At 41.8% G+C, this 113096-nt stretch overlaps 4 protein-coding genes and 2 pseudogenes across 8 annotated transcripts; 3 read left to right on the forward strand and 3 right to left on the reverse strand.

Annotated features, from left to right (window-relative positions):
- Positions 1–13412: 13412 nt before the first annotated feature.
- AFF4 (ALF transcription elongation factor 4) lies at positions 13413–82827 on the forward strand. Of its 2 annotated transcripts, XM_080922853.1 has the most exons (21): positions 13413–13679; positions 34856–34982; positions 38150–38929; positions 41581–41625; positions 46304–46390; positions 55534–55570; positions 57525–57573; positions 60601–60655; positions 61281–61318; positions 61693–61855; positions 62415–63332; positions 65252–65340; positions 66364–66604; positions 68629–68723; positions 69488–69551; positions 69667–69803; positions 70030–70101; positions 71255–71348; positions 73115–73158; positions 74022–74242; positions 77066–82827. In XM_080922853.1, the coding sequence occupies exons 2-21, from the start codon at positions 34860–34862 to the stop codon at positions 77191–77193; spliced, it is 3480 nt and encodes a 1159-aa protein (XP_080778979.1). In that variant the 5' UTR covers positions 13413–13679; positions 34856–34859; the 3' UTR covers positions 77194–82827. The 2 variants fall into 2 exon arrangements, with proteins under 2 accessions (XP_080778979.1, XP_080778980.1); XM_080922854.1 differs by lacking the exon at positions 46304–46390.
- Positions 31220–31640, reverse strand: LOC308425868 (large ribosomal subunit protein eL32-like; annotated as a pseudogene). The gene has a single exon. The product of its transcript is annotated as a large ribosomal subunit protein eL32-like (transcript).
- A 1222-nt stretch (positions 82828–84049) lies between the features above and the next one.
- LEAP2 (liver enriched antimicrobial peptide 2) lies at positions 84050–84727 on the reverse strand (the record flags this gene model as incomplete). The annotated part of the gene is made up of 3 exons (XM_080923488.1): positions 84050–84086; positions 84365–84501; positions 84671–84727. 3 exons carry the CDS (start codon positions 84725–84727, stop codon positions 84050–84052), a joined length of 231 nt encoding a protein of 76 aa, XP_080779614.1.
- A 5538-nt stretch (positions 84728–90265) lies between these two features.
- On the reverse strand, positions 90266–92401 carry UQCRQ (ubiquinol-cytochrome c reductase complex III subunit VII). The gene is made up of 3 exons (XM_080923775.1): positions 92310–92401; positions 92052–92218; positions 90266–90463 (listed from the first exon to the last, which is right to left on the reverse strand). The coding sequence occupies exons 1-3, from the start codon at positions 92384–92386 to the stop codon at positions 90369–90371; spliced, it is 339 nt and encodes a 112-aa protein (XP_080779901.1). The 5' UTR covers positions 92387–92401; the 3' UTR covers positions 90266–90368.
- A 184-nt stretch (positions 92402–92585) lies between these two features.
- Positions 92586–98844, forward strand: GDF9 (growth differentiation factor 9; the record flags this gene model as incomplete). Of its 2 annotated transcripts, XM_080924512.1 has the most annotated exons (3): positions 92586–92628; positions 95233–95428; positions 97693–98844. In XM_080924512.1, the coding sequence occupies 2 exons, from the start codon at positions 95296–95298 to the stop codon at positions 98595–98597; spliced, it is 1038 nt and encodes a 345-aa protein (XP_080780638.1). In that variant the 3' UTR covers positions 98598–98844. The 2 variants fall into 2 exon arrangements, with proteins under 2 accessions (XP_080780638.1, XP_080780637.1); XM_080924511.1 differs by lacking the exon at positions 92586–92628 and having other exon boundaries at positions 95032–95428.
- A 10211-nt stretch (positions 98845–109055) lies between these two features.
- On the forward strand, positions 109056–109574 carry LOC308426289 (large ribosomal subunit protein eL18-like; annotated as a pseudogene). The gene has a single exon. The product of its transcript is annotated as a large ribosomal subunit protein eL18-like (transcript).
- The last annotated feature ends 3522 nt before the right edge of the window (positions 109575–113096 follow it).

Raw genomic sequence — 113096 nt, forward strand, 5'->3', positions numbered from 1 at the left:
CATGTTAGGCAAACATTCCACCCACTGAGCTGTATCCCCTGTCCCCACATCAAGACTGCTGAGCAAATGATACCTCTTTTCTAAAAGGCATAGGTCCACAGAATAATGTGGCTAAACCTCACATTATAGTACATTATAGTTTACAGTATTTCCCTATCCTTGCTGGAGCAAGGTCTTCTCCCTAGTTATCCATATTTATAAAGTCATATAGGATCACTTATCATATAAACATCATGCAGGAACTATTAAGAGGTAAGGCTGGGGATGTGGCTCAGTGGTAGAGGGCTTGCCTAGTTTCAACAGGCCTCAGGTTCTAACCCTAACACTGAAAAAAAAAGTTATAAGACTTGGTATTTATGGAAGCGTATTTGTGTGCACATGTCCACGTGTATGTATGGGCCGGGTCGCCAGAGGTCGTGTTACATGCTATCAATTGCTCCACCTCATTTAGGACAGTCCAGAGCTCACTGACTGACTAGGTTGGCTGGCCAATGAACGCCAGGGATCTGCCTACCTCAATCCCTCCTAGTGCTAGAGTTACAAGACAAGGTGCCTTGTCCCTTGCTTTTATGTGGATGTGGGACCAAACTCAGATCCTCATGCTCAGAGAGCAAGCATTTTATTTGACTGAGCCATTGCTCTCACCCTTAAAAAAAAAAAAAAAACAAAAAACAAAAACTATCTTTTGGACTGGAGAGATGGCTCAATGGTTAAGAGTGCTGACTGCTCTTTCAGAGGTCCTGAGTTCAATTCCCAGCAACCACATGGTGACTCACAACCATCTGTAATGAGACCTGATGCCCTCTTCTGGTGTGTCTGAAGACAGCTACAGTGTACTCATATACATTAAATAAATAAACAAATCGTTTTTTAAAAAATCAGTTAAATAGAGGGACTGGAGAGATAGCTCAGCAGGTAAGACTGCTTTCAGCAGACATGAGGATTAGGGGTTCTGGTCCTGGCACCCACATAACAAACCTCCTGTGTTCCTGTAATCATCTATAAGCCTGGCTTGGGGGAGGGTGCAAATATAGGGGGTTCTGCTTTGGGTTCAGGAAGAAAGCCTGCCTCAGGGAAGAGAAGGAGGACACTCTGGTCTCTGCACACACACAGCAGGGAATGTACTTGGTAGAGTGTGTCTAGCATGCATGAGGCCCTGGGTTCAAGTTCCAGCATCACATCCATGGTGAAGCAAACCTGTTATCCCAGCACCCTAAAAAGAGGAGGGTCAGAGAGGTTCAGTGTCATTCTTGGCTCTCAAGACCAAACAGCCAGATGGTGGTGGCTTAAGCCTGGTCTACATAGCAAGTTCCAGAACAGTCAGGGAAACAGGAAAAAAAAAAAAAAAAAAACTGTCTTAAAAAAAAAAAAAGAGACTAGTCTGGGCTACATAAGACCTTGTCAAGAGAATTAAAAAAAAAAAAAAAAAAAAAAAAAAAAAAAAAAGGAAGGAAGAAGAAAGGAAAAGTCAGTAAATCTAAAGATGTTTTTATGAGCTTAAGTTAATAAAACTGATGAACCACAGTGAAAATGAAACAAATTACCCATATCAGGAATAACAGGGAACACTATTACAGATACCAGAGATGTTGAAAGGAAGCTGGGGTACTGAAACTGTGAACAGCTTCACTGCTTGTTAAATGACAGTGCTAAATATTTGGGGTGAGTTTTTGTTGTTTGTTGTTTTGTTTGGTTTTTTTTTTTGGTTTTGGTTTTTCAAGACTGGGTGTCCCGGTGTAGTTCCAGCTGTCTTGGACTTGGCTTTGTAAACCAGACTGGCCTCTAACTCAGATCCACCTGCCTCTGCATATCCAGTGCTGGGATCAAAGGCATGCACCACCATGCCTGAAAATAGTTTTTCTTACAAGAGGCCTCTGGATACTACCTGCTGCTATCTCCAGCTGATAGGCTCGGTGACTCTCAAATTACCTCTGTGATCTTGAGCTGATACGATCAGATTCCTCTCATTCCTCACCTGTAGCTGGGGCTTACAGGTCCACACCACTATGCCTGGCTCTGGAGAATTTCCTCGAAAGAAAGTCTGCTGAGACTGACTGAAAAGCAAACCGGTACTGACCTAGATTTCAACACAATCTACAGTTTGAAACCTCAGCCGCCAAGAGCTCCATTTATTAAATGTGGTTTTGGAATTTAAATTTAAACACTTAAATATGTAAACTAAGAGGAAATAAACTTCGGACCGGGAGTAATAATAATGTCTGTAGGATGAGCAGATACGTGGAGATAAGGAAATTGAAGCAACGGAGAAGTTTGCGTCACTGGTTGAAACTGTTCTAAAGATATGAGAGAAAATGCTGCCGAGGTGGCTCTTTGCCAGGCATACATTATCTTTTTTAATCCCGTCTCATAATTGAATCCGGGCTAATCTATGTGGACAGGCACAGGTCTCTTAAAAGACTCTAGGATAAAGCAGTCTCTCTCTCTTAAGATTTATTTATTTATTATATATAAACACACTGCAGCTGTCTTCAGACACACCAGAAGAGAGCATTAGATCCCATTACAGATGGTTGCGAGCCACCATGTGGTTGCTGGGATTTGAACTCAGGACCTCTGGAAGAGCAGTCAGTGCTCTTAACCACTGAGCCATCTCACCAGCCCAATAAAGTCTCTTGAGATGAGGATGTCCATGGCAAAGATGGAGATGCCTCCTGAGGAAGTGCTGAGCCCTCTGACCCAGTAAGCAGTACTAACCGGTCAGAAATACCGGAGACATCATATGGAAGGCAAGCCTTCCATTTCCAGCAAAGCTTTATAATAAAGCTTTATTTGGGGGTCTGTGATCTAAGACCCCCAAACCAGGCCTGGAGCCCTGACTCACAGAAAGTGTCATATGCTGGATACGGTTTTGTTTAGTTATTTATTTATTTTTGAGACAAGGTCTCTCTGTGTAACCCTGACTGTCCTAGAACTCACTCTGTAGATCAGGCTGGCTTTGAAGATGGAGATTCACCTGCCTCTGCCTCTCCAGTGTGTTCCACCACCACTGGGAAAAATTCTGTTACTTTAACCCACTAGGCTTTGAGTAATTTGTTATGAAATAATTACATTTTAAACATTTATATTTATATTCATAAAATATAAAATATTTTATATTGTTTTAATATTTATGTTCTATTATTTAATATATAGTACATAAGTATATAATATTTATGTTATATATTATAAAAATATATAAACTATGTTTATATATAAACTTAATTGTTTATATATTTATAAATCTTATATTTATAAATATAAATATTTTATATTTAATATGAGCTTAACTGTTTTACATTTTATATTTGAAGTCAATGGTTATTGAAAAACCACATTTAGGCTTCCGTTCAAACTTTGTGAAAGGGTTCTCCTTGCCAAGTTACCTGTTTGCTCCTCCTTTGATTCAATTCTTTGCCATGATTTTCCCTCATTTATACTTGCCCATTTGTTATGTGAGTGTGTGTGTCTGTGTGCGGTGTGTCTGTGTGTGTATGAGTGTGTGAGTGTCTTTGTGTGTGAGTGTCTGTGTGTGCCTGTGTGTGTGTCTGTGTGAGTGAGTGTGTGTCTGTGTGTGTCTGTGTGTGCCTATGTGTGTGTCTGTGTGAGTGTGTGTCTCTGTGTGTGTCTGTGTGAGTGTGTGTCTGTGTGTGTGTGTCTCTGTGTGCCTATGTGTGTGTCTGTGTGAGTGTGTGTCTCTGTGTGTGTCTGTGTGTGTGAGTGAGTGTGTGTCTATGTGTATAAGTGTCTGTGTGTGTGTGAGTATATGTGTGTGTCTGTGTGTGTGTGAGTGTGTATGTGTCTGTGTGTATGAGTGTCTGTGTGTGGGTGTGTCTGTGTGTATGAACTGGCACTAAATGTTGACATTACATCCTTATAACAACTTTTTTTGTTTTATTTTGTTTTTTGTTTTGTTTTTTATTGAAGAACTTTATTTTAAAACTTATAACAAAATTTTACTTTCATTTTTATATTTTAATTATTTTTAAGTGTTTATGAATATAGGTGCTTGCTTTCATGTCTATGCCCTGTTGATGTGCCTGGTACCTTTGGAGGCCAGGACAAAGTGTCACATCCTCCTGGAACTAGATTTACAGATGGTTTGTGAGCCTCTTTGTAAGTGCTGGGGATTGAACCCAGGTCCTTTGGAAGAGCAGCCAGTGCTCTTAACCGCTGAACTATCTCTCCAGCCCCATTTTTCTTTTTAAGAAATGGACAATAGATCCTGGCAGTGGTGATACACACCTTTTATCCCAGTGCTGGTAGACAGAGGCAGGCAGATCTCTGATTTTGAGGCCAGCCTGGTGTAAGGAATGAGTTCCAGGACAGTCAGAGCCACACAAAGAAACCCTGTCTTGGAGGGAAAAAAGGAAGAAGAAGAAGAAAAAAGACAAATGAGACTATAGAGGAGACTCTGGCTAGAACGATTGCCCAGCACGCACAAGGGCCTGGCTTTGATCCCTAGCACCTCATCAATAGAGTGTGTCATAGAGTGATAGGGGCACAGAGGACCAGGGGCTCGCGGTCTAGTGGACCACCTGACAGTCTCAGAACAACAGCAGCAGTGTTTTCAGGTGCATCTTCTGCTGGTGTTCTTTCCTTCCTAGAATGCTGTGGTTGGTAGCCTGTAACTGGCCATCGGGGATCCCTACCCCCTCATCCTCTTCCATAGCAAATATGGCTGACTTATGCGACCAATAGGCTATTGCAGATGAAACGTGACATAAGACTCTGAGAGTTCTCATAGAATATTCTATCATAACTGAGTTTTTTTTTTTTTTTTTTTTTTTTTTTTTTACAAAACGTAAGAAAAGAAAAGGCTGTTTTCTTTCTGTCTCCCTCCTCCACCCACCCCAGACAGGGTCTCATTATATAGCCCAGGCTACCCTTGAACTTATTATGTAGTCCAGGCTGTCCTCAAATTCTCCATCTTCCTACTTCAGCCTACCAAGTCCTGGGATGACAGGTGTATACGAGAGTAAGTTTCTGAATGACTCACTTGTTAGCTAACTAATGATAGCCATTTACTGATGCAGAGTTAATCATTAAACCATATGAGATTGCAACACCCAGAAAAATACATATCCAGACACGAAATTCTTATTAAAGGCAGGCCAAGTCCAAAAGTGTCCTGGCACAGCCAGCTAATATATATATTTTTGAAACTGCTGCTCTTTGGCTATAGTAAATAATGTGAGCTCTGAAATTCCTAGGAGAACTACCCCAACCACTGTTACTGGATCCTAAATAATTGTGGAAATTACCTTTCACTGAAGATGTGAAACATCTTTTTAAGGACTTCAGTCTACAAATCAAAATGCTCCTCTGTCAAGCTTTTGCTGGGGTAATTAATATCAGTGTAGCAGTTCATTTGCATCCCAGAGACTGTTGAGTTGCAGTATAAGCTTCTGGTCCCAGCCAGAGGAAGAATACGTCCATGCCACACACTCAGCCCAGGCATGTTTTCAGAGCTCACACTGCGACACAGGAAACCTATCTTAGGCATAAAGGAGTAGTGACTGGAACCCAAGGTTAGTGGGAACAATGTAACGAGGCCCACTTGGGCTATCTAAGACCTGTCACAGAACCAGGAAACGATCCATTTAGCTACATAAAATATTTATTTTTATTAAGCACAGGAGTTCAGAGCTGGACTACCCCAGAGCTGGAGTGGCCTGGTATGGGTGCTGGGAACTGAACCTGTGACTTCTTGAAGAACAGAGAGTACTTTTAACTGAGCCCCCACTCTTTTTTTTTTTTTTTTTTTTTTTTTTTTTTTTTTTGATTCTGGAGCTGAACAAAATGATGTGATTGCAAAGGAGACTATAAAATGGAATGTGATATCTAATAAGTGAAAATATATCAAATGGGAATATGTCAAGTGTGGTTATATGTATTTATGAGCCCGTTAGCCAATATTTCACACCTGTGTTGGCTGTCTGGCTTATATCTCCTTACTTTGGTAGTTAAGAGGTTTCCTGTTTGTTTTGCATCTAGCCTACTGTTCATGTACAAAGTCAAGAACATTTAACTGCTTCCATATGACTACTAACTTCTGAACCATCTGTTGATCACCCCACCCAGTTTGTACTTGGAGTTGATCTCTTTGCTGTGTACTGTGTTCTGATAAGAAGAATCTAAGAGAGTTGGACATTTTCCTTTCAAGCACGAGGCATTCTTAGTATTGTATGCTAGTGGCTTAATAGTAGCTATCTGGTGGTTTGTTTTTGCATGTAAACCTATTTCAAAAGTGAAATGCAGAAGTTATCTATGCTCCTGTGAATAACCACTCAGCCATGCTTCTGTAAGCAACACTAAATTAAACTCATTAGGCCTCACAGCTCCCCACTGCCCCAAGAAAAGGCCATGAAAGCAAGAGAGAGGATCGGTTGGGAAGAGAAAGGTCATTAGTGAGAGGGGGAGGGTCACAAAAGAGGGGGTGTGGATGAATATGATCAGAATATATAAGAAATGGATTCTCCTTATTAGATCTAATTAATCAGTGCTAATAAAAGTTACAGTGCTCAGCGTGTGGCTTAGTTGGGAGAATGCTAGCCTAGCGTGCTGGAAGCCCTGGGTTACAGCCCAATGTGTCAACAGGGAATAGGGGTATGTTATACTCACTTGTAACCCCAGCATTCTGGAGGTGGAGCCGAAGTTCAAGATCCATCTTCAGCCACAGCAGGAGTTTGAGCCTGTGCTACATAAAAGATCCTGTCTTAAAAGAATGAACAATCTCATTACACTTCAGCCTTTGTAGAGGATATGAAATCATTTTTCGTGTGTGTGTGTGTGTGTGTGTGTGTGTGTGTGTGTGTGTTTGTATATGTATGTGAATGTTCCTGTGTACGTGAGCACACATGTACAAGTCCATGTGGAGGCAAAAGTTGATGTTGGATGTTTCCTTTGACTCCTTTCTCACTTTATTTACAGAGGCACAGTTGCTCGCCAAGTCCAGAGCTCACCAGTTCCAACCAGTCTTACTAGTCAGTCTGTCCTGGGATAGCCTGACTTCCCCCAGGCCACCACGTTCACCTGTTTTAGGAGTGTTCTGGGATCCAAACTCTGGCTCTTACACTTGTAGCAAGTTCTTTATCCATTGAGCCATCTCTCTAGCCCTGAAATCACTTTTGATGTCGTTGATGGTGATGGTGGTCGTTGATGGTGGTGGTGGTGGCTGTGTGTGTGTGTGTGTGTGATGGTGGTGGTGGTAGCTGTGTGTGTGTGTGTGTGTGTGATGGTGGTGGTGGTGGCTGGGTGTGTGTGTGTGTAGATACAGGTACAACAACACACGAGTGCAGGTCAGAGGTCAATGTGGGGAAGTCAGTTCTTTCTGTGTTCACATGGATGGGGTCCAGGGATTAAATTTAGCTTGCCCTGCTTCCTGGGCAAACTCCTTTACCCACTGAGCCGTTTTATTGTTCTTCCTTTTTGCTGTTGTTGGCTCTTTTGTTAGTTTTCGTTTTGAGACAGTGACCCTGGTTGCTCATTACTCAGTGAGGACTCCAGGGCTCCCTCAGTGCTCAGCTCTGAGTACTGGGATTACAGGTCTGAATGAGCCACCTCTCTGATCTTAAAACCACTGCCACTGATAGGAAACAATTTCTCGGAATTATAATTAGTGGCAAGTTTTCACCTGATAAAACTACCTCAATTTTACTCAGTGGTAATACTAAACTACCAAATTTAATTGGCTATCATATTTGAAATTTATCAATATAGATTTTATGGAACTGTTTCTACTATATATAATTAGCCACATAAAATCTTTGGTTTTTTTCCACTTGGCTTTAAAAGTTTAAAATATGCTAAAGTAGTTTCATGTGTATTCTGTATGTGATGTGTTCACATGACTGTATAGCCAAAGAGGGTGCTGGTATTGTTCTCAGCCTCTTGTGGAAGTTCTTGTTCCAATTGTGAGCCTAAGTTTTAATAGTTGAGCCATCTCTCCAGTGCTGGAGCTCATGTATGTAAACTAGGCTGGCAGCTAGCATGCTCTGCAACTTTTCATTTCCTCAGACTTCAGTGGGACTGTACTTGGCTTTTTACATGAATGCTGGAATTTGAACTTCCATCTTTACAATTGGGCCTCAAGTGCTCCTGAGCTACCTCTCCCAAAAATCATTTTAGACCCGAAGTGCATGTTGATACACACATGTAATTCTGACACTTGCCAAACCTAGTTATGAGGATTGCCACAAGTGTGAGGCAAGCCTGGAGTACATAATAAATTCCACACCTTTCTGAGCTACAGAATGAAACCCTGTCTCAGAAAGATTAAAAATAGGGCAGACTATACAATTCACCAGCACACATACAAAATGAGTAAGTAAATAAAAATAAGTTATAAAAATGTAAATAAATTCGGGTTTGCAAGATGGCTCAGTGCCACTTGTTGGCATGTCTGACCACCTGAGTTCAGTGCCTGGGACCTGCATGGTAAAGAGAACTGACTCCTCCTGCAAGCTTTCTTCTATCTCTACGTGTAAACACACACAAACACATAACTACTTTTTTAAAGTTGCCCCAGCTTTATTGAAAATAGTAATTACAGACTAGATTCAAGCAACTTCACAAGGCATTTTGAAGTTCATCCCAACTATAGGCTGGGTGACCTGCAGGTTGCAGAGCCTGCCAAAGCCACTTCAGCTGTTCCTTGGAGTCGGGATATACCTCAGTTATCTGCTGATCTAGGTCTGGAAACCTGCAGAACATTCTTATCTCCCATCTCTCTTCCTCCTGCAGTGAGCTGGAGCTCTAACAGGACCTCTCTGAACCTGTTTAATCAGATTCGTGACGGCCTGCTATCTTGTTATGGGGAGGCAGCTGGTGTGGGTGGGGGTGGTAGGAGGACATGGTTCACAATATAAAGGCAATCTCCTCACACAGGCCTCTGATGGTAGGAAAGTCTTTACCCAGGCTTGTTCTAGGTGATAACCCGCAGCTGTCCTCTTCACAGTCTTTGTGTGAACTTGTTGCACGCTGTTGGTGGGTCTCAGTAAAAAAGTGGTTTTTTGTTTTGTTTGTCTTTTAGGGAAAAAAATTGTAGAAGAAAGAGACACTACTGAGTCTCAAAGAAAAGTAACGATAGCAAAAAAAATAGTACTAAACTTTTTAGTTTTTTTTTTTTTTTTAAGAAAAAATTTGCTAACCCTGGTGTCTAGAGATAAAGATAACATGGAGAGAAAGAGAGAAAATGTCCGAAAATAAGGTCTGCATCACCTCTGAGAAATCAGAAACAGATGGAAGAATGCCAGCAAATAAGGGGCAGCCAGGCAGTGGTGGAAAACAAACCAACAAACCCACAGGGTGTGGCGCTCAGGCAGGACAGAGAGACCTGGAAGGCTCAGAGGAATGAGAAGGAACAGAGGCTGGTTCACCCAAGGCTGCTTAAGCCTATCATGGGCTGTGGAAAATTTTGTCACAAATAAGCAAAATTTACTATTGAGATCATTTATATGGAGACAAGATTCTTTTTTAAATGAATGTTTTTAGTCTGGATTTCTTTGAAACAGTATCCCACTGTCTATCCTTGGCTGACCCCGTACTTATGGTGTAGACCAGACTGGTCTTAAACTCATAAGACCTTCCTGCCTCTGCCTCCTTAGTGCTGGGAGGCACTTGGCAAGTCGTGGCAAATTAGACTGTTAAAACAGCAACAATCATACCTAAGGCTTAACCTCATGTAATCTTTAACTTCATTGCTTTACTAGTTGTGACCTTGTAACTTTCTGAAAAATCTCACAATCAAGACTGCAAACTTTGTTGATGGTTAAAAGACATCTGAACTGTGACCTACTATGACAAGGATTACTCAAATCCATGACCTGTGGATTTCTGGGTTTTTAGGTGTGTGTGTATATATTCTGCAAGTATGTTCATGTATACCACATGAACACTGGTGCCCAAGAAGGCCAGAAAAGGATGTCAGATCTCCTGGAACTAAAGAAACAGTAGTGAGGAGCCATGTGGGCGTTTGAAACCAACCTTGAGTCCTCTAAAAAGAGCACCAAGTGATCTTAATGGTTGAGTCATTTCTGCAGCTCAGGTCTGTGGTTTTATCTCATCAGCCTCCACCCAGATCTAGGGCATCTCAAGAACCAATCTAGGATCTGATTAACTAAAAGAAATGAAGTTCCTTAGAAACTTTTTTTAAGCAATGTATCTCTAGAAACTGTTACTGTGTGTGCAGCCACCATTGATACATCACTCAGAGCTGCGCATGGTCAGGTGCGATTGTAATCCCAGCACTCATGAGGTAGAGATAGAAAGGTTAGGTGGTGTAATACTCGCACTACAGGACCACACAAGACTATTTCTAACAAACAAACAAAAACTGTTTTCAATGAACTCACTAATTTGACTCTGAACTGATATCTTGAAAAGTCTTTTTTCTAGGGGTGGAGGTTAAGGTGTTTTGTGTGTCCTAAATTGGTTGTGAACTTACTCAGCACTTAAAAATGATCTTAAACTCCTGACCCTTGTGCTTCCACATCTGAGTGCTAAGATTATAGGCACCCAATGCCGTACTTGTTTTTGCCATGTTGGGGATGGAATACATGACTCTCATTCTTCTACCAGTTTTCCCGCTATGCCTCCTCCCAGACTGCCTAAGCCTATTGGAACTCAGATGAGCCATTCCAAGCCCTCGATACTGAACACGGAGCTGCAAGAGTTTGCATTAGCCCTGCTGCGATTTGGTCTTGCTTTGGTCTGATCTTTTTCTTGATGTTTTCCTTTCCCCCCACTTCTGGAATGTGAGTGCTTTCTCCACACCATTGTTTAATGGAAGAACATAACTTTTTTTTTTTTTTTTTCCATTTTAAAGGAACATCTAGGAAGACTTGCCCCAAGCCTCAGCTCTTTGAACAATATTAGAACTGTTAAGCCGAGCGTAAGGGTACATATCTGTAATCCAAGCACAGGGACGCGGAGACAGAAGGACCAGAAATTCAAGGACATTTCCAGCTACATAGTGAGTTTTAGGTTCTCCTGAGGCTGTCTCCCAAGTGTCGAGGGATTAAAGGTGGGTACCATCTCACCGAATTGTGTTAATTTTTATTGTTAACTTGATTAGATTAAGAAATGCCTGAGACATTTTTGAGGTGTTTTGGTTGTGTCTCTGCCTTGTGTGTCCAGAGATGATTAACTGAAGAGCAAGAACCGTCCTGGATGTAGCCAGCACCATCTCATGGGCTTGGGAACCAGAGTGAATAAAGAGGAAAATGAGAGTAGCTGAGTCCCAGCATTTCTCTCTCTCTCTCTCTCTCTCTCTCTCTCTCTCTCTCTCTCTCTCTCTCTCTCTCTCTCTCTCTCCTAATCTGCCCAAATGTGAACAATTGTACTAGGCTCTAGCTATCTTATATTCCTTGGCTAACATAGAAGACTGTACTGTCTCAAATAGTAAGTCAGCCATCTCTCATCAAATTGGTTCATCACAGCAACAAGAAAAGTAACCATGGGCAGGCAGTGGTGGTGAGCGACTTTAATCCCAGCACTAGGGAGGTAGAGGCAGGCAGATCTTTGAGTTGGGGGCCAGCCTGGTCTACAGGGAGTTCTAGGACAAACAGCCAGATGTACACAGAGAAACTGTCTTGAACTGTTTTGCCCCCCCAAGGTAATAACCGGCCCCTTTTGTGCTTTTTTTTTTTTTTTTGTTTTTTGTTTTGTTTTTTTAGTTTGAAACAAAACTTTGTTAAATTTCTCAGGTTGGCTTCAAACTTGCTATATAGTTTAGGAATGTTTGCTAAATTTGCAATCCTCCTGTCTCAAGCTGGTGAGTAGCTAGGATTTACATCCATGTCCCACCATCCTCAGTTTGAGATCCTTTTGTAGCATTCACGTGGGTGTCTGTGTGTATGTGTGATGTGCAGGTGCACCTGCTGAGGTAAGACATTTCTGTGTGCTACAGGGATTGAACTTGGATTGCCAAGATTGTGTGGCAAGTGCCTTTAAGCCACTGAGCCGTCTCTCCACCACCAATATTTTTCATAAGTAAAAAAGATGGCCAGGCACACTGACACGTCTTTAATTCCAACAATTGGGAGGCAGAGGTGGAGGCAGGCAGATCTCTGAGTTTGAGGCCAGCCTGGTCCACAAAGTAAGTTCCAGGACAGCCAAGGCTACACAGAGGAAACTGTATGTAAAACCTAAGATTTATTTAGTGTTTTTGTTTTGAGACAGGATCTCACCATATAGCCTTGTAGCCTTGGCTGGCCCTGAGCTGGACATATATATCAGGTTAACCTCAAACTCACAGCAATCTTCCTGCCTCTGCCTCCAGAGTGGTGGGATTAAGGCCTGTGATGCCAGGTAATCCTTTTTTAGTGTTTTTGAGACATGTCTTAGAACTCAAGTGTGTAGTTGAGTGGATTTCCAAGGTGTGAGACCACAAACTACAAACTTAGTTTTAAAATAACGAGCGAAGAATTTCAAGATTTAAGTGGTAGAGAATCTTCATGAGGTGCCACCAAAGAAAGCAAGCAGGTAAGAGACACGTGGCACCAGTGACAGGATTGCATGTTTTTCAGATATAGAGGAAGAGGACACCTTTCTTGCACTACTATTACTGGGTTCTAGGAGACTTCAAAACCTCGTCTGTCTAATCACTGATTCCAATTAAATTATGGTTTGTCTAGACTAGCAGAAGGTAAGAGTCGAAGGAGTGTGTGTGTGTGTGTTTTGATAGGGTTTTGCTAGTAGCTCAGACTGGCCTTGAATCCACTAAATAACCCACAGAGGCCGAATTCGTGACGATCCTCCTGGCCTTGGTCGCCCAAGTGCTGGGATTACAGGCCTGCCACGACTCCCGGTTTCACGAAGGTTTTTTTTTTGTTTTGTTTTTTTGTGTTTTTTTTTTTTTTAGATGATGCAGGGCCGGCTCATCCTCCCACACGCAGCAGTGGAGTACGTGCTGCGGACATCCACGTCACCCTTCCCTCCCTACCCCTGCGGAGCGCTGCGGGACTCGGGCGGCCGGGCCCCCGCCTTCACTTGCACCCCAAAAACCGGTCGGCCGGGCTGCGCCCCGCCCCGCCCCCCGGCACCTCCCTAGCGGGCTGCGCAGGAGGGCGTGTGCCTGGGGCCCGGTTCTGTCCCGGGGTCTCGCGCTTGTGCGGCCCAGCGGAACCCGCTGCGGCCTGCGCCTCGCACCGCCCCCCCGCGGCCCCGGGCCCAGGCGCCCCGCACGTCAGCCCGCACGTCAGCCCCGCGGACGCCGCCTCCCGAGCAGCAGGCCCGCAGCCCCCGCGCTGCCTGCGGGAGGGGCGCGGCCTGGTCACGTGACGCTCGCAGCAGCCCGTCCCCGGTCACATGGGCCGCGGCCACTGCGTCAGTCCCAGTCCCCGCTGCGGGAGTCGAGTCGTCGTCGCCGCCGCCGCCCCCAGCGGACGGGGCGGGGATCTCGGTGCCAGGGCCCCGTCTGCCCACCCCCGCCTCAGTCAGCCGTCCCTGGCTCGGCCGGGCCGTCATGGAGCGGGGCGGAACCCTGGCGTCCGCCGTGTGAGGTGCGCCGCCTCGGCTCCCCGTGGCCTCCGGATCCGCCGCTGCCCCTCGCCCGAGGCAGCCGGTCGCCGCCTCCTCTGGGCGGGCCCGAATGCGCGACCGGTGAAGGTGCACGCCGGGCGCCGCCGCCGCCGCCGCGGTCGGGAGATGGTTCGGGCCTAGCTGAGCGGGGACTGGAGGTGAGAAGCCGCCTGACTGACTGACTGACTGCCTGACTGACGTCTGAGGCGCGGCCGCGCCGCGGGGAAGGCGAGGAGAGGCTCGGGCCGCTGACGCTGGCGGAGACCCGCGGGGCGGGGGGCCGCTCGACCCGGCTTTGCCCTCCGTCTTCTTGTCCCACTTTCCCTCCGAAATAAATTTCAAACAAGAAAATTAATTTTTCTTAAAGACCCACCAATTCCCACCCAACATTCCGGACGCCCATCATCTAGCCGTTTCTTATCCCCCCCTCCCCCCGTCGTCCCTTCCTCCATTCCTCCCTTAGGTTTAATCCTTTGAAAAATTTATCGTTCGTCCGACTCAAGTCATTCCTAGTTAAAGAGAAAATAGGCCCAGATTCTGGCTCATTTCTCAAGTAGTTCTCGCCTTCCTTCTCGCGATCCTGCGCACCTCCCCCCACCCCCACTCTCCCATCTCCCCTCCACCGAAAGAAAAAAAGGGGGGTGGGGTGGGGGGATTTCCGTCCTTGATGGTCAGTGGGGTTTGAGTGAAAAAATGGGAACCTGGGTTGGAATACGAGAAAGCCTCCTTCCCACTCGGAAACCGGCCTGGTACCTGGCGATCGCAATGGCCGGGCTTTGGGTATTGATGTTGAGGCCTCCCCAGCTGCCTGTGCGCAGGGTTAATCTCGTAATTGACGTCAGCGCTTTGTTCCTTCCACTTTGCTGTTGCTTCCACTCTCTGAGAACGGATCACGGGGTACAGGAGTCCCCGGTGTTTGTGGGGTGTCCTTACTAGCCTTTTCATTCACGGATGACACCTTTCTAGGGAGTCGAGAGCCCTGATCTGAAAATGGTTGCGAGTGAAGTTCGAACCAAGAGTTCGATTCAGGGTTCTCCCGAGTTTCGTCAGTTGCAAGTCAGAATTCTGCTTTTTCTTCCCCGCTGAGGTTTTAAACTGAAGCTAGCCCCTTTTCCAGTGCCGGAATCTAAGCCCTAGGTGCCCGTGAATAGGATGTTTGTGTGACATTTAAAATGTGTGCTTTTTGTGGGGCCGAGGGGGGGGGAGGTTCAAATTGTGGAAAGCTTAAAGCTTTGTTTCCATATTGATTCAACGAAGCTTTATAAAATCTTTTGTTTGGACGGTCCTTTTAACTTACCGATATTGAAATGTTTACGAGATCCTTCTTAGTTGGAGATTTGATGAGAAGCTGATGTGGACCGAGAGGAAGCCTAGACTCGTCGTCTTTGGTCACATATGCATAAAGAAGTGTTGGCAAGTGGCCACTTGGTTTTTTAACAAAGCTGGCTTCTTCAACTTCTTCAGGTTTATGTTCCTTATTATCGCTCCATTTCTCAGCCCTCAGTCTCCAAACAAAAAAAATCTGAAAGTTATTTTTTAAAAAGTTATTTTTAAAAGTTGCCTTTCATGATGAACTTCCTGAAAACCTAGAAGCAATCTTTTTTCTTTTCTTTTCTAATTAATACCAGCAGTTGTCATTGAGTTTGTGGCCCTCAGCAGGCTGAGTTTTGTTGGCTCTGTAGGAACAGAAGGTACATTTTAAGTAATTTTTGCTTCAAGTGGAGACAAGGTATCTTGTCTTGAGAATAGCCAAAAGCCAAATCTCTTCTATTTGGTTGGGGTGGGCTTAGCTGTGTGTGATTTGGATGGAGCTGGACAGTTTGGGGATGTAAGGTGACGTACAGTGCTTGGTGAAGTTGTGTGATTAATTTCTATGAGGAGAATGTTTTTTGTTTTAGTTAATATTCTGTATATCATAGTTTTACATTCGGATTCATGTAGCCTCTTCTGTCCTCGGTTACTGTATCCCTTTTGGAACAATTAATCCACTTGCATGCTGTAATTTCCTTAAAAGATCTATTGTAGTGTCTTCAGAATGAGTTTATTCTAGCTTTTTATCATCTCCAGTATTTTTGTAGTTAGGTTGAATTTGATAGCATTTTGAGGTTGAAATTGTTTATCTATTCAATCAGAGATGTTACAGATAGGCTGGCATTATATGAACAAGTGATCAGTATCTGAAAGGGGAAAAATGGGGATTAGCTTCAGAAAGTGCTATGGAAGATGAAAACTGCTAAAAGTTCTGGATCTTTTTTTTTTTTTTTTTTTTTTTTTTTTGAGTAGAAGTCATGGTTTTTTGTGTACCTGACAGGAACAAAGAAAATAGGTATTCTTTTTTTGACTACTTATTGGCTTAGAATGGAGCTCAAAATGTATGGAAGCTCCCTCCTCCCCCGTTTTTGCAGTACCTTTCATAAAAATCAAAGAAGGGTTTTTTTTTTATTCTTGTTTTTTGAAACAGGAATTTTGTATTCATTTTGTATTCATGGCTGTATTGGAACTTGCTGTAGACCAGGCTGGCCTTGAACTCAGAGATCCACCTGCTTCTGCCTTTCAAGTGCTGAGATTAAAGGTTTGTGCCTCGATACCCAGCTTGTAATTTGCCTCCCAAGTTACAAGCATACATTCTAGATTCCACAAACATTCTAAATAAAAACCTTTGCTGCATGTTATAAATAAGGTTTTACAGCTTTCTATAACCCTCACATTTTTACTGTTTTCTTTTTTATTTCCTCTGATAATTGAAACAATGAATTTGTTTCTGGGAGGTTGTTTGCTAGTTTGTTACTTCGAATACATTGTAGTTAAAGGTTCAGTTCTAAGCAGCTACTCTTTTTTGTTACTCTGTTACTCTAGTGGTCACCTCTGTACACTTGAAGTGACACTGGAGCAGCTCGTATTAACTCTTGCCTTAGCCCCTGACTCATTCTGTCTTGATGTTCATTTTCACTGGCAGTTTTTGTTTTGTTTGTTTTGTTTGATACAAGTCTCCTGTGTCACTTTGACTCACCTCAAACTATCAGTTCTCTTCCTGCCTAAACCTCTTGAGTTCTAGGATTATAGACATGTACCACCACCATGCCTGACCACATCTTAAGAATTTTAGTGATACTGACACACAGAGAGGAGAGCCAAGTAAATTAGTTCGGTTAAATTTAGTTTAATTTTAATGTTGGAATTAGCTTTTAATCTTATTTTTAAATTAATAATTTTTTTTTTGAGACAGGGCTGTCCTCAAACTGGATGTGTAGCTGCTGCTGGCCTTGGGTTTCTTTCTCTCCTCTCTCTTTTTTTCTGCCTCTCTCTCTGTCTGTCTGCCTCTTTGTCTCTTTTGCTCTGCATTTCTTGTTGATTTTGTTCTTGTCCCTCCCGCCTCCTGTGAGTATCACAAAAATATATTTAGCAAAAAGTTTCATATGAAAATGTCTATGACCCAGTTCTCTGCCATAGTCAGTCAGTCAGGCCCTTTGGGGAGTCTCTTGGGGCCCTTTTGGACTTCTCTGCTGAACAGTCATTGTTAAGACTCTTCAGAGCTTCTGACACGATGATGCTGACTCCCTGTATGACCACCATTCTGATGTTACTCCTGTTGTCTACTACCTGTCATCTCCGCACACTCAATCACAAGCGCCATACAAGGTCTCGATGCCAGCATTAACTTCAATGATAACTTCTTGTTTATAAATTTCTTTAGTTTGGGCGGGTAGGGCTTGCTTATGGTAACTCACAGTGTAGCAAGACGTGGAAGAACTGATTGGCCTGACCTTGAATTTCTGATCCTCTTTATCCACCTCTTAAATGCTGAGATTACTGTGAACTACCATGGTTTAAGATTTGTGGATTTTTTTTCTTCTTAATTTAATTTTTTTTTTACATTTGTTTTATTTAGACAGGGTCTCACCATATATCTCTGACTGTCCTGGAACTCGTGAAGATCTGCCTGCCTCTTCAGTGCTGGGATTAAAGATATTTATTACCAAGCCAGGCTTTTGAAATTCCACAGCTTGTGCTGAGTTTTTTCCTTGGTGGCTTTTTGAGACTGGGTCTCATGTATAACCCAGGCTGACTTGAACTCACTCTGTAGATGAGGATGACTTTGAACCCTAATCTTTCTACCTTTGTCTCCATATGTTGGAAATCACAGCTGTATACTTTTTTACATTTTAAAAAAATGCATTTATTTTATATATGTGAGACACCGTTTCTGTCTTCAGACACACCAGAAGAGGGCATCAGATCCCATTACAGATGGTTGTGAGCCACCATGTGGTTGCTGAGAATTGAACTCAGGACCTCTGGAAGAGCAGTCAGTACTCTTAACTGCTGAGCCATCTCTCCAGCCCCCTGATTTTACTTTTGATGGGCAGAAGAGGTAGTGTGCTCTTCTTCACTCCTGAACCTTCAGCCTGGTTTCTCACTCATCTACCAGTTGATTACCAAGTCCTGGAACCCTGTGTGGCCAAACTACGTGGCCATTGCTTAGTCCCTTACTTCTTAACTGTACTTGGTATTGCCTTATTTCCCCTATACTGCTGTTTTCTTTCTTAACTTCTGAAACTGCTGTTGTTCCTTAGCAGTCACTCTCCTTTAAAAAATTATTTAGAGACAGGGTCTGGTTGTCCTAGAACTTTATGCAGATCAGGCTGGCCTCAAACTTGGAGGTGTGCCTGCCTCTGCCTTCTGGTATTACAGATATGCACCACCATGCCTGCTCCTTTGCAGACTCTTCATTCTCTGATTAACCTTTTGATTTTGGTAAGCGTGGCTTTTTTTTTTTTTTTTTAAACACTGGTGTTCTGCCTCCATGTGTCTGTGTGAGACTGTCAGATCCCCTGTAGCTGGGATTATACACAGTTGTGACCTGCCATATGAGTGTTGGGATTTGAATTTGGATACTTTGGAAGAACAACAGCCATTGTTCTTAAGCACTGAGTTCTTTTGCCAGCCCTGTTATAGTCTTGGACTTCTCCATTTATTCTGAGTTGATCACTTTGTTTCTTTTAATTCTTTAGTTGTTGCTAGCTTTCCACTGCTGTGACAAAATGTTTGAGTCAAACAATGTAAACCATAAGATGCTTTGGGGCTTGTTAGTAGCATCTTTAATCCCAGCACTTCTGCAGGTAGTGTCCAATGGATCTCTCTGAGTTTGAGGCCTGCCTGCTCTACATGAGTTCAAGGCTAGCCAAGACTATATGGTGAGGTGAGATTTTGTCTCAGAAAGAAAGAAAGGAAGGAAGGAAGGAAGAGGAGAAGAGGGAGAGAGAGGGGGCAGGGGAGGAAGGAAGGAAGATTTATTTTGGTTTAGGGTTCCAGAAGTTTCAGTGCTTATTTTTTTTTACTGTTACTTTGGGACTGTGGTGAGGAAATGTAACATAGTAGAGGGTCAGAGGGTCAGAAACCAATTCACCTTATGGAAGCCATGAGAAAGAGAAAGTGAAGGAAAGAAATGAAAGAAAGGAGGAGGAAGGCAGGGAGGGAGATCCACAAAGATTCCCCTAATGACCCAGTTTGCTTTCACTAGGCCCTGCCTTCTAAAGCCTCTGCCATCCCTAGTGATACAGACTAGGGATTAGACTTTTAGTGCAAGAGCCTATGGGGACTGCCTAGATCCAAACTATATCATTTTATCAAGAACTCAAGAATGGTTGCAGCCAAGGGGTTTAAAATGTGTTCAAGAGTAGTTTTTAAAAATCATTTGAGATGCATTCAGTTCTCTATTGTTGCAACCTGTTAAAAATCATTTGAGATGCATTCAGTTCTCTATTGTTGCAACCTGAATGTATCATCTGAATGTAAAGTGCTAGATTTCCTGTTATCATAGTGAAAGGAGGCCTGGCTTTCAGTCCCAAATCCATTTTTACACTGTTACTTTAGTGTTCTGTCTTGTACTGACATACAGTTACATCACATGAAAGAAAGGGAGTAAAAGGCATTCTATACCACTTATTTCTTGTCTGTCTCATACACATATACAATCCTACTTTTTCCCGTATGGAATAAATTTTTAAAACATTCTGGAATTTTTTCTTTAGATTTATTTATTTTATATATGTGAGTACACTGTCACTGTCTTCAGACACACCAGAAGAGGGCATCAGATCTCATTACAGATGGTTGTGAGCCACCATGTGGTTGATGGGAATTGAACTCAGGACCTCTGGAAGAGCAGTCAGTCAGTGCTCCTAACCCCTGAGCCATTTCTCCAGCCCCAACATATTCTAACTACATGCATCAGCAAACAACTTTATTCTTTTGTAGGTTTTTACCCAAATTTAACTTAACAAACACATTTAAAGGTTACTGTTCTTGTATATTCATGTTAATATCCTCTTAAGAGTTTATTTTTATTGGTTTTTTTTTTTTTAAATTATGTGTGCGTTGTGTCTGTTCCCTGGAGGTGGAGTTAGAGGAATTTGAGCTACTCAATATGGGTGCTGAGAACCAAACTCTGGTCCTCTGGAAGAACAGGTAACCATCTCCTCAGTCCCTGATGTCCTTTTACAAGTCTGAAAACTGTGAGCTAAAATGCTAAGTGTATTATTTCTGATATAGCTAATAAGAAATAGTGGGAAAGTTGTTTCCTTAGGCTGGGTTGGGTTTGGTTTTACAGTATTAAAATTGAACTCAGGATTATTATGTATGGTAGGTAGCCTCTTCCTCTGAGGTACCTCCGCACTTCTGAAATAAGCTCTTTCGGGGAAGGGATTAGGTGTTCTCAAGCTTACACTGATCTTGATGTTACTAGACACATGGTAAGAAAACCACGTGATAGTGATATAAGCAGCAACTTTATTGATTTTCTTGCAGATAGAGTGGTTTTGGTTAGTCAAGTAAAGAGTTTCTGTTGTCAGCTGGAAGATTTTCCTTGGGTTTTGTTTGTTTTTTGTTTTGTTTTAACTAACACTACAAGGATATTTGGAAAGTTTAGGTGAGTAAAGCTCTATGTTGTTTTAGTGGTTAGCTGACAAGGGTCAGCGAACTGTAACCAGTAGATCCAATGTAGCCTGCTGCTCTTGTTTTTGTGCAGCCTATGAGGTAAGAATGGCTTTTATATTTTTATTTTGCTTTGTGTTTTTAAACAGTAGCAAAGAGTCAAAAAGAATGTTATTTGGGAAGAGAATATTATAGGGAGCTCAAATTTTAGTGTCCATGAATAAGATTGTATTGTAATCCAGTCTCCCCATTTGTTTATGTATTGTCTGTGGTTGAGTTTCGCTGCTCTGAGGACAGAGTTGAGTAACTAACTCTATGAACTGCCGTAATGGACATATGGGAATGGCTCTGATGTAAGTTACAAGCTCCCTAGTTTACTGTAGTGCCTTTTGGGGGTCTTGTTTATAGAATATATATGTGTGTGTGTGTGTGTGTGTGTGTGTGTGTGTGTGTATGTATATATATATATATGTATATATATATATATATATAGTACTTGCACACATAATATGCATCATAATTTAATAGATCTTACATAATATGTGATATTGAACATATTTTATATTGAATAGTATATGTAACATTTATAACCATATAGCATAATAGGCATTCCTATATCATATACCTTATAAAGCATGTAGGGTCTTAGCTATCTGCTGTATTCTTAGGGTAAGGTCATGGTACACTTGTCTGCTTTTAGTACAGCTCTGTGACTTGGGTGGCGGGGGGGGGGTTATATCCAGAAAGACTGAGGTTGAGGAGGCTAGAAGCATTCAGATCACTACATTCATATAGGCATTCCATCTCTTTACGCCTCCACCTCCAAATTCTCTTTTCTTTGTTGTGAGGAATGCCACCACTGTCATCAATTTTTCCTATAAATTGTCCCTCTTCCTTCTGTCTTCTCAAATCCGACTGGAATCCAAGATTATACTTTCTTAACATATTTGAATTTGACCCCTTTTCAAGATTAAATTAAGTTTTCATTTCTTTTTTTTTAAATTATATATAAGTACATTGTAGCTTTCTTCAGACACACCAGAAGAGGACACCAGATCCCATTACAGATGGTTGTGAGCCACCATGTGGTTGCTGGGATTTGAACTCAGGACCTCTGGAAGAGCAGTCAGTGCTCTTAACCGCTGAGCCATCTCTCCAGCCCCCAAGTTTTTATTTCTTAACATTTCTTTCTGTTTTTAAAAGTTTATTTTTGCCTAATAGTGGTAGTGCATGCCTTTAATCCCAGTACTTGGGAGACAGAGGCAGGAAGATCTCTGAGTTGAGGCCGGCCTTTTCTACAGAATGAGTTCTTGGACAGGCCGGGCTATACAGAGAAACCCTGTCTCAAAACAAGTTTATTTTTATATGTCTTTATTAGCATATTATCTGAGACTTATTGAGCATGAATGAGTTGTATGTAACTTCTTGAAGACTTTATAGCCTTATAAAGGCTCTTTTTTCCTACCTCCCATGTTTAGATTGTTATTTATTGTGTTTGTGATGTCTTAATTTGAACTCATGATTTTGTAGTGGCTTTTGCTGGGAAAGGTGGTGGATAAAACTATATTATGACATGGACTGTGTTGCTTATTGCAGGTAGAACAAGTCCAAAGGAACCCTGGCATAGCAGTTAGTGACATGTTTTTGATGTATGTGGTGTTGGTCTTTTTTGTAGTTAATACTGTTTGTTACAGACTTTACCAGTATACTAGAAACAGTCTGGCTCTTACACAGAAGTGAAAAAGTGCAGCACCACAACTCACAGGTGAAGCCCCTCTATAGATTAGTGTTTAAGAACTGCCAGCTATTCTGGCATGGTGGTGCAAGCCTATAATCCCAGAGGATGAAGTCAAGAGATTAGCAGTTCAAGACCAGCCTGAGCTATGTGAAACTGTCTCAAGAGAACAAAAACAGACTAAGAATTTGCACCCACTAAAGCGGGGTGTGAAGGTGAAAGCCTAGGACTCTAGTACAGTGGGAGGCTGGAGTAGGATGATGGTGAACCTAGGTCAACCTAGACTAGCAAGACTGTCACACCACCACAGACAACTTAGAAGCCGATATGGTGTTGTAAGGTTAGATTTCCACGAATTAGTATATAAAGGCTTACAGGTGTTGTTACGGAGACAGGGTTTCTCTGTGTAACAGCCCAGGCTGTCCTGGAACTCACATTGTAGTCTAGGCTGGCCTCGAACTCAAAACCCAAGTGCTGGGAATAAAGTTATGCACCACCATGCCTGGCTAAGGCTTATAGTTACTAAACCTGTTTAATGTAACATTTGTGCATGTTAAATATTAGTATTATTGAAATCAAAATTCAAAATTAAGGAACCCAGGGCTGGGAATATAGCTCAGTGATAGATTACTTTCCATATGTGTGTGTGTGTGTGTGTGTGTATGTATGTATGATATAATTATTAAAATATGTATTTAAATATAATATATAATTTATAACATTTAAAAATATAAAATCAGTCCTAAAGCTACATATTTTCATACTTAAATGTTGGTCTAGTTTTTGCAAGAATCATTCGTTACACTCTTATTAATCTTGGGTTTGATTGAGTTTTAGTTAAACTATAATGATAAATTTATGGCTATTTGAATATGTATATTATCTTTAAATAAACATTGAAGTCAGCACTTAGACTCTGGGATATTCACTGAGATAGTATCCTTTAGTGTAAGGTTTACTTGTCAGTTCAGGCCCTAAATGTTCTCATTCATGTCTGCTTTTGCATCTCTGCTCTTCAAACGTGTTCTCTAGCCATACTTGGTGTCTTAGTTAGGGTTTTATCACTGTGAACAGACACCATGACCAAGGCAAGTCTTATAAATAACATTTAATTGAGGCTGGCTTACAGGTTCAGACGTGCAATCCATTATCATCAAGATAAGAGCATGGCAGTATCCAGACAGGCATGGTACAGGAGAAGCTGAGAGTTTTATATCTTCATCCAAAGGAAGCCAGGAACAGACTAAGCATCCTTAGACAGCTAGGAGGAGTGTCTCCAAGCCCAGCCCCAGAGTGACACACTTCCTCCAACAAGGCCACACCTTCTAATAGTGCCACTCCCTGGGCCAAGCATAAGCATCATACTTGGTCCACATCCTCCCTGTTCTTCATGTTTGTTGCACGGGTTCTTTGCCTACAACTCACATAGCCCTCTTTCTTCCTGCCTCTAGTCAGGCTAGCTGCAACCAAATCTCCCAGGTTAAAGGAAAGCTTACTTCTTACATTTTTAGTCTAGTCTGTGGCCTAGACATATGTACTAAGTAGTTGTTGAATCAAGTACAGGGCTAACACTGCTTTCTTTTTCCCGGCACTCCCCAGCAGCATGTAAGCTAGGTTTGGTGATGTATGTCTGTAATTCCAGTTCTCCCACAATTTGAGAAGTGAAGACAGGAAGATCAGAAATTAAGGTCATCTTTAACACCAAATCTAGTTTGAAGCTAGCTTGGAGTATATGAGACCCTATCTCAAATAAATAAACAATTCACATTTATCTATGTATATGTATATGCATCCTTGAGTGTGTATGTGTGTGTGTGTTTATGTGTTCAGATATCCTGGAGAGGCAGCCTTTATTTGTATTTGGTGAATTTTTGAAAACTTTATTTTACACAGTTTTCTTTTTCTTTTTCTTTTTTCCTTTTTTTTTTTTTTTTTTTTTAAAAGACAGTGTCTCTCTATACAGCCCTGGTTGTCCTGAAACTCATTATATAGGCAAGGTAGAGATTAAAGACACTACCATGTCCCAGCAAGCATAGGGCGTTAAGGAAAAGTAAAAATTGATTATTTGTGTCCCTTTTTTCACCCCTAAACCTAGCCTCTGTTAACTTTGGACTTTTTTTGTTGATTGTCCTGCCTTCTTCTTGAGCGCTGGGATTACATGTGTGTGACATCACACCCGATGGTGCATGCAATATTTTTGTGTATAGATGTATAGGTATAAATTTTCAGAAAAGTTGCCTTAAAAACAAAATTTGTAAATTGTTATTGTTAATGCTTTAATTGAATAGTAATGATTTTAGGAAAGCCTTATTTCACTTTTGTTAGATGTGTGCTGAACCCCACCCTTAGTGAATACTCCTGACATCGTCTGTTTTTTGAGGCAGTAACACTTTAGTTGTGACGTTTATAAACATCACAGTTTGTTTTGAATTTCTGTATGCTAGTCACTGATTTAAGCATTGGAGGGAAGAAAGTAGAAATTAAAATAATAGCCATATGACTTGTTCTCCAGAACCTGTGATATGGGAATGGGTTCCTACTAAGGAGATGGAGTGATAGGAAATATAGCAATGCTACTGGAGGGAAGTGCCCAGTGTCAAATGAGATACAAAGAAATGCTCTGGGAATTAAGTGATTTTAATGACACAGAAGTGTTGGAAGGTTCCTAGAGGAAGTAGGTATGTGGTGTTTTGTGGTGGATGTATTAATAACTGGGAGGATAAAGGACGTTCATCTCAGTAAAGAGAGCAGTCTGAGTACACACGTGGGTCTGAGTGTATGTAGGTTATTTTCAGAGTCATAACTTTTGTTTTACTTTTCGAGACAGAGTTATTCTTTGTTGCTCTTGAACATGATCCATAGATCAGTCTGGCCTCAAACTCAAAAATCCACTTGTTTTTGCAGTTTGAGTGCTGGGATTAAAGATGTTCGCTACCACTACCCAGCCAGACTCATAAATTTTAAAGGGTTTATAAAATAGGTAAAGTTGAATAATGAAAATTTTGGACTTAGGTTTTAGATTACAATAATTTTCTTGTTTTGAGACAAGTTCTCACTGTATAATAACCCTAACTGGCTAAGAACTTGATCTTCCTGCTTCTTCCTCTCAAGTAACTACCTACATTTATGTTACAAAAATCTCAAATGGGACAATCTTTTCATTTGTTTGTTTTGTGTTTACTTGTGTCCTTTTGAGGTAAGATCTCTCTATGTAGCTCTGACTTGTCTGGAGTTCTCTGTATAGACCGGGCTGGCCTTGAACTCATTGAACTCTGCCTGCTTCTACCTCTCCAGTGCTCAGATTACAGATACATACCACCATATTCAGCATTACCCTGGCCTTTTAAAGAAGAAAAATATATTTAAATGGTGGTGGATAGGATTAAAAGGGCTCAATAGAGAGAAAGAAGGTGAAGCTGTTTCAGAGATGGCAGGAACTGTTGATAATCCAGAAGATAACCATTTGTGGGAGATTGCTTTTGATAAGAAGAACTTTTTTTTTTCTTTTGTAACCAGGAGGAAAGAAGAGAATAGGCTCAGATGATGACACTCTGAGAACTGATAGGTGATAAGGTATAGTTTCAAATTGTTTTTTCTTTTCTTTTTTTTTAAAAATATTTATTTAGTATATACGAGTACATTATCACTGTCCTCAGATACACCAGAAGAAGGTATTATCCCACTACAGATGGTTGTGAGCCACCATGTGGGTGCTGGGAATTGATCTCAGGACCTCTGGAAGAACAGCTGGTGCTCTTAACCGCTGAGCCATCTCTCCAGCCCCTCAAATTGTTTTTTCAAGGCAGGGTTTCTCTGTGTAGCCCTAACTGTCATGGAACTGGCTCTGCTGATCAGGCTAACATTGAACTCAGATCCACCTGCCTTTGCCTGCTGAGTGCTGAGATGTTTGCTACCACTACCTGACCCCTCCCTGTCTTTTATTTTTGATATTCTGTTTCTTGATCTTTGTCTCAAGAGAAAGTCATTCGTTCGTGGAATAAGTTAGGATCAGGGAAAAACCATAGGACTCAATGGGATACTTTCTGAAATAGGAAAAGGAAGGCTGTGCAGCTTTGAGGAAGCCTTGGACCTGGTTGAGAATGGTTTATGAGACAGGCTAACAGAAGGTTGAAGTGACACCGATGCTTGGTTAAGAGCTGGGTGTGGTGATACAAATCTTATTTCCCGCAGTTGGGAAGTGGAAGCAAGAGGATCAGGAGTTCATGGTCTCCTGAGCACTAGAGCCATTTTGGGAACAGCCTGGGCTACATGATCCCCAACTTGAACAAAGGAAAATAAAATAAAGTTAGTTTTGATTAAGAAATAGAAATGGCAGGCTAAGGAGGTAACTCAGTAAGTTTCCCAGGACTAGGGAAGGAGAAGGACAGGCAGATTCCTGTAGCTTCTCTGTTCAGTGAGACAGCCTGGCTCAATTAGCCTGGCGAATATAAAAAGCAATTGAGAGAACCATCTAGAGTTGACCTCTGACCTCCATAGGCACACATGTATATATTTACACAAACAAGTACAATACACACAATGGCAAAATGCTATAAATCATTATCTTTGTTTTAATATTTGTTGTATTTTACATCTGAAGATGAGAGAGGAATGGTAAGCTCAGTAGTGGACAGTTTTGTTTGTTGGTTTGGTTTGGTTTTGCTCAGCATTACTGAAGAACTAGGTTAAATCCCCAGCCCTGAGAAGACAAAAGAAACTAAAAACTGTACAACTTCTCAGCACTGGCTCTGGGACAAGAGCCCTTCTGTATAAAATACTGTCTTGGGACCCGATGTTTTGTTAGTTTGGCTTTGATCTCCAGATGTGTACTCTTTATTTCCTTACCTGGTAGGAAGTGATTTCTTAGTAAGTTCTCATGGGTAGAGAAATCCTGCAAATGAGGCCAAGAGGGGTTTTGGGTCCATGAGGCTTTGTGTTTAAACATAGTACATTGTGGTAAAGTTAAAGTCAAGTAGCAGTTGTTTGAAAATAATTGAAATATCAGCTTAAGTCTCACTGTAATGTTTGGAGTTTAAACCACCAATAATCTGGTAGTTGAATGACCTTTTATTTTATTTTATTCTTTTAAGTAGAATAATTGTTATAAGATAGTAATGGGGATGGAGACATAACAGATTTTGAGCTTCACTTGAAAGGGCCATGTTAAAGCAATACTTCATTTTTGTTTGTTTGTTTGCTGAGAGACAGGGTCTCTCTATAGCCCCAGCTGTTCTGAAACTGTTTGTTATGCCAGCTGAACTCTGACATCTACCTGCCTCTGCTTTCCAAGCACTGAGATTAAAGGCCTGCACTGCCATGCCTTGCCCAACATTATTTAAACTATTTAAAAATTTTAACTTAAAAATTTATTTAAAAAATTATAAAATTAATGTCATTATTTATGGAAAATAGATTATTTCTGATTAATTGGGAATATATTTTTTTATTTTTACCATATGCTTCTTGAATTCTTTTCAATTAAAAAAGCTTATTTTGTTGGTTAGAATGATAGCTCAGGGATTCCAGAGGACCCAGGTTCGATTCCTAGCACTCACATGGCAGCTTCACAACTGTAACTCTAGTTCCAGGGGATCAAATGCCCTCATCTATTTCATAAGATCCCCTTGTATGTGGGCACTTAAGCTCACACAACCACACACATAAACACATTTTTAAAAGATAAATAAGTTATTCTTTGGTAGATTATGTGTATCTATAAATAATGTATCCACCCTTGTTGGTTTAATTATGGGAAAATACATATAGTATAAAATTTTACTATTTTATTATGTATGTAACTCATGGTATATTCATGGTATTATACAACCATCAGCACTGCCTTTAAGTTTTTCATCATCCCAAACAGAAATTCTGGTATACTATAAAATGGTAGTTTCCCATTGTCCTTACCTCTGTTCTTCTGGTTTTTATGGATTTGTCCATCCTAAGTATCTTGCTAATAGGAATTAGATGATGTATGTCCATCAGCATCTGGCTTATTTCACATAGCCTAATGTCTTCAGGGATAATCTTTGTTGTAGCAGAGTTTCATGGCTGAAGATATTTTATTATTTGTATATGTCATAGTTTGCTTATGTTGATGAACACTTACCTTACTTTCATTTTTTTGACTATTGTGAATGATGCTTCTGTTAGTGTACAAGGATCTCAGTGTCTACTTTTTATTTCTTAGAGTATATACCTAGAAGTAAAATTAGTACACCATTTGGTAATTCTCTGTTAAAGGATTTTAGATTTTTTAAAAATATTTTTTACCTTATGTATATGAGTATTTTGCCTGCATGTAGGTCTATGTACCACAATATGTGCCTTATGTTCATGGATGTCAGAAGAGGGATTGAATCCCATGATCATAGAGTTATAAATAGTTGTAGATCTGTCATGTGAGTTCTGGGAACTGAACCTGGGTCCTCTGCAAGAGCGGGAAGTGCTCTTTACCACTGGGCTATATCTCTCTTGCACTCATATTAAAGTTTTGTTTTGTTTTTGATTTCTAGGTTTTATTTACTTTTATGTGTTGACCAGAATGTATGTCTGTGCATCATGTGTGTGCACTACCTGCAGAGGCAAGAAAAGGATATTGGAACCCCTGGGACTGGAGTTACAGTTGCTGGCTACCATGTCGGTCCTCTGGAAGAGCAGCTAGTGTTCTTAATGGCTGAGCCACTTCTCCAGTGCCTAAGCTAAAGGTTTTAGGGATCATTAAACATTTTTTCCATCGTGGCTGCTCCATTTGTGTATTCTTACAGCAGTACACAAAGAACACCAGTTCCTCTGAATCTCATCAGCACTGGTTTGCACGAGAATGGCCTCCATAGGCTCATATATTTGAATGCTTGGTCCCCAGTTGGTGGAACTGTCTGGGAAGAATTGGATGTATGGCTTATTGGAAGAGGTCTGTCATAGGCTGGTTTTTGAGGTTTCAAATGCCCAAACATTTTCTAATTAGCACTCTTCCTCCTAATTGCATATATATAGAGAAATATAAGCTCTTAGTTACTGCCTCAGTCCCATGCCTACCTTTCTGCTGCCATGCTTCCTACTTGATGGAACCATGAATCCAAAACAAAGCCCTTCTTTTATAAGTTGTCTTGGTCATGTGTCTCTTCATAGCATTAGAAAAGTGACCAAGACACTTAACTGTTTTCTGATTTCTGTTTGTTTTAAGATTTATATATATAATAGTTTGTCTGCATGTATGCTTACATGCCAGAAGAGGGCATCAGAACCCATTACAGATAGTTGTGATCCACCATGTGGTTGCTAGGAATTGAACTCAGGTCCTCTGGAAGAACGGCCAGTGCTCTTAACTTCTGAGCCATCTCTCCAGCCCCCTTTCTATTTTTATTTTTTAAAAAAATCCTGAGCTGGATTTTTTTTCTCAATTTTTTGTTTATTATGTGTGTAGGTATCTGAATGTCTGTGTTGCACTACGCACATGCAGTGCCCACGGAGGCCAGAAGAGGGCATTATAGCCTCTGGAACTGGAGTTACAGGAGATTGTTAATTGCCACATGTGGGTGCTGGGAACTGACTGAACTCTGTTTCTCTGCGAGAGTAGTAATTACTCTTAGCTTCCTAACCCTCTTTTCAGCCCTAATTTTTTCTTTTATGAAGTCGATGTTTAATGCATCTCACAAATTTTGCTGTTTTGTTTTGTTTTCATTAGTTTACAGGATACCTTATTTCCCTTCAACTTTCTTTTTAACCCATTTGTTCTTTGGAAATATATCAATTGCCACATATTTGTGATTTCCTCAGACTCTCTTTGGCTGTTGACTTTTACTTTCACCCCAGTGTGGTTAGAGAACACCCTACATTCCTTTTGGGTTTATTGAGATTTGCTTTATTTGCTATTTGTCTAACATGCAATTCTGTACTGGGACATGGTCTGTATATGTGAGAAGGATGTATCGTCTTTTGTTGAAGTATTGTTTAGTAATTACTAAATCTACTTGGCTTCTATAGTATTAGTTCAGTATATCAACTGGGAGATTGTAAGATTGTTCTCTTCATGACCTTTATCTCTGGAATAGTGTTAGAATATTTCAGCGATAGGAGAGAATAGCTGCTTCTGATGGTTTTAAGTTTAAGCAGAAGGGTTTGGAAACCTGAATTACTTTCAGATGTTCATTGGTATAAAACCCACCAGTAAGGTCATGAAGACCTGAGTTCAGTTCCTAGTATCCCAATGACAGCTCACTTACAAAGCTGTCTGTAAGTCCAGATCCAAGGGATCTAAGACATACATGAACATGTGGGCAGAACACTCATACACACACACACACACACACACACACACAAATACAGACAGATAGACAAAGACCGTGGTGGCGCAATTTTTTTTTTTTTTTTAGTACAGAATAAAGTTTATTCAGGGCATGGGGTGGGGAGTTAAGAGGGTAGTAGGGGCAGAGAGAGAGAGAGAGAGAGAGAGAGAGAGAGAGAGAAGGAAGGAAGGAGGGAGAGAGAGGAGAAAGAAGTAGAGGAGTAGAGGCCGGCCATGAGCATGTGAAGAGAGAGGGGGGAAGAGAATGGGGAGAGGAGGGGTGGGGGGAGGGGCAAGAGAGAGCAAGAGAGAAAGGTGGCACACACTTTTAACCCCACCACTTGGGAGGCAGAGGCAGACGGATCTCTTGGGTTTGAGGCCAGCCTGGTCTACAGAGCAAGTTCCGGCACAACTAGGGCTACACAGAGAAACCCTGTCTTGAAAAACAAAAAATGCCAAACAAAACCCACAAAACACAAACATAAAGGTATTTTTCTTTTCTTTCTTTTATTTTTCTCTTTCTTTCTTTTGGTTTTTTGAGGCAGGGTTTCTTCATATATCTTGGCTGTCCTGGTACTCACTTTGTATATCAGGCTTGCTTCAAAATCATAGAAATCCACCTGCCTCTGCCTCCCAAGTGCTGGGATTAAAGGCATACTCTACCACTGTTTGGCACTCTGTGTGTGTGTGTGTGTGTGTTGTATAGTTTTATTTGAACACAAAACATGTACACAAGCCATCTACTCATTTTCTTCACTGTGTAGCCTGGTGTTGGGATAGGCGACTCTGAGGGCCAGCTGTTCTGCTCTTTACAATGGCTTTTTGGTTCTTAGAGAGCAAATTGTGAGCAATCTCAGCACAGTAAGATTTGTTGCACATCAGCAGCACTTCCAGCTCCTTGACATTGTGGACCAGAAACTTCCGGAAGCCGCTAGGCAGCACGTGCTCGGTTTTCCTGTTACTCCCATAACCAGTGTTGGGCATCAGGATCTGGCCCTTGAATCTTCTCCGCACCCTGTTGTCGATGCCTCTGGGTTTGCGCCAGTTTCGCTTGATTTTCACACATCTTGGTTCTCTTTTTGACGATCTTGGGCTTCACCAGAGGCCGGAGGGCAGCCATGATGCCGCAAAATAGATGGCAGCCACCTTGCAGGCAGCGTTGAGGAAGACTGCTTGACATTCTTGAAAAAAAATTTTTTAATGCTGTTTGATATTTAACATTAAGTCTTTTTTTTTCTGTCTCTCTGTCTCTCCCTCCACTCTTAGCCCCACCTCCTTTTCTGGCCTTTGTTTTTGGTGGTGGAGATGAAACTCCAAGCTTAAGCATGATGACCATGCACTTTCACTGGTGATTTCTGTCTCAGCCTCACTTTTCAGGATTTGAATCTAGGAAATTGGTAGTTAGTCTGCCCTTTAGGCTCTAAGTAGCTTTGTATTTGGGCAGTGTCTTAATTCAACAGTCCTAACTGAAACTTGATTGTCACTGCAATAACATTTATCAATTTGCCAAAATATGCTAAAGGATATTTTCTTTGGTTTTAGCCTCTAACAACAGTATTTATCCTCTATAACAGCATTTTTGTGTACTTCTTTTGTATGTTGTGTAGGTTATATATTAGCTACACCAGAATTTTATAAACACATATAAGAAACAACCTGAGGGCCAGGGAAATGGCTCAGTGGGCCAAAGCATTTATTCCCAGACTTGACACTTGAAGGTTAATCTCTGGAACCCACCCATTAGGAGAGAACTGACTCCCATAAATTGTCCTCTAACCTCCATACATGTGCATAGCACATGTGTGCACTAACTCGCTCACACCCCATGAATGTAAAAATCTTATATTTAAAAAGAAACAACTTGCCTCTTTTTCTCTGTGAGCCACTGAAGATCCTGTTGTCAGCACGGACAGCTGCCCCACCCAGTGTCACCTGGTACTGTGAAAACATACTCAGTTCCCTTCTCATGAGGGGCTCCTCGTGCTCCTCATGCATCTTTGACTTGGGACAGAAAAGGGCAAAAGTCGATGGATTTCTACTTTGAGGCCATAGGGTGTCAGATGAGTAGAGCAGCTCTTCTGAATGTGGTTGCCCACATCTGTGTCAGCAGATACATGGTGAAGAGTTATTGCAAGGATGGCTTTCTTATTCGAGTGAGAGACTCCAGCCTTTCCGTACCATCCTAACCAACAAGACGTTCTATGCTGGGGCTGGCAGGCTCCAGACAATTGTGTGTGGTGCCTTTGGGAAACCCCAGAGCACAGTGGCCAGGGTTCACATTGGCCAGGTCCTTCTGCATGCACCAAGCTGCAGAATGAGGAATCTGTGATTGAAGCTCTGAGTTCAAGATCCTAGATCACCAGAAGATCCACATCTCAAAGAAGCAGGGCTTCACCAAGTTTAATACAAATGAATCTGAAGACATAGCCACTGAGAACTAGCTTATTCCTGATGGTTGTAGAGTCAGATATATCCCCAATTGAGGTCCCCTGAACAAGTGGTAGCCCCTGTACTCCCTAGGGCTTCCACAGTACTCTCCTGTACTCTACCAAATTATGTTCAGAAAGAAATATTACATCTAGTCTGAACCAAAAAAAAAAAAAAAAAAAAAAAAGAAAGAAAGAAAAAAAAAAAAAGAAAGAAACAACTTGAACACAATTTGAAACACTTAGAATCTCTCTCTCCATGCATTATTGTTTGGAAATGTTTTGTCTGTGTGTATATGTGTTTACTCTATGCATGTTTGGTGTCGGATGAGGCCAAAAGAGGGTGTCAGATTCCCCAAGCTGAAGTCAAGGACATTTGTGAAACACTGGATTCTGGGAACTGAACCTTGCACACTATAAGAGCAGTGCTGCTCTTAATCATCACAGAGCCTTCTCTTCAGTCCCAAGACAGAACTGGTTTTACTGCTTATTGTAAATAAGTGAGAAGTGTTTTCCTGGTTTTACCCACTTGTTTGTTTTTTCCTCTCTCATCTGCTCTCTCTCACTCTCTACTCTCCTTTTTAAGGATTTATTTATTTATTGTATATGAGCACACTGCCGCTGTCCTCAGACACACCAGAAGAGGGCATTGGATCTCATTACAGTTGGTCGTGAGCCACCATGTGGATGCTGGGAATTGAACTCAGGACCTTTGGAAGAGCAGCCAGTGCTCTTAACCTCTGAGCCATCTCTCCAGACCAGTACTCCACCTTTATTGTTTTGTTGTTGTTGGTTTTTTTTTTTTTTTTTGGAGGCAGGGCTGCTCTGTGTAGCCTTGGATATTCAGTAGACCCACCTGCCTCTGCCCTCCAAGTGTTGGGATTAAAGGAGTCTGCCAGACTTGGTTTAAAGTAGGTTCTACATATATATACTAATTTCCTCATTTGGTTGATCTGTTTCTTTGCGCCTCTTTTTTTTTCTGTTTTTAAAACAAAATCAAGATAGAGGTTTAATCCTAATTCAACTTCAGGGACAGGAGCAGCAGAGGTCCTGGTGTCACTTAGTAAGCATTTTATAATTTCTTTCATTATTGTCTATTCAGACAAAAGTCTCTGCTGTTCATAAAAAATAAGCTATTCCTCTCGGTTTATTCTAGTGACAATGTAGTAGTACTACTATGATTGGAGAAATGACAATCCCAGTCTTTCCTTGACCACAAATACATTTTTTTTTTAATACAGTTTTAGTTACACTTACTAACACAGCCTAGTTTTAGATTCTGTCTCTGAAAGCCTCCGTTTGCCACTTATTGAGGCATTAATTGAAATATTAATATATTTAGAGCAGAAATGTCGTTTTTAGGGAATCTAGAACAACAGCAAAGCTGAGGTCAAACTGCCATAAGGATGGACGTCAAAGAAGCTGTGCTTGGGACAAAAAGCAATCAAGATAAGGTAGATGCAAAGTAGAGGAGAAAGCTGACATAAGGGTTTGGGTGGTAGACGGAGTGGGTTATATGCCACCAAAGGTACTGCCAGTTAGCATCGTAAGAGAACATGGGCTTATGTAGAAAATTCTTTCCCTCTAAATGTACAAGTTTTAGCTCACTTTCAGGTAGCAGAGTGTTTGAAAAATTGTCATGTTTGGGGTAGAGAGGTTGAAGAGTGCTTGCCTAGAATGGGCAAAGCTCTGGGTTCAGTTCCTAGCACTGGAAAAAATGAGGTTGTTTTGATAGAGTAGTGGTTTCTTATATTGTAGCTGATATTTTCTTTCTGGGTGGCTGTCGAGGATGGTAACGCTTAGTACCAGAATCCTGTGTCAGCACTAACGCCTGTAACTACCCAGAAGCTGACAGAAACTGAAATCTCCATTTGGAGTGTTAAATTGACAGTCAGTACAGAATGTTCAGTTTTTATTTTTGTGATGTAAAAATTGTGCTTCTCCTCATAGCAACATGAACCGTGAAGACCGGAATGTGCTGCGCATGAAAGAAAGGGAAAGGCGGAATCAGGAAATTCAGCAGGGTGAAGACGCCTTCCCACCTAGTTCTCCTCTCTTTGCTGAGCCGTACAAAGTTGTGAGTTATCTTTCTTTAAATACTTTTTCACCCTTCTTACATGACATTTGTGCTTCTAGGGATTAAAAAAAAAATTTATTTGCATGTATGTGCCTCTGTGTGTGTGTGTGTGTGTGTGTGTCTTCCAGGCATACTCTTAGGTCTCTGTAGAGGCCAGAAGAGGATGTTAGGTGCCTGAGTCTGAAGTTACAGGCAGCTTTGAGCCATCCTACTTGGGTGCTGGGAACCAAACTCAGGTCTTTTGGAAGAGCAGTACATGCTCTTACTCATTGGGCTATCTCTTTAGCCCAGTGCATGCCCTTAATTGAAGCATTCTGTGTGGTAGAGGAAGACTGGATCTCTGGGGCAAGGCAGGCTACACAGAGCAATCCTGTCTCAAAGGGATGTTTTTGTCAGTGAGTCTACATTATCTACTGTTAATTAGGTTTTCTGTATTCTTTGGTTATAACATCAATCAAAGATGACTTTCACAGGTGCTGTGTTTCTTGCCTTTGCTTATTTAGTAGGTTTCATTGATTGTATGTTGGGATGTTTCTTATGTATGTTCATTTGTTATCATAGATTAAATTCTCTGATATTCTTCTAATGTATTTAATCATTATCAGTTACATTGGAGTATGTTGTCGGAGGCATTCAATAAATGAAAAGGGGCTAAAGAGATGGCTCATCAGTTAAGAGCATTTCATTTGTTTATTTTGTGTGGGACCCTGGTTCAATTCTCAGCACTCACATGGAGGCTCATAACCATCTGTAACTCCATTTTAGGAGATCTGATGCATTCTTCTTTTGATCTTTGCAGACACTAGGCACATATGTGGTGCATATGCATACGTGTAGCAAAACACACATAAAATGAATAAATAAAATAAATGAATATTTTTTCTTTTAAACAGATTCCTTATATAGCCCTGGCTGTCCTGGAATTTACTATGTATAATAAATCTTTTAAAATTATAAGAAAAATTAGCTGGGTCAATTACTATTTTAATTTTTAAGAAACATTGTTTTTTTTTGTTTTTATTTTATGTGTATGAGTGATTATACTCCCAGTTGTACCAATGTGTATATTGTTGGAAGAAGCCAGAAGAGGGCATCATATCCTTTGGGTCTGGAGTTGGAGAAAATTGTAAGCTGCCATGTGGGTGCTGGGATTTGAACTCTGGTCCTTTGGAAGAACCAAGTACAATGGCTTAATCACTGATCCATCTCTTCAGACCCAGTAGCTATTTTTTTCTTAATTCATTTATTTATTTTATGTTTATGAGTAGGGCATCGGATCCCATTACAGATGGTTGTGAGCCACCATGTGGTTGCTAGGAATTGAACTCAGGATCTCTGAAAGAGCAGTCAGTGTTCTTAACCACTGAGCCATCTAGCTAGCCCCTGATTGCTATTTTTAATTACCCTATCATTGCCCTTATTTTTTAATTACTAAAAAAGAACACTAAATAGTAATAATTTTCATGACTCTGATGTAGCTTTAGTGGTGACATCTTTCTAGCATTTCATTTGCCTTTGGGTTTCATTTCAACAGTTGTTAAAACTTTAAAGGCTTGCATATAGCTTTAGTACTTATTATACATTATGACAGTAATGACCATTGCTGGTTTATAATGAGAGAGTGAGAGAGTATTTTCTCTTCTCCCTCCCTCTCTCCCTCCCTCTCTCCTACCCTTCCTGTCTGTTTGTTCATCCCTCTGTATGTCCATCTGTCTGTTTTTTCAAGATTGTATATTTTCATATAGCCCTGGCTGTCCTGGAACTCACTGTAGACCAGGCTGGCTTTGAACTCAGAGATCCATTCACTTGCCTCTACCTCCCAAGTGTACCCAGCTAAAAAGGGTATTTGAAAAAAAATTAAAAGCAGTGAATCATACTATTATTTACTTCCTAATATAAAAAATAATAAACTGAACCTGTTTGTTGATGTTTTTGGTATATGTATCTTGATTCCTTAAGATCAACAGATTTTTAAATAATCTAAAGTTATTATTAATGTTTTTCCAGTCTCAAAATAAATAGTGGTAGTTCACTTAGCTTTTTTTGTTTTGTTTTCTTTTTAAAAGATAACATTGCCTGTTTTCCAGGCATAAAACTCATTATGTGGCTAGGGATGACCTTCAACTTGGGGTCCTGCCTAGTGCTGGGAATATGTTACCAAGGCAGTTTATTTGTTACTGGGGATTGAACCCAGCCCAGGGCTCTATGCATGCCGTGTAGTACTCTAGCGTCCGGGCTGCATCCCTTGGTTATTTAGTCTTGGCTTGGTTTTAATGCAATCTTTACTTCCTTTTGTATTTTAGTATGGTTATTTTCATATACTTTTTTGGTGGGTTTTTAAATCTCATGTACTTTTTTCCCCCAAAGGAACACATCTTTAATTCCAGCACTTGGAAGGTAGAGGCAGGAGGATCTCTGTGAGTTCAAGGTCTGCCTGGGCTACATAGTGAGATGCTGTCTCAAAAAAAGGCAGCACAATAAAAATGATACAAATTGCCATGTGTTAGTGGCTCATGAAGGGCACTGTCAAAGGAGAGCATGACCCCCTGAAGTCATTTGATCCTTCAAAGCTGTTGTGATTCTTCGTTTGTTTTCTTAGACAAGGTTTCTCTGTGGAGCTCAGGCTGTCCTTGACCTCGCTCTTTTGTGAGGGATTCACCTGGTTTGGTCTCCCCAGTGCTGGGATTAGAGCATGCACACCACTGCCTCTGCTGCCGCTATTATTATAAAATAATAGATACATTTGTAAAAGGAAAAATAGCACAGTAAGTCAGTGTGAGCTGCAGTTACTCCCCCAAACACTTGCTTCCACTAGTCAACAGTGACCCACCTAATTTCAGATACTTTTAATAAAATATTTTCACTATGAGAAATATATATGTGGGCTGAGAGTATGTGATAGAGTCAGCAGTACTCACCCAGTGTGAAAGGTTGTTCTCACTTAGCGTGTGAGAGGTTCTAGGTTTTTGTTGGTGTGTGTGTGTGTGTGTGTGTGTGTGTTTGTGTGTGTGTGTGTGTATTTGATGATTATTTGTAGACATTAACTTTTAAAACTGCGATTTATCTTTAAAAACACTTTAGTCTGAAGATTAAAGAGAGTTTGAAAGATATTTGTTTCACATTATACTAATTTTATATTTTCTTTTTCCTTTCCTCATTGTTTGTAGACTAGCAAAGAAGATAAGTTATCAAGTCGTATTCAGAGTATGCTTGGAAACTACGATGAGATGAAGGATTACATAGGAGACAGGTCTATACCAAAGCTTGTTGCAATTCCCAAGCCTGCAGTACCAGCGACAACAGACGAGAAAGCAAACCCAAATTTTTTTGAACAGAGACATGGAGGATCTCATCAGAGTAGCAAATGGACTCCTGTAGGACCTGCACCCAGCACGTCTCAGTCTCAGAAACGCTCCTCTGGCTTGCAAAGTGGACACAGTAGCCAGCGGAGCAGTGCAGGGGGGAGTGGCACTAGTGGTAGTGGACAGAGGCATGACCGTGACTCCTACAGCAGTAGCAGGAAAAAAGGCCAGCACGGATCAGAGCACTCCAAATCACGGTCCTCAAGCCCTGGAAAACCCCAGGCTGCTTCTTCATTAAGTTCTAGTCATTCCAGGTCTCATGGGAATGATCACCATAGCAAGGAACATCAGCGCTCCAAATCACCTCGGGACCCTGATGCCAACTGGGATTCTCCTTCCCGCATACCTTTTTCAAGTGGGCAGCATTCAAGTCAGTCTTTCCCACCTTCTTTGATGTCAAAATCTAGTTCAATGTTACAGAAACCCACTGCCTATGTACGGCCCATGGATGGACAGGAGTCTGTGGAACCAAAGCTGTCCTCTGAGCACTACAGCAGCCAGTCTCATGGTAATAACATGACTGAGCTGAAGCCCAGCAGCAAAGCACATCTCACCAAGCTGAAAATACCTTCCCGGCCTTTGGATGTAAGTCTCACACTTACAGTGTTTAGCATTGCGTCTGGATAAAGTAATCCATACAAATTTCAGTGAGTTGGACCTGTCTTTTTGCTTTAATAGTAGGAAGTATAAAAATTGTAAGAGCTTAAGAAGAAAAGGTTTAGAGAACAACTTGGGAATGACCCTCAATGGATCCATGTTGCCGTGCGCTTTCCTTCTTGCATGACAGAGGGAACATCATTCATAGTTTTTCAAGTATTAAAATGACAAGTCAAATTATAGACTAAAAGTAAGATTTATCAATAGCTCACACTTCCTCCTTTTGGGCTTATGGGATAGTATAGCTTGTTTGTTTTTACTTAAAAAGAAAATTACCCTTGTTGTTATATAGCATTGCAGATAAATGGAGGTCATAGTTTATGGTGACAAATGTTGGAACTTTTGAATCCACAGAAATCATGATACAGTGTAGTTCTGATGCTGCTTTCCCATGCTCACAGCTAAAATGCTGAGCCAGTCACTGTGACTGCAAAGGCTGACACTGAGAAGAATCAAAGAACTAAGCTGGAATTGTTCTTTGTTAACATACACTAAATTGTCAGGATGACAGATTTCAGTAAAACATTGTCATACAGGCATGATTTATTGTATTATTTTATGTGCATGTATATTGATGCACCTTGGTGTGTTCTGGTGTTCATAGAGAACAGGAAAAGGCCTCAGATCCCCAGGAGCTGGAGTCATAGATGCTGTGAGTTGCCGCATGACTACTTGGAATCAGACCTGGGTCCTCTGGAAGAATAAGCAGTGCTCTTAACCACTGAGACCTTTCCCCAGCACTTCAAGGCTTGTCTTTTAATGTAGTTTATACAATAAAAAAAAGTTGAAAAGACAAAAGACATAGCTCAGAGTTCAGAATGGTAGAAGAAGGAATCAAAGTTAAATAAATGTTTGATAACATTTAGGAATCTTGACTCAGCAAGATAGCTCAGTGAATCAAGTATAAACCTGATGACTAGTTCAGTGCCTGGATACCACAGTGGAAGGAGACAACCAACTCCTAAAAGTTGTTCTCTGAGCCTCTGCCCCATATGGCCTACCCTTCTGTATATACACACACACCATATGCATATACAATAATAGAATTAAATAAAGAATCTTGGGGCCTGAGGAGATTGCTTACTGGCTGAGGGCACTTTCTACTCTTACAGAGGACTTGTGTTGCTTCCTAGCACACAGAGAAGTGGTAATTTGTTCTTTCTTCAAACATTATTTTTGGGACTAAATTTGAGTTTAGTTTTTTGATTTTTATTTATGCCTTAAAATTAATCAGTCTGTTTTCTACAGTTTATAAGATACTAGGTACTATAAGGTTCCCTGCTGAGCCACTATGCATTGTGGGGTCAGAGCTCCTGTCCCTCCTTGGTGACTGGGAAGTCCCTGCTGTGGTTTTGTTGGACAGGCCCAGGTGACTGCTTCCCATCCAAAGCCATTGGTGGGGCCTCTGTGGGATCTTCTGCCAAAATCCCAAGGCAAACTCAAGGGTCCAGGGCCATTTCCATCAAGTTCCCTGTTTCCTTTTCCATAGAAACTTTTGTTTTTTAAACCTAGCTTCCAACATGGCTGCAAAGGCCATGTTCCGTCTTTCCTGTATCACTATAGTGAGGTATTACAGTGTACAGTTCCCTACCTGACCTCGGCTTGCTCGGAGAATACTTTGTTATGTATTTTGTAAGATATAGATTCTATGTTATAATGTCCTATGCAAAAAAATCAATGAAATTGGATATTTTATTGTTTTAACATGTATGCATGTTTAGTGACATTTACATTTTGAAATAAAATTTATGGTTTATTAAAAAAAGATACTAGGTAAAAATGTATACTGTGGCACATATCACTAATCTTTCAAAAGTTCATTTTACTAAGTTTGTGAGGAACTATGTCTCTATTCATATTTTGTATATGAATAACTTTAGAAAATTTTAGGTAGTTCAATTACCTAAAAAAAATTATATTAAAAAAATTTGTAGGAATTGAAGAGATGATTCAAGGGCCAAATTCAGTGGCTGTTCTTCTGGAGGATCTGAATTCAGCTCCCAGCACCTATGGCGGCTCACAGCTGTCTGTAACTCTAGTTTCAGGGGATCATATTCCCTCTTCTGGCTTCCACAGGTACTAGGTACACATGTAGTGCACGGACCTACATACATACACATAAGGAAAGAAATGGATAAATCTAGGGCCTAGAAAGAGGGCTCAGTGGTTAAGAGCACTGGCTGCTCTTCTAGAGGAAGAGAGCCCACCTTCTATTCCTAGCATAAACTCGGGCTCACAACTGTCTTTAACTCCAGTTCTGGGGAATTTAGTGCCCTCTCCTGGCTTCTGCACAACTAGGCAAGCATACACACACACATACACACACACACACACACACACACACACACACACACACATTCAGCCTAAACAGTTACATACATAAAATTTAAAAAATTTTAAAGTTTTGTATAGGAAAGCTATTTCAAAAGTTCTGGCTAGTGTTCTGACTTAAAATATTGAGATCATAACAATTTTTAAATTTTACATAATTTCTAATAATGTTTTTAATATGTTTAGTAAATACTAAAAAAATCTAACAACAATTACTTCAAATCTAATGCCTGTTTCTTTTTCTTAAGGCATCAGTTTCTGGTGATGTAAGCTGTGTGGATGAAATACTTAAAGTAAGTTTCTGTTTAATTATTTTGATGATGTTATTTAGTTATGATGCCTGTTTCACCCACTGTTTCATATTCCTGATTCCTTTGTAACATAGATTGCTTACATGTGTAACTTGGTTATGTCATGTCCATCCTAAATAACTGACTCTTCTGAGGTTCTAGTCACATGCTTTGTTGACTGTGTGTAAATAAAATAAATTCTAGTTTTACTCTTGAAAATAGGAAGAAACAAATTACAGCTGCATTTCTTCAGACTTATCAGTTAGTAATTTAAAGACCTAAAAAAGTCTCAGTAGTTACCAAGCCTTTGCTGACAGTAGTTTGGGTTGTAACTCACCTGTGCATTCTGGTCAGATGCTGTCTTCAAGTATTGATCTGGAATTGCTATTAGACACACTCAAAAAATCTACAATACCCAAAAATGTGCATTCCTTGCTGGAAAGAAGGAGAGAAAAGTTAGAGAGTGACGGTGACTGCTTTCTTGCTCCTAAGAGAAAAACATCAGTCACACATAACTTGTACTGCTTTTTGGAAGCTACTGAATTATTGTCTGTACTTGGGTTTTATCGCATTTTCCTCTGAGACTCCCTGTCTTCGCCTGTTTCCTATGATCTGTTCTTACTATTGAATCTCCCAATCCTTTCTTTAGCTGCTACAGTCTCCCTTCACCATTTTGCTGAACCCGTGTTTTAATGTTCTTCTCTTGTCCTCTGCCTGGGGCATAGTGCATATAAGAAGCCATGTTCTTTTCGTCTTTCTTGTCTGCTGTCTGAGTTTGACATTTTTTTCTTTGGGAAACTTCGCTCCTTCCTTGCCCCTGTGCTTCGTGGTTTGGTTTCCTGTCTACCTTTCCCACTTCCTTTGGTACTTCTGTGGCTTCTCTTTTCTTTCCTAGCTTCTTCTCTTTCTTCTCACCATCCTTAGCTTTATCAGATGACTCGGACTCCTCTCCTCCTTAGTCTCCTATAGGCTTTGGTTTATGTCTCTTAGGTCTTTCTTCTTAGTCTATTTGCCCATGCCTATAAATGTGGAACCCTTGTTATCTCTAATGTCTTCCACACATTCTGTTTAACTGTTAAGTTAGGCTTAGACTTAAATTTTCTTTGAAAATCTTTATTCTTTGCATTTCTTTCAACACAAACTTCCGTAGTTTTAAAAATCCTTACTTGGGCCAGTGAAATGGCTCAGCAGAAAAAAGTGTTTTTCACATCAGCATGATAATCTGAATTCAACCCTCCAGAGTCCACAGTGGGGAGATCACCTACTTCACCTTCACATGGCTCTCTCTGACATCAAATGTGTGCCCTAGCCACATGCCCACACACTCTAGTTTTTTTTTTGTTTGTTTGTTTGTTTGTTTGTTTTTTGTTTTGTTTTGTAGTACTTGAAGACAAGGTTTCTGTATGTAGCCCTGGCTGTCTTGGAACTTGCTCTGTAGACCAGGCTCACAGAGACCCATCTGGATTAAAGGTGTGCTCCACCACTGCCCAGCTCACAGCAGTAGTAGTAGTATAGTAATAGTAACAAATGTTACAACTGTCTTAACTATTTTTGTTTCTACCTTTAAAATTTCCCAACTGTCTTATTATTGCTTCAAGTCTTCCCTTTAGTCCCTGGGCTTCATAGCTCAACTGTTTTTTTAGAGGTAATCAGTGGCTCATCTCTCTCTTGAGGCTGAGATAGCTAAGACCACTATTCAGAGGAAGAATGTAATATCTCAGACATCCCATAGCCAGTCCTCAGCTCTCCTGCTGCTGACTGACTACTTTGCCAAGCTACTTTTTCATTTTTAAGAATAGGCTTTCTTATAGTGGGTGCTAGCTTCTGTCCTCTTGCCTCACCTTGCTGGTAGTAGAGGCTTGCAATTCCACAGTAGATTTTATCACTTCCTTAAAGTAAAATTCCTTGAAACACTTCTCTCCTTTCTCTATATGATAGTACATACTTAGCTGTCTTCCAGAGATCCCAGGACATTTTACTTCTTCTTGTGTCAGGCCACCATTTTCTCCTTTAACTTATTATTTAATTGATGTCTTGTCTGCATATATGTTTGTGCATTGTGTGTGTATATTGCCCAAATATGTCAGAAGGAGCTGTCAAATCCACTGCAGTTGGAGTTACAGACAATTGTTAGTTGCCATGTAAGTGCAACTGGGAATTGAAGCTGGGTTCTTTGGAAGAACAGCCAGTGCTCTTAACCACTGAGCCATCTCTTCAGTCCCAAGCATTCACTTTTTTAAGACACACACACACACACACACACACACACACACACACACACACACACACACACACACACAGAGTCTTGTATATAAGAAATGCTAATGTGTATGTGCTTTGTTATTGTTTTCTTGTTTGGCTAGTTGTTTGGGTGGGGTGTGGGTGTGGATGTGGGTGTGTGGGTGTCTGTGGGTGTATTCTAAGGGAACATATGTTTCCCCTTGAAGTTTAGGTACTTCTAGCAGTACCTAGAAGATTTTCTTTGTTTCTTTGTTCTTACTAAATATTTAGTCTACATTTTTTATGTAGGACCTTGACATGTGGCCTTGAGTGTTTCAGTGCCCAACTAGCTTGATGAAACAATTATCAGTTGCACATATTTTGGTATTTGATTTGTGAAATTCCAATTCTAGAAACCTGAGGTGCAGAAGTTTCCATGTTCCTTTCATAGGTTTTTGTTTCTATTCAAATTGCAATCACACTGTTTCTAGGAACTCTGTTATAAACATAAGAAGAAATCTGTCTAAAAAGAATATATGTCTATTGAAAAATACCCTTGACGGTTCCTCATCTATTTTTCGTTAGCAGTGTGGCAGGGATGCTGGCTGTGCTATTGACGATGGCCTTCTAGAGCCGGATACAGGCAGTAATACAGGAATCTAATAGACTAGAGAGCAATTATATGCAAGTGGCTAGTGCTTTGTTGTTGTTGTTGGTTTTTGTCTTTCCACATTTTTTATTAGTTCTTTGTATATTTTGTATAATGTATTTTGACCATCTTACTCCCAACTCCCCCTTCCCTATCCACTCAACCTTAGGTCATTTTTCTTTTTCCCAGCAAGTCCAGTCTGTGGTGCTCATACAGTCTTGGATGCATGGCCAACCACTGGGCTTTGGTTGACCTACCAAGAGCCACACCCTTAAAGAAAACAGACTCTCTCCCAGCAGCAGCTAGATCTTCGTTGTCAGTAGTTTCTTAGCTTGGGGTGGGGCTCTGTGCCCACCTCCCTTTCTGCCCATACACGAGGCTCCTTATAAGAGGTTGTCGTGGACGCCGTTTCTTCTCTCTTCTGTCATTCTGTTGTCCATCCTTCCAGACTCATGACTTTTCATATATAAATATTTACAAAGGTGTAGACTGTGATTTGTGTTTGACATACATACACTGTGGATATCATTTCATATCATGGTTGAATTTCTCATTTTAATGTCTGTCTGGTGTTCCATTTTTTTTGTATGTCTGCTAATTTGTTTACTCTATTGTTGGATATCAGAATTTTTAACATTTAAAAAAATCTATGAGTCCTTGGAATCTCTTAATGTATCTTTATATAACTGTGGTTATAGCTACAGTATCATTTTCTAGGTATCACAAGTCACCTTTAATTTACCTAATGACTAAGTTTAAACAAAATGCTGGAAATAAAATATACCCTTATTCTAATTGATACATTTGATATAAATATTGATCCTCTGATATACACATTGTTATCTAGATTTACTTGGATCATTTTTCCCCTCGTAGACAGGGTGTTATTAGCCCAGGCTACCTTGAATTCTTCCTCTCAAGAGTTCAGATTAGAGGCACATGCCACCATGCTCAGCTGTTTATGGCATAATTAGATACAAGGCATTGGATAAAATCAGATCCAGGGACTTTCTTACCTGTTTTCTTCCCAATATGCTTTTGAAATCTCTTTTCTGTTTCTTCACATGACTAGAATTTTCACTCAGCATGTGAACTCTGAGGTCAGACTTCCTATAATGAAATTCTTGTCCATTATTTACTAAGCACGCAACCTTGAGTAAATAATGTTAGCCTTGTTCTTCCATTTCACCTTAAATAAAGTTAGAATCATAGCTACCTCAAGATTTGAAAAAATGATTGACAAGCAAAACATTTATCATAGTTTCTGATCTACTAATAGTAAAGATTAATGTTAGCTGTTTTCCTTACTGTCATCTTCTTCCTTCCATTCTCACAGCAATATCTTTTTTGAGTAGCATTACATAATACAACTTAGTTAGGCATGGTGGCTCCTGCCTCTAATCTAGCACTTAGGAGGCAGAGGCAGGAGGATCAGCATAAATTCAAGACTTCGTTGGTGTACATAGCAAGCTAAGGGAGCCTGGGCTACAGAATAAGACCCTGTTTCAAAAAATAAGCAAACAAACCTCTCAGCCCTTGTATTTTATTGCAGGCTGATTTCTATAACTGTCCACAGATTTTATCATTCTACCCATATACCCCTTAAAGTCAGAGAGGATTTGTTATTTCCTGCCCCATCACCAGCCGTACCACTTGCACACAGTTGTGCTTTATTAATATCCATTGGCTCACTGTGCATAGTTTTGGAAGATTGATCAAAAACCAGTATTTCTAAGTAAAATCTGGTTTTTAGCTGTATAGATTTGTAAACCTTGTCCTGGTTGAAAACAAACTGTAATAATTACATTTCAGGAGATGACGCATTCATGGCCTCCCCCTCTAACGGCTATTCATACACCATGCAAAACAGAACCTTCCAAATTTCCTTTTCCAACTAAGGTAAGTAAATAAAATGTGTCTTTGATGTAAGAAAACTCTAAATGACTCAACTAAAATTACATGAGTTCAAAACTGTCTTGCCAGTCCCTGCTGGAAAACACAACAAACAAACAAGTAATTTTAAGTAATAATGATTTCTATGAAGAAACTTTAAAATAATAATAGAATTGAGAGCATCTTTGACTGAGAGGTACTTAAAATTTGGAAGGCAATATGGGGAGAGAGTTAGAAAAAAGGCATTGTTACTGCATATTCATGATATTCTAGGCTGAAGGTGACTAGGACAATTGAGGTTGTTTTCTGAGGAGCCTCAGAGCCTAGCCACAAACATAGTTACATCTTATGAAAAGGAGCCTCACACAACAGTTTTCAGCCCATCTAAACTGCAGATTAATTTTTAAACATAAATTTATATGTAAACAATATAAAAAACAATATAAAAGGCTGGGTATAAGCTCACACTTGTGATCCCCCACACTATGAAAGCAAAGACGTGAGGATCAGGAGTTTAAGGCCAATCTGGCTACATTTTCAGAATTCAAAAATCCCATTGTCCCCAAAACAACCAGACAAAAATACATTCTTATGTAAAAGCTTGTTCAGGACTCCTAATACCAACTTGTCCCATTCTTGTTTTCTAGGTCATTCAATTTCATGTGTCTTTGAAAACCTTTTCATACCATTTTCATGCATGTGTACAACTCATAAGTGTGTGCTCACTCCATATAAGTGTTATTTCCATTCAGACTGTTCTGTAGCATTGGTCTGTGAGCAGTGCTCTTGCAGCCCTGCCAGGTTGTTACTTAGAAGGATTTAGTACCTTCTCAATTCATCTAAAGTATAACTTATCTGACTTACTTAGCCATTTCTCTTTAGTGTTTAAGTTACCATCAGTTTCAGTACTACAAACATTTTTTTAATGTGTGTGTGTGTGTGTGTGTGTGTGTGTGTGTGTGTGTGATGTATGGTGAGTGCTATGAGCTGTTTCTTTCCACCATCTGGTGTCAGGGATGGAACTCAGATTGTCAGGCTTGGCAACAAGCACCTTTTCCACTGAGCGATCTCACAAGCCCTCATTTTTCTTAAAATATGGGAAATACTAGTTTTGAGCATGTGTATATATTTGTGTGTATGTAGTGAAGGGGTGCAAATTCTTTACTCTTGGGTGTGGGGGCTGGAGTCCACATCAGTGTCTTCCTCTATTGTTGGCCTCCCCCCAGTCCCCAAACAGAGTTCTCTGTGTAGCCCGGCTCTCTTGGAACTTGCTCTGTAGACCAGGATGGTCTTGAACTCTGATGTAACTGCCTTTGCCTCCTAAGTGCTGGTTGTGTGCCACCACCACCCAGCTGTTTCTTACTTTTTGACACAGTGTTTCATGTAGCCCATACTGTCTATGAATTCTGTATAGCTTATAATGATCTTAAACTTTTTTTTGTTTTTTGTTTTGTTTTATCTTAAACTTTTAAATTCTTATTTATTTATTTATTTATTTATTTATTTATTTATTTATGAGTATGCTGTAGCTAGACACACCAGAAGAGAGCATCAGATCTCATTACAGATGGTTGTGAGCCATGATGTGGTTGCTGGGATTTGAATTCTGGAAGAGCAGTCAGTGCTCTTAATCACTGAGCCATCTCTCCAGCCTGAACTTTTTTAAAAATGTATGTTTGTGTGTGTACATATCTATAGGCAAGTACACACACCCATTCGTGTGTGTAGAGGGTAGAGTGAGACAGTTTATGTCCTCTTCTATATGGCTTTCTGCCTCACTCCCTGGATGTAGGCTTTCTCTGAATTTCAAGCTCACTATTTTTCTGAGGCAAGTAGGCAGCAAGCCTCAGTGATCTTACTGTTGTCATCACAACCATCCTTCTTTGTGTGTGTGTGTGTGTGTGTGTGTGCACTAGAGATAGAACTTAGGCCCATGAAAACAAGCTGTTCTCCTTGTTCTTGAGTATATTGATAAGGCTTTTTTTTTTCCTCCTAGAAAGCTTTTAATGAAAATACCAAAATTTCTTTATCCATTTAGTTGTTGATGAATATATGTTATCTCCACTTTTAGGCTGTTTAATATCTATAAACATTACTGTATATATTGTAGAATTATGGGCTTTTTTCCCTTATGAGTAAATGCTAGTGATATGTGAAAAGAATGGCTAAATTGTGTGGTAATTGTATATGACACTTAAAAGATGCTGAGCACTGTTCTTTAGAGTAACTGTAACACTCTTGTTTTACCCTCTGAACCACTCAACAGTGTGTGGTAGTCAGTCCACTTGTTCTATCTGGGCTTCCAGCTTAGTTGTTGATCTGTTTGCTTTTATTTATTTTAGCAGGTGTATTAGAAGTATGTCATTATCTTAATTTATACTTCCTTTAAGACTGGTAATATTGAACTATCCTTTTTCTTGTGTTTATTGGTTGTTCCTCTATGGGTTGCATAATACCATAAATGTGCTTTAAATTTTTTGAAAGACTTCCATATAGGAAATGGGTACCCTGAACTGAGGTATGAACACAAAATTGACTTGTGTTTTATATAGACCTTAAATGTACAGCTTGAAGGTAATTTCGGGCATCTTTGTTTCACTGGCATTTTGACTATATCCATCATACAAGGTTAGGTAACTGTATCCATCATATAAGGTTAGGTAACTGTATCTATCATAAATACAGGTATGTAATTTTTCTGAAGTTGCTTTGATCAGGGGTTTTGTCACACCAAGAAAAATCACCAATGGGAGGCAGAGGCAGGTAGATCTCTGTGAGTTTGAGGCTAGCCTGGTCTACAAAGTGAGTTCCAGGAAACAAAAAACAAAAAGGAAAAGTCACTAATGTGATTAACAAATATGAGAATATGAAAACAAGGACTGGGGCCGATGAAATGGCTTAGTAGGTTAAGGTATTTGCTACCAAGCTTGATGACCTGAGTTTGACTCCCGGGACCTACATGGTGGAAGAAGAAAATTGACTCCCACAGGTTGTCCTCTTTTCAGAGTGAGTCCTGGATCTCACTCTGTAGACTAAGCTGGCCTTGAACTCAGAGATCTACTTGCCTTTGCCTCCCAAGCATTGGTATTAAAGGTATGCACCACCACTGCCTGGCTCACAGACTGTCCTCTTATCTCCACATGTACAACATGGTTTGTGTATACATCTGCACAACAGAAATAAAAGTATAAAGATAATTTTAAAAAAGGACTGTGAGGATTTACCCTTGGTTTTTACTAAAAAGCTTCAGTTTCTTCCCTTGCTAGAAGGGCACCCACCCTATAGTTTTTCATTTTTCTTATCCTTATCTCACGGCCATAGTGTAAGCTGCACTATCCCTTTCCTGGACCATGGAGGTCTACACTCTAAAACGTTCTCAAAGGTCTGCTTCAGAGTCCTTCCAACACTACTGCTTAGAACCAACAGGATGATACAAAGAATCAGGCTCCTGACTGAACACTGTGGGTACATCTTAGTAAATTGGTACAAACGTCCAAGCCCCTGTGGTTGCTAAGGTTTGAGATCACCTGGGTCTTCTGTTGGCTTCTTAAATATTCTCTCAGAATCCACTTGTCTTCACACCATCCACTCTGTCTTCTTTCTTATGCCAGTCACAGCAAACGCTCTCCATTCTCAAAACACAAGTTTCCTTTTATCTTAGGCCCCTGCCTAATGTTTCTGTTTATTGTTGCTCATTTTGTGTATTGACTGTGTCTAGGTGCTGCAACTTCAGCAAAAGCAAGTACACGGTAGCTTTTTGTTTTATTATTATACTTAGAATCTCTGCGCATGTAGGTCAGAGATAACTTTTATCTGTCTGCCTGTCTGTTTGTCTTTCTGCCTCTCTCTCTCATTTATTGAGACAGGGTCTCCATTATAGCCACAGCTAGTCTGGAACTTTCTATGTAGACTAGGCTGGCCTAGAACTCTGTAAGAGATCTACTTGCCTTTGCCTCTAGAGTGCTGAGACTAAAGCTGTGTGCTACTTATCTTTGAATGAGTTTTTGTAGTTTGTATTTTTCCTTTTTTATTCTTGTTCTCCTCCCCTCTTTCTCCCTTATTGAGATATGGTTTCTTCAATCCCAGACTGGCTTCAACTTGGTATGACACAGAACTCCTGATCCTTGTACCTCAACCTTTGAGAGCTGGGGTCACAATCATTACTGACATGTACCACTCTTTGTGTGCGACTAGTATGGAGCCTAGGACTTCCTGAATGTTAGACAAGCTCTCTACTAATTGAGCTATATGTTCCTGGACTTCCATTTTTGTATACTAGTTGCCAATGAAGTTAACAATTTTGATATAAGTTTTTCATAATATCCTCACTTATTCAGTAATTTACATTTCTGTTTTTAATGTTGACAATTTGTTCTTTTCTGATAGCTCTTTTTAGAGTTTGTTTTATTAATCTCATCAGATTTTTTCCCTAGTTTTTCTTTTTTTCTTTTTCATTCCTACCATAATTTTTATGCTTTTTCTTCTTCCTTCATTTTAAAAACTTTTTTTCATTAAAGTGTGGTTTTCCTTTTTTTATATAAATATTCTTTTAAAGCATCACAAATTTTAATATTTTGTATTTTGATGACTTTTTATGGCTAACTTTTAAGTTTTTTGTAATATTTTAGAGTTCTCAAGTATTTGAGAGATTTTTCTACATATTACTGAATTGTGGATTAATTCTGCTTGGGTCAGAAAGTCTAGAAACTAAGGTTTATAGACTTGTTTGTGATATTTCTAGAAAATTTCAAGTTTATATCTGTGTAAAGATTAGGGTCATACCTAGAGGTCATGTATGCTCGGCCCTTAAAATTGATTCATTTTGGTGGGTGGGGGTGTCTTTAATCCCAGCACTTGGGAAGCAGAGGCAGGTGGATCTCTGAGTTTGAGGCCAGCCTGGTCTACAGAGTGAGTTCTAGGACACCCAAAGCTACACAGAGAATTTACCCCACTCTCAAAAAGTTTTTTGCTATTTTAACATTTTTATTTGAAAAATAGCTTTATATAAAGGGGTATTATCTCTGTGTAAACAGCCTCCCAGTAAATGTTGTTAATGGTGCTGTAATTACTAGTTCTGGTGAGAATGGAAATGGGTTCTCTTTCCCCTTCCCATGTCCTTTTTTTTTTTTTTAAATAAATATTTATTTATTTATTTTATGTATATGAGTACACTGTAGCTGTCTTCAGACACACCAGAAGAGGGCATCAGATCCTATTATAGATGGCTGTAAAACACCATGTGGTTGCTGGGGATTGAACTCAGGATCTCTGAAAGAGCAGTCAGTGCTCTTAACCACTGAGCCATGGCTCCAGCCCCACCATGTCCTTTTAATTTTCTCTGTACTCCTCTTCCCCCAACCCTATCCAACTGCTTCTATGTCCTAGGCTGGCGTCAGACTATCTATGTAGCCAAGAATGACCTTGAAGGTCTGAGCCTCTTGCCACAGTCTCTGAATGGTAGATTGTGTGTCACCATGCCTGGCTTATTATCTTCAATCAGTATTAAATAAAGAAGATAAAAAACCTTCTCATGCAGTTAGCATAGTTTTTTGCTTGTCATTCCTTTCTGTTTGTTAAGCTTTCTATCTGATGCCAGTTCTTTCTGTGTAACAATGTGTGTGTGTGTGATGTGTGTGTAGTGGGAGATACTATCTTGCTTTGTTACCCAGCCTGACCAGAATTCCTGGGCTCAAGTTATCCCCCTGTCTCAGCTTCTCAAGGTATCTGGGACTACTGGCAAGCACCACAGTGTTAGGCTGTTTTGTTTGTTGAAATAGGGCCTCACTGCAGAGCTCAGGCTGGCCTGGACTGCAATGTCCTCCTGCTTCTGCTACCTCTGAGAATCAAGTATTACCATGCTTGGCTCCCCCCACCCCCTGGTTATAGAATTCTAACTTGTAGATATTTTGGCTTGAATAATTTATATGTATGTTATTCTTTTCTTGTACTTGAGGTTTATTGAGCTTAGAATTGTGATTTATAGTTTCTACCAAGTTAGTAAAACCTTTGCAGTTATTTGCAGCACTCAGATTCTTTTCTCTCTGCTTCCTTCTTCCTGCTTCAAGGACTGTGGTTACAGAATGCAGTCTTCTGTTTTGTTGTCCCATTCTGTATTGCTTCCACTGCTATGCTGTAAGATTCTGTGGTATCTTATATACTGTTGGTCTCAGTTACTGTATTATGATCTCAGATATGGTTTGTACTTCTAAATTTCTGCTTTTTATTTGCTTAACATAGTTAAGTTCTATTCCAAGCATTAGATTTGACAGCCACTCTTGTTGATGACAACCTTTAAACATTTTTTTTTGTTTGTTTGTTTGCTTGTTTTTTAGATAGGGTCTTCTTACTATGTAGAAATACACTTGCCTCTGCTTCCCGAGTGCTAGGAGTAAAGAGATATGACACCACACCCATCTACAAACTTTTTTAATAGAAAGCTTTAGCATAATGAATTCACTCTGTAGCCTGGCCTCAAACACAGATCTGCTTGCTTCTGGGACCAAAGACTTGTGCCATCATTCCTGTGCATGGCAGGAGTTTCCACTTTTTGCATAATTCACAAAAATGACTTCTCGGCTGCTTCTCTATTTACTAAGGTAGTTCTTCTGTAGTGAGATTTTGTTACATCTGAAAGTAATAATTTACTGATGATGTAATTAATCTATTTAGTATTATAGACAAGTGCGGCCACTGCCACAGTTGCAGACTATCTTTGTCACCTTTTGCATAAGGTAATTTCATGCCCTTTAACCATTTTCCCTTACTTCTCGGCCCTAAATAAGTGAAAACTAAGAATACATGGTCTTTATGGCTGTAACCTACCCAGTATAGACTTGTACACTGAAATAAAAGTCTACAGCTCTGTACAGTACAAATAACAGTCCATTATCAAAGGGGATTATACATATACAGCATTCTAGAGGTTTTCTCTCCTCCTTTTCTTAATTCCTGTTTTCTTAATTGATTAGATATAGTCTTGCTATGGAGCCAGACTGGCTTTGAATTCAATCTTCCTGCCTCAGCATGTTGACACTACAAATATATATCTTTTTTTTACTTTTCGCCTTTTTTCAGTGATAGGATTTTTACTACTGCAACACATCCTTAGTTTTCTTTTCAGTTTGCTTCCTTTTTGACACAGTTTTACTTTATGACTTAGGCTGGCCTGAAACTAACCCAGTCTAGCCTCAAGCTGAGATCCTCTTGTCTCAGCCTGATTACTACAATGACAGACACGTGCTACCATCACTTTCTTGATGGTGTCCTTTGAATCATAAAAGTTCTTAATTTTAATGAAATCCAACTTATGTGTTTTTATATGTATATGATACATCACAACAAGAATTCTCTGCCAAATGCAAAGTCATTAAGATTTGCTACTATTTTCTTTAAAAGCCTTTACGTTAACTTTATTCTTTTGGCTGTGGTTCTTTGGTTATCTTGACAAAATGTGTTGAAAAGGTTATTTCTTCATTGAATGATCCTGGCATCCTTTTTGAAAATTAGTTGACTTTTTGTAAAGATTTATTTTCTTTATGTATATGAGTACACTGTAGCTGTCTTCAGACACACCAGAAGAGGGCATCGGATCCCATTACAGATGGTTGTGAGTCACCATGTGGTTGCTGGGAACTGAACTCTCTGGAAGAGCAGTCAGTGCTATTAACCCCTGAGCCATCCCTCTAGCCCCTAGTTGACTAATTTTTAGCAGCAAAGATATATTTAGTTATCTTATTATTTTGGTTGCTCTCTCCCAGAAAATTCTGTCATTAAAACAAGATTTTAAGTTGGCTTTTTAATAAATCTGTATATAAGTTTGGCATTATATTTTACAGCATACATGTTGTATATGAAATTATTTGGAAAGTTAGGTTTCTGTTTTACTAAAGCTTCTCTAGTACCAGGTTCTGTATTGTCATAGAGATTTAAGTATGTGCTCTGTTTTGGGGAAGCAGATGTAGGAAAATCTCTGAATTTGAGGGCAGCCTGATCTACATAGGGTTTTAGACCAGCCAGAGCTACATATTGAGACCCTATCTGAAGAGAACAAGCAAATAAATAATTTAAAAAAGTACATGAGAGTTTCTTCTTTACAATGTTATGGGTTTATAAGAAACTAGGGACAGAAAGTAGGAAGGGAGCAGAGCGGAATGGGACACCCATACGGGAGCAGTTTCTTTGTCGACATGTACTATATTTTGAAGGTGTTGTAGATGGCACAGCTATTTTTATTTAGTACACATGTATATCTTTTTATTAAAAAAGACTTATTTATTTTATATAAGTACACTGTAGCTGTCTTCAGACACACCAGAAGAGGGCATCAGATCTCATTACAGATGGTTGTGAGCCACCATGTGGTTGCTGAGATTTGAACTCAGTGCTCTTAACACACTGAGCCATCTCTCCAGCCAAGTATATATATTTTTTGAGACAGGCTCTTAGATAGCACAGGCTATCCTCGAGTTCACAATATAGCTCAGGATAACCTTCAATTCCCAGTTTTTTCGCTCTACCCACCAAGTATTGGCAGTATAGTTATATGCCACAACACTTAGTTTATGGGACTTTGGGGATTGAACCCAGGACCTTGTATAGTAAGCAAATGCTGTCTATTACTTACTCCCATCTGTAGTCCAAGCACTTTCTCAAGACCAAGAACTAAAGATGTACTTTTATAAAGTGTGTGTGTGTGTGTGTGTGTGTGTGTGTGTGTGTTCTATGCCGGCAGGCTCAGGTACCCAAAGGACTATGAGAGGGTATCTTATCTTTTGAAGCTTTAATTACAATGGGTTGTGATCTGCCCAACATGGGTGCCAAGTACTGACCTCAGATCCTCAGCAAGAGCCTACTCTTAACACTGAAACATCTTTCTAGCCCCAAGACTGACAATCTTGAAACTATGTGACCTCGATAGGTCTCTGAATTAGATTATACGCGTCATGGGTGCAGCTGAAAAGAAATAGAGACTCTTTGGTGGCTTTGTGCCATTTCTGTAAGCTCCAATAGTCTATTTAGATGGGGCATCACGTTCTCCAAGTATTTTCTGTCATATATGTTGAAGCATTTTTATCAGTTGGAGCTTTTCTCACTAATAGAGCTTTCTCTCATGCCATCACTTTGGATAACTTTGTGTTCCTTTCTCTCAGGAGTCTCAGCAGTCTAACTTTGGCTCTGGAGAACAAAGTAAGTATTTCATTTCTTGCTGATTTTCAAATTAACCTATTTTCTGGGTATTTTATTCATATAGCCGTGCCTTATAGTACTTCCTAATAATTTTTATATCTGTTTTACCCTGATTTTATGATCTGGTAAATAACAATCTAAGCTCAGTCTTAAGAAAACATAGGAACTGTAGGTCAGTAAAATTAAAATAAGCTGGGTGTAATAGTGCATGCCTTTAATCCTTCCTTCCAGCCTGGTCTACACAGTGAGGTCCAGGCTAGCCATGGCTATGTAAATAGAGAGATCCTATTTCAGAAAACAAGAAAACAGACAAAAAATCAAAATAAATTTCCTTACTTGAACTAATGGGTGGAATTTCATAAAATCAATTTGGTGGGCACCAAGTAAAATAAGAACCATTCTTCTGCCTTCCCACTTCCTCATGTCACTGGTTTTGTGGTTATAAAGCTGTAGGCAGGAATGGTTGTGTTTGCACTACCACAGGCTCTTTATATATTCCTTACTCTTTCTGAGTCTTCTGACCTGGATAGAGGGAAATCCTGGCCTCCTCTGCAGCTTCCTTCTCACCTCCACTCTTCATTTCTCAGAACTCTTGTGGAAGATGGCTGTAGAGAATATGTGCACCAAGAAGCATGTAGATTGACACTGGGGATGTCAGCTATTGCACATGTCTGAGTGTTACCGTGGGCTCCGGAACAAAAGTTATCCAGGAGCAACTGCTATTCTGAAAGATAGAAAAATTTGACCTTTTGCTAATTGTTGTGTGATCTTAATGCAAGAGAAAAAACAAGAATCTATCTCCTTATGTTTACTTACTTATCATGTGGGTAGGAGGCATGGGGAAATCATAGTACATATGTGAAGGTCACAAGACAACTTTAAATCTGTATGGCTATTTAGTTCTACCTTATAGCTGTAGTTACAGATAAATAAAAGGGAAATGACAGTGAGGCTGCTTTGTTTGGTTTTGGTTTTGGTCTGAGATTGGATTTCTCTGTGTAGCCTTAGCTGTCTGGAATTTATGCTGAGGACGAGGCTGTCTTGAACTCACAGAGATCTGTCTGTCTGCCCCTGCTTCTTTCATGCTGAGATTAAAAGCGTTTTCCACGACTGCCTGGGCCTGACAGTGGTTTGAAAAGAAGGCTCTCATTATGTAGCCCAAGCCAGTCTGTCTCTGGACTGCTAGAACTCAAGTGTGCACACCACACCTACCTTTGAGGTGTTGACATGCTCAAAATAGCTAGCTAGAAACTCTAATCTTTTCATTCTCTCCTAAGAATGTCTTCTCCTTACTTTTACCCCACCCTCATTTACTTCCCCAGTGTTTAATTATGGCAAATAGGATCATACATTTCTTCTGATTTGTTAATATTTGGTATTTTTCACTGGATTTCTTCTAAATGTTTATCAGTATGTGATTCTGGCTCATTTTTTATAATATTAAACCATGTTACATGAAATAACTACAGTTAATTAGCCTCCTACTAATGGACACATATTTAATTTCTTAGCTTTTATTGTTAAAGCTGTGCTATTATAATGCTGGGTGTGGTGACACATACTTAGAACCTCATCTCTGATTGCAAATTCAAGGCCAGTCCAGGCTCTGCATTTTGAATTTGAGCCAGCCTGGGCTGTGTAGTTAGACCCTGTCTCCAAAAATATAAGTAAAGCCGTGTTGTTATGAACATCATGTCTGTGTGTCTTCCTCTAGATACTGGGTAGAGTCTTTCATTGAACTAGGACAGTAGCCAAATAGAGAGTATTGATAAGGTAATGTGAAGACATTGCCTTCTAAAATGGCTGTGGAATATCATTGCCTGAGGATGCCTGTGTCTTTTATCCACTTTGTGCAATGTATTTTATTTCTATTTTTGAAGATAGACATTTTGTATAGATATTTTATAATCTAAATAAACAACTCAGTTACTCACTTATATATTTTTTATTTCAGAAAGATACAGTAGTTCTGCTAAAACTTCAAATGGACACCAGTCAAAATCGTAAGTTTATTGTTTAATGAATGTCTTTTTTTTCTAGAAGTCATCTGTAATAGCTGGATATTTTAAATGCTAGAAATATTACTCTTTTTTTTTAATTTAAATACCATTTATTGTTTGTGTATGTGTGTATGTGTGTAGGCATGTGGAAGTCAGAGGACAACTTGTGTGAGTCAGTTCTCTGGTCCTAAGGATTAAGTTTAGGTTGTTTGCGTGTAGTGGCAAGCCCCTTTACCCTTGAGTCATCTCACTGGACTTTCACAATGAAACCAGAGACCTTGTGCATGCTAAACTCATATTTCACTAATGAACTACATACATTCCCATGTAGAGAACACTGGTGTTTTAAGGCAGACATAAGCTAACTTTGCTTGTAAAGAGGTAGAGATTAGAGATTTTAAAGACCATATAGCCTATGTCCTAAATACTCACTTCTATAATTTAATATAAAAACTGTATAGACTACAGGCATGGCTGTGTTCTATCTAATAACACTAACTTCGTTGTTTTGTTTTTTGAGTCTGAGTCTCATGTAGTCTGGGCTGTCCTCAAACTTACCATATTTAGTCAAGGATGGGTTGAACTTGATCCTCTTGCCTCTGCCTCCCAAGTGTTCGGATTGTATATGGGCACATATTGTTATTCCTAGGTTTTTTTCTCCTTTTTGGTGGTGATAGAGATTGAACACCGTATCTTGCACATGTTAGGCAAGTACCATACTACTGAATAATATCTCCAGTCTGATAGCAATTTCTTTACAAAACAGCAGTAGAATATTGGCTGTGGAAATAAATGTATATAATCACAAAAAATGTATACTAAAATATAAATATATAAGTGGAAATAAAATATATAATCAAAGCATTCAGAAGGTTGTCCGTAGGATTACCATTAGTTTAAAGCCAAACAGGGCTACGAAGCAAGTTGGATCAATCTGGACTATGTAGTAATACCCTTTCTCCAAAACAGCAAACATCTCAAAAAACAAAAGGAAAAGAAAAAGCATTAGTGGCCTAGGTTTGCCCACGCCTACTCTGAGTTCACAGTTTACATTTAATAAAGGAACGGTTAGAGATAGGATTCTTCTTAGTAACCCTTCCATCCAGTCACTGAATGCTGTACACTAAAGCAACATTTTTTATACTCTAAGTTTTTCTATTTTAATTATATTTTGTAGGCAGAATCAGAAATCTGTATCACAGTGGGGTGAGCTATTAGGTGTTAGTAAATGACATCTAGAGAGTGAGCACCTGAACTCCTAAGATCACAGGTTAACACTGTAGTTAGAACACGTTCCAAAGGAACAGCCACTATATGGCTTCCTAGGCCATAGCCACAAACCACAGAGCTAACCTCAGTCTAATAGCCTCTTCATGTAACAAAAGAACTGAGAAAGAAATACACTAATAAAAACACATCCCATACACTGCTGAGGAACTCATATATTCCGTTTATCATATCTGTATGCAAAACTAATAATGCATGCTGCTGTGTATGGGCATACCACTTTAGTTACAGAGGAAACTAGAACATATGCTGGACCCAGAGCAGTGTGGTAAAGACTTTGATATACATATGTAAACAGGCTCATTGAGCTGCCATTATTAAATCATAAGGGCTGAGACAATTCAGAGTATGATTTTCCTTACTGGAAATCAGTCATAGAGATACACTTAAGCCCTTGTACAGTTTCATTTACTGAACTAATTTTAAAATACTTCTCATATTATATAGCCATCTGGTTGTTTTATTTGCAGGTGATTTTTGTGTATGTTTTGAATTCATGGTCAGATTTAGAAATGTAGATTAGTCTGAGAGGAGAGTGCGGGTAGTTACTACAGTGAAAGAAGGCTTCTTCCAACTGCCTAGAGACTCAAAACACTTTAGAAAGAAAGGTAACGGCCCCCTGGTAACGAGAACAGAAACACTGTCCAGGTACATGTCTCCCAAGCTTTGTGTTAAAGAGTTACTTCATGTAAAACAACACAGAATGTTTTGTGTTATTCTGATTTTAAGTTTAATGATTTTAGACTTAGGGGAAACTTAAATCTTTGATATTACTTTGAAAACAAATTGCATAAATTGTCAGCTTACTGTATTTATATATTTTAAATTCAATTTGAATTTTGGTGAAGGAAGACTTAGAAGTTGAAGTTTTAAAATTTATACATGATCATTTCTAACCCAGAACTCTCCTGCTGGTGTGCACTTGTCTCCTTAGCCAGGCAGTTTTGAGCCAGAACTTCAACTCTGGAAATTGTGGTGTGGTTTTCAAAGTTGTCCAATTGCTGGAAGTTACTCAGGTCTCTTTCTTTGTGGATTATTGAGACAAAGGAAGAATTACTTGATGCTTTAACTTTATCTTGATTTCTTTTAGGAGTCTTACCTAGTGGACCAGAGCTTTTAATGTATATGTGTACAACTAGAGACAAGTTCTTTTGTAACAGAAATGTATATGAGTTTAACTAAAAAACAGAGTCATGTTTGGCCTGTGGACCCGGCAGTTCTTTTCTTCGTTCCATGCCCACTGCTATCTTTACACAACACTAAATTCTGTTTTCTTTAAAAGTAACTTTTAGCCAGGTGATGGTGGCACATGCCTTTTACCTTGGCGTTTAGGAGGCAGAGGCCAGCAGATCTCTGAGTTTGGGGCCATCCTGGTCCACAGAGTGAATTACAGGACAGCCAGGGCTATCCAGAGGAATCCTGTCTTAAAAACAAAAAATAAAATATTTTTCCTCCTAAGACAGGCTTTTCCTGTGTAAGGCTTGGCTGTCCTAGAACTAGTTCTGTAAACTAGGCTGACCTAAAAAAAAAAAAAAAATTAATACATGGAAAGTTTAAGGCTTATAAAAATGGCTGATTTCCTTTAAGATGTTTTAGTATAATGTGAACAGTTTCAAACAAAAAAAAATGTGTGTTTCAATTAAATTTTTGGCTAACACATGATTATTTCTAGAATTATTAATAAATATTTAGTGCTCTGGCCAGCTGTGATTAATTAATGTTCCTTTCTGCCTTTTCCTCTAGTATGTTAAAAGATGACTTAAAACTGAGCAGCAGTGAAGACAGTGATGGGGAACAGGTCTGTCTTCTAAACGACTGTCAGTCCTTCCCTTACTGTTTCATTGTGTCTTCTGTCACTGGATGATTGCAGCCGCCTTCTTCTCCTCTTCTTCCTCCTTTTTAAATTGACATTTCATTAACACTTATTGTGGATCAGAACATATTTTTGAAGCAGGAGATTACACAAGAAATATTTAGAAAGGTTTTGTTTGTTTGTTTGTTTAGGAAAAACATTTTTTTAATGCCTGGGCCCCTAGAACTGGAGTTATGGATGGTTGTGAGCACATGGGGTGCTGGGAATTGAACCTGGATCCTCTGTAAGAGCAGCGGCACCAATCCCTTTTTTTTTTTTTTTTTTTTTTTTGAAGAATTATCTTAGAGATTCTTTTGTTGTTGTTGTTTGGGCATTGAGCTAGGCAGACTCTACTTTAAGTGAAAACACGGCCTGGCTTGTTATTGTTTGTGGCGTTTAGTTTTTGTTTTGGGGCAGTTTCACCGAGGCCCAGGCTGGCCTTAGAGTCACAACCCTGCTGCCTCCACTTTCTGAGTGCTGTGGTGCACTGTACTGTCTTTAAATCACTGTATTATTTCAGACATTTGTATTATTAGAGTATTATTCATAATTCCTTATGCTTCATTTTTAGGATTGTGATAAGACAATGCCAAGGAGTACACCAGGAAGGTGGGGATCCTTTTATTTTTTGGTTTTGTTGTTGTTGTTGGTTTGATGGCTGAGGTTAGTCTGACTTAACATTGTGGTGGTATCATTAGGAGTCTTATAAATAATGTCAGTTGTGATGGTGGTTGTTTAATTCTGGAAGTTAACAAAAATTGATTAAATTATATACTCAAACCAGGTGAATTTTAAAGTATGTTAAAAGTGAATATTACTAGTGGAATGATACATCAGAGACTTTGTGGGGGATGTCTACTCATTTGTAGGCAAGTTTTAGATTCCTTATTTCACATTGTTAATAAAGTTGGTTATCATATTTGAGTGGGGTTTTGTTGCCATCATAAAGGAAACATTTGTCATCTCTGTTTTGTCTCCTTTAGTAACTCTGAGCCCTCACACCATAACAGCGAAGGAGCAGATAACTCCAGGGATGACTCGAGCAGCCACAGCGGCTCTGAAAGCAGCTCTGGGTCTGACTCAGAGAGTGAAAGCAGCTCCAGTGACAGTGAGGCAAACGAGCCGTCCCAGAGCGCATCTCCTGAGGTGAGGGAGGGCAGCTTCCACACGGCTCTCACGAGAGCCATGCCAGCGTCACCGTGTACTGAGATCAGAAATACATGAACCATGTATCTCATAGAAAACCTAACTTTCTTGGTTTCCTTATTATTTGAAAAGCTTTTTCTAAAATTAGGATTTGTTTCTTAACTGGGGATTTCTGTTAGATAATCGCTGTGACTAAAAGGAGTCTTATGTTGTGTAATTGTACTGTCGATTGATACATTGCAGCTGAAAGTCTCTCCTAGTACCTACATCATATGTTTACTTCCTAGAATTAAATCCTAACTGGAATAATGATTATTTAAAGCCATTTGTAATAAGCTCTTCCTGTTGGTTCCACCCGTATTCCAGCACTCAGGAGGCCAAGTGACTAGAGCTAATAATATTTTATCTGCACTCTGATCCTGTTAGGGACATGATACACAAATACTTGTCACCTTGAGCATTTTTCTTTTTCCTCTTACTTGACTTTATAAAGAGGGGAAGCTTCAGTATTGAGAAAAGCCTACATCTATATATTTATCTATTTTCTTTTCATTTTCAGCCTGAACCACCACCAACAAACAAGTGGCAACTTGACAATTGGTTGAACAAAGTGAACCCACATAAAGTGTCCCCAGCTTCCTCTGTGGACAGCAACGTCCCATCGTCTCAAGCCCATAAGAAAGAGGGCCGGGAGCAGGGCACTGCCAGTAACTACACGGACCCCGGGGGCACAAAAGAAACGAGCTCTGCTACTCCAGGACGAGACTCTAAAACTATCCAAAAGGGATCAGAAAGTGGCCGTGGGAGGCAGAAGTCTCCTGCACAGAGTGACAGCACCACACAGAGGAGAACTGTCGGGAAGAAACAACCCAAAAAAACTGAGAAGTCAGCTGCTGAAGAGCCCCGCGGAGGCCTGAAGATAGAAAGTGAGACCCCCGTGGACATGGCTACCAGCATGCCCTCCAGCAGGCACAAAGCAGCCACCAAGGGCTCAAGGAAACCCAACATCAAAAAGGAGTCGAAATCTTCCCCTCGACCTACGGCAGAGAAAAAGAAATACAAGTCGGCAAGTAAATCCTCCCAGAAATCCCGGGAAATCCTAGAAACAGATACCTCGTCCTCAGATTCCGATGAGAGTGAGAGCCTCCCTCCCTCCTCACAGACTCCTAAGTACCCTGACAGCAATAGGACTCCTGTCAAACCCTCCTCAGTGGAGGAAGAAGATAGCTTTTTTCGGCAACGAATGTTCTCTCCTATGGAAGAGAAGGAGCTGCTTTCTCCACTCAGTGAGCCCGATGACAGGTATCCGCTCATTGTGAAGATCGACCTGAACCTTCTCACTAGAATACCCGGGAAGCCTTACAAAGAAACAGAGCCACCCAAGGGGGAAAAGAAAAATGTTCCAGAAAAACACTCAAGAGAGGTGCAGAAGCAAGCCTCAGAAAAGGCTTCCAACAAAGGCAAGAGGAAACACAAGGTCTGTGACAGGGTGGTGGTTCCTTTTCTTTTTTAGAAATATTTTTCCTACTTTCCATATTCTTAAGCATCTTGATATTAAAACACTAGCTATTTTTAAAATAATTTCATTTGTGTGTCTATGAGTCTATGTTCTGTTTGTCTGTCACTGTTTAGCTGTCTGTGTCTATGTGTCTGTGTTCCGTGTATGCACTCAGGCTGTGTATGCTCCTGTGGAGGCCAGGGAGGGTGTTAAATTCCCTGGAACCAGTTACAGCCTGACATTGTTATTAGCATCTTAACTTTGGTCCTGCTTGAAGAGTAGCAAGTGTCCTTAACTGCTGAGCCATCTTACCCGCAAGTACTTGTTATTTGACTTTACGTAACATAGTCACCACTGCTTTTGAATGATAGTTGATGGATTTGTGTGTGTATGCACACATGTACACTATAGTACATAGCTGGAAGCCAGAGAACAACTTGTGGGAGTTGATTCTTTCCTTGGGTCCCAGGGACTGAGCTTGGGTTGCCAGGCTTTCCCCACTGAGACAGCTTGCCGGCCTCATTGTTCGTTTTTAGATACTAGCATCTGAAATGCCATGAAAATACAGTTTGTGGAATATGAGCTGTAAGGGAAATTAGTGATTGAGCACCAGGCCCTATTGAGACTACATATGGAAGAGTTTCTCTCTGCTCTGTCTCCTTAAATAAAGCAGGAAAGTTTCTTCTTAAATAGGATCTCTGAACAGAGTGTATGATGGCCAGGTTAAAAGTGAAGCTAGAACAAACACTGAGTGTAATCCATGTATCCTTTTCTTTCTAAGCCTCAAGTCAAGTCATACTTTTTTTTATTACTGTCCTAATGTGAACACAACTGACTCACTAATTTTGTGACTAGTTTTATGTAATTTTACATCCATAAAAATTTTACTCATCCAGTATTTACTTATGTGCCTAGCTTTTTTCCAGTAACACAGGTCAGAACTGAGAACAGTCCCCAGGGCTAAGCTTAATGGCAGGGTTCCTGCTGAGTATGTGTGAAACCCTGGATGCAGTTCCAACATGGAGGAAAAGTCTATGGGTTCATAGCCCGCTCTCATCTTAAATACTTCCAAGATAAAGGCACAGCTTGGCATAAGATCAGCTTTATACAGAGCCTGCATGTATGAGTGTGTACCATCTTGTGCCAAGAGATCAAAAGAAGGTATTGGATGCCCTGGAATTTGAGTCACAGATGATTGTGAGCCACCATGTGGGTACTTAGAACTCCTAGAGGTTCTCTGTACAAGAACAGCCAGTGGCTTTTAACTATTAAGACATCTTTCCAACCCTCCCCTAGAATTATAATGTTGGTAAAGTATCAGGGGCAATTCTTGGAGGCTACACTGATATAGTACTAGCAGGACACCCTTAGTCATGGGGAGCAGTCTGTAGGTGGCTTTTTCTTATGTCTTTATTTATTTGAATTTAATCATTTGATGGCAAACAAACTCTTCTGTTACATTAGAAGTAGAATATTCGTTGGTATTTTTGTTGCTTATTACTTGAAGCAGTAGGAAAACTTAGGTTCACCTGTGGAAGTAACATCAACAGTATATAGTTTTGCTACTTGTGGTTCAGCCAAGAAGTTTTTCAGAGGTGTATAAGGCTTAGCTATTAGCAAGTAGCAATATGTTCAAATGCTGGTGAAAATACAGAGTTGGAACTTCTATGCAGTACTAGCAGAACTGTGAGAAGCAGTTGCTTTGGATTAGTTTGGTAATTTCTCAAAAAAACAGAATATCCAGTTACCTTATGATCCACCAATTATAGTCCCAGGTACATATCCTGGAAAGAAATAGAAATATATGTGTACACAAAACTAGTATAGTGCTCACAGTCATGTGGATCTAACATAGCATGCCCTTCTCATGCTGAAGACCTGTTTCTGTTTTTGTCCAGAATGACGATGATAACCGAGCCAGTGAAAGCAAAAAAGCCAAAACGGAGGACAAGAGCTCATCAGGCCACAAGCCGTCCAGCAGCAGAGAGTATGTCCCCATGTCACATTGCATGTCCATATTGGTTGTGTTTATTATTTACCGTTTGGAACTTTTCGAGATGCTTCAGAGTATTCTTTTAGTTGATTGAATGCCATACACATGTATGCACACGTAGGTAGCAGTGAGAGCTATGCATTTAGCTGATAGAGATGGGAAGCTTTTCCTCTGCTTTTTTTAGTGAGATAAGAATATTTCCTAGTTAGGGTTACTATTGCTGTGAAGAAACACCATGACTAAAGCAAGGTGGGGAGGAAGGGTTTACTTGGTTTATGATTCCACATCACTTCAACTGTTCGTCGCTGAAGGAAGCCAGGACAGGGACTCAAACAAGGCAGGAACCTGGAGGTGGAAGTTGATGCAGAGGCTACAAAGGAGGGGTGCGTACTGGCTTGCTTCTCATGGCTTGCTTAGACTGATTTCTTGTAGAACCCAGGGTTACCAGCCCAGGGATGGAACCACCCACAATGGTCTGGGCTCTCTCCAACATCAACCACTAATTAAGAAAATACTTTACAGGCTTGCCTGAAAGCCCAGTCTTACGGGAGCGTTTTTTCATTTGGGGTTCCCATATCTCAAATGATTCTTGCCTAGAACTAGCCAGCACACATATGAGAAGAGTTACAGAAGTGACAGCATTTTCTGGGTCGCTTATCTGCAGCTTGAAAGAGACTAGTAACTTGTAAGCATTAATCTTTTCACAGTTTGTCTATTTACCCAGTTAATTCAGTCAGTATTTTATCAAGCATTTATTTTGTGGCAGATTGTTCTAGGCACTGCGTATGATTGTGGAAAAGAGAAAACAGATAAATGGGGCAGCAGAAGAAGAGACAGACACCTACTTGATGGCATTTACAGTCTTTTTGTTTTGTAATCAACATATGGAGAATGTCTTTGCAAATTTGTCTTAAAACTAGGTGAAAAGAAATGAAAAAAACATTTACTCCTATGTCACTCTGTGCAGAAATGAGAGCACTTGGGTTTTTTTTTTTTTTTTTTTTTTTTTTTGAGCAGGTCATCTAAGCAGAGTAGTACAAAAGAAAAGGACTTGCTGCCTTCACCTGCTGGGCCAGTTCCTTCAAAAGATTCAAAAACAGAGCATGGCTCTCGGAAGAGGACTGTCAGTCAGTCATCGTCTTTAAAGTCCAGCAGTACCAGCAACAAAGAGAATAGTGGCAGCAGCAAGAACAGTTCTTCCACGGCAAAACAGAAGAAGACCGAAGGAAAGGGTTCCAGCAGCTCCAAAGAGGCCAAGGTATGGTGCTGGGGCCTTTGAAAATCACCCTCATGTCTTCCTGAGGTGACATTGCTGTTTGTAAACAACTCATTAAGATTGTAGGCCTGTGCAGTTTTTAAAATGAAGGGGTGGGGGGGGAGGGCCTGTCTGTCTGAGAAGACGACTTTCAGCAGTCAGCTCTCACCTTTCATCTGGTTGGGGCAGAATCTCCCTGCTGTTGCTGTGCTGTGCACCCAGGGTTAGCTGGACATTTCCTCTGTAGGACTGATGGGGCTGGAGATTGTGCACCACATCTGGCTTGCTTGCTTGCTTGCTTGCTTGTTTGTTTGAGGCAGAGTTTTACTATGTAGCCTTGGCTGGCCTGGAACTCACAGAGATCCATTTGCCTCTGTCTCTTGAGTGCTTGAACATACTGGCAAGCTCAAACAACAGAAAGTAACTAGTTCTAGAGACTAGAAACCCAGTACCAATGTTTTAAGCATTATCTTCTCAGACCAAGGAAGAAGCTGAAAACCAGTGCCACACTGAAATGACTCAGCTGTGAACTCTTAACCCTTTAGGGTATAGTATTGCCTCTGCATCCTGAGGACAGTCCTCATATTCACACTGGTTTGTTTTCTTTTTTAAGATTCTTTTTCATTTTAAATCTTTCGAATATATTTGTATATTTTATGTAGACATGTCCTTAGGGGCCATAAGTATCAGATACTCTGGAGCAGCACTTACAAGCAGTTATGAGCTTCTGGGATCAAACTCAAGTCTTCTAGGTGAGCAAGAAGTGCTCTTATTCATTGAACCATCTTTTCAATTCCTTAGACTACCTATCTAATATTAACACTTATTTCAGAAGGTAGTTGAAGAATTAAAAACCATGCTAAATAGTTACATAGGCTTTAGTAATAAACCCCTTTTTGTTTTTCTTTTCTTTTCTTTCTTTTTTTTTTTTTTTTTTTTTTTTTTTTTTTTTTTTGAGTCAGGATCTCACTATGTAGCCCAGAACTTACTGTGTAGACTGGGCTGTTCTTGAACTTACAGAAATCTTTTGAGTGTTAGAGTTAAAGGCCTGTGCCACCACACCTAGCATCTATTTTCCTCAGTGGTACTGTGGTACTGCCCTTTATTTCTTTCCCTCTGCCGCCCCCTCTGTGTGTGTGTGAGTGTGAGTGTATGTGTGTGTGAGTGTGTGTGAGTGTGTATGAACATGTGCGAGCAGCACTCTCCACCTCCACCCCAGTTGTGTGCTAATGCATGTATGCAGAAGCCAAGGGAGGACCTTTGATACTGTTTCCTATTGGACTTTATCTTATTTTCTAGGTTTTAAGTTTTTTGTTTTGTTTAGTGTGTATGAGTGTTTTGCATGTGTGAATGTGTGATATGTACCACTTGTTTGCCTGGTGCCAGAGGTCACCTTGAACTAGAGTTACAGGTGATTGTGAGAAAAGACATGGGTGCTTGGGACCAAATCCAGGTACTATGCAATAGCAACCAGTGCTCTTAAATGCTGAGCCTTCTCCAGCCCTTTATTTTATTGAGACATTTATTTTCCTTGAATCTGAGGCTCATTATTTGAGCACTGCTGCTCCCTGATCTGCTTGTTCTCTCCTCACAACCCTAGTGTTGTAGGAACATGCAGCATTCCAGCTCTTATGCAGATATATACTCAGGCTCTCTCTTCAGAGCACATGTGCTTACTCACTCTGCCATCTCCCCAACCAGCACTGTTTGGATACTCGGTTTGTATCTTCCTTATGTTTTAACAACTACCTCGCCTTAGTGCCTTGCATGCAGTGGACTCTTAGTAAGTATAAGAATGAACATTTTGGTTATATAAAGTGAACCCAGTCTGTTTAGCTGTTTGGCTATATGAAATGAACTTAATCTTCTGCTGAGTAGAAGCAAAATTAAAAATTTTAAATTTAAAGCAAAGAAATTTGAAGACTGGAATTTTGTTTCTGTTTTAGCAGTGGTTGAAGAAATGAGATTAGTTTTATTTTCATTCTTCTGACAATTTTCAACTTAGTTGTATATATTCTTTTGGTCAGGAGAAGGCTCCAAATAGCTCCTCTAATTGTCCTCCATCTACACCAACTCCTGATTCTTCAAAGCCTCGGAGAACAAAGCTTGCCTTTGATGACAGGTGAGATAAATTTTGTGGGTTTTGTTTGCTTTTTTTTTTTTTTTTTTTTTTTTTGAGATAAAATTTTCTATGTAGACCAGGCTGACTTCCAACTCTTAGAGGCTGGCTTGTTTCAGCCTCTTAAGTGTTTGGATTAAAGGCATGTGCCACTGTGCCAGCTGTAAAGAGGTAAATATACCTTTGTATATGCATTTTAGAAATTCCAGTCAGCATATAATAAACTCACTTAAGTATGTCGGGTCCTATATGGTTAATACTTATATCTGACCTACAGAATATTCAGATTTTAACATGAAAGGCATCTTTAGTCCAGCTACTCCTTTAAAACCAGTGGCTCTCCAGAGTGACAGGAAGCATGTTCTTCCTGGAGCTGTTCCTGCTGTCAGTACCATGCTGACAACAGGGTCTTCTCAGATAAGCAATGTTACTTTTCTTGCCTTCTGTCAGCAGGTACTTCTATCTGCATCCTAGTTAAAAAACAAAAGAAACCAAACTTGAGTAAGCTAATGTTTGGTACTTGTTAACTTGATCTGTGTATGTGAGTAGAAGATTTGCCATAGTGCCCCATAATTTATGTTCTTAACCCATATACATTTGTCAGGGAATTGAGATGTTTGTTAATACTTTATTATTGTTATAAAATGTTGAATAATCTTTCACTTCTTGAGAATGTGAAAATTGTAAGATACTAGAGAGTAAAACAACTTATTAATTTTCTTAGGAAATGTTGACCATATTTATTTATAAAAAAATTTATTTTGCAGAAATTATTCAGCAGACCATTATTTACAAGAAGCAAAAAAACTCAAACACAATGCAGATGCTTTGGTATGTAAATATTCTTCCTGATGTGCTTTGTCATGCTAATATGTAGGTTTAACATGTGTTCCTTTTGGTTGTCTATATTTGCAGTGGGTCACTAATTAGTGCTGTTTTCCTTTAGTCTGATAGGTTTGAGAAAGCCGTGTACTACCTTGATGCCGTAGTGTCTTTCATTGAGTGTGGGAATGCATTAGAGAAGAATGCTCAGGAATCCAAGTCCCCGTTCCCTATGTACTCAGACACGGTGGAACTCATTAAGTAAGTGGGGAATTTCATTGGAATATCTTTATCATTTATTGTTGTTACTTAGTTATTTGATTAACCAAATATAGTGAACTGAGAAGATACTTAGTGTTCCTTCCTTGGGGAAGATTTTAGTGGGTGATTTATTTAAGAGTTAATTCTGATATTTTGAGAACATAAGTTCTAAGATCAAGGTGAAATATTCTGTTGTACTTGATTTGGTTTTTATCTTCATTCATAGATACACTATGAAATTAAAGAATTATTTGGCACCAGATGCTACAGCTGCAGACAAGAGACTCACAGTACTTTGGTAAGTGTTTGGTCTTCTAGCCTTTGCTGGGAGACAGGCAGTTCCTTGGTGAATTGTGCCGTGTGTGCTTTTATGAGTATTATTCTTGAATCAGTCTCCACAGCTACATCATAAACAGTCAAACAGGAAAAAGCTCAAACCTCTACTGAAGGATTTTAGGCTCCTGTCTCTAATTCACTGCCCTCTTGATGAAAATGCTGGAGTAGGACTAATGCTAGAACCCTCCACTGAATTCAGTGACCACTGTTGAAAGCTTTTCTTTGTATACATGCCCCTTGTCTTAGTTAGGGTTCCCATTGCCTTGAACAGACACCATGACCAAGACAACTCTTATAAAGGAAGACATTTAATTGGTGCTGGCTTACAGTTTGAGAGGTTCAATCCAGTATCAGCATGGCAGGAAGCATGGTGGGAGGCAGGTAAACATGGTGCTAGAGAGGGAGCTGAGAGTTCTACATCTAGTTCTTGATCAGAAGGCATCCAAAAGAAGCCACAGGACCTCAAAGCCCATCCCAATAGTGATACACTTCCTCCAACAAGGATATGCCACCTAATAGTGTCATTTTCCATGGACCAAACATATTCAAGTCACCACACCCCAGTTTGGGTTTTTTCTAGAGAGATATCTGTTCACTTATTCAAGTTGCATACTTGACCAGACGCTGTGATTACACTAGAAATGTACCTGTAAACTCTCTGACATTACTCTGCACATTACGAAGTCTAAACATCAATAAGAAGAGATAGAAACTAATCAATCACATGAATATGCAAACAAATCCTGTGAAAGAAAAGAATACTTAAGCTAGGCATGGTGGCCCACACTTTTAATACCAGTACCCAGGAGGTAGAGGCAGGTGGATCTCTGTGAGTTTGAGGTCAGTCTGGTCTACATATACAGAGTTTCAGGATATCTAGGAAGATAGAATAGAGAGAACTTGTCTCAAAAAGTAAAGAATCATCTACTCTATAAGAGTAGATGGTTGGGAGATTGAAGACTTGCCCTGGAGGTGACAGCATAGGCAGGGGCAGGATTGTGGGGAAGAATGGGCCCTGGTTGCTCACATGAAGCCAACTCTATATTCCTACACAATAGGAAAACTGCTTGTAGATGTAGCCCTGTCTAAATACACTACCCTTTCCCATTGCCTAGCCTGAGATGCCAGTCATTGTTGTACCTGAGGCTGTTCAAACTGAAGAAGGAGAATGCTCTGAAGTACTCCAAGACACTGACTGAGCACCTGAAGGTAAGTGTGTATAACATGGTCCATTGCCTTCCCTCCGCCCCAGAGATCCTCTCATATCTAAGCACATCATGCTTGGAGAATCTCAGGAATGTTTGCTTTCTTAGGAAAGCCTTCCAGTGTGTAGTGAACTACAACATTTTCATAGCTATAGACGATAGCCAGGCCTATACCAGAAAATGTTCTTTGCATTTTTACTACCTTTCTTTAAACTATTAACCTTGTTTTGCTTTGTTCCTTACCCTACTAAGGATCAAACCCAGAGCTTGCGCATTGTAAACAAGTGCCCAACCCACACACCCAGCCCAGACAAAGTCATTGTAATACTCCTAATATCTTCCTTTTCTTAAAATAATTCCAAGCTAGTGTCATATAAATTTTCCCTCATATCCTGTTGTAGTCAGGACTTTAAAACTCCTCCATAACTTACTGTTTCCTATAGGCTCAAGGTCTGGCCTACAAGTTCCTCAAGCATCTCTTATTCCTTGTCTAAACCCCTTTTTATACAGCCGGGATGGGTCATGGGTGTTCTCTTTTCTGCCTGCTTTTGTATATAATATGACTTGTTTCCATGTGGGGTTTTTCCCCCTCTTCCTTTCATTTATCTCTGTTATTCATCGTTTTGTTTTCCTTTTTTCTTTTTCTTCAGTTTTTCAAGATAGGATTTTTTTGTGTAATAGCCCTGGCTATCTGGACTTACTCTGTAGACTGGGCTAGCCTCGAACTCACAGAGACCTGCCTTTGTCTTCCAAGTACTGGCATTAAAGGTGTGGACCACCAAGCCCAGCTACTCATTGTTTCTTTGCATCATCTGAAGTCTTCTAAAACAACCTAGCTTTTCACCTAGTAACTTCTTTCTGTTGTGCATTCACACACTCTTTGTTGTTGTTTTTAAAAGATTCATTGTGCTGGAGAGGTGGCTTAGTGCTCTTCCCAAAGACCCAGATTCACTTCCCAGCATTCACACGGCCACTTACAACTCTGTTCCACAGGATCTGACATCTTCTAGCCTCTGAGGGTATCAGGAATGCATGTGATAAACAGATATACATTTAGGCAAAAACACATGTACATAAAAAAATACTGAAACATTTAAAGGTTTATTTGGGGTAGAGAGGTGACTTAATGGAGAAGTCCTGAGTTCAATTTCCAGCAACCACATGGTGGCTCACAACCATCTGAAATGGGATATAATGTTCTCTTCTGGTGTGTCAGTGACAGCATACTCCTGAAAATAAAAATAAATAACTCTTAAAAAAAGAGATTTGTGTGTATGTGTGTGTGTGTGTGTTTTCTTAGAGGCCAGAGGAAAACCCAGATCACTTGGAGGAGAGTGAGCTGCCCAACTTGGGTGCTGAGTTCTAAAGCCAGATCCACTGAAAGAGCAGCAGTCACTCTTTCTTTCTTTTTTTTAAAGATGTATTTATTTATTTTATGTATATGAGTACACTGTATCTGTCTTGAGACACACCAGAAGAGGGAATCAGATCCCATAGCAGATGGTTGTGAGCCACCATGTGGTTGCTGGGTATTGATCTCAGGACCCCCTAGAAGAGCAGTCAGTGCTCTAACCACTGAGCCATCTCTCCAGCCCACAACAGTCCCTCTTAACCACTAGCCTCATGTTCCTTTTTCTGTGATAGTCTAAGCTGACCTTGAACTCACTCCAGTGTTTAAAAAGTTCTTAAAATCAATCTTAACCCAACACTTTAGAAGATGCTTTAAAAGTTATATATTGCTGTTAAAATCATTTATTTTTTTCCATGCAGAATTCTTACAGTAATTCTCAAGCACCTTCACCTGGCTTGGGGAGGTAGGTACAATTTTGTTCTCTGAAATATTTTGATTAATTTATTTGTGAATCAGAGTAGAAATGGACAGCAAAATGGCTGCTACTTTTAAAATATTACAATCTCTTGTAAGGTACTTTAAATTTTATTTTATGATGTTTGGAATTGAACCCAGGACCTTTTGCATGTCTTCCTACTGAGATTTGCCTCTAGAAAAGTATTTTTTTAATTCTTCTTTCCAATTTAATAATTATAAATATAAAGACTTTTGGAAAGGTTAGGAATGAGACATGTCAACAACTCTGACATCTGAGTTGGCTTTTGCTTTGGTTTTGTTTCTCCTCTCTTACTGTATAGGTTCATAGATGTTCTTATGTTGTCAGGCTTGGTGACAAGCACCCTTACTCCTGAGCCATCCCACCAGGCCCCACTTAAGTTTTTAACAGTACCTCAATTCTTCTCAGGCTGATTGTCATAGTTATTTAGATTTGTCACATGGTTTTAACTTCACTCAGATCCTTGCATTGCTAGAGCACAGCACTTTGACTTTGATTTATATTCCATTTCCACATTAGCCCCTTCCACCTACACCCAAAAGGGAAACAAACACCCTGCAAACTTTTACATTTCATTTTCTGAGAATATCTATGTAATCTTTATGTTAATATGAGTTGACATTTGCTTATTTTCCCTTGTCTACTGATCCCCAGGGCTGATGTAAAACCCAGAGCCTTTTGCATGCTAACAAGTGGTCTCCCACTGAACTGTGTCCTTTTTAATTTGTTCTTTTGAGACAGGAACCCAGGATGACTTCCATCCTGTAGCATGCTGATTTCATCATATTCACTGTATGTGTAAATAAGCCTCTGTTTCTGTTTGTGTATAGCAAAGCTGTTGGGATGCCCTCTCCTGTTTCTCCAAAGCTGTCACCAGGCAATTCTGGAAGTTACTCTTCAGGGGGAAGTAGTGCTTCAGCAAGTGGTTCTTCAGTAACCATTCCACAGAAAATCCACCAGATGGCAGCAAGCTATGTCCAGGTTACATCCAACTTTCTCTATGCCACAGAAATTTGGGACCAAGCTGAACAGCTTTCCAAAGAACAGAAAGGTTTGTTGGGCACTGGATAAACTTTGATGATAGAATAGTTAAAAGAAACATTTGTAATAGTTAAATGTATGGAGACTATTTATTTCGTGGTTTAAAGGCAATCATCAATTTGCTAATAACCTCCTTTACTTAGCTACATTCTAAATGTGACTAGATGTGGTTAAAATACCCTTGGGCTGTGCATGGCTCCGTGTTGGATTACTTTCCCAGCATGCATAAGGCCCTGGTTAGTCTCCTAACGTGAAGGGTGGGGAACAGATGGACTGATGTGAGGAACATAGACAAACAGCTTTTGTGTACTGCTGACACAAGCTAAAGTAGACATAGTTCTTGGTGTAAGACAAATATCTCCCTGTTCAGCATATTGACTGTAGCTCAGGAGGCAGCACCTTGTCTGCCATCAACTTTCCCCAGTAGTCTCAAATATACCTTAAACAATAATGCAGTTGGGATCTGCAAAGTGGCTTAGTAGATAAAGGTGCTGACCACAAAAGAAAGGTGAAAGTTGAGAAGAGTCCAGAGTTTTCCTCTGACTCACACACGTGCACGGTGACACATCCTCAGCAGATAAATGTAAGAGAGAACCATTAAAAATATAGCAGTTGGACTTGTTTTGTATAGTATCCAAACAAGGTCTCAATGCTGCATTTTGTGTCTTGAGTAGCTCTTTCCCTTATTTGGCCATGCCATTGATGTCATTCTGCATATGACCATTACTTCCTCATGCTGCCATTACATTTGTTATTTTATCTGTCCTAGTTCCTTTCTATTGATTAGATTCAAGTTAGTATTTAAATATAATGCTCTAAGTGATGCATCTTATTAGGATATACCTAGATACCTAAGGTATTGTGTTACTGTTCTGTTGCTGTGAACAGACACTATGACCACTGCAACTCTTACTAATGAAACCATTTGATTGGGGCTGCCTTACAGTTCTGAGGTTTAGTCAGTTATCATGGTGGGAAGCATGGTGGCACACAGGCAGATATGGTTTGGAGAAGCAGCAGAGTTTTCTGGCTCTGTGGGCAGCAGGAAGAAACAGTGATGCCACTAGGCCTGGCTGGGGCTTCTGAGACCTCCAAGCCTGACCACAGAGATAGACATCCTCAACAAGACCACACCTCCTAACTCACTGACTACGAAGTTATGGGACCCATTTTTTTCAAATCATCACAAGTTTTACCCTGTATTGATATCAAGATTCATCAGACTTGAGCCAGTTGGTGGTAGGACATGCCTTTAATCCCAGCACTTGGAAGACCAAAGGCAAGTGGATCTCTGAGTTCAAAGCCAGCCTGATCTAAGAGCAGGTTCCAGGATAGCCAAGGCCATTACATAGAGAAACCCTATCTCAAAAAACCCAAATAAGGAAGTAAGTAAATGAATAATCATCAGACTGAGCATGGTGAAGTAGGCCTATAGTCTCAGAAGGATTGCAAGTTGGAAACTTAAATTTAAAAAATTTTTAAAAATTTTAAGATCAATAGGTTAATATGTAGTGTCCCTTTAATAAGCATGATTTCTTTTAAACCTTAACTTATACTTTTGACACCCATGATGACTCTTGCCTAGGACTATTTTTAGGAAATAAAAAATTCATTGTATGACAGGCATAGTGGTAGTTGCCTGTAGGCTTAGATTTTTTTCAAAACCTTCTTTAATAAGGGCCCTTATTCTTTAATTTTGACCCTTTTTCTAGCCCACCATCCGAAGGTAGGGGAGAAAAGAAGGTGAATAGTAAACCTGTAAATGGTAAACCTGTTTAGAAGTGATTCTTTGGGGCGATTCCAATCTCTGCTGTCAGGATACCAACAGTGCAGTTCAAAAGTGTCACCAAACAGCATTGTTGGCACGATTCAGCAGGAACCGCCAGGCCTCTGCCGAATTGGCATGAGTCAGTGGGAATGACCAGGACCAGCTGCAATGCTGGGAGTTCTCTGCTGGTGTCTTTCTCAATAAAGTGAAAATCAGTGACGATGAGAGACCATGAAGTGTTGCACAGCCAGCCGTGCAAGCGTCCCCATCGCTGTCTGTTGAGTCCTACTTATGTCCTCTCCAAACATCATGAGTCTGTATCACATGACACAACCAGAAACTTGCACTTCATCTGCTTGTAATTCCAGGAATTGGGATCAGAACCTGTAAGGACCATGAGTTTGAGGTGATCATTGAAAGTTCAGGGCAGCCTGAGCTGTGTGAAACCCTATTCAGGGAGGAGGAAAGCCAGCATCTGTATTCTGTTCTGGCATTCCTTCTGCTTTCATTAGTTGTAATTTCCGTAGAGACATTCACCTAAAGTGGCTGATCATTTCTTGCCTCACTTGGTTATTGGTTAGTCGCTAACAATTCTTTTTCTCTGCACATCTAAAAGCTTTCTTTTCAGAGAAGTATTCAAGCACTTCATTCCTGCTTCCAAAACTACATTGGAAGCAGATCCTAGGACATTGTTCACCCTTCCCACTCACGCCATCCTGATGTAGAGCCTCTGTTGCTCACTGAGGAAGAATCTTTTTATTTCTGTCCTTCCAGTTTTTAAACTTCTGGCTAAAAAGAAGGGATTTATTGGTGCAGGTAGAGAGTGCTTTTAGGTAATCTAGTGGGGCACTGCACATGTGCCAGTGGGCCTCCATTTTTAATGTGTCATAGCAGTTGACAATTTTTGTCAGTGGAATTCACCTGGAATTCATTACCATACATTGTTTAAAATGTATTCCTTCCTGAACCTGAAACCCTATAGAGGCCTTTAGTGTGGGAGACATGCTGTTTTATGGTATTCAGTGAAGAATGTGTGATACTTAATGAATGTTTTTAATTTTCTAGAATTCTTTGCTGAACTGGACAAAGTGATGGGCCCTCTCATCTTTAATGCAAGCATCATGACAGATCTGGCTCGTTACACCCGGCAGGGACTGCACTGGCTTCGGCAGGATGCCAAGCTGATATCTTGAACTGAACATGCTCTCGTTGCCTCTGATCTTTCCACAGCACTGTGTCACATCACAAAGGAAAACTGCCATAGCACACCACCTAGTCGACACTAAGAATGAGGAATGGTTTATGTTGTTGTTTCTATAACCCAAAGCCATCAAATCAATTGACCCTTTCAATATTCCCAGTGTGACAAGTATTTAAATGCTTCTAAACCTGCAGTCCATCAGCAAGATGGTTTTAGAAATTGGAATTCCAGTTGCAATTCATAAATAATCAAGTAAAATTCTATTTATTTTTATTTTTTTCAAGTTCCCAGATTGGAGCTTGTTTAAAGCTTAGTGTTTCTGCCTATAAATTTATTCTGTTGAATATTTAGCATAAATAGTAGGCGTTTTATTTATATATTTTGGGAGCTGTGTTACTTAATGTCTTCTAAGCTAAGGGTTGGCTTGTCCAAGACAGGACTTGTTCTCTCTACAGCTACTCACCTCTGTTCCTTCAAATCTTACTACAGCCCTGTTATTGTGGGATTTATGCTTGGTATTAAGGATGCTCTTCCACATGGGAAAAGTCATTTAAACATGAGAAGATGGCATTCTACATGGGTGCAGAATGGAGTGGGTCTGATTTGGTATGCGTTATTTCAAAACTGTGAATGTGTGTTAGTAACACTAGCAATCACAAGGTGACTACATTGCATCTAATGCATTACAAAAGAGCAGATTTGCTGGGAAGCACGTGATATTGAATGGCTTCATAAAGGACAATCTTAAACTATGAGTTTATTAAAACCTTATATTCTTTTTCCTTTTACTCATTGGACACTTCATTGAAACAGAATAAGTTACTCCAGTTTCTGAAGGCTGCAGCCTGTATTCACTGATAATGTTTGAAGGTTAAAGTCTGCAGATTTCCCCTATGGTGGAGAGATTGTGATGCTCAGATATGACAATGCAGTAACTGGAGTGTTTAATGTGGAGTTAATGAATTTCTCTTTCCAAAGATCCTCATCAGTGATGGACCCTTTGACAGGATCAGAAGACTCACGCAGCAGCTGGGCATGGTTGTGCGTGTCTGCAACCCCAGCATTGAGGAGTGATGACAGGAGGATCAGGACGTCAGGGTCATCCTCAAGCTACATAAAGCTAGACAGTGAGTTTGGGGCTATCCTGAGCTACATGATCCCTTGTAGCATTAAAGAAGAAAGAAAATATATACTAGAAAAGTACCTAACTTGGCTCAGTGTGAGCTTTTTTGGAAAGGGGGAAATGGGGATAGTGCTTAGGAAGCCAGCTCAGTCCTTATCAAACTCCTGTTGCCGACAAGGTGCGTATAGCAGTGAAGGGCGAGGAATGTCTCTCTTCCTCTATACTTCTTTTTATTGACCGTCATGTCTGGTGTGCCTTAAATCTTAACTTTAAATGGTAACTCTATGGATTGTTTACAGATAAAAGTTTTATGCTGGGACCAGATTTGCCATGCATGGTTGGTCCTCTACAATAATAATTTCAAATTCTCTTTGATTTTAAATCTTCCTTTAGAGTCACATTAAGATAGATTCCTTCAGAAAAGCTAGTGCTTTGGTACCTGACTTAGTGTAATCAATTGGGTATAATGCTGCTTCAGAAAATGGCTTTCCTTCTCATTCCAAAAATTCATCCAATGAGGGAGAAAAATTCCCTTTTCTTAGCAGATAATTGTTGAGACTTGAATAGAAAGGGGAAGAGGGACAGAAATTGTCACTGCGGCCGTGTCTCGAGTCCTCGCCTACGCTCCTTCCCCGCCTGTATCTGAAGATCGTGAACTTTGTCCTGCAGTCTCACAGTTACAGAGCTTAACTGCTTTGTGTCTCATTAATTTTTACATAGTGTTGAGGGTTGATACCTACAGCTTATGCTGAATTTAACATTTTCCCTTGGAGACATTGCCTCTGTAACTTTCTAGTTTGATCATAGTGTACTTAAAGAATATTCTTCAGAGGCCATCATCGCTTCCTCTCTTGTGCTAGTAACCGCCGTGGTCTAACAAGTCGTGTGTCCTTCCTTGCCTCTTCTCTCCCACTCTGGTCCCCAGTCAGGGAAGTCTGGGAATAACAACAAGCACCCTCTATGCTTTCGGCCTTCAGCAGCTGCAGTGCTGGGCTTTGCTTTCCAGCTCTGCTCTGTGGTCTGTGTGCAGCACACTCTAGAGCAGCTCTCACGTTAAAGCAGACTTCCTACATGTTTACGGTGCTGCTTTAAGATGCTTTCTCTTTAAAACTGTCAGTTCTTGGAGAATGAAACTGTTAAACCTTTCATTGTGGAGGGTTTTCCTCACCAGGTAGGAACAGGCAATGGATCACACTCTGATCCTAAGTGATTGCATTTTTGATGTCCTAGTGTGTGAGATTACACTCTTCTTTGTGTCTCTTCTTAGATGTTTTGTCTCGGTCATGTCCAGCACATACCTTGGACTCCTTTACAAGTGACTATTCCTCCCTTCTCAGTAGGTGCCCTCAGTGTTTTTTAGCCATTTAAAGCTGATTTGTTAAGTGGCTACAAACTTAGTCTGAAACTTGTATTCACTGTATAGTTAGTAATAGAAATAGCAACTATCGTTAATACTGAGTTCACTGTTAAGATCACATTTCTGTGCCAGGAGGCAGCAGCATGCACCATTGGACTCTGGACAGGCACCTCACATGATCACAGGGACGCAGCTGCCACAGTAGTCCTCCCTGGGAAAGGCTGGGCTGTGGGGATCACTCCCCTCCAGGCATTCAAGATTGCACAGCCTAGCCCATGTCCCATTCTGGCTGGAGAGCACCTAGCCCTTTCCTTGCTCAGTGACACCTTTTTCTGGGCAAGAAGTTATGAAGTCACTTTATTATCAGTAAGTGCTTCAAATAAAGTCACAGATATAGCTGCTGAATGGAGAAGATTGACCACTACTGATTTAATTCTCCTATATAAAAGCAATTCAGAGTAATGTGTGCACGAGTCCACAATTGCTGTTTTTTTTTTTTTTTTTTTTTTTTTTTTTTTTCTGGGAAGGTCTTGTGCTAGGGATTTATAGGCATCTGGGCTGCACTTGTGGCTTTAGAGTAACTGTTGTTCTTTTGTTTTGTTTTAAAATTGTTTTTTGTTTCTTTCGTTAAAGGGTTAATCAGCTAGCTTAGAGAGCATCATTTGTATTTGACAGCTGAAGCTTTGGTACATTGGCGTTTAATGAATGAGCTTGCATTGTGTAGCCAGGGCCTAGAAAGGCTCTTGTCAGGAATACAAACACTGCCTGGGGCTGGTGCTCAGAGGGGTTTTCAGTGCAACCAGTCATAGCTCCATTGGGTGATGCCTAGCTCAGTTGAGAAGGAGGATGCTGTACACTCTTCTAGGTATGAGGGTATGTGACTTTGGATCTTAAAATTATGTACACATACACACTTTATATATATGTACGTATGTATGTATGAAAACATGAATTAGTTTGTCAAAAATGTGTGTGTTTAGTATTTTAGCTTAGTGCAACTATTTCCACATTATTTATTAAATTGATCTAAGACACTTTGTTCTTGGCACCTTGAATATATTAACATTCAAGGATGCAATGTGTATTCCTTTAGATTGTTAAAGCTTAATTACTATGATTTGTAGTAAATTAACTTTTGAAATATATTTGAGCCCTTCTGTAGTATAATAGGGCTCTTACAGGGTGGGAAAGATTTTAATTTTCCAATAGCTAATTGAACAAAATGGCTTCATTGTATATTTTGATTTATAGGAGTCTGTAGGTGTCTGGGTCCCAAGGACATCTACTAAGGATGACTGTTTTAGGCAGGTGGAATGGTGTTTAGACAATACCTAAGTGACTTGGAAAGCCAGAGCACCTTATTCAGATCCAGACTCCTGTAACTCATTCCTCTAAGATGTGGAACACAAATCCCATCTGGCTTCACATCTCAGTTAGAGAGGCAGACTTCTTTTCCAGTAATATTGTACACCTAGTGTTGCTGTGAGTGAAATCGGTAGAAAAAAATGATGAGAGTCTGGGAAGATGATTAGGCCAGCTGTCACATTTGTAATGCCTATCAGTGGAGGCATTTGGACCCTAAAACCAAGCCAGTGAGTAACAAATTCTTAAGGTTAGAGAAAGCCAGGAGTGCTGGTGCATACCCAGAGGCAAAGGTCAGCCTTTGATAGACAGAGAGCCTGAGATACTGAGACACACTCTCCAAAAACTAGGTACATTTAAGTTACCTGGTGAACCAGGTGTGGTAGTGCATGCTTTAGTTCTAGCTCCTGGATTATCAGTTTGAGACCAGCATGCACTACGCAGACCCCTGTGAGAAAAGAAAGTAGAGAAAGAGGACGCTGGTCTGCAGAACTCCTGTTTACATGAACCCCATGGCTAATGAAAAAGAGCCTGCAGTATGCAGGGCCAGGGGACAGAAAAGAAGCTACACTTGTCTTGTAAATGGTGTTTAGAACAAGGTGTTCAGGGGAAGTCTCAAGTAGTCGGAGGTTTCAGCAGCTTAAATTGCTAATATTTACGAAGTTGATTTTCAGGAATGTCTGCATGCGCCTCTCTCTTGCTGCCATTGATCAGCTCAGCAGAAATCATCATCCTTAAACATGGAGAAAGCTCTCAGATGAATGTGGACAAGCTGTCACCCAGAAATCCTAACAATACTTGGTTTTGGCTGTGCTGCTTCTGTGTTAGGTTTCTTCTCAGCTTTTAGCTACTGGGGTGTTCTGCCTGTTCTGTACCTCTCTGGGAGATGTCAGTTTGGAAGTGCTGCCTTTCAGACCAGTGCCATGGTGTCCATATGGTTGGGCTTGTTGCTGATTCAGAGATGTCCCCCCTGTTATGCTCACACTTGGCACATCACTGACATGAGCATTGACAGTGCGTGGTTGAGGGTAGGGATGGGCTAGCCAACAGCGCTGGCTCAGTTGGCAGGGCCTGCAAAGGCCCCACTTGAGGGCCAGACACTAGGTTGGTAAGCACAGTTAGGGAAATTTCTACCTAGCCTCCGTTTTGAATGATTCTGAGAAATTTTATATATGGAGGATGGAAATGCTTATATATTTATTGAAGATCTTTTTATTTGAAATTAAAATCATTTGGTAAATAATGGTTTGATATTTGGGGAGGGTTTTGGAGGGGAAGTAACATGGTTGATAAAGTACAGGCCTGGTGACTCTTCTGAAAGGCTCTGTTGCTGATAGGAGAGAGGCCTTTTTCTTGTACATGATCCAATCTTTGTCTTATGTTTCTTTTATCCAAAATATCTAGGCATCTGACACTTTCAACCAAAATTTCAATTATATACTGTGATTTTTATTTTGTTGCAATATGTTAAATTTCAGAGGTACTTTGGGGCTCAAAAGCTAGGATTTCTAAGTCAGTATGTGCATTTCACATAATAAGCTGTTAATGGTGAGCAAAGTATTATATACTAACTAGATTTTCCACATCTGTATAGTATATTATATGTATTTTGTGGTATTGAGATTATAGAAAGTTTAGAGTGTCAAACATGCGTTTAATGTGTATTTTTAAACAAATTTATGGCAATTAAAATATTTGGAGACAAGGGTATCACATTTCAATTTGTAAAACTCTTTTTAACTCTACTGTGTCATTACGATGCTTTGTATAATGCCAAACCATAGCTGGAGAAACTAAGTTTAATAAATATCAGATAGCTTTTCTGTATAACGTTGACATGCCCTGTGCTCTCACTTCTTCACCTCCTACCGCCATCTTTTTGTGTAGTTGCTCTTTGTATCTTAGAGTCTGGTCTGACTCTGTAAAGGGCTGGTCCCCCAGCACAGGTCTCATTTTTTTTTGGTTACAGAAATTTTGGACTCGAGACTGGAGAGAAGTCTTAGAAGTTAAGGGCACTCACTGCCTGCTCTCAGAGGGTCCAGGTTCAAGTCTCAGCACTCACATGGTGGGTCACAGCTGTCTGTGACTACAGTTTCTGGGGATCCAGTACCCTTACACAGACATGAATACAGACAAAACACCAATGTAAATAAGTCTTTAAAAAAATTTGAACTCATGGCCATAGATCCTTGTCCATGAATCTCAGTTGTCCTGCACCGACAGACATCTTCAGTCTTTCTTGATGCTCTGAAGACATAAACTATTATTTATTTTTATTACTTATTTATTGGGTTTTTTGTTTTTTTGTTTTTGTTTGTTTGTTTATTTGTTTTCTGAGACAGGGTCTTAATATGTGGCCCTGCCTAGCCTGGAACTCACTATATAGACCTGGCTGTCCTTGAACCTACAGAGATCAGTCTGCCTCTGCCTCCACCTCCCTGGTACTAGGATTAAAGGCATGTACTGGCATGTACCACCATGCCTGGCTTATTTTATTAATCAGACCTTTTGGGGGGTTTCTGCTTCATGTTCATAAAGTTATAGACAGATTTTTATACATCCTCAGGTGGCACATGCCAGCCTAAAGAGTTCTTTGCAAAGTAAAGAGCCATGACTTCTGTTTGCCAAGACTCACTCTTCTTCTGCATTGCCTCTCACCACACCTTCCGAGTGGAGCTGCACCACTGGGGTAGGGAGTGACTACTGTTCTCCATAACGTATGAAGTGACCCAGTCAAGTGTCAATTCCAGACTACCAGAACTTAGATTTGAGACATTTAATAATATTTGTAGAAAAATAAACTCTGACAAAGTTATGTCTATGTACAAATCAACAACATTTCTAATAAGAAATGGAGACCAGTTTAAAGCAAGTATCTGTCTTTAAATATTAAAAACACAAGATTGCTTCACTTCAGTATCTCCAACCAAAATGTAGTTAACAATATTCCATAGAACGGAGCACTGTTGGAGGTGACTGTACCCCATTATGAACATCACTCCTGCATCACTCCTGGGCCACACTTAGGGAACAGCGTCTTTTTCTATCGTGGGAAGAAAAGACGAGATTAAGATTGGATATAGACCTGAGGGGCCCAGGACACCTGCTGCCTCCACTATTCCTTGTCTCTTCTGTCCAGTGTTAATACTCTAGGCTGTCAAGGAACTCCCCTCCATGGAGCTTGCAGCTTCATATGCCCCCCAACACACACACACACACACACACACTCACTCTCTCTCTCTCTCTTTCTCTCTCTCTTGGGTCTCTGTTTTCTGATCTCATCTCTCTCTAGTTTACCATGCACCCAGGTTTATCAAATACCTGCATAGTCTTGTGATACATTCCGAATCATCAAGGCATGAGGCACCAATGGGTCTGAGGGAAACTCCTCTCCAAAATGGGGTCATTCTCCGGAATCTCTTTGCTGAACTCAGTTCTGGTACTGGGGAGCTGTTGGCCTGTAGAGCAAAGGTATACTCACTTTAGCTGAGGAAGCACCCACCCTCTGCTGCACACCCTCAGGAGGGCCCTTTCCAGGCTGCAGGAGCTTGAATTGCATTACCAAGGACTGACTTTGAATACCATGCCACCACTATGTCCAACATACACGTATGTTTCCTTTCTTACCTGGCCCAGCAGCAGCAGACAAGTCAGGAGCACTGCAAAGAGTTTTAGCTGTAGCATCTTGGCAAAAGGGAGATGTTGGAGCCTGAGAGCCAGGGGCAGCTCCCATTTCCTTTTATAGACCGACATCTATCTGCCTTTCCCATGGTTGCCAGCTGAAATGGGGCAAAGTCTGTTTGTAATCAGGATCGATGCAGTAAGTTAATGTGTACCCAGGGAATGTACCCAAGGACTGTATTCCAGGCACATCGTGCTTACTGATCCCTCATGGACTTTGATGGTGTTGCTGGTCTGGACCCTTACACTTATCAGAAATCAGCATTGTCCCACCTTGCCTCTGAAAGCCACGTGAATCCATGAGGGAGACCAGGAACCTTACAGTACCTTTAAGGTAACAGCAGGCTGGGAATGTAATGGCGGGAACATTATGATGTCCTGGGTTCAGTTCCCAGAACCAAGAAAACATTTCCTAAAATATCTCAGTGAGCTGGTTATAATCAAAATAGGATTCTAATAAAGTCTTCAGAAGTAATGTTGACCTCAGCTTTTCTAGGCAAAAACCACTGACTTGTGTACAAGCAGTTAGGTATGACCTTCTATGGGAAGAGACTTAAGCAGACTGTCCACAGTGCTCCAGTTTCCCCAGCAGTCTGCACCGCCATCTTAGTAAAGATCTGGTTATGAAGAACTCAAACTATACCCTTCCTTAGGATTTTGTTATTAAAAACACACGAGGAGGAGGTAGCCGAAGCTCTTAAGTTGGTGTCATTACAGCTTAGGCACTGACAACACCAAATGAATCATGTAGCCAGGGCTCTGGCAGAGGACTTCCAGCAGCCTCGGGGCAGCAGATGGTAAGTCCAAGCACTGGCCTCAGTAGGAATGAATCCCTGTAGGTTGCTAGATTAACACTTAACTACACTAAATGTGAGTAGTTTTGGTACTCAATGACAAGGCCTTTGATTTTAGGAGCATCTTATAGCCCAGGCTGGCCCAACTTTATAGCCTCCCACAGTCTTGGAAGTGGACCACCACACTTGGCCATGGGAGTTTTAAAATTTTTGAGAGGAAAAGCTGAATTTAAAGTCAGGATATGCATAGGATCTTAGATCTCTGTTTGACTATAAGAAACCACACACACAATCAAGAAAATCACAAATAGATGTCTCTCTCCCTGGTCTGATGTCTCACATAACCCTTCCCAAGGCTCTTCTCATCTTCATGATTGAAAATTTGAACAAAAGTCTGGTTTTGTGTTTCTTTGTCCCAGGCAAAAATGGAGGAACTGCCGAAGCACTGAAAGTAGCAGTGTGGTCACCAACCTAAGCAAAGCTAATGTTGCTTCTTGCCAAGGGAGAAGTGTGGTGGGTGTCAGAGCTGGAGTGGGATGAAATTTAACTGCAATGATCTGGGGAAACTCCTCAGCACAAGGACTCACTGAGGAAAGCCAGGCTGTTGTGACAGTATACCTTCAATCCTAGCCCTTGGGGGGCAGAGGACAGGCTGTGTAGACCAGCCTACCAAACATAACCAGTAAATCCCAGCAGTCAGTACTAGAAGACTAAATGGGAACTGTGCAGAGTTGGGGAGAGGCTGTGTAGTGACCCAGTGAACATTGAGTAAGAACATAGATGTGATTAGGTAAGCAAGACCGAACAACATGATACCCTACAATCACTTAAATCTGTGGGCTCAGGGCCAGCCTCTCCACCAGGGCTCAGACACGCATCTCGTCCATTCTTCTATTGCTGCTTTCCTTTGCCCTGAGCAAAATCAAAATAGACTTTTGTGTCGTTCTTTAAATTCATCATAGCCCAGTTGAGGGGGAGATCCTGAAACTCCATGCCCTTTGCACAGGAAAAAGATCATTTGTGCTCATGGGCGCAACACTGTCCAAGGCCTCCATGTTCAAACCTCCTGCAGGTCAGCCCTCCTCCCCAAGGAACGGCATGCTAGGGGCAAGTTAGTCAACATCTCAACAAAACCTGTATTTAAAAGAAATGTAGAAGCTACACTGTGCCCCCAATTTAAACAACCCATCTGTTCTGTCATGTGGATTGCTAAATGAAAGAGTTATGAGCTTTTTCCTCATAGGCCTAGGCTGTTCAGCTAGAACACAAGAACTCTTGACTTTGAGGCAGAAGCTGCATGCTGCAGAGTATATGTGATCATCTGACCACAAGCCAGCCCTTCCTGTCTTCAGCTTTAGTCTTTTGCTCTAATGTGAGATGAGAGTAGGCCTCAGGCCTCACGGACACATTTTGGGATTCAAATGATTAATTTACAAGAAGAGAGGCTACCAGGTTTGAAAGCGAGAGCTTGCTCACTCCAGGTACAACCCCAGGGACCTTTCAGAGAAAAGTGCTGGACAAAAAGGAGAAGGGGAAGACACGGTGCGTAGCTTGTCCAAATACCTTCCAGGTCATTAAGACTGCTTGGTAGTAATGGGATACTTTAGTGTCATCCCAGAGCAAGAGGTGCCTATAAAAGGTGGAAGACTTTGAAATGGAAACACGTTTCCAGGTAACGTTTCAACAAAGGGTCAAAGTGTATTTGCTTTTTGGCTGGAACTGACAGGTGTCTGGGCCTGTCCTATGTAGGTCTGCCTATGTCCAGACTACAGCACTAGCAGGATGGGGAGAGCTCCCTTTCCCAGGTTGCGGCTTATAGAGGAGCGGCATGGGGTCAGGAGCAACATCTGGGGACAGGCCAAGAGTTCAGTGGGGCAAATCGCTGCATCACCGCAGATGAAAGAGCCGTATCTTAGGGCTGGAAGTTGTGGGTGTCTAAGACATGGAGCCATAGCAGGTTCTTCCTTCCTTAAAAGGCTTGACTCAGGGAGACAGGGAGGACCTAAGTTCAGATCATCAACACCCATGCTGGCACCCGCATAACAAGCCAGGAGTAGCAACATGTCTGCAATCCTAGCGCTCGCTCTGTGTGTGTGTGCGTGTGTGAAGGTGGGAGGTTGACTCATACTGTCCTTTGTGAATCTTTATAAACAGAGCAAGTTCCTAGGGCTGGAAAGATGACTCAGTGGTTAAGCGCACCCACATGGCAGCTCACAGCTGTCTGTAGCTCCAGTTCCAGGGGATCTCACACTCTCATATAAACATACATGCAAAACACCAATGGACATAAAATAATAAAGGAGATGTTGAAAAATGTAGCCTTTAAATAAAAAGAATGAGTCCCTAAAGTAGCTCCAGGTCCTACATCACATAAAGTCAGAGTCACTGGACACCTGTCACCCAGCTCAGACCCCCGCCTCTAAGCTCAAATGAAACAAGCCGAAAATAGCCTCAACAATGTCAGCCATGAGTAGAACCTCTGAACATCAGAGTCCTTACAACAGGATTTTCTCAACAGATTCACAGTGTTCAGAGGGTGGGCACTGCAGTAAAGGTGCTTGCCATCCAAGCCCAGCCACCCAAGTTTGATCCCTGGAATTCAGATAAAAGTGGAAGAACTGACCTCACAAAGCCGGTCTCTGACCTCCACATGCACACCGTGGCACATGTGTGTACACACATAACAATAACGTATGCTTTGAAAAGGTCAGATCAAGAGATTCATCTTCTGCTCTGGGCTAAGAAAACTTTAGTTTTCTGAGCTGCAGTGTCCAAAGTCAAGATGGAGGCAGCTATACCTCCAGGGCTCGCAGCTTATTTCAGATTCTTTTTTTGGCTTGAGACAGAGTTTCTCTCTGTAATAGCCCTGTCTTGGAACTCTTTGTAGACCAGGATGGCCTCAAAGTTAGAGTTTCACCTGCCCACCTGCCTCTGCCTCCAGAGTGCTGGGATTAGAGGCATACACCACCAAGCCTAGCTATTTCAGATTCTTAAGGCTACGTATGACCACTCAGAATAAATCTGAATAGTCAGACAGGGAAACTGGGCTGGGTGTGGTGTTCAGCCCTGGGGTCACTCATTTCCCCATCTCCAGTACAGCTAACCCCAGCATTTCTGTTGCCACGTTTTATACATAAGACACTTATGGCTGTAGAAATGACAGTTTAAGACTGTGGTTCTCGTGGGGTCTTGAGGTGGCTCAGTGGTTAAGAGCACTGGCTGCTCTTCCAGAGGTCCTGAGTTCAATTCCCAGCAACCACATGGTGGCTCACAACCATCTGTAATGAGATCTGATGCCCTCTTCTGGTGTGTCTGAAGAGAGCGACGGTGCTCAAATACATAAAGTAAATAAATCTTAAAAAAAAAAAAAAAAAAAAAAAGACTGGTTCTCACTCTGTGGGTCACAACCCCTTTGGGGATCGAATAACCTGACCCTTTCACACGGTTGGCTAAAGATCATCCTAAGATATTTACATTATAGTTTATAACAATAGCAAAATTAGTTATGAAATAGCAACAAAAATAATTTTAGAGTTGGGGTCACCACAACGTGAGAAACTGTATTGAAGGCTTGCATTAGGGAGGTTGAGAACCACTGTTTTAAGGGTATTAAGGGTATGGTTGTATGACTGTGTCAGACACAACCATTTCCCATCCTGGCTTACAGTCTAAGCAAGTGTTGTTAGAAGTAATTTGTTCTGTGAACTTTTCGTACTAACTGACGATCATCAGGAAAAAAGTCCAAGAGTCAGACGTTGGGCTATGAGTTGCTACAATCTATAGTATGTCCTTAAACCAAATGACAGGGCCAGCTCAGAACTGCCAACCACCTGTACACTATCATGTCCAGGTGAAATTAGAGACATCCAAAGGCTCTACAGCAGGTGGTCTATTTTTTCCATAAAGGGACACATCTTTTCAGCCTCTGTGGTCCACATGACTAAAAGCTTGTTGCATTGGCTCCATGAAAGAAAACCGTGGTTCCCTGACCTTGGCTGTAGCAGGGAACATGTTGCCTCATGTTTTCCTTTCAAAGATGAAATCCCTAAGGAAGGCAACATGGCCTGTTTTTTTTTTTTTTTTAAAGAAACCAATTTTTAAAAAATATTATTTATGTATGAATACACTGTAGCTGTCTTCAGACACACCAGAAGAGGGCATCAGATCTCATTACAAACAGTTGTGAGCCACCATGTGGTTGCTGGGACTTGAACTCAGGACCTCTGGAAGAACAGTCAGTGCTCTAACCACTGAACCACCTCTCTAGCCCATGGCCTGGTTTTAAGAGCACACACTGGTACCTGGCTCTACCAACTCACTGTCATATGATTCCGGGCAAAGTACTTAAACCATGATTCCTCATCAGCAAAGGGATTAAAATGCTTACTTCAAAGGCTGCCGTGAGTTAGAGTTCATTGTGTCTAGAAAGTACACCTGACACACTAATTACAGTCATCCCTAGACCTTATGGTTGTAATGGGAGCAGAGGATAGGGAACCTGCACTTTAGGTTCCCTGCCACTCACAGCTATCCCAACCCCCTTCAGAACTTATGCTGAGAAAGGGATTGTCATGAACTCGAATACTGCCAGCCAAAAAAAAGGACTCTGCTTGTAAAACAAAGTTATGCTGGGCTTGGTGGTTAATGGCATGACTTAGGAGGCAGAGACAGGCCAATTTCTTAGATCCAGGCTAGTCAGAAACATACAGTGAGACCCTGTCTCAAATAAGCACACAAAGTCACAAAGGGAAGTCCTCAAGTAGTTTATTGTCTTCAAGACTACAGTGTGGATTCCTCTCCAAGAGAAGGGTCTTTCAAAGGCAGGGGACTGTCATCTAGGTGCAGGCTGCTCACTTGTCATTTTCGTACATGGCAGGATTCTTCCTTTTGGACTGCTCATACACCTGGGTGCCCCATGTATATATCAGATAGACCGCTACAAAGGCTGTAGGAATCAAGAAGGTAAGTTATGAGTACAGACATTTTCTCAGCAACTTTCAAAATAATTTTATTTGATAATTCTGTGTGGGTGTGTGTTTTGTGTGCATCCAAAGACACATGTATGTATGATTGTGCACCATGTACGCATATAGTGCCCTGGGGCCTAGATGTTGGACACTCTGGAACTGGAGTTATAGATGGTTGTGAGACACCATATGAGTGCTGGGAATCACACCTGGGCTATCTACATGAACAAGTACACGTACCATAACCAGGACAGCAGCTCTCCAGCCCCCAGATCCTTTTTTGTTGTTGATATGGTCTCATTATGTAGACAGACTACCCTCAAACAGCAGATCTACCTCTGTGCTGTGTCCTCGCTTCTGAATTTCAACCAATTCTGCCTGTCCTTCTATCTTTCGCCCTAGCTTTTAACTTTTTGTTTGCCGGGAATTGAACTCAGGACCTCTGGAAGAGCAGTCAGTGCTCTTAACCTCTGAGCCATCTCTCCAGCCTGGGTTTCTTTCTCTGTATAGCTGACTATTCTTGACTTCAGGGTTCTGTCACTGCCTCCCAAGTGCTGAGATTAGTGTCGAACTTTGCCTCCTGACCACTGGGATTAAAGTCATGCATGCCTGGCCTTTGCTTTTCATATTTTAAGAGTGTTTTGCCTGTATATGTATGTTTGTGCAACTACATGCATGCTCTGTGCTATGACTCGGGGCATACCGAGGTGACTAAGATAGTAAGAGAACGTCAAATCCCTTAGGACTGAAGTCAGATGGTTGTAAGCCACCATAGGGTGCTGGGAACAGAATCCAGATCCTCTAAAAGATCAGAAAAGACTTTTAACTGTTGAGTCATCCCCAGCCCTAAGTTTCTGTTGCTATTTTGAGACAGACTCTCATTATTAAGGCCCTTGCTGGCCTGGAACTCTCTATGTAGACCAGGCTCGTCTCAAACGAGAGGTCCACCTGCTTTTACCTCAGGACCACTGGGATTAAATGCAAGCACCACTATGACCAGAAACTACTTTTAATAAGAGGTTCAAAATGATTATATTACACAACTATTTTATAAGCAACCCAAACAAAGATATCAACCCAGAAAGATCTGGCCCCCACTTTCCTAGTCTCTCTCCTACTTAACACCAAATAAAAAATTTCATGAAATTCACCTGACATAATCTTGATTTTTAAAAAGTACACTTTCAGTTGCTGTGCTGGCGCATGCCTACAATCCCAGCCAACAGTCTTGAGGACAAGGCAGGAAGGTCTTAAGTTTGAGGCCAGCCTGGCTTCGACGTCAAGATGGAGCTTCAACCTCGACATCAAATTTAAGTGTACCTTCCACGGCTTCTTGCCGTATTCACAATGTCATCAAACAGTCAGCAAAATCGGCCGCATATCTAACACAAGACACTGTATCAGCCTTTCATCACTGATAGTAGACAGTGATGACCTCAGAGGGAGACGTTGGAGTCACCCAATTGACCTTAGGCCAGTCATTTCGATATGATAAGAACTCCATGTGTGTCGAGGATGTTGGAAGGAAAGGTGCTCACGGCCGTACCCCGCCCGCCCCGCACTCACGCGGTGCCACGCGCAGGATGCGCTCGCGAGTGCGGCGCAGCACGTTGGGGATGCCTTTGCTGAAAAAGTTCGGGAAGGCGCGCTGCTCAAAGGGCGACAAGCTGTAGGAGATCACGTGCCGTATCCGCGTCAGGTTCCCAAACTCGCGACCCATGGTGGCGGCGGCCCTGAGCACAGAAGACAGGCGCGTGGTTCAGTCTCGCAAAAAAAAGAACTCCCACCGCCCCACACCGACCCTCTGTACCCGGTCACCTTTACCTCCACAACGCGAAGCCCGGCTTTCGCACGTCACTTCCGTGAATAACGGAAGTTGACCCTGGAGATCGTGAAGTCATTTCCGGGAACTTCCATTTTTCTTTTATCTTGAGGGGGAGACGCTGGCAGTTGACCTGGTGGGCGTGGCCTGACCTTCCGGGTAGCCAGTAAGGACCAGTAGCAAGAGGTCTGGGGCAGTGCTTAGAGGCGCCGGGTGGGCGGGCTTATAGAGATGCTTGTGGGTCTACGGGAGCGTAGTGGACCCTTGGGAGAGGCTGGTGTTGCTAAGGGGCGGGGCCTGAAGAGGAATGGGGCCTGGTGGGTGAGTGTGCCAGGCTTTTGGAAGCAAGTGGGCGGGGCTTATGAGCCCCCTAGGGATCTTAGGTGGACAAGCCGGCAAGGTTCCAGCCTAGAGGGTGCGAGAATCGGGGAGTGGATTAGGATGGTGGGCGGGGCTTATATCACCTGGGATTCCAAGAGGCGAGTAACAGAACTCGGAGCTGCTCAAAAAATAGAGTATTTGTTCTCTTAGTTCTCCTGATGATGTCCCTGTAACCAAAAGGGGTCTGAGCTGTTGTTATAAGACCCTCACCTACAGCAGTACAAAATTAGGGACACGGATCTAGAGTTTCGGTACACACTGCCTAGCAGGCCTCTGGCAAACGTTTCTTCCAGTTCAGTTGTCAGACGCTCATAGTGGTGATGAAAGCCAATGAGAAAGTGGTGGGTTTGGGCTGAGTGTGTCATCAAGCCCAGACCACACTCTCTAAGGAGCTGTTGTGTTTTCCTTAAAGTGCATTCTCCTGATAGTGTCCTGTGGGACTCGCCAAACTTTCTCCTCTCAGTGGCTGTAAATGGGACGATTGGCCATAAATAATCTGGCAGTCAAACTGGGGTGCTTGGCAGTGAGCTTCAGTTTGTACTTCAGCTTTATCAAACTGGTGCTGGGTGAACTGATTTTTTTATCCTGTGTTATCAGAGTGTTTTGACTTTCTCCCAAGAGATAGTCTCCTTCCAAGGAGGCACTAGATGGGCCCTCCTTTCACGGTGAACCTGCACACACGCGCTCGCGCGCACACACACGGTTTTCCTTAAATATTGTCTAGCTTGATCTCACCTCCAAGGCAGGAACACAGATACTTTAATCAAGGACTAAAACACTGTCGTGGTTTCTGCCATCTGGGTGATTGGTTAAAAAATAAATGTCTATTTAATAGCACTTGCTGATATCTTAACACTTTTCAACCAAAGTATGATCAAGTGAATTGTAGACCAAAACAAGTGCATCAGGATATTGCACTTTTTAAAAAATATATTTATATTTATTATATATAAGTAAACTGTAGCTGTCTTTAGACACACCAGAAGAGGGCATCAGATCTCATTACAGATGGTTGTGAGCCACCATGTGGTTGTTGGGAGTTGAACTCAGGACCCTTAGAAGAGCAGTCAGTGCTCTAAACCACTGAGCCACCTCTCCAGCCCAATATTGTACTTTCATTACACTTTATGTATTTGGTATGCAAGGGCTAGGGGTGTAGATAAGACAATTTGTATGAGTCTCTTCACCCCTTTTACTGTATGGATCACAGGGGTTGAATTCAGGCCTGTAGAAGTGAAGTTTTTGGTCATTAGGCTTGGTGACAAGTTGCTATCTTGCCATTCCAGGTAGATATTGGAGATTTTTTTTTTTTACAAAAAGATGCGTTTATTTTCATTTTATAATGGATGTTTTGCATTCTTAGGGATGGCAGAGAAAGGCATTGGATCCCTTGGAAGTGGGGTTACAAATGGTCACGAGCCAAATGGTTTGTTCTAGGAAAAGTAACCAGTGCCCTTAACTACCAAGTCAGCATCCCTCCGGCTTCAAGCTATTGTAATTTTTAATTGGGTAAGGTTAAAGGTGATGTCCTCTTTTTATTGAGACGGAGTCACCACCTTACGTAGCTCTGGCTGTCCTAGAACTCTCTGTGCAGACCAGGCTGGCCTTAACACACAGAGGTCCACCTGCCTGTGTCTCCTAAACGCTTGAGAGTAAAGGCATGCCCTTCCACACCTGGCTCCTGCCGTTCTCTTCTAAAGCACTTTGCAAGTAGCTGTTATCCTGTGCCAACTTTACAACCCGAATACTGAGCCTCCTGGATAGGCTGAACAGCCTGACATCACTGGAATTTGGGGACTCATTGTTACTGTCTGTCTCTCCTCTCGAATTCACTGTGCAGTAAGCAATCAGTTATTCTAAGCACCTGGATGGGAGCTGTGGCGATGATGAATCAAGAGAAAAACAAAACAAAACAAACAAACAAACAAAAAAACAAAGAGAAGACAAACCTAATGTTTGTGCAGTTCTACCTCCAGCCCTAAGCCCAAGAGGTTTTGTTTTATAATTCCTTGGGTTTCTGTTGGGCTCTCAGCTATATAAGTAGTCCATTGGGGTGATGCTACTTGGTGAGTTTGAAGTAAATGTCAGGAGAAACAGAAAGCAAACTAAAGTAGATAAATGTGGTTCTAATGAGGACAAATTGGATAAAACTGTGTGGTCAGCTGACTGCTATAGAGCAGATAAACAATGGTGTTCAGCTAGGCCTCCTTGAGGTCTGATTACAGAAGTGAAGTTGGTCTTCCACACCTAGATTTTATTTAAGGACCACACCAGGGCCTTCCCGACTTTTAGGAAGAGGACTGGGGCATGGGGAGATGCGTTCCTTCCTAGTTCTCCCGAGCCATGACACTTCCCAGCAAATTCCTGTTGGGGGTTTGCTGCTTTGCCTGGCTGTGTTTTCTTGCTAGCCTTAGCTCTCAGGCTTCGACGGGAGAGTCCCAGACTGGAGCCAGTGAAAATCTGGAGTCTGAGGCAGACCCCTGGTCCTTGCTGCTGCCTGTAGATGGGACTGACAGGTCTGGCCTCTTGCCCCCCCTCTTTAAGGTTCTATCTGATAGGCGAGGTGAGACTCCTAAGCTGCAGCCTGACTCCAGAGCACTCTACTACATGAAAAAGCTGTATAAGACATATGCTACCAAAGAGGGGGTTCCTAAACCCAGCAGAAGTCACCTCTACAATACTGTCCGGCTTTTCAGCCCCTGTGCCCAGCAGGAGCAGGCTCCCAGCAACCAGATGACAGGTGGGTAACAGGCTGTTCAACTGGGCTGGGGGACAAGACTGGGGCTTTACCGATTCTGTTACTAAAAGGAGCCACACTTTGATTTGGGTTTGTTGGTTTGTGTTGAGGCAAGATCTTAATCCTGTTACCTGGGCTATACTCAAAACTCTGCATCCCCCTGCCCCAGCTCCTTGAGTAGTGGAATCACATAGGTTTTCACATATGGGAATTTTATTTTGCATGAATCTCAGTATCTCAAACGAATTTAAGTTAACACTTTTTAAAAAGTTATTAAATTCTTTTTTCTTTTTTTGATGTGGTGGTACTAAAGATTAAATTGGGGGCAGGGAGAGGCTCACATATGCTAGCTGCTACATCTCTGGCCAATAGCATTGATTACTATTTTGTTTCCTAAACCATCTTTAGTTAAGAAGCTAATATGATAAATTTTTATCTTGTTTGAGTTTCCTTTTTTAAACTTTATCCTCTGAGACCGTCTCACACACGCAGTGACTCTCCTGCGTCTGCCACTCCAGTGCTAAGGCTAAAAGAGACCAAGGTCTCGAAAGGCCAAAGAAAGTTCCGGAGGTTTCTCGAATCTTCTTTATCCTATCAAGCTGTTGGCCTTCCATGGTGCCTAAAACCTGCCTTTGGTCCAGTGGTGAGTGATACGGGACATTTCCCCTTGTTTTCCCCGAAGAGGAAAGTTTCAGTCTCTGTCTGCACAGTACATCTTAAAAAAAATTGTATGGCTGAGACGAGGCCATTTATGTTCTATATACCAGGTGCCTGGAGTTTGACCTCCAGTACCAACAAGACAAAACTCATGTGGGGCGTGGTGACTCACTACATTAATTCCAGCCCTCAGGAGGCAGGGGCATGCTAATCTCTTCGAGTTCAGGGCCAGCTGCGTCTACAGAGTGAGTTCTGGGAGACCCTGTCCTAACCACAAGCGAGCAAACAAAATCCCAAACCCCCAAGCGTTAGTCAACAGTGGGGGGGGGGGCCTGTTTAGTAAGGAAGAAGAGTTACACTTTAAAAACCAAAACAAGCACAAAGAACCTCTGGGCTGTGGAGAGAACTCTGTGGAGGAAGGCTTCTTCCACCAATGCTGACAAGAACCAGCTCCTACAAGCTGTCTTTCCAGCTCCATACATGTACCACAGAGAGAGTGTGTCCATTAACACCCCTCAACACACACACACAAGCTGGCACCAGTGTCCAAGGCAGTTGAGGCCGTTGAAAGCCACCTCCCCGCCCCCAGCCCGTTTTCCTGCAGCAGCCTTCTCCCCTCCACTTGTTTCTGATCCCAGAGCATGTGATTACCGCCGCAGTCAAATGTTCTCAATTGACTTGTTTCATCCGGGCCTAGACCATCTTTCAGGCTTAGCCAGTGTTGCTTTCAGTGGCCTCCTGGCTGTGTCTTGAGGGATGCTGCCACAGGGAGACACTCCCCTTGTCTGTCTGTCTGTCTGGAGCAAGCTATTGGGTCCGGTTTCACTTCCCCAGCAAACCCGTTCTCACTCCTTTTCTTGAGATGAAACTTACTTGCATGTGTGAATTAGGGATGGGGATTATGTGTGGAGAGGCCAGAAAAGTTTTTAGAAATTGGTTCTTCCACTATGCAGATCCTAGGGTTCAAGCTCAAGTCCTGGAGCTTAGTGGCAGTCACCCTTACCCACTGAGCTCTAACCACCAGCCCACATTCTCAAACAGCCTGTCTGGTCTTGAACTCGATCCATAGCCAAAGGAGCCATTGAACTTCTGGTCCTCTTGCCTCTACCTCCCAAGACTTGACCCACCTGTGTGTGGGGGGGGTGATTTTTGAAAGGGGAGGGTCTCATGTAACCAACTCAGGCTGACCTCAGACTTGCTGTATAGCCAAAGATAGCCTTTACTTCCCAAGTACTGGGTTTATAGGCTTGGGTTACCAGGCCCAGATGTGTGAGTTCACGAGTGTGTTTCAGGAAGTCTCATTATGTGGTGGAGGCTGGTGGCAATCTGTCAGCCTCCAAAGTGATGGTATTAAAAAACCAGACCTCTGTCTAACCCAAAGCATGACTCCAGGCCATTGTGCATAGGGGGCAAATGCTCTGCCGCTGAGTTATACCCCAGACCCTCTAAATTTTTTCCCTATTAGCTCCCTTCCTCCCTTTGGTTTTGAGGCTTAAGTAGGAGAGGAAAGAGAAAAGAAACTGCCTATGGTCAAGTACTAATCCCTCCTCTCACTCCTGCTTTCTCCAGCTTGTTTGCAAGTGTTACTTACCGGTGGCTTCTCTTCTCAGGACCCCTGCCGACGGTGGACCTGCTGTTTAATCTGGACCGGGTGACTGCCATGGAACACCTGCTTAAATCGGTCCTGCTGTACACGCTGAACAACTCGGCTGTTTCCTCCTCCACTGTGACCTGCGTGTGTGACCTTGTGGTAAAGGAGCCCATGTCTTCCGTCAGGGCTCCCCCAAGAGCACCATACTCATTTACCCTGAGGAAACACAGATGGATTGAGATGGATGTGACCTCTCTCCTTCAGCCCCTGGTGGCCTCGAGTGAGAGGAGCATTCACATGTCCGTCAATTTTACATGCAGGAAAGACCAGGCCCCGGAGGACGGCGTGTTTAACATGCCTCTGTCCGTGTTGCCCTCGCTCATCCTGTATCTCAACGACACGAGTGCCCAGGCCTACCATTCATGGCAGTCCCTGCAGTCCACCGGGAGGCCGTCACAGCCTCCCAGCCAGGGCAGCATGGCTGCCGGGGTGGAAAGATCTCCCCGGCACCGTCGAGGGCAGAAAGCCGTCAGTTCAGAAGCCAAGAGGCCCCTTCTTACAGCATCCTTCAATCTCAGCGAATACTTCAAACAGTTCCTTTCCCCCCAAAACGAGTGTGAACTCCATGACTTCAGGCTGAGTTTTAGTCAGCTCAAATGGGACAACTGGATCGTGGCCCCGCACAGATACAACCCGAGGTACTGTAAAGGGGACTGTCCCAGGGCAGTGAGGCATCGGTACGGCTCCCCTGTGCACACCATGGTCCAGAATATCATCTATGAGAAGCTGGACCCCTCAGTGCCAAGACCTTCATGTGTGCCTGGCAAATACAGCCCCTTGAGTGTGTTGACCATTGAACCCGACGGCTCCATTGCTTACAAAGAGTACGAAGACATGATTGCTACAAGGTGCACCTGCCGTTAGCATGGGGCCCTCCGCCACACCTCCAGGCCGTCTGGCAGAGCAATGCTGTGGGCCTGAGTGCCTGGGCGGAGAGCTCCATGTGGCCAGTCTGTCACTCAGTGCACATGTGTGAGTGGGGGAAGAGTGTGTGTGTGTGGATGAGCACGTTGTGTGCAGTATCCATAGGTGTAAAGGACACACTGGTCGTCACCATGAACCAAGTGAAATTTAGCTCATTCGGAGATCCCTTTCTTCCCACAAGTGTGGTTTTCAATGGACAAACTTATTGGCATACGTCTCGAGTGGGAATGTAGCCGCAAACACCTCAGAGTGCTGTGGTTTTACGTAACGGAAGAATAAATTGTTGATGGCATAAATGTGTGTGTGTTCTATTAAAAGTCCACTTCTGTAGGATGGTTTGAGGGCGGGGGCATCCTGATAAGCCAGCCTTGGCTTGCCATTAGCAAAAGGGAGGTGACCTTGGTTGCTGTGTGATGTGAAGGGAGCCCGTGGCACTGTAGTTAGGATGGATGGGCAGTGGCCACTAAGTGTGACTTGGATGACCACAGTGTTGTTCTGCTCAGAGCCAGTTTGCAGCAATCGATTGAGTCACATAAAATACTGTGTATGCCATTCATTAAGGGAAATTGGCTTTCTGGGTTTTTTTTTTCCATGAAAATCTGTGTTCAAAGTTTTTTGTTAAATTTTGAGAGAGGGTCTTTGGCTATCCTGGAACTCGCTGTGTAGATCAGGCTGGCCTCAAACTCAGAGATCTGCCCACCTGCCTCTGCCTCCCAAGCTCTGAGGTCAAAGGTGTTCGCCACCACACCTGGCTTCCAATGTTCAATTTTTAAAAATGTGCATTGGTGTTTTGCCTCAATATGTGTCAGTGTGAGGGTGTCAGCGATCCTGGAACTAGTTAGACACTTGTGGGTACTGGGAATGAACCCCAAACCTCTGGAAGAGCAGCCAGTGCTCTTAACCCCTGAGCCATCTCTCTAGACCTTAATGTTCAATTAAAAAAATACTTAGTTTTGTTCTTTCAGAATTTTATACATAGGTATAATATATACTTTTGTTCACCTAAGCTTTGGTTAGGATTTTTTGTTTTGTGTTTTGGTTGAGGTAGGGCCTCATGTAGTTTAGGCTAGCCTCAAACTCCCTATGTAGTCCCAGGATGCCTTAAATTCCTAATCCTTCTGCCTCTCAAGTGTTGAGATTACGTGCATGTGTATTAAAGATCTTTAAAAATGTGTTAAGGGTGCACACCTGTCAGTGTGCGTGTGGCGATCAGAGGGTGATGTTTGCATTTGGGTTTGCTTTCCACCCTCATGTGGGTCCCAGAGCTTGAACTTGGTTCTTTTTTACATAACAAGGGCTTTGCCCCCTTAACCTCTCACCCCGATTGGGTTGAAAATTGTAAAAAGTGTTTTCATCTGTATCTCTTTAAAGCCTGTATCCTGATAGAAACCAAGGATGTTTTGAGTTTTTGTGGTTTGTTTTTTGTTTGTTTGTTTGTTTGTTTGTTTTTGTCTCTGATGGTTTGAGTTTTGCCTTTTTCCAGGCTTTTGTGCGGTTTTCATTAAGAGACTTAGGGGATTCCAATTTCTTTTTTAAAAATTACATTTTATATATCCTGAGTGCTTTGGCAGCATTCACGGCTGGTGCATGTGGAGTTCAGAAGCTGTGAATCTCTTCTATGTACTTGGTTATGAGCCACCATGTGGAAGCTAGAAACCTCTTCAAGGGCAACAAGTGCTCTTAACCTCTGAGCTTTCTCTCCAGGGCCAGGTTCTTTTACTTTTAGCTATTTTTATGTGTGCGGGTACTTTATCTGAAAGCATGTCTGTGCACCATGAAGACTGTGTGGTCCACCATTCAGGTGCTGGGAATCAAACCAAAGCCCTTTGGAAGAGCAGCCAGTGCCCTTAACCTTTGACCATTGTTCCAGCCCCATTTTTGACACAGTGAGTAATCAAATGAAGTCTGTGCTTCGTTTCTCTTGGATCTGTCCCTAGGAGAAGCACTTCCATCACCCTCCTTTTGTTCTTGAGACAGGGTTTCATGTAGCCCAGGCTGACCTCAAATTCAGAGATACCCCTACCTCTGCCTCCCCAGTACTGGGATTAAAGGTGTGTGTCACCCAAACCTCACACAAACCACTCTAGCCTCAAAGTCCACGTTCCTGCTTCGGATCCCCAGTGCTAGGAAGATACGTATAAGCTGCCAGGCAGCTGCACGGTGTGTCTCTAGCCGTTTGAAGATGTGCTTCACGATTCCCCCCAAGCAGCCTCAGCAGGGCAGGAAGGTCCTACGGTCCCCGAGTCCTCTTACTGAGTTTTGCTAAATTCCAGCCATCCAGGGGCATGTGAAACAGCTCAGTGTGAGCTGGGTTAGCACCCTCCTAAAGACGATGTTGGGGTGTCTCTGTGCTCTATTAGTCGTTTGGATATGTTCTCTGGGTCTGAGAGACTACTCAGCAGCTGAGCTCTTGCTGCTCTTCTAGAGGATCTGGGTTTAACTTTCAGCAACTCACAGCCACCAGTAAATCCAGGGAATCCGGCAGCTCTGGTTAAAAATAAAATCTTAGAAACGTCTGTTCAAGCCTTTTTACCTGCTTTCTAATTGGATCCTTTGAGTTTTATGACTTGAAGAATTCTTTACATAATCAAAGTATGGGTTCCGAGTCCTCCCTACATGCACACACACTATGGTTTGCCTTTTTGCTTTAAGGTACATTTTAATTTTACTTCTAAGGGTATTTTGCCTGTGTGTCGCATGAATGCTTGAGCAGAGAGCAAAGAGGCCAGAAGAGGGCGCTGGATTTCCTGGGGCTAGAGTTACCACCACTTGAAGGCTAGGAACTGAGTTCTCTGGAAGAGCAACTAGTACTCTGAATTCCCTAGTCTTCAATTCGGCACTTGGTTGACAACAGATCTGTGTTTGGGGCTAGCCTTGTCTACACGGTTGCAGGCCAGCCAGAGATATATAATGAGATCCTGTTTCAAAACGATGCCTTTACTTGCTGTGTGTAAGCGTGTGTGGGCACGTACCTGCCACAGTGTAACATCAGAGGGTAATTTTCAGGAATTGATTCTCTCCTTCCACTTTGTGGGTCCCAGTGTTCAAACTAGGGGTTGTCAGATTCAACGACAGTGCCTTAACCTTCTAAGCTGTCTCGACAACCCTCTTGATTCACGTTTTGTGGTGATAAAATACACATAACAGTTACTAGGCTGTGCATAGTTTATGGGTCACCAACATTAACTAGCATTTACACTGTTTAACCAGCACCACCACTACCACTATCTCCAGGAGTTTCCTTCATCGCAAACATCACTCGTACAGGGCTGGCCTGCCTATTCTATGCTGACTATGAACCTCTTCTGGGACTTCCTGGACGTGTTCTCATTCAGGATTCCTCCTTCAGTGTCTTAGTGTGACATTTCCAATGCACTCTATATCAGCATTTTGGGGGTTAAGCGGGTTTGCCACAGGCTCTCATGTAGCCCAGGCTGTCCTCCAACTTAGTCTTCCTGCCTCAGCCTAGTTCAAAGTTATCCTAGGCAGTTTAGTTTAAGGACAACCTATTCTGCATGCAAACCCTGCTTCAAAAGGGTTGGAATTCACTCGTAAATGTACTTTTGTTCCTATTCTAGGCCAGCGTGGTTCTGTGGGGCTGTGACAGCTCCTCGCTTTAACCCTCCAAGTTTCTCATACATTCAAGGAGAGCACAGCTGCCCCACCTCCCTCCTCTGCTCAATCTACTTGAGTTACTCTTCTAAAAGCCACGGCTTTAGAAAGCAGATGAGAACGGACAGTGGAGATTTAAATCTGAAATTCAAGGAGGAAGCCTCAACTACCTTAAACAGAGGTCTTGGGCTTTGGTATTTAGTGCAGATGAGATAGGCGGTCACCACACTGTGCCCAGGGCCTCGGAAGGCAGAGGAACAATGCTCGGGGACTGAGCTGCCGCTACCTCGGGTTTCCTGCTCTTATCTGTGCGTGGATGATTTGTGTCGGCTGGAAGGCCAGCAGCCTCTCTTAGTTTAGGGCTCGGCGCAGACAGCCTGTGGAGAAAGCAAAGCTGCTCTTTGTGGGGAAAAGGAGAACGGATTTAGTTACACAGACAGATAGGGAAAACCAGCTTAGAAAAGGGACTTAGCTTCTGGAACCGTCCCAGTAGGCAGCTTTCATTTAACTTTGTAGGCAATGTCATATATAAATCGACAAAGTGAAATTAGCATCTTTTTATTTACTGGGGTTTTTCGAGACAGGGATTCATGTAGCCCAGGCTTGCCCTGGAAGTCACTGTGTAGCTCAAAACAGCCTTTAATTCTAATCCTTCTGACTCCACCTTCCAGATGCTAGGATTTCAGATACATAATCTGTGTTTCAAACTCAGCATTAAATATTGTTTTAGACGGTATCGGTCTGTCAGCTATGTCTTAGGTGTATAAACTGGCTGAGTGGAGTCTGTAGCAAGACCTCTGCTTTACCCATGAACTGTGGAGGCCCGAGACCACAAATAGCACTGAACTCCGTGTGCCCTGTGATTTTCCCCTATTCACATATTCAGGTTTGTTTGTCTTTTTAGTCATATTAACATGTGAGCCTTACATGTGCACATGTAGACCTTAGAGGAAGCCTGCTGGACTTCAGTAAGTCTCTGTTCTCCTCCCACCGAGGGGCCTCTGTACACTGAATGCAAGTCAACAGGTGTAGCAATGACTACCTTTACCTCCTAAGCCTTCTCACTGGCTCAGTGATGTTAATGTATTTTAAAATCTATCTTATTTTTACGTGTACATATGTGCCCGTGTGTGGGTATGTGTACATGAGTACAGTTGCCAAGAGAGGCCAGAAATTGTTGGGTCTCCTAGAGTAGTGGGCACCCTTAACAGCTGAGCCATCTCTCCAGACAGGTAACGCTGAGTTTATAACATTCGATTCAAATGAGGCGCAATAGCTGGGTGGTGGTGGCACCTGCCTTTAATCCCAGCACTCTTAGGATGAGGCAGGCAGAGTTCAAGGCTAGTCTGGTCTACAGAGTGAGTTCTAGGAAAGCCAGGGCTACACAGAGAGACCCTAAACAATAAACAAAAGCAGATGAGACTCAGTAGCATGGTAAGAGATGAGCAGTCATTTATAGTGGAATAGGATTGTTACTGGGCTGGAGAGATGGCTCAGCAGATAAGAGCACTGACTGTTCTATTCCCAAAACCCGCACGGTATCTCAGACCATCTGTAATTCCAGTTCCAGGGGATCCAGTGCCCAATTCTGGACATGTGGTGCATAAATATGCATGCAGGCAAAATACCCATATACATACGATATAATTAAAGTCTCAAAAATGTTTTAAAAATAGAATTATAACTATATCCCGTAATAGCCACGTGAATCCCTCTGTCTGTCTGTCCATCTGTCTTGGGTGCCAGTTCAGTTAACCGTGGCTGTCCCACTGTGCTTGTCTTTAAGGAATGCTTACGTAAGTCACAGTTCCAAAGGGCAGGAGAGTCTGGGAGTTCAGGCAGGTCCTAACAGAGCTGCTGAGGAAGAGGGGGAGGTTCTTGACACTAAGGTTGCTAAGACCCGTGGTGAAAACAATTCTTTCATCTATGAAATTGTAAAGAGGGAAAAGCTCACACTGATGTTCTGTTTGGGGGTTTTGCGTGTGCAGGTGTGGAGACCTTCTGGGTGTCTTCAGTCCTTCTGAAGTAGGAACAAGGTCTCCCGTTGAACCTGGAGCTTTGGATTCAGCTGGACTGGCTGCCCAGGGGCTCCAGGATCCCGTTTTCACCCTAGCTCCAGCTCTGAGATCACAGGTGTATCTCACCACGCCTGGCTCTGCACACAGGTGTTGGAGGTGGCTAAGGTCCTCAACTGTACTGGCTGAACCACCTTCCCAACTCCCCCCAGCTCCCACCCCCGTTTTGAGATCAATCTTACTCTAAAGTTCAGCCTACCGTAAAACTCACTATGTAGCTCATGCTGGCCTCGAACTTTCTACCTTCGACCCCGCCCCCCGCCCCCCCACACCTCCGCCCTCGCTCCCGCCCCCCACTTCCGCCCCCACCTCTGCCCCCGCCTCCGCCCCTGCCTCCTCCTCAACTGCAGTTGTGTTCCCAACCATTAATTGATGCCAACTTTGCTACCTTACTGACTAGAGGTCATTGGAACTGAAGAAAGCTAAACTGTGGATACAGAGGATGACAGCGTTCTGACCCAGTATGGGCAAGGCCTTGGGGTCCGTTGTCTGCACCACATAACCTACCTGGGATGGTCCATACCTGTAATCTCAGCATTTGGGAGGTGGAGGCAAAAGATCAGAAGTACTCGGTCATCTTTGACTACCTGGTGATTTCAGGGCCAGCCTGGGAATATAAGAGAGCTGATATTTTAAGAAGGGGAGTAGGGCTGGAGAGATGGCTCAGCAGTTAGGAGCACTTGCTGCTCTTTCAGAGGTCTGGAGTTTGGTTCATAGCATCATATTAAGTGGCTCACAACTGCCTGTAACCCCAGCTCTGGGGGATCCAGTGCCTTCTTCTAGCCTCCGAGGACACCCACATGACACTCCCACACAGAGGTGCACACATATGCACACATAAAAATAAATATTCTTAAGGAAGGGGGAATTACTGCATTCATCAGCTTTTGGCAAGATCCTTGGCTTGTTAAGACCATGACTATTTCAGTGTCTATCAGAAGAGCAAGGTTTTTATTTTTATTTTTTAAAGATTTGTTTATTTTATTTATATGTGAGTATCCTGTAGTTGACTTCAGAGACTTCAGAAGAGAGCATCCCATTACAGATGGTTGTGAGCCACCATGTGGTTGCTGGGATTTGAACTCAGGACCTCTGGAAGAGCAGCCAGTGTTCTTAACCGTTGAGCCATCTCTCCAGCCCCTATTTTTATTTTTTTTAAGATTTAATTTATTTACTTGTTACATATAAGTACACTGTAGCTGTCCCCAGACACACCAGAAGAGAGCATTAGATCCTATTACAGATGGTTGTGAGCCACCATGTGGTTGCTGGGAATTGAACTCAGGACCTCTGGAAGAGCAAGCAGTGCTCTTAACCACTGAGCCATCTCTCCAGCCCCCAGAAGAGCAAGATTTAAAGTTTATGTGATCCAGGAGTTGGACCTGCATGGGTATCTTTGCACCATGTGTGCTGAGTGCCTGCAGAGGTCAGAAGAGGGTGTCAGGACCTAGAGTTACATACACATGGTTGTGAGCCACTATACGGGTGCTATGAACTGAACTCAGGTAGTCGGAAGAGCAGCAAGTGCTCTTAACTTCTTAAACCATCTCTCCAGCCCCTCAAAGAGCAAGATTTTTATGAATGGCCTGGCATAGTATTTTTTGTATTACTTAATGCGATTTTTTTTTGTAAAAAAATTTGAATAAAATAGACACGAGGGTCAGACTTCTTGGGTGTTTTAGGGATCTGTTGCTTTAAGAACGAGATTGCTTAACTGCTTATAAATGGGGCTGGTGTCTCTCCATGTCCAACGTTGTGATAGAAAGCGTCACAAGTCCTTTACAGCCTGTGCCTGGCTGGCATCTTGGCCCTCTCAAAAGTAGTGAGCTCACCAAATAAATATTTATTGAATGCTGACTAGAGGCCAGGCACCATGCTGGACAAAGAACAGAGTCCAACGTCCTCAGCTCTAATAAAACCATGTCACCGTTCTTTGTCACCCCAAGTCCCTTCAGCAGAGGAGTGCACTTTAGGATGATTCTACATGAGCTGACTGAAAGAAGACGAGCGTATCTCATTTTGGATTTGACTTTCTAAAACCTAAGCTTTAAGATAATGCATGTTTATAGGTGACTGCAAGAGATAATCCAGAGCCAAGCATGACAGTGCATGTCTTGGATCCCAGCACCATCGAGACAGACATAGATCTCTGAGACTCTATCTGAAGAATAAATAATGCCGAGGTCCCTGCATCCCCGATGCAGTTCCTTTGAGAACATCCAGCACAGAAAGCCAAGCAGAAGAACAGGGGAATGCTCAGCTAGTAAAGAGCTTATCTTGAAAGCATGAGTCTTAATCCCAACACTCGGGAGGCAGAGACAGGCCGATCTCTGAGTTCGAGGTCAGCCTGGTCTACAGAGTAAGTTAGTTCCAGGACCAAAAAAAAAAAAAAAAAAAAGGAAGGGAGAAGAAAAGAACTCAGAACTCAGGTATGGTGGCTCTCGCGTGGGAGACCGGTGGGCTCTGCCAGCCTTCTTGTTAAGTTTCTGACCAGCAATAGGCCCTGCCTCAAAAAGATGGGTGGCCGGGTGGTGGTGCACACCTCTGAACACCTTTAGTCTCAGTACTCAGGAGGCAGAGGAAGGCAGAGCTTGGTGAGTTCTAGGACAGCCAGGACTACATAGAGAAACTGTCTAAAATAAAAATAAAGATGAAAGGGCTGGAGAGATGGCTCAGTGGTTAAGAGCACTGACTGCTCTTCCAGAGGTCCTGAGTTCAATTCCCAGCAACACATGGTGGCTCACAACCATCTGTAATGGGATCTGATGCCCTCTTCTGGTGTGTCTGAAGACAGTGTACTTTTATACATAAAGTAAATAAATCCTAAAAATAAATAAACAAATAAATAAATAAACAAATAAATGGAAAAAATACCACCACCAGCAGCAACAGAACAGAGAAGATGGGTTGCACCTAGGAAATGTCAGCCAAGGTTGTCTTGTGCACAGCTGTAACATCACAGAGCCACCAGGAGACTGACATTCTGGGATGAGTTTTTCCAGATTGGAACCTACAGAGGCGGAGTGTCCCCAAGCACGCACTGCGCACCAGGGTCCATCTCCAGCACCTGTGACATCTTAGTGTCCTCACCGATAGATACCCCTAGGCAGAACGTCCCACCTCCTTGGACCTGTTGATCTTGACATGAACCTAGTTTTAAATGCTTGGCAGGAATTCACCACAGTTCACTACCTTTGCTTATATGTGCCACTTTAACTTTGAACTTTGAGCTTTTTGATCTCTGATCTTATCTTTCTAATATCCTCACCATAAAAGATGATCATTTTTAAAATCATGACATAAGTTTAACTTGATCTGAACATTATTCAGTTCATTCATGTATCAAAACAGCACCTAGCAGGACTGGTGAAGTAGCTCAGTGGGTCAAAGAGCCTGTACCAAAACCCAACAACTTGAGTTCAGTCTCTAGAACTCATGCAGTAGGGCAGAAGTGACTCCTTCAGGTTGTACTGTGACAGCCATTGCGCTCGTGTGCACACACACACACAACACACACGCACAACACACACGCACAACACACACAGCACACACATACATACACACACACAACACACACACCACACACACACAACACACACACACCACACACACACAACACACACACACCACACACACACAACACACACATACATACACACACAACACACACACACAACACACACACAACACACACACACAACACACACACACCACACACACACAACACACACATACATACACACACATAGATAGATAGATAGAGAGAGAGAGAGAGAGAGAAATGTAAAAGCATTCAAACAGTAGCCCACAAATATACATGATTTTTCAAGCACATTAAAATTAAAAACTTTTAAAATAAAAATATGATCTGGGTATGATGGCACATGCCTTTAATCCCAGCATTTGGGAGGCAGAAGCAGATAGATTTCTGAATTTGAGGCCAGCCTGGTCTGCAGAGCAAGCTCCAGAACAACCAAGGCTACACTGAGAAACCCTATCTTGAAGAAAAAAAAAAAAAAAAAACTGGGCTGGAGAGATGCCTCAGCAGTTAAGAACACTGACTGCTCTTCCAGAGGTCCCGAGTTCAACTCCCAGTAACCACACAGTGGCTCACAGCCATCTGTAATAAGATCTGATGCCCTCTTCTGGTATGTCTGAAGACAGCTACAGTGTACTTATATAAATAAAAAATTAAATAAATTTTTAAAAAGAAAAAAACCAAAAAACAAAACAAACACCTCTCTCTCTCTCTCTCTCTCTCTCTCTCTCTCTCTCTCTCTCTCTCTCTCTCTCTTTCTCTCTTTTTAAAAAAAGCAAAACCAACTTGAATGTGTGAACAGTACCTGTGAGATGACATTTGTGTTATGAGAACAGGGAAAGTATATTCGTGGGCCAGCAAGATGGCTCAGAGGGTAAAGGGTAAAAGTGTTTGCCTGCATTGGGTTTCCAGAAAGCACAGAAAGGTAGAAAAGAGCTCACTCCCCCAAAAGTTGTCCTCCTTCTGGGGTGGTGGCACACAGCTTTAATCCCAGCACAAGAGAGGCAGTGGCAGGTGGATCTCTGTGAGTTCAAGGCCAGTCTGGTCTACAGAGTGAATACCTGGACATTGGGGCTGAGTAAAGACACATTATCTCAATAAAATAAAGTCAAATTAAATCAAATCAAATAGGCTGTAGGTCTTTCTGGACCTGGCTGAGCAGGAGGCGCCATCATGGGTGTTGACATTCGCCACAACAAGGACCAAAAGGTTTGGCTCAAGGAGCCCAAGAGCCAGGACATCTACCTGCGCTGCTAGTCAAGCTGTACAGGTTTCTGACCAGACGGACCAACTCCACCTTCAGTCAGCTTGTGCTGAAAAGTTTATTTATGAGCCGCACTAACAGGTCACCCCTGTCCCTGTCCAGAATGATCCGAAAGATGAAACTTCCTGGCCAGGAGAACAAACCCGCTGTGGTTGTGGGGACGGTCACAGATGGCATGCAAATTCTGGAAGTGCCCAAGCTGAAGGTGTGTTCGCTGCAGGTGAATCCTCAAGGCTGAGAGTAATATTCTTTCCTTTGACCAGCTGGCCCTGGAGTCTCCCAAGGCACGAGGCACCGTGCTGTTTTCTGGTCCTCGGAAGGGGCCAAGAGGTGTACCGACACTTTGGCAAGGCCCAGGAACTCCACACGGCCACACAAAACCCTATGTCGGTTCCCAGGGCCGGAAGTTTGAACGTGTCAGAAGCTGAAGAGCCAGCCGAGGCTACAAAACAACCCTAGATCTTACTGTTAATAAAAACAAAGCTTTGGAAGTTGAAAAATAAAATAAAATAAAATAGGCTGTAGAGATGTCTCTGTAGTCAAGGTGCTTGCCCTGCAAGGCTGAAGACCATAGCTTGGATTCCCAGAAATGTACATCAAACCCTGAGTGAGCAGTACCCCAGCTATAAGGCAGAGAGACAAGAGATCCCAGAGCATGCTGGTCAAATACTTAATAAGCTCTGGCTTTGATCGAAGGACCTGCCTTAATGAATAAGATGAGTGACTGAGGGTGGATCTTAACATGAACCTAAGGCCTGTGCATGCACCAGAACAGACCACACACACTTTTACACGTGTGTCCACACTCATGTAAAAAACTACCCATGCAGGCTGCAGAGATGGCTCAGCGGTAAGGGCACTGGCTGCCCTTCTAGAGGTCCTGAGTTCAAGTCCCAACAACCACATGGTGGCTCACAACCGTCTGTAATGAGATCTGGTGTGTCTGAAGACTGTTATAGTGTACTCGTATATAATAAATAAATAAATCTTAAAAAAAACTACCCATGCATATCACACACACACACACAAACACACACATACACACCCATACACAAACATGCACGCACTCAAGCATGCGGGCACACACACATGAAAAGCAAAAAAAGAAGAGATAGACAAAAACTAGAAGCAGGTTTAAGGCTGTATTGGTCAGAGAGGAGGATGCGGCCCCAGCTTCCTGGCCACACCCCAACAAATCCTGTGCAGGCTGCACAGGCCACCAGCACCGTAAGTTTGCATTGTGTCCCCGTCCCTGACCTGAGCCTGTGAAATATGTGTCCAGGGCTGGATGAGGCAGAGATGACGGTGGCTTGGGGCTTGACGGAATGCACGCTGAGCATTTCCTGGGCCTGAAGGGGCCGTGACTCCGTGTTATCAGCAAAAAGGATTCCATCAGAGTGAGGCTTGCTCTGTGTCACAGGATGAGCTCAGCAGTAGGACATGTCCCAGGGAGGAGCTAAACACACCAGCTCCGGGGAATCCTGCCTGTAACACCAGACAAATGTGTTAAGCTCGCTGGAACTTTGTTTATCTTTTCTTAGTTGGGACAGCGTTGGTGTCCGTGTCATGGGGTCACATGAGGGTTAAAAGAACCCTCGCATGTAGAGTACTCAGAGCAGTCAGGCCTGTCGATTCCAGCAATCGAGCCAAGGAAGTCCTGCCCGGCCAACTTATTAAGACCTTGTCTTACAGTTATTTTTTCCTTTTCCCTTTTCAATATCTTTGTCCTGTCCGTTTAAAATTATGGGCTGGACAGATGGCTCAGTGGTTAAGAGCACTGACTGCTCTTCCAGAAGTCCTGAGTTCAATTCCCAGCACCCACATGGTGGCTCACAACCATTTGTGATGGGATCTGATGCCCTCTTCTGGTGTGTCTGAAGATACTGACAGTGCATTTGCATAAAGTAATTTTTAAATTATTAAGCTCACACAAAATTCTTTAAAATGTTATTTATTTTCATTTACATGTGCACGTGGGTGAAACACTTGTCTGTATGTGTGCTACGATTGTGCAAGTATTCAGCCTTGCTTCGGCTGCCATAAATATTTCACAGGTGCTGGGTCAAGGGGCCATGACCCCAGAGCAAACACACAGCGCTGACGGTTGGTGCAGTCGTGCCCTGGTTTGCAAAGTCAAACACAGGCCTTCCCAGACAGAAGCGGGGAGGCGGGTGGGAACAGATGGAGCCAGATTACAGGTAGTGAGTGAGCTGACGGGTTTGGAGGCTAGGAAATGGATCTGGGTCCTCTGGGAGAGTAGGCACCGTTTGCAACCGCCGATCTGTCTCTCCAGCGTCCTCTCTCGGATTTGATTTGATCGCAAAGGTGAGAATAAGCTGATGTCATGTTGATACATTTTAGATGATGTCATGTTGATACATTTTAGATATGGCCTCAAACTCTCTCTCAGGCTGAGATTGATGATGGCCTTGAACTTCAGATCCTCCTGCCTCTGTCTCTTAAGTGCTGGGTTATTAGAATACCATCACGTCCAGCTTCAGGTGATCCTAGAGATGGGGCACAGCATATGCTAAGCAGGCACTCTACCGACTGAGATATCACTCTAGTTCCTGGAGTACTAAAATTAACTTTACCTCTTTTATGTGTGCGTTGCTATGAACTAAACCCAGGGTCTTACACACAATAGACAAACCTTGTGCTACATCCCCAGCTCTTTTTTTTTTTTTTGAGACAGTTTTTCTTTATGTATCTTGAACTCATTCTGTAGGCCTTGAATTCATAGAGATCCCCCTGCCTCTGCCTCCCAAGTGCTGGGATTAAAGTCATGCATTATCACTACTGGGCTCTTTACTTCTTCAAATGTGCCTATTAATTTAAATATACATTTATAGCTGTGTTATGTTTCATTAGACTACACCCTATTCCCTTTTCATATGACTTCATTCTAAACTCCACCCCACTGATCCCACCAACAGCACCTTCTAAAATATTTACCTTCTCTTTATCCCGGTACATTCCCTTCCTCTTGAGTAGTAGCTCTTTTTCTTTCTTCCTTCCCTTCCTTCTTTCTTCCTTCCTTCCTTCCTTTCTTTCTAATTGGATATTCTCTGCATTTACATTTCAGATGTTATTCCCTTCCCCCAACCCCATCCCCCCCATCCCATTGCCTCCATGAAGGTGCTCCCTCTCCCACCTCAGCGCCTTGGCATTCCCCTACACTGGGAAAATGAGCCTTTGCTGGACCAAAGGCCTCTCTTCCCACTGATGTCAGAAAATGCTGTCCTCTGATGCATATGCACTTGGAGCCATGGGTCTCTCCATGTGAACTCATTGTTTGGTGTTTTAGTCCCTGGGAGCTGTGGTGGGTTTGGTTAATTAATACTTTTGTTCTTCCCATGGGGTTGCAGACCCTTTCTCTAGCTCCTTCAATTGGGGTGCTCATGTTCAGTCTGATAGTTAACTGTGAGCATCCTCCTCTGTATCAGTAAGGTTCTGGCAGAGCTTCTGAGGAGACATCCATGTCAGATTCCTGCCAGTAAGCACTACATCCCTGCTCCTCTATTTGTCCCTTTACTTCCTCTCTTGAGCATTTTGTTCTCCTTTCTATGAAGGACTGAGGCAGCTTTCTTTCTTTTTAAGATTTTTAAAAATTTATTTAATGTATGTGAGTACACTGCAGTTGTCTTCAGACACACTAGAAGAGGGCATCAGATCCCATTACAGATGGTTGTGAGCCACCATGTGGTTGCTGGGATTTGAACTCAGGACCTCTAGAAGAGCAGTCAGTGTTCTTAACCTCTGAGCCATCTCTCCAGCCTTGAGAAGTAGCTTTCTCTATTGAATAAGAGCCAGGCAGATCTCTGTGAGCTCCAGGCCAGTCGGTACCACATAGTGAAGACCTGCCTCCAAAACCAATAGTCAGAGCCGGAGAGTTGGCTCAGTGGTTCACCGGCTCTTCTTCCAGAGGACCCACGTTCAATTCCAAGCTG

The sequence above is a fragment of the Micromys minutus genome (genome assembly GCF_963924665.1).
Source record: "Micromys minutus genome assembly, chromosome: 10".
In the NCBI taxonomy this organism is placed as follows: domain Eukaryota; kingdom Metazoa; phylum Chordata; class Mammalia; order Rodentia; family Muridae; genus Micromys; species Micromys minutus.

Coding starts and splice junctions, on each gene's coding strand:
- UQCRQ (XM_080923775.1), bottom strand. CDS start 92,386: ATGACTTCACGATCTCCAGGGTCAACTTCCGTTATTCACGGAAGTGAC. Junction 92,219..92,309: donor CCGGGCTTCGCGTTGTGGAG/GTAAAGGTGACC, acceptor TTCTGTGCTCAG/GGCCGCCGCCACCATGGGTC. Junction 90,464..92,051: donor CATCCTGCGCGTGGCACCGC/GTGAGTGCGGGG, acceptor TGATTCCTACAG/CCTTTGTAGCGGTCTATCTG.
- AFF4 (XM_080922853.1), top strand. CDS start 34,860: ATGAACCGTGAAGACCGGAATGTGCTGCGCATGAAAGAAAGGGAAAGG. Junction 60,656..61,280: donor AAGACAGTGATGGGGAACAG/GTCTGTCTTCTA, acceptor CTTCATTTTTAG/GATTGTGATAAGACAATGCC. Junction 61,319..61,692: donor CCAAGGAGTACACCAGGAAG/GTGGGGATCCTT, acceptor TGTCTCCTTTAG/TAACTCTGAGCCCTCACACC.